General features: G+C 40.5%; 3 protein-coding genes across 3 annotated transcripts; 1 reads left to right on the top strand and 2 right to left on the bottom strand.

Moving 5' to 3' along the window:
- Positions 1-38303: 38303 nt before the first annotated feature.
- Positions 38304-87179, bottom strand: NOL10 (nucleolar protein 10). The gene is made up of 21 exons (XM_018088942.1): positions 87150-87179; positions 86885-86930; positions 86055-86153; positions 85176-85253; positions 83381-83418; positions 80946-81082; positions 80145-80210; positions 78446-78506; positions 77850-77935; positions 77418-77496; positions 76107-76256; positions 73732-73798; positions 68340-68392; positions 51898-52024; positions 50807-50886; positions 50532-50630; positions 49810-49899; positions 47923-48096; positions 47301-47548; positions 42118-42220; positions 38304-38849 (listed from the first exon to the last, which is right to left on the bottom strand). The coding sequence occupies exons 1-21, from the start codon at positions 87177-87179 to the stop codon at positions 38730-38732; spliced, it is 2031 nt and encodes a 676-aa protein (XP_017944431.1). The 3' UTR covers positions 38304-38729.
- A 6531-nt stretch (positions 87180-93710) lies between these two features.
- ATP6V1C2 (ATPase H+ transporting V1 subunit C2) lies at positions 93711-111876 on the top strand. Its single transcript, XM_008932696.2, has 12 exons — positions 93711-94155; positions 95738-95805; positions 100257-100342; positions 104523-104617; positions 105315-105406; positions 107072-107170; positions 108215-108283; positions 109169-109261; positions 109677-109770; positions 110081-110178; positions 110604-110733; positions 111497-111876. Exons 1-12 carry the CDS (start codon positions 94027-94029, stop codon positions 111590-111592), a joined length of 1149 nt encoding a protein of 382 aa, XP_008930944.1. The 5' UTR covers positions 93711-94026; the 3' UTR covers positions 111593-111876.
- On the bottom strand, positions 111795-124704 carry PDIA6 (protein disulfide isomerase family A member 6). The gene is made up of 12 exons (XM_029965850.1): positions 124520-124704; positions 123300-123357; positions 122489-122615; positions 121884-121990; positions 120390-120523; positions 119867-119981; positions 118770-118910; positions 117510-117594; positions 117348-117420; positions 116161-116319; positions 114134-114230; positions 111795-113391 (listed from the first exon to the last, which is right to left on the bottom strand). Exons 1-12 carry the CDS (start codon positions 124687-124689, stop codon positions 113323-113325), a joined length of 1335 nt encoding a protein of 444 aa, XP_029821710.1. The 5' UTR covers positions 124690-124704; the 3' UTR covers positions 111795-113322.
- Between the last annotated feature and the right edge of the window lie 19475 nt (positions 124705-144179).

Below are 144179 nucleotides of genomic sequence, written 5' to 3'. Positions count from 1 at the left end.
CTTTCTACCTATTAGAGCAGGAGCAATACACCATGGTGAGTATTAAAAAAAGTAAGTGTATACTGATATGGTACAGTGATGAGCAGTCAGCACTCTCAACATATATAGGATCTGGTGAAAAAAAGGTTATTTTCCTCAGCCATATTCCCAGGCACACTAGAATTATACAGTAATTTCAGAAAATCTTCTCAAGATTAAGCTGTAGGTTTTCCTTTCTAAGAGGTCTTTGTTCATCTCCTTGTAGTGTTTCAAGCTTTACAAGTGCCTGTGCCCCCATGCACAAGAGAGATGGAGGGCTGATATAAAGTCCCGAGCCTGGGAATTTGGGTAGGAGGCAAAGAAGCTGTGTTTGAGCTACAGCATCTATAACAAGCCATCTTCTTTTTACAATGTTCCTAGCACTTTCATATTAATGTCATTAGCTGTCCTTGTTTAGCTGGAGCACTTTTGACATATCCCATTAAATTCCGACAGCTCATTCACCAAACTGATGGTGGTGGCTCATGCATCAAAACACCCCAGGGTTTCTCTTGCAGGAAGTGAACAACGACAAGCAGCTCATGTCTCACAATGCCACCAAAATGCCACTGTGCCACTGATGGGGTTGGCACAGGACACCATTGGCTGGGCCTGAGCCTGATTTCACTCTGTGACTACAAAAGAAGAGGAGCTAAACCAGGCAAGAAAAATTCTGGCACACAGTGCTGGCAAGCACTGTGGCTTTATTTATTATTTCATGTGTTTTCTATCTTCTGCTCATACAGTCAGTTCAGATCACTTTTGTCTTCCAGAGATAAATTAAAGCCCACAATGGGCTTCAGACCAAATTTGATGGAAGCTGCTTAAACAGAACATGAATTTGCCCCTCTACCTTTGCTCTGATTTAAGGAAGCATGCATGCCCAGATTATTTCACCTGAGGTAGCCAAGCATTAATTAATTACATAAAAGCATTTGTGAACCTGTTAAAACTACCTATTAGATGAGCAGTGCTGCTATCTCCACCATCGCTCTAAATGTTTTAATTAATTTGGGGGAATTTACACATGCACGTTGTCTGCCAAATTCAACAAAACTTGCTTTATAAACTAATAATAGCATTTGCTTTCACAGTGGAGTTATGCAAGCTCTGTATGTGCATGCAAGTAGAGAGAGTGCTGGCCACAGCACAGAGCCAAGTGCCACTCAGTGATTTACCAACAAACCTACGTTCTCATCGATATTAGTTTCATACTAATGTCAGTAGAGTTGTGGGCACTCAGCACCATGCATGCAAATGTGTGTGCAGCATCTGACAGGATCAAACCTAACAAAACTAGTCCTTTCTTTTCTTTTTTTTTTTTTTTTGTAACAGGTTGAGGTGAGGCCTTGGTGATTTGTGCTGTCCCATTTTTCTGCTGCGGGTTTCACACTGCATTCAGATAACATAGTTGTAACAGCATGTCAGGGCTCAGCTGCTGGAGATGAATAGCTGGTGCACGATTTTTAAAGGAAAAATTACTGCCTTTTTTGGCAGACTTTGGGAGGATAACTCATTAATTAGGCAGCCTGAAAAGCAAAATAAAATCCCAATCCCCGTCAGTGGATTAGCACACAGGGTGAGAAAAAAAGCCTGTACAAATGTGAGGAAACTTCACTGAACAGGGCAATGTCAGCCCAGACTGCATCCCAGGAAAGTCCTGATCCTCTACTGCTCTGATGGCATTTTCTTCTGCAGACATGGGAGAAAAAACCCTCTGGCACCTGGGATAGATGGCATGAAAGCACTTGCCATGGAAATTCCCCATGCACCATCACAGCTGCCCATGCCAAGTTTCACCACCTGCCCTATAGTCCTTGTGTCTGGATGGGAGGACAGGGAGATGTCCTGGAGCATCCCAGGGGTCCTGGTCCTCAGCACCTGCATCCACAGCACCTCGGTGTCTCATAGCCTCCCATGCATCTGTCCTCACCCCACCTCTGCAGGGTATTGCCCCACTTCATAACGCTGAGGGGAAGGCATTTTCAGGAGCGTTCAGACATTCAGATAGGCATCTGGCCCCCGATCTTCAAAGGTAGTGAGGCTGTGCTGCACTGATGAAGTGCCCCTACACTTGGGGGTTTCTCCAGTTTAACTACATCACTTCAAATCCACCTAAATGAACTGATACAACTTTACTTGTGTAGACAAGACCTTAATCTCTCCATTTAATCTGTTCTTGCTATTGTTCTTCCTGGCCTGGGCCTCTTGGAAGCCCACAGCATTCACCGTAGAGAGGTGCTCAGCTTCCTGGGGATGAGCAGGGAGCTACCTTGTGAATTCATTTCCACTTGTGGCTGGCATTGGACTTGCACTCCAGCTCCCTCAGGTAATATTTGTTCCAACGTTTCCAGCCCATTAAACATTTGAAATGCATCTCCTTAATTTATCTCCTTCCCTTGATACTATCTCCCCCGTGTTCCTTGGTGATTTCTTTGTCATGACAACCACTTTTGACAAAGTCCTCCCTGCTGTAGCAGGCATGATGAGGTTTGGTATACCACATCACACCACTGGTCTGTCAGATTGCATCTCCTGCCTTTGACAGCCCTTGCAATCCCATTTTTAGAGAAATATGGGGATTCCCACCCCATAACCAGGTCTGTTACAGCGTCACTGCTGCTGCACCACCTACCCAGCACTGCCTGCTCGCTGCTGAGAACATCTGCATGGCTCCCACAGGGATCTGCTGCACCAGGCAGCTCTGTCCTCCATGATAAAACGACCACAACTGCTTGTGCACATGATATTGTGCCACACCAAGCAAGGACTGTTTTAGTTTCTCCCTTTTCCTTACAATTGCTCACTCCATCCAGATCCTCGCTGTCCCCTGCAAACCAGTGAGCTCCCACTCCAACCCAACCTTCACCTCTGCAGCTCCTCGCAGCACTACTGCCCCTCCAAATAAAACACAGTACAGGGTGAAAAAAAAAAAGAAGAAGAAGAAAAGGATAGACCCTGTAAGAAATGGGAGTTCAGAAACAGTGTTTTGTAAGCACTGATCTTCTGTTTTCCCCTACCTGACTGGGGGAAATTCCTGCAAGGAGAAGATGGTATTCGGCTGCCTTAGTTCAAGGTCCTTTGCTCCCAAGCTTGTTGTCTTGTCACATTTGCTTGAGCAGATGACTCTGACTGTATCACAGTGAGGTCAGGGTCCTGTTAGAGGTATCACTCCAGGTGACCACTTAGCTCTCCCCTTCTCTGACCTCAACATGGATAAACCAGAGGAGACAGCAAGTGGGAGTCAGCATCTGGCTGGAGTCAGAGACTGATCTGGTGGGAGGTAGAAGTTGTGTTTTATAAAACATACTATCATGGAGGCTCTATCCACTATCATGGACCAGGTCTTCTGAGCCTAGGTTATTAGAGAAAAGTAATAATCAGAACCATAGTCTTAAAACCAGTCTGCATTTATGCAAACCCCTTGCTTTCCTATCCTACCTCAGTTCCCTTGCAATGTTTCCCAACAGTATTTGCAATTAAAAGTGCAGCTGATATCTTCTATTTCTCAGTTTCAGAACCTTTGCTCTCCCCAGCAGTGATCCATTTGTAGTCACCTAGAAAAGTAAGAGCAACATGTGATGATACTCATCCACTGCCATGCAGTCTGTGGGTGCGTGTGTCACATCCCCTTCCTCACACTCCCTTGCTGACAGGTGGTATTTCACTTATCATTAATGATACCAGCTCTTCATTCAGGTGAATGTGCATCCGTGTAAGAGGAAAATACCAGAAGGGAAACTTGAGCAGACACATCTGCAGGATGTGCAAATCAAGCACAGAAAGAAGGAATTTGGCAAGTCTCTCAGGAAATGATGATAGTGATTTTTTTTTAATCTTGTGCCTTTTACTTGTTCAGCCAGGACACTATTTCCTATTTCAAGACATTTCCGCATTGCATATGTGCTGGGAATGTAAACACAATCCAGGATTCAGCTACCGCTTTTTCAGGAAAGAAAGATCTGCTTTCCAATGTCACCACTGGCCACAGCCTGCATGGGGAAGCATTCAGAGGAGGAGTGACACAGCCTGAGATAGGCTGGATGGACCACAGCTCCATGTTGAGCTCATGCTGTGTGAGCAGGGCAGGCAAGCTCTCCCCTTCCTTATCTCACTTTCCATCCCATGCAGTTGGGGATTTAGGCCTGCAATACTCCTCTGGATGACCTCTGATGTAGACATGTTCAGTAGCTTCCTCCTGCTCACAAGGTATTGCTGTGGCCCAGAGCTGTGTTTGGAAAAGGCTTTGCACCTCTCTGCCATGGAACACCTGAGGCACAAAGACAAAGCACGGGAGGGGAACTGTGTGGAGACCAGAAGGGAGAAGATGGGATGCAGTGACTGGGATCAGTAACAGCAAAGCCAGGGCTGCAAATGGCAAAGAGCATGTCAAAAGTATGGAGGGGAAAAATAAGTGTCACCTGCTCACCATTCAGGTTGCTGGAAAACAGCAAGATAGTGATGCAATGGACATTGATGTAATTTTTCCCATAGAAATGAATGTAACAGAGTGTGGAATGAATGCATGCAGGGACTTACAAGAAGTGCACGGAGACAATATCTATGATGTGGAGGATGGAGACAATGGGGACAGGACCATCAAGTGAAGGCTTTTCAGAGGCTGATTTTTGGGAACAGAAAGGTCTTACCTGCTTTTCCCATGAGACTACATCTTCTCAAAGGAGAATTAATCCTACCTCTCCTGAGGAATTACTTCTTTATTCTTGTCATCATCTTCCTCAGGTGAACAAATCTGAATCATAAATCAATGAGACGCAAGGGACATGAAAATGAATTAGTGATGATGGTTAGCAGAGCTGGATGTTAAATGACTTGTGGGTGTTGAGACTCCAAAACTGCAGGCAGAAAAAGGTTCAACCTGCCTTCCACTCTGCAATGGTTTCTTAGGTCCTCATATCTGTTTTCCAGAGAGTAGACAAAGCAGCACTGGAACCATCATCCTACACTGGTTACTCCTTCGAGGTGGCATCAAGTGAATGAAGGAGGGCAGAAAAACCCTTGTGCCTTTACAGGACAGTGATGAAGAGTGAAGATTCTTGCTCTTGATGTTCTCCACAGCTGTTGTACAAGAGGCACTTTGTACCCAGTACCACAATTAAATGCCATATCACATATCAGGCAGAACAGAAGCTGTGCAGGAACTTGTTTTTCTGCTTTGGTTTACAACTTAGTCCATTAATATAATCTCATTTGGTCCCCCCTGCATTTGCCTCACTTTGGCATGATGCCCTCTTCAAAGTCTGTCTTATGTTGTAGACATATGCCCTTTCCCTGATATTATATCTCGGCTGCATTTTCTGCTTCTTCAGAGTTATACTGTCTCCTAGTACAAAGTTGTGCAGTGGTGTGATAACTTTACACCACTTGAGGGATTGTCCCTAAAAATCCAGCCAAAAGGTCTGCTGAATTTGAGAAAAATTCCAAGATTGCTATTCCAGCTGTCCTCTCTCCCCTCTGCCTGGACAGTGTATGGGTGCCTCCTTTGCTTCATATTGCCCTCTCCAAGGTGAATGGAGAAGGTCACTCTTTCCCAGGGGGGTAATTTTGGCTTACTGGGTTCTGACACTGAGCTGGGTTAAACAAAACGTAGAATATATATCTGTATCATATAGATAAATTCATGATGGGCTGATATAAAAAATTTCTGCTATTTACTGTTTCCTAGCAGATGTTACCATGCCTTCCCACTCTGGCTGAAGCCCACTGACTCTTCAGTTGACAGAATTTGCAGCTAGGTACTTTAAATTTAAGCTTGCATCAATCCCTGTTCCAGAAAAAGTGGTTTGGGATGGTGACCTCTGGCCAATGCCCAACTGAGTACTCCACAGATAATGTCTGTCACTTCCTCAGCCATCACCGAAACTGGGACTTGTGATCACTGCTGCAGGCCCCTGTTGAAGGGGTCTTAAACCAGCTCTGAAGTTAAAAACTGAACACAGCAGTTCACACAGAGAACCCTGCTACATCCTGTTAATTACCCACACAAGAATAAAATTGCGATAATTAGAAGATCAGATAATGGTGTCTGGGAAACACCAGAGCAACTACAGCAGAAATGTTGGTTTAGTAATGAAATGCATGTTAAGTACCCTTAAATACCTTATTAACAGCTGGGGGGTGATTCCCAGCGCCAGCCTCAGTGTGCTAACAGCAATAAGACACTTGGAGCTCTAAGGTCAAATGGGTATTTTCTCACCATTTTTTTATTTTTGGAAAATTAGTGCAATGAAGTTGTGCAGGAAACTTTTTTTCCACAGGTTTTTTTTCAGCATGAAACAGTTTACATTTTTCAACATGGTGAAAATCATTGAGTTACACTTCTCACTGTTATTTGACTTTACCTACCCTCCCAAGAGATGTAGGGAGAGCCCAAAGAGCCTTGAAAACCAGAGCAAGGAAGAGGATGAGAGGTATCATGCAGGAAAGTCACTCTAAAAATCACCAAATGGAAACTGTCACAGTAGAAAAATCTCACGCTTTGACTTTGCCCTCAGCTCAGAAACTTACAGGAGGAAATACCTGCAGAGAGATACATAAGGTGGATATGAATGAAACAAATATACAGTACAGTGTGCCTGTAACAGGGGATCAGGGCACATCTTGCAACAGAGATGAGCTGTTGGAGCAGCAGCTCTTTACAGAAACACCTGGGTCCACATGTGCTGGAAAAGTGAGCTAAATTCAGGCAATTGACAATTTTTTTGAGATTTTGGCTGGCTTACTGTCTTTCCTGCCAAGCAAGACATCGATAAGAGCAACAGTTAGAGTCAGTAATCTGTGGCTAAACCAAACCAAATAATGAGAATAGCTGCATCACCAGTTTTGAGCCTCCTTAAACCAAGCCAAGGGAAAGAAAGGGGTAGGAACAGCAACCACTGAAGCCAAGTGGAGGGGTTATCCATTTCTGTAAAAGTTACAAAAATGTTCAGCACAAAAGCCAAAGCCACTCCTGCAGACAGATTTCCGTCTCCAGTTTGCCCCAGCTCCCGGCATGTCTGGCCACAGATGGGTGAGCTCCTGCTAGGAAGGACTACCTACCCCTTTCATTTTGCTGAATGTGATACCATTACAATTTGTCTGTCAGAGGAAGAACTCCTTTGGTCATTTACTGACTGCTGGAGAGCCCTCCAGCCAGAGCTGAAGGGGTTCAAATACCACACAAGCACACAAGCTCAAGAAATTTGACACAGTTCAGGACAAAATCATAAGCCTTTCATTGAAGGAGATGGATCATGGCAAAGGATTTTCCAGTTGTGTTCACCAGACCAACTCATCCACAGGAGGGATGCAGCCATGAGTGTGCCTTTGCAGCTGCGCATGCACGACCATGACTAAGGTCTTTTTATTGGAGTGAAGCCTACTGTCACTCCCTGTAGAAACATTTGGTCTTCCTGTCCAAAGCTTGTTATTAAACTACCAAGCTCTTCGTAGTTAGGAGAAAGAGTTCATCCTGACTATTCCTCAAAGCTTCTGAAACCCAGGAAATGCTGAACAGATTTCTTCAGCAGCTGTAGGCACTGCTTATAGATTAAAATAGGAACATAAGTTAGAAGTCATTTGGGGTTTTCCTTAGATCACTGAAGGCTGTGAAGTTGCCAAGTGCTTGCTCTGCTCTCGACGTGCTTTAATAGACAACTGGTAAAACATTAGGATTATGGGATAGGGATCAAGCTATTTAGTCGTTAGCACCGTGTGTCTCCAGCCCATGATTCTAAAGGTAACATCAGTCAGGACTTAATTAAAAAGTGATACAATTTCAAACTTGTAAGCCAGTGTTTTGGGTTGGGTGAGACTGCAGAAAGGGTACTTTCCAACTAAGGATTTCTTCTGCTCAGCAGATTTCTGTCCAGAATATTTTGTCTACTGTAACATTTTTATGAGAGGCTACTGAACTGAAAATGGGCTTTGGACAAAGCAGCAGCACATATATATATATCTGTGAGGGGTAGCTATAAATGAGTCCAATATTCTAAGTTATGACCTGATGGGCTCCCTGTGATTACCCAAGGGATCTTTGCACAGCTCATGAGCTCAGGCTGATCAGATCAAATTGCAGTGGCTTAGCATCCATGGCACTGCCAATGGATGTCACCTATGTCTCCCAAACCAAAGATGACCTTTGCAAGTTAAAGCCCATGTTTTACTTTGGACTGAAACATACCCACATAGTAGATCAAGTGTTTTATTTTCCTGATGGTACTACAGAAAGATGGGGGCTGGCAAGCAATTCCAACACCAAAGAATAAAGCAGTAGGATTAGTTCTGCTTCTAGAAAACTGTAGCTCCCAAGCAACTCTGGGAGATCTGAGAAGGAGACTCCAGACCTAATAGAAGGGAAAGGGCACAACATAATAGCAGAGATTCAGCCACATCACTGCAGTTTCTCCCATATGAAAGATTCCATGAGCCGGGAACACTGCCCTTAGCTCAGTGAATACCCAAGGGGAAACTGAACATGGAACCACACATGGACATACATATACATACACCCATATATATATATATTTATGTGTGTGTGTATCCTGTGTAAGTATGCATTTTTCGTGATATCTCAGTATATACTGAATGTCTGTCTGCAGTCTTCACGATGCTTGTTACGTGTTTTTCACACATCTCTGAATATGTGAAATCCAAACCCAGGGCTGGAGCTTTCACTAGCTTGAGGCAGCTGGGCCCTTTTCTAGAAGTGGTTGTAGTGAGTAGGAAATCCAGCGTTTAGTCCCAGTGCTAAAGTTAATGAAGAAAAACATTTTCTCGCAGCCTCCTTAGAATAGGGGAAAGAGTAGAGAAGAAAAATCCAGCACAGTGAATCCAAACACAAGGTCCCCAGACTCATCAACCTAAAAGAGCTTTTCCAGGCCTGTATTCCAGCAACACCAGGAGATGAAGCGTTAGCACATAGTCCCAGGCAGCAGAACTTGGGTATGTGCCCATTCTCAGGAGAGAGGCAGCAGCTCAGACAGCCCCATACCCAGCATTTTATTTTGGCTGGCTTTGGAAAGCCTCCAGCACAGCCTAGGGGCTTTCAGCATCTCTGTCCAGCTGTACTTTCTCCCATTGTGGACCATGTGTGGGGCTGGATATATGCACCATGTAGCATCATGGCAAGGCTGTGTCAGCAGAGGAACATGATCCAGACACCTGCCTGATCCATATCACCCCTCTTTTGGATTTGCTCCAGTTTTCCAGTGTCAGGAGGAAATAATCCAAGCAAAAAATGCTCATCAGGAGTAGCTGTGAACAGCTTACCTCACCTCTCTGAAATGTGTAGAGCCAAGGCGGGCTCTCAGCCACAGCAGCATCAACCACTGTACAGCAGCCCTGGGAGTCACAAAGCATAGCACAGCATGGGAAGTGATCTCTCCTCAGCTTGCATAGTGCAGAACAAATTGGCTGTTCCCATTAGCAACATAGGATCAGCTCAGCGGAATAATTTGTCAGTAAAGTTACCATCAACCCTTTCTTCATTGATTTACCTGGTCTCAGGAAACTCTTGTTTCCAGATGGATATGTGATCTCCAACACAATATCCCACCCTGAAGTGATTTGCGTTGCCTATTATCCCAATACCCAACCTAGGGCACAAATCTTCCTAATTCATTGCATTTCTGACAGGTGTCTGAGGTGATGCCAGCAGCTGTGTAGGACTGGGCTTTGGTATGACATTCTTCCAGCATTATCCTCCTCAAATGAATCTTACCTCTTGCTATGTCAGGTAAAACTGAAGTACAAGAAAAGAAATGACACTGTACCTGACCATCCCTTTGTCAGAAGTTACTGCACTTTTGTTTTGTAAAACCTAAGGTGACTTTCAAGAAGCTGTCAGCTGCTTCTGGTACAACAGAATTTGCTGCTACTGGAGCCTGATGTAGGCTTCTGGGTTACCATACAAACTGGGAAAAATGCAAAGCAATAAAAAGCTTAGCAGTCATAAGGCTCTAAGCAGCAGAAGTAAAATGGACTAATTAAAAGGCTTTCTAAGCTGTCTCGTCATGGTTGTTTTATTTGAAAGCCATTTATTGAAAATGAGCAATTCCTCTCTAATTTGTGCTCCTTCCCAGGGAATTATCATCTCATTGCCACATTTTGCACTACTTGTTCACATGTGTGATGTGACAGAGCATGTTTTTCAGGGCTATACCATCTGCATCAAAGAGGCAACTTGGAAGTTCAAAGTCAAGTTTACTGATGGTCTGCACATTTAGGGCTGTTTGGAGCCACAGTGGTCCTGCATTCCCTCTTCTGGCTGACACCTGGGGTCCTCACATCTAACAGCACCACGACTGCAGCTTGCTGAAGAGGGCAAAAGGTCTGGGAATAATGCAGCATAAGAGCTAAATGCTTGCTCTTAATAAGTGTCCCAGCACTTGTCAATGATCTGCTCAGTAGTCTCAAACGGAGTGCTCCCATTTGGGAAATGGCTATTTAATTTGGCCTTTTTAAGAAGGGCATGTGTTTCTGGGCTCTCCTGTTGTCAGTGCTGCTGACCTGGTGTTAGATCAAACAATATGTGAAGTATTCCCATACAGCCTTTCACACCACACTCAAGTGACTTTTGTTCCTGCTCTGAGCAGAGCCAAAGCAAGCCAGGTGCACCCAGGGCTATGCAGCAGCAGAAAGCTCAAAAGCACTGTGACTGCAGTGTCTTGGCTTCTCGTTAGGAGCTGGCTTGGCTGGTGACAGTAGAACTTCTCCAATGCACACCAATCCACAAAAGACTGATATTCCTTTGGACTCAGATCCTCAGAGAGCCAGGATCATGTGCCTAGTGGAGGGTTTTCTGATCTGCCAAGCACTTTAGTTTGTGGCTGTTCAGACCTCTGAGACAAAGGCATCTCTTTGTGATTTCACAAAATCGGAGACCACTTTCTAAAATGCTTGCAAGGGAATTTCCTGCTGAGTGCTCTTTTGGGGTAAGCAGGGCCAAGTCCAAGTCTAAAGGCCCTGCAGGAAAAATGCTCAGCTAAGCTTCCACATGCAGAGGGGTTCTCCTGTGGTTGTAACGGTGACAGCATAGCACACAAGTAAGCAAATAATCTTATAAGCAAGGCACACAATTTTGAGGTCTAAATCAAATTCAACCTCGAAGCCAATAAGCATCAACTGTCTAGATGACAGCATTATATAAAAGAAGCCTTAACATACTCTTTTAATTATTTTGCAGTTCGGTAGCAACTGGAAACTTCAGTGGAGTCATGCTCCAGCATGCCAAGCACTATATTAATAAATGTCATGGGCTGGTCCTTACCCCAAAGAACCCAGTGTACACAGACAAGGCATATTCTGAGAAGGAAGGAGAGATGCAGACAGATGACATGACTGCCCCAAGGCCAAACAGTAGGTGGTTGGTGGGGCAGAGATTTCCCAGCACCACACTGCTTTCAAGCCTCAAAAGTCCTAGCTTTGTGCATCAGCAATTGGCAGTGGTCAACCACAAAGCTCTGCTTAGTACCTAAAAGGCAAAAGTATGCTTTTGCCTCACATTCCAGTACCTTTTTGGAGGAGGTAGGAGATGGGTTTTTTTGTTTTTCTCATAGACTCAATTTTTTTTTTGAAGAAGGTTTCTGTAACTGCTTGTGAAGACAAAAAAAAAAAAAAAAAAGGCACCTATCTAGCTCCATCTTCTTCATGCTGTTGTGTGTACATCCACCATGCAGCCAGAATACAGGTGTTCACCAAGAAGCAACATTTGTGTGTCTAATCCCAGAATGGGGCATGAGAACCTCTGTCCCGTGTCTCAGTGCATAAGTACACTCCAGACTGGTTGTGTGCCACTCATTAGGCAGAAGCACCTGGGTTTTTTTAACTTCATAAGACCTTTCGGAACAGACCAGATATGAAACAGACATAAAGCCTGCAAAAAAAAATTGCAAATGGCTCCATGTCCAGCTTCAAAAACCTGCTGGAAAACAGGTGAGCCAGGCCCAGGTGACTTGAGGTCTGCCTACCTTGTCCATCACAGTGCGTCCTGAGCTTCCTGCATACTGGTAACATTGCACCAGCCACAGACAGAACAGGAGGCAGAGGGGAGCAGGGACCTGTCTCAAGAAATGCAGGAATGCAGCAGCATCCATCCTGCAGTCATTTCAGCTCATCGAATCATTTATCTTCTAGTAAATGGTATTTAAGGAAGCCTGTTCTTGAAAAACATTTCTACAGTTGCGGTCCTGAGCCCTTTAGGGATTCTTTGTCTATGGGTTCAGGGTCACAAGGCAGTGCCTCACATTATACCTGGCTCATTGCCAAGGCATCAACAGGGGATGAGTTAAGTGTAATTGCAAAGCACTGACCCAGCTCTTTGTAGATTTGTATGGTTTATGCCAGGGCTTGGACAGCAAGAATCACCCCTCTGTGTGCAACAGAAAATAAGTTGAAATAGTATGAGGATACATATTGGTGCCTCTTCACAGCTCAAACACACCAAAGAGTTATTGGCTTTCTTGTGGACATAAATAGTAACCCAGTCAAATATTACTCCCTCAGTAGGTGCTAATGATATACTTGGCTTTCTGGTTGTGTTCTGGAATAAAAAGGAGTATTATTAATTACCTACAATCAATGTATTCTTTACACTCTGTGGGACCTGGATGATGCTGTTGTTTATTTTAAATTAAATAAAAAATGTGATTATTGAAGAATTTAGCAAGTCAAATGGGTTTCTGATATAGCATAAATGCTCTTGAAGTGTCCATATGGACAGCAAACATGAAGAATTGCTTACACAAGGATGTGGATGGTCTTTAGCACTGTAGCTGACAGCCCTCCACCTAAAATAACCCATGATCCTTATTATACTGGACAGATTTATAGAGGTGAAGATGCCAAAGAAGCTTGTGGAGTACCTTGCTAATACCAGGCATGACACTGGAGAAATGCCTCACGTGGTACCTGTTTCATCAAGCAGATCCATTGTTTTCCAGGTTGTGGAATGATGTTAGAGGGTGACTTGAGTTGTCAAGGTAACAACCCCAAAGGGGACAAAGGAAATAGAGTTAAGTAAAGGTGATGAAATTAATTTTTCCTCCCATTAACTGCATCACTTTAATACAGAGTTGTTGAATATGATTGCTAGTAGATAAGAAATGACATCTCTTTATTCTGTTGGTCCAAAGTCACTTCCAACACAGGCAGAAGCATAGAAAACAGTGACAACTGAGGGGAAAAGAAAAACAACAGATAAAATAACTGCTGTATGAATATAGCCTGTATAATGAAGAAAGACATTACAGGTTTGTTCATAACAAACATTTTTGTAACAGAATGCAACATGACATATAAATCAATAGCTGTACTGAATGCTGGACAGTTGTGAGGTAAAATTCATATATTCTTGACTCCTATGAAGGAGCACACTTTACACAGGCAGACTGCCTGTAGGATGGAGACTGGGATCTCAGGGAGAATATTTCCTGGAAAAAGTTGGTTTGTTCTACCCCAAATTTTTCACCCCATTTGCCAGACCGCCAAGGCTCAAAAACTGAGAGACATCACTGCTATCTTTTTAATGCAGGGGTTTAGGACATTCCTGGTTCAAATCACTGCCTCACTCAGCACAAGTCTTTAAAGTGAGGGTCTGCCGTAACAAAACAAACTCTAAAGTACCCTGGTGTGGGTAACCTGTAGTCCCTCCTGTTTACAGGAGCAGGAATGAGTGCCTGAAATTAGTTGTTCAAGGGCTAGAAGATCGGTTTTTATCCTGCAGATTAATCATTGTTTAAGTTACTTTATGAAAAGCAAAAGATCCAACATGAGGGACAGAGTGCTTTCTCCAGCTCCTTCAGGAGTTCACTACTTCACATCTGATGGCAAGGGCAATGTCCTCACCTGGGGGGATGTGCAGTCTTGGATTCCCTTGGGCAGAGAAGTCATCTGAGCCCTAGGACTCCCTCATCCTAGCCCCAACCACCTACCATACTCATTATAGCTGATGAGCACGTGCTGGGTTGTAATACCTGAGCCTAATCTTGCAAAGAACCTTTAGCTCCTCAAACAAAGCAGCTCTTTGTGGATGTCAAAGCATCAGCTCTTCCCGAAAGGTTAAACAGGGCCTTGACTCCTTCAATTACTTGGCTTGGAGACAATGAGCTTTAGCAGGCTAAGCAAAGCTCTGCACGTGAAAGCAGCTGAACTGAAAGGTATTTAGTATGTTGCTGGCTTCTACTCCCAGAAGCTTTGATCAATGTTCAGAGAGCAGGCAAAATGTGCAGTGCATGCCCAGAACTAGGATGCCAGTGGCAGTTACAAGACACCCTGGCAAAAAAACTTCCTGATCGGACAAAAAGGGAGGTCTGTGATGCAAATAATGAATGCCACACAAATGCTCCCATCTGCTGATCTAATGAAGTCTGCTAATGGCTCCTCAATAAGTTTTGCAGTTTGGTTTTACATCATGGGAGTGAAGCATTTTCTCCATTTTCATTGCCAAGAGATTAAAGCTTAGAGAAATTTGGCAAAAGCCACAGAGCATATCTATCATGCCAGAAAAGAGCTTCAAGTTTTCAGCTCCTATTCATTGTTTCCCACATTTTCCTCATTTGGTCTTACTACTTCTTGGTGCACCAAGAGCAGGGACTTCAGTGAAGCCATTAGTAAATATGACTGGAGACCACATTGTTCCAGTCCTGCCTGTCTAATCAAGTCCATCTCCTGCATCCCTTGAGAGCACTGGAATGACAGGGTAACCTTTGGGGTGCAGGAAACCCTAAGAAATGTCTCCCTGGGTATTAAATGACCAATCTTATTTCAGATCATGTCTTTGCATTACAAGGACATCTTTAGGATTTAGAAAAACTGGGTGCAGACACTGGACATACAGTGAGGCACAAAGGGGGCAGTACCACCAGCAAATAAAATGGGCCCACACCCATTCTCTGATCCCAAGGTACAGACAACATCTGTCCAACTTATCTTTTTGCAGCAGGGTGGTAACATCTGAGCTACTTAGTGAGACTGAGTCCGAGATGGTCCTCAAGGCATGGGCTGAATATTTCCTGAAGGTCCAAGCTGATTCAGGTCCAAAACATGCTAGGCACAGTAGTAGGTCAACAGGACTCCACAGACACCACATGAACCGCAGCAGCAAACCTCCTTCATCAGTGGAGAGGGTGTCCAGTCCAGTTCTGAGTGCACACACAGGCTGTGAACTGACTTTTAGGGTTATCTCTGCCAGAAAAGGCATTTTCTTTGCCTGGGTCTTGCACAACAGCACCTTCATGCTCACATCGACCACTCCAGTGATCCCTCAACAGCAGGAACCCTCTACACCAGGATTCCCCAGTCTGCTGTTGCCAAAATCAATGAGATTACAACACAGCAGTGCTGACTCTTTGAACCCTTATGGCTGACTGAAGAGGTTGTTTGTATGGTCTTTTCAAGCAGCAGAGCTTTGGAGATGGTCAGTGCCAGCAAACTGATGGTCACCTGCACTCTGAAGAGGCAATAAAATCTTCAAATGGCATAGCTGGGGCGGTTTGCTTGTGCCCTTACTGCTGGGGCACTGACTTGTCTTTTCCAGTTGATGAAAAGAGTCAATTTTTCTGTAAAAAGAACTGTTGCAGCTACAGCACAGGCAACAACACCACAAAGAGTAAATCCAGGCAGGACAGATGTATCTAAGGACTCACACCATCTTGGTGGGGATCAGGTTGAGAGCAGGTTAAGCTCAATTGTGGTGGTGATTTGTGACAAATGGGATTGGATTGATATGAACATGAATAAACCATATCAAACAGACCACTAAAAAGCTACTGAAGAACAGCCTTTTCAAGTCATGACCAATCCGATTCATAGCCAAATTAGCAACCCAGACAGTGAAAGGCTCCATGTCACATTACCCATCCAGACCAGAATCTATCTTTAAACACAGCAGGAGCTCTGTCTTGCCTTCAGACCATTCCAGATCTCTGGGGGTGAATGTAAGGAGGCAAGAACAGGAAGTAGGAAAATGTACCATGAAAAATAGAAAGCATGTTTAGTCTTGTGGGCTGGCAGTGAAAAACAGATCATAAAGGAGCATAACCAAAGTGCACTGACAAAAAGGAAACACTGGACCTTGAAAAGATAAATAGATTTAATGATGTTGTGAAAGTATCTTTAAGTTATGACGTCTTTCTGTTGCTTTACAGCATACAAAGAAAGGTGGATAATTTTTGATTTGACTTCCTGTCTTTCTTAAAGCTCATCTTCCCCAAATTATCTGGCACATTCTTAAACAGAAAGGACAAGATCTGAGATTTTACCAAGTTCTCTTTCAAAGCGTTAAAGAAGTATTTTGTCTTCTGATATGAACTACAACAGCTGTACAAGTAAAAGTTGGTTTACACAGTGCAAAGAAACTAAAAAAAAAACATGCCTATGCTCAAATTTCTGCACCAATGTAGTGGCATGCTTTGAAAACCAGTTTAGAAAATGGCTTTAGCAAAACCATATTCAAATTGATTCAACAACCTGATCAATTTGACAATGTTAATTAACGAGCTTTAAACTGTAGTAGTTAAATCAGTGCTAAACTGCCTGTGGAAGATGCTTCATAGCTCCTATAAAAAACTTCCTTGGTTTATCAGCAGGACTCTGTCATGTGTGCATGTAGAAAAGCCCTTGAAAGCACGGTTTTATGCAAAGACAAAGCACAACTGTCAACACCTAAAATAGAGCAGCTCCCTAGTTTTAACTATTAACTACAAAAACAGTTCCCCTTGAAAAGAAGAGGAGCAGTTTCAGAAGTGACTGCCTCTCGCAGATGGTCACCTCTCTGCTAGAGGTTACTGCCCGGGCAGTAACTGCTTTGGCAAATTCAGCACATTGGTGTTCCTCAAAGCACAGCAGAGGCTGCTCCAGCAGCTAAGGGATGTAACGCATAATGCTGGATGGGGCTGATGACTGCGGAGCAAAAGCACCTTGGAAGTCTCAGTCAAGACTCACTGAAATATTTCCACCAGTTCATTCAAATGGAAGGGCCAAATCTAACTCATTAGCTACAATGCTTACACTTATGGAGCCCTCTTAACTTATTTAATCAATTCCTAGCAAGTTTCAGAAGTCAAGTTTTTAAGCTGCTGCCTCCCTTTCCTTAGACAGAGAGAGACACTTGCTCTCTGCAGAACAGCTGACTTGAAAAGAGCATCAGCAGTTTTAGCTGAGAGCATGGCTTTGTAGCAGTCCACTGCTGGTCCCAAGAGTCTTGTGATCCCTCAGCCAAAGTCACTTACACGCCTTCCCTTCTGCTCTTTGCCCCAGAGACGTTGTCTCTGCACCAAAGCCTTTCCCCACCCCTGTGGGGAACAGCACTGTTTTATGGAATGGGACAGAGGTCGCTGCTTAAAAACGTGGATGAGAAAATCCTAATCAAATCACTAACCATGAAATTCCACACCATCTGAGGCTACCAGGCAATTCTCTGAGGTGTGTCCTCACCTTCTCTCCACATCCTCAGCAGTGAAACAACAAGGACAGTGGAGACAAACTAGCCAGCTGGTCTCCAGGCTGATCACATGGTATTCTGGATGTCTGTTCCTGAGAAAAATTTGACCCCAAATAGGTCTTTTTAAACAAATTGCCAAATGCTGGGCCTATCTGCCAGTGATGGCCATATTGCAGGACCATACTGTCATGGCAACCTTGCGAGAAGGAATTTTTCTTCATGGGCAAATTTGCCTACGCACCGATTACTGGAAGTTATACATAGCAGGGTGAAGTCTCACCTTGTTTTTAGGCTGAATGCTCCAAAAATCACCCTAACTACAAAGAGTTGAACTTCAGGTGTCTGTAGGAGACATCTCAGGAAAAACAAGACCCCCCCCATCAAACTTGGAGGACTTCTGTTACTGTGACACCTTTACCACCATCAAACAGGATCCCCAAGTGTCATGGCCTACCAGCTTTTTCTCCTCTCTCACACTTGTTACTTGTTAGATTCTCATAAACATGTTCTCCACAATTAAGCTACAATTCATGACTTTTTGTCCTTTGAAATAGGGAATTGCTCCTGTTCCTAAAATGCAACAAAATGAAGCAGAGTTTAAGTGACCTTCAAAATCACACAGGAAAGTTCAGGTAGAAACTACAACTACGATTCAGTCCTTGTAGTCCCTACTAGTACAGTGTTCTTACTGTAAGACCATCCTTCCTTCCAGACACCCTGCTTTAACAGGAAGCTGAGAAAACGAAGAGGTTTCCACTGCTTCTGTCTCCCACCTCTGTCTGCTCTGCAGGGCAGGAAGCATCATTGTTATTCTGCGCTGGGCAATGCCAGTATCAGCAGCCAGAGCCCAGGACACTGCTGATGGGATGCCCTGTTGAAATGGATGTCCAGGATGTTTGTGATTATCAGGGTTGGGGGTCTCTGCACCTGGAATGATTCCAACGCAGAGTTCTGCGGTTTTCAGTTGCCCACATCAGAGCTTGCTCCCTTTCCTGGATCCTGGCTGCTCTGTAGTTGAGTGTGGCAACATTTTTGCTTGTGTGAGGTAAAACAGGGACACAGAGAAATGTCTTCTGCAACACATCACATGAATGGGAACCCTTTGCCTCCATTCTCACCTTCCTCATTTGACTTAAATGACATGCCTCTTATCATAATTAAAATACAAAGGCCCTATCTACTGCCACAGCCCTGTGAAGAGGGACACTCTGGGGATGCCAGGATGAGAAGCAAAAACAGGAAAAAATCCTGTGCCTAGGTGCACATTCAGGGTGTCTACTTGAAGACCTTCACTGGGGTGCCAGGATTGCCCTGGCCTCCCAGGAGTGTCCCAGGTGGGCTTGTGACCCTTTGTGCATTTGAGCTCACACATGTAAAATTCTTGTTGCCTTCCAGCGATGTCTGCATTTTTACAGTGTGCAGAACAAACAGATCCCTATTGAAATGAACAGGCCTTTCTGCCAAAAGGCTCAATCATACAAGCAGTCTCATCAGCCTTGTGGGGGCCGATCTGATGAGTAAGGACAAGTCCCATGAGTAAGACCCACGGGACTGGATGCAGCTTGTCATTTATTTTCAAGTGTGTGCAGGCCTGCTAAAGCTGACCTATAAATTGGGAAAGAACACAAACATTAATGGTTACACTGTCCTCTCTTCTAAGGCAAATCCCGGGATGCCTGAGGCACTCCTCTTTCCCATGGTACTTCCTTGGTTTCTCCAGGCAGCCACAAACTTGGGGTTACAGTGTCCTTGCCTGAAATGAGAATATCATCTGACAATTTAGATGAGGCCCACCAATTTCCCAAACCCTGTTTGGTCTCCTTGCTTTACCTGAAGTCCCTCCAATGCAGTAGTCAGCATGCTAAACCCCTAGCATGGACTTAGAAAAAATCTCCTTTAAAAAATGCATGCAAAAGTGTTAACACCAGTATGGTGAGAAGGGTCAGAGCAGGGGTTGCAGACAAGCAACATCACTGACTTTCCTCTGTTCAGGTATTGCCCTCCATTTTCTGAATTGGATCTGAACAGAGCTGACCTCTTGTCAGAGCTCCTTGGATGAATCACTTTTCCTTTAGAAATGTTTTTACTCATCCTCCAGCTACTGAATGAACACAGACAAGGAGAGTTTGCTGGAATCAGGTGTGTAATTCATGTTCCCTGCTATTTCAATAACTCATTCCCACAACTACATTTGGAGTAATGTGTGTGCATCATGTGTGAGCAGAAACATAACTGTAACTTTTGCAGTGTCAGCAGCATCATCCATGAACAAACAAAAGCACACTGCAAAATGTTGGTTAAGCAGGGAATGCCCCAAGATAGGAGTCACTGGAATTGGTCATGTGTTAAATCACAGTGAAGATGTATTTACATTCTGCCTACATATCTTTGATTGCTATTCTCTAATTTGTTATCATCAAACAGCATATGCATGCAAGGTGCATATTATCAGCTCTTGTATGTACACACAGTCCTTTAATTTCCTGATCTTTCTGAAACATCTTCTGCGACACGGCTGACACAAGACAAAACTGAAGAGGGAAAAGATCAGTGAGGACACTGACCTAGTAAAAGGTTTTCTGGAGCCAGACTGTTTACGGGGATTACTACAATGTGGTGATTAAAGAGATTATGATTATCTCTTTTTAAGAGATTTATCTGCTGTGATTGTGTGTACATAAATGCCTCACTGCAAGTAACTAGAGGAAAAGCTGTAGTCAGATAGCACCAGATCGACAACCAAAGTATTTGGGATGAGTAACAGAAAATCGCTTAGAAAGCAGAGAATGTCTAGCCAGATGCCACTAAATCTTGGCTAGGTAATACTTCTGACAAAGCCAGTGCCCAATCCCCATCTGGCAATAACTGTCAAAGCTCCTGTGACTGGTTGAAGAGCTAATGTATATTCAGCAAAAATCCCATCTTCCCCTTCTGCTTCTAAAATAAACCAGTCAGAAAGTCAGGAAACCTAGCAAAGAGTCAGAAGTAAGCTAATGGCTCTTATGTGTTGAAGTGGGTCGCCACAAATCAGTTTTCAGATTAGCCTTTGAGCAGCCCTGTGGAGCTAAAATGACGCATGATGCCATGCACACAGCATGGTTGTGGTAGGTCATAGCAAATCTATGATGCTGCAAACATGAAAAAGGGGGATAATCCAGACCCACACCTTTTTACAGCACTATTAGTCCATGTATTATTTTGGCTTTAAAAAAACAAAACAAAAGGGTTGTTTGAAGATTAAAGGTCAAACAGAGGTGATGTCAAACTCATCTCCAAGTAAAAATCTCAAGAGATCAATTTGCTCCACAGATGACCCCAAAGCTTCATAAGGGCCACCCCAGGTGATGCGGACGCAGGGAGCCAAGACAGTCTCTAGCAGTGGCTGCCTTGTTCCGTGCTGCCCTGGCAGAGCAGCTGCAGCTCTGAGAGGTAAGGCCTTCCTGCAAAGCTTTCTCTGGGAGAAGGACACTTTCCCAGTTGATCAGTACCGTTGGAGTCACTGGGGGATGGAACTGCTTAAATTGGGGTGTTGCAAAAACTGAGACTTCAGAGCAGATTCATGGCAGCCAGTTGTTTGTGATCATCTCTTCTGGCATTGCTACATGGGAAAAGACCTCTTTTAACTCTGGGCTCTGGCAGAGCAGCTCTAAAAAATTTTGCCACAGTGGTTTAAGACATCCCCTTTATCTTGCAGCACATCCAGACAGATGGGGCTCACAACTGTCCCCAGCTACCCATCCTCAGGGATTAGCCTGACCACCACACAGGCATCGAGGACAGCTAAAGGCACCCATGTACTCTGCCATCAAAAAATCTCACCTCATCCATTGTCTGAGCCAACATGACTATTTGGGGGATGGCAATGGGAAGGATGGTTCTGCAAAATGATTGAGGGAAAAAAAATCACCCAAGTCAAGCCACTTGCTGTTTGAGGTATGGCAACATGGTGTTGTCAGTACCCACAGCTCCTGGAACGTCACACCGGGGAGGGGTTACCCACAACAGAGGTCTCTGGCAGCCCAAGAAGCAGCAGCCATGCTCATTATGAAAGAGGAATCCAGAGGAAATGTCAGTGAGCATCTTCTGTGCAGCATTTCAGAGGCTAGTTCATACCTCAGGAGAGATGGAAAGATGAATCCTAGGTTCTCACAGTTTCTAGATCTTGCTCTCACACCTGTGTCTCTTATCTTTAATGCCTCTCACTCCTGGGTATCCCTATCCAACAGTCCCTAGGAACAAGCTGCTCTTAGCCTATGAATCTTACTGGCAAGAGTGGTCCTACTTCAGCCTTGTTCTGAGCACTGGGACACAAGCAAAAGGTTTCAGATATAATCCTCTCACCATCATTGATCTGCCTGTCTGCTTGTGCTAACTGGTGGCAAATCTCAAGCTTAGATGACTTGCACCATAAAGGGAATCAGTGCTCACCTTTCCCTCTCCAGACCCTTTCAGCAGCCTGTGCTTTGTACTTCTGGGTAGCAGAACATCACAGTAAGTCCAGCTTCTACCTCCTTTCATGTTTGTTTACAGTTACAAGGGGTATGAGCAGAAGGTGGAGTGTTCCATGACAGGCTGGTAGCACCCGGGATCCATCAGCCACATGCTGTCAATTCCCCATGCCCCTGCCCTAGTTGGGCTCCCAGGGTGGGCTGAGGCAGGGCTGGGCTGGCAGGCTCTGCTTCAGACCTTCATTTCATCAGAGAGCTTGAGGTACCAGAGGGTCAGGATAGAGGCCTCAGGGCTGCTCACAGCACAGCATTGTGCCATATAGATGATTTCTCAGTCTGGATTCAAAGGCCACTGAGTTTCTTTGCCAGAGCTAGGAGCTGAAAAGTTGGATGTTTTCTCTGGGAAGCAGAGCCTACATAGAAATACTTTAAAAGAAAGTAGTTATTCCTATCTTCTATTTCGGTGAGGGCAAATGATTGCCTTTGTCTCCTATATAAATGAGATGCGTTATTCCCTATCCTCTTAATTCTTTACTCCCTTCCATGTTTAGCACTCCTCATTTCTGAAGCCTGTCAGTTCTTCCTTGAGCTTGTCCAAATCTTTTCTCCAGATGACTGAACTGTGGTACTTTCTTTTCCTCTTGCTTGCACTGATATAGAACAGATCAACCTTACCGGGCAAGCTTTGTGATAAAAAGAGACTCTTGCAATAAGAGTTTCTATCACTGGATGTAGATTTTATTAGAATAAGAAAAAATTATTAACACTATTTTGCTTCTCTCAATGCTCCTGTTGGGAACATACCCAAATTACTCCCATCAGCCACCCTGCTTCAAATTTAAAAGCAGCAGTAATCCATAGATCCTTGCAACTATGATTAATTCTATCCGAGAAGGAAGAAAACCTCAGAATTCAATGAAGAAGTTACCACATACAAAATAGATGTTGCCTAATAGTGGCCTGCTTTTATTTTATTAGAACTATAACACTGAAATTAGTTACTAATGTTTTGAGATCTGCCTTTGATCTTAATAATATATGTGGTGAGAATTGGACAAATTGGTAATTGTCTCCAGATGGAGACAAAGCAGTTGGAGGAGAAGCCATTTCAGGATCCTCTGTAGTTGCTTGAGTAAATCCAAGGATTAGGAACATGCAAATTTTACTGGGAGAGGGAAGACAGAGGGGATTTGCAGTGCTGAACAGAAAAATGAACACAAGTTATTGTAGATGGGCTAGAAACTGAAAATGCTCTATTTTAATTGATTTCAAGAAAATGGAAAACTCAGTTTCTGCCTGCTCTGCCTGCAGCGAAAGCCAAAAAGCTGGTTCACAGGTGGCAGACCTATCCAGAAGGTTTTCCATAGCTAGGACAGAGAGGAAGAAAGAGTCACAACACAAAATTGGTTTTGGAAATCTCCTCTGCTGTGTGTATGGGCACAAAAGAGTAACACGTCATAGTAGGATATTTTAACCATATGCTATAGAGTATTTGTTTCCTTCTGCAGTCCAAGCTAAAATTTTGTGTAAAGGACACTTGTCCTGCTTGCTGAGCAAGGTAAGCCCTACTCCCAAAATGCCTTGTTCCTCAGGGGTGAAGAGCTGAAGACTTCTCTAGTCAGCTTGTGCAAGAGACACCAGTTTTCTTGCCCCTGTTGTGAGTGGTGCCTAAATTCCTCAAGAGTCCTGCCTGAAAAATCTGGGGAATTCAGATCAGAGTTTAAACAGGCCAAAACTACACTCCTTAACAAAAAAAAAAAAAAAATTGCTCCATATATAGACTCATGGGGATCCTGTTTAGGATGTTGCAATGTTCAATTTCCCTAATGGTGGGAGCTAATAAGGACACACAAATAATAACGGGCCACATCATCTCCCTCCTGCAACTGTCATGTGATGGTTCCAGGACATGCCTAACTAGAATAAATGTGATTCCTTTGGTCTCTGCATATTAAATACAGAAGTACTTTTGGAATAGCAGAGGTTGTGTCCTGTCAGGCTCTATTTTCCAGCAGAATTTCAGAAATACCACCTTCAAGACTACTAGCAGTTAGACTGGCATTCTTCCAACCAAATTTTATTACACAAAACCCTTATGGTCTATTTTTTTTAGCTATGCCTGCATTTCATAGAATTATAGACTGGTTTGAGTTAGAAGAGTTCTTAAAGATCATCTAGTTCCAAATCCTCTGCTAGAGGTAGGAACACCTTCCACTAGACCAGGTTGCTTAAAGCCCCATCCATTTAATGAATATAAATAAATAAAAAAAATGAACGAAAGAAACACATTCTACAATTAACACTTCAGATGTTGTCAGCAACAGGTAAAAACAAACTGGAAATATTTTCATTTGTTGCTCTGGTTTCAAAAACATTAGGGAAAGATTTTGCCTAATAGGAAAAGGAGAGGACTTGTGGAAGTGGAAGGCATTTATGGACTGTAGGGACCTGTTCTCAATTATTATTTGTAGAACATACCTTAATGGAACTACACTAAAGTGGTTTACTTGTGGTTCACAGACTGGGTGTTATTCATATGTGGTAGACACCATGAGGTCAACTTGGGCAGGAGCCATTAAACACTTCTGACTGCTCAGCTTCATAACATGCATGATAAGACCATGGAAAACATCAGGTTTTTTTCACAGTACCTAGTCAGAGCCTGGGAGATGTTTTGCCTCTGAGGAGGGATTTCCAGGCTTTTGTATCTGTGGCTAAATGCAGCTGCAGTCTCCTGGACTGAAGGCCGATGAGTGGGATTGAAAGTCAGAGGTTCAGCAGTTCTTCCTGGAAATACTAACTTGATTATTAATAACAGAGGACCTCAAAGTAAGTCCCTGGAAAAAAAGCCTACATATCACATAAATCTTCAGACATTTTTAAAGAACACATAGGGGAATATGCACTAATTCAACTGTTTGCTTATAGGTATTTCCTTGCATGCTGTGATTTGCAAATGCCAGTTCTTGCCATGTTCTTTGAATTCCTTAGGAGTTCAGTTCATCTCTGTAACTGCAATTATATAATTCTCGATTATTTTTTTTCATGTTTTCTTCACAGCATAGTCAGTTCAACCCCCTTGCTGTCCATTTTCAGTGCTATCTACAAGGAGAAAGCAGGAGGGAGACTCGGTCAGTGGTAACTTCCCCAAGGCATTGCCTCAAAGAATGTGCATCTGCTGAGGCTGCGCTTTGTACATCAACAGCACCCTGTATGTGGCAACAGGGCCCTGCAGGTTGGCTTAGAGTTCAAAAACACAATCATACCAAAAGGAGAAACTAAGATCAGTATGTAGGGATGAGACTGCTAACTGTCCTGCAACCTCATTTGTGTTCTGTCCTTTTTCCCATGGAAAGCTCAGGGGTCAGATGTCTCGTGAAGCTGCTCCTTAGATGTTTCATCTGGATCTTCATCACTTCTGCTGTGATGTTATAACAGCAGTTCATACCTACAGGCTCAGTGGTTGCAACTCCTTTCTCCCGGGTCTTGGAACAACTTCGTTCTGCCCCTGCACTCCTCCATAGGCAGGCTGCCAGTAATACAACAAACTGACACAGTGTTGGCTCCAGCGCCCACAGCCATGGCTTATGGCTGAGCCTGGCCTTTGAGTCACATCCTGGCGTGTCTGTGCTGGTGTATTTCAGAGGTGCAACTTAACCTCAGCCTCCACCGTGATTTCAGTGGTGAGAAGATTGCACACCTGTGGCAGACTCTGTCCTTGTTTCAGCCTTTCTTGTCCTTTAGCACCTAGGCCCCCTTTCTGCCATGTCCTGAAGTGAGCCCAGAGGTAGAAAGGGGAGAAGTTGGCACTTTCATTCACTGTTTCCATAGAATTTCGGGAAATGGGATCAAAGTGAGGTTGGGAGGTCTCTCGCTTCCCTTCTGAAGGAGGGTAAGCTCTACCTATCCTGCATCAGAGAGGTTTAGCTAATCCGCTCTTAAGCTCCTGTGATGGAAATCTCACAGCCTTCAGCATGCTCACAGCAACAGACAGCTATAGGCAGAGCAAAGTTACCTGCTCCATTGCAGATCTCTGAGGAAAGGCATAAAGAACAGGTCAAGTACAGAGTGATCTTTTCTCAATACATGCTTCCAGCTTCAGGCAATCGCTGATTTAAGGGTTTCTTGAGCTGGAGATGGCATCCAGATTCTCAGGTACAGTAAATCTCTGTAAGTATATCTCACCCTGTCTAGGACTAATACCTACATCTGGCCTCCAAACCAGCCTAAGATAACTAGACTCACAATGTACATATTCATCATACATGCTAAGTACTTTACAAATTTGTCTTAAACCTGCTACCTGATAATTTCATTTGATGGAATCTGGATCTTACATCATGAAGAATACTTAATAGTAGTTTTGCAACCTTCCTCTACACACCATTCCAACTATTTTAAAGACTTCTACGATATGGCTGCCCAGCTGTCTCTATTTCCACGCTCAAGTGTTCCAGACAATTGAATCTTTATTTGCGAGGAAGCTCTTCATGTCTCTTATAAAAAATTGCTGTTTCTTTTCTGTGCATATTTATACCACAACCTTTCTTAAAGTAAGGTAACCAGAACTAAACATCGATGGTACAGGAGCTCTTGAGGTTTATCTATAGTGCAGATACTTATTTTTTTTTTCCCTTCCTCTCATTTCCAATAACTTTTGACTATTGCTGAACCCTGAATCAATGTTTTTGGAGAACTTTGTCCAAGATCTTTCCCAAATACTAGTAACAAGCTGAGAGCTCACTGTTATGACCCTGCAGCTGATTGGTATTTCCTGGATTTCCTTATTACTTCACACAGCTGATATGCCATTGCCATGACACACCATGTCACAGACAGTTGTCACTTTGTTTTCTACCCAGATTTACAGAATTTTCCTACTGCTCTGTGCAGTCTTCTTTATTTTTTACTTTCCTTGGTGATGATTTATCTTTTCACACCACTTACAAATACACAGAAGATCACAGAATCCCTGGAAACACCCAAGGTTACCCTTGTCCTGTCAGAGAAACTGCCCATTGACTGACACCCTTTCTTTCCCATCTATAACAACTTATGAACCCATAGGAGGCCCTCTCCTATTACTCTGTGACAACTGACAGAAACCAAGCCTAGTTTCCAAACAAAAGGCAAGATATATTATTAATAGCCTTTCAGAAATCCAAGTGCTCTGAATTGTTGGCATGTTTATGGATATCCCAAACACGGGACAGCTTCTGTACAAGGAATGACTGAATAGTTCAGGACTTTAGTCTGGAAAAGCGACAACTGAAAAGGGTCATGAAAGAAGTCTGCAGCATCAAGAGCATTGTCTCAAAGAGGATGAAAAGGGAACAGCTTTCTCACTGTTTCCTCAAAGCCAAGAGTTGGAATGAAGCTCAAGTGAACCCATGGAGCCAGGAGCAGCACTAGCAGTAGGAAGTGTCTCATCAGGCAGTGGCAGTAGATGTTGTGGATGTGAAAATCTGCAGGCTTGAAGGAGAAGCTGGAAAAGTACACAGAAACCACATCCAGCTAAGATTGTTCCCAACCTAAATAGTGTTAGTAGCTGGGTGACTAATAGGTAGAAGCTGCTGCTGCAGGAACAAATGCCACATCTCCAAGTCAACATGGGCTACACCATAATTATGCACTGCTCAAAGAAAAGTCTCATGAAAGAAGAACCAACTCATCTGAAGCTGTATATGTTCATAGTTTTTGTCTCTCCCCAGGTACTCTGGCTGTTTGCAATCCCATCGCCCTTGTCTAATCCCACAACCATGGAAGAAACCTATGCAGTCACCTACAGATGCTGAAGCTGTTCTCTGGAGGAAACTACAAAGCCTTCTACATATAAAGCCCAACCAAAACTTGTAGTTAAGATCTAAACTGCTCCTGATTGTGGCTCCAGGCATCTTTGTGAGCAGGATCCACAGTTTCAAGGGCACAAACCACACAAAAGCAGATTTTGCTGGTCCTCTTAAGCTCCTCAGAAGCAAAATAGAAGAAACAAAACCAACAGTGTATTGTTCTGATCCTTTCTAAATATTTTTTAAAGATTCTCTTTTATTCCTCACTAACTGTATCTTCCAGAGAAAAGGGTGTCTTTGGTTTAAATCATTAGCAACAGCAAATGGGGACAGGAATGTTTTGACAAATACTGTCTCTAATTACATCACCAATATCAGAGCAGGGAATGCACCTTTTTTCCCCCCGACTTCTGTTTAAGGCAGAACTTAATTGCATTGAACCACCTTCCTGGTGTATGATGTGCCATACTGTCAGTAAATCAAAGCAAAGACATAAAGAGTTTTGTCCATCAGAGCAGACCAAAACTTCAGCTCCTTCCCATGCCAGTTAAGACCGTGCTCTGACAGAAACACTCAGCAGAACTGGAAACTTTCACCTTTTAAAATCTTACAAAATCATAGAAACATGGAATAGTTTGGGTTGAAAGGTCATCTACTCCAACCCCCCCAGGGACATCTTCAACTAGATCAGGTTGTTTCGAGCCCTATTCTATCTGACCTTGCAAGTTTCCAGAGATGGGGCATCTACCACCTCTCTGGGCAACCTGCCAGTGTTTTACCACACTCATTGTAATCAACTTCTTCCTTATATCTAATATAAAACAACCCTCCTTCTGTTTAAAACCATTACCCCTTGTCCTATTTCCACAGACCCTCCTAAAAATTTGTCCCCATTTTTCCCCATCACTCCCATCTTGCTCTTCTGAGACATGGTCCTCATCTTATCCCTTCTGAATTTGGGGCCCACCACAGCACATACATTGGGAATGGGTGTGAAGCAATAGAACAGCGGAAATCTTGCAGAGCTTTCAGTGTTCTCCCACATCTTCAGTCCACTTTGGGAAATTATTTGGCAACCAGGAACTGGGTCTGCAAAAAGCACACAGCAGATCCAATTTCCCAAGGAGAGCACTGGGCTAGATTTGTGCAAGACTCACCTTAGACCTCCTCTGCACAGCAACAATCATGGTCTGCTCTGGACAGCCATCATCAGGGGTCAGGGCAGCAGCTGTTGGAGCCAGGGAGCTCACCACACCTCAGCAGTCATTTTCCCTTACCCCAACACAACACACTCCTTCCCCTCAACAGCACCCACCAGAACAACTCAAACTAGCAGTCCACCAGTAAGCCAGAAACTACCTTGCAGTTGTCACAGTAAATATATCATTTCAACACAGGTAAAGCTCCTTTGATGCCCATGAGAGCATGTCTTGCTCCAAAGCAGCAAGACTGACCCTGTTGTTTTGGAGGCTGTGTAGGTGAAAAAGACAAGATCTGCAAGTGGAACAAAAGCCCAAAGAAAATGAGTTGAAAAATTATTCAGTAACAGTTCAAAGCCCTGCATGTGGGATGAAAGCTATCTTATGCTTAATAATTCTAAGAAATGATTCAGTAATAGTTCATCCTGTGCAATGGGTTCTCCGTAATTAACATAAGCAGCATCCATGAGAGCCAATACAAATCACTAGTAGTTCAGATTAACTCTCTGCCTTTGGGTAGTTTTGTATCCAAGTAAGAACTTTTAATTGAGAGAAAAATAAGTCTTTCTTAATGATCATATGCTGGTCTAGTTCACGCAAGCTACAGGTATGTTGCTGAGGGATTTGTAGCATGGCACCGCAGCTCACTTGCATGCTATCACTGCTTCTCTGGTTAAAACATAAGATCCCATTGATATAACAGATTTTCCCTCTTTCAATGCTTGAAATCTACATGCAAAATGGTGTTCAAAAAAAATGAATACCTTTCAAATTTCCTGCTTTATTTCGAGGCATTTGGATCAGCTGCTTTAGACTGACTCTGAAGTGCCTCAGAATAGCTACTGTTCCTTGTTTATTTATGTCCTTCTGCCTTAGGGCTTAATCCTTTCTCTGAACCCAGTGGCCAACTTTACTTTCATAGACCTTTAGTATTTATGGAAGAAAGTAAAATCTAATATGGACAGTTTTGGTTTTATTGCTTTCAGCTTGGTGGTGAAGAACATTGCCCAGGCTCCACAGGGAGCCTGTAGTGCCTTGCCGAAACACCAAAGATATTTCTAGATACATCAGCTTTAAAATGCACTCACATACAGAAGGCTTTCAAGAAAGAGCAGGAAGATTGCTCAGAATGCACAGTAGAGGGATGGCTGAAGGTATGGCTGCTGCCAAGCTCTTGTGCTGGGGGTTTCTGAGTTGTGTTCTGAGATTCAAGCACACTTGAACTCTGAATTCTTGCCTTACCCAAGAGGCAGAAATTTTGACCAGTAGGAATCACACAACCTCATACAGCAGAATTTGGCTGCCTGTACAAGTACCTTACACAATAATAGATCCTTAAGCCCATCTGGTTCTTCAGCCTGGTTTGTATCTTGATGTTATTAATATAGATGCCCTAAAATGATGCATTACTCAGTACGGTGAGACAGATGAAGTGATGTGTGAAGTAAGCCAGAAGCAGAGTTTTGCCAAAGTCAGAAGCTCCAAGGCTTCCTAAGAAATCATTTCCACTTAGCTCCTATCAGTTAGTTTCACCAAATCCCAACTACACTAGGAGAAAAAATCAGCATTGATAATAATCTTCATTCCCACTGTTCCTACTTAGTGCAGAAACTGATTTGCTGTTAAAACTAACCAGCTAAAATGACTGAAGAAAGTAAGAGGTTGTCTGTCTCGATGTCAGGTGCCTCCAAAGCTGCTCTATCACTGCCCTCCTCAGCTGGGCAGAGGAGAGAAAATATAACAAAAGGTGCCAAAAAGATGCCTACCCAGAAGAAAGGGAAGATGGCAAGGGTTCAGACAGCCCAGCACTTGAGGCCTTGTGATTAGACTGTGCCCAAATATCTAAACCCTAATAACTCCAGATGTTGCGGGGGTATGTAGAATCAGAAAAAAAGTTTGAAAGAGTTTACATTACCTTTTCTACCTAACCAGCTGTAGCAACCTTGTCATGCTGGCTGTAGGAATCCAGTTTTTAAAAGACCCTGAAGTGCAAGAAACCATAGCAAGTCAGGACAGGACTGCACCTTCTAGGAGAAAGTGGTAATAAAATTAAATACTAGAAGTTTTTACTGAAAAGCCTACACCAGAACAGATTAGTTTCAGCTCTTGAAAATTTGACATTTACATTGATAAGCTCTTCTTCTTTTTTTTTTTTCTAACTGGAAAGTGTTTTAAGAGAAACATTTGACCAGATCTTGAATGATTTTCCACCCCTCCTCTCTCCCTTTCTTACCAGCTGCTTTACTGACTGCTTTACTCAACAGTGACTTTTTCCAAGTTATTTTTTCTATGAGAAATTCCTTCAGTTTCATGGGGAGTGGTGGCCTCTTTGAAGCAAAGAGCTCTGATTCCCCAGATCTTCAGAGCCAAGGGAAAAGAGTACAACTTAATTAGCACGAAAGGTCAATTACTTCTCTGTGGCTAAGAGGAAGCATGTAAGCATCACTAGAGACCACGACAGACATCCACCATTGGGCATTACTTTATAGAAATCATTTCAGTAGACATCATGTACACATCATATAAGAAGGGAAAGTTAAGAGAGATTCTTCAGAAAAACAGTGGAGGGAAGGAGCTACCTGCCTTGACTGGTTATTTCATTCTGCAGCACCCTGAGGCACACTGTTGTCTCCACTCAGGCATAAAATCCCTCTTGCTTTGGTCACATTACATATCCACCACATACTAGCAGCCCTGCCTTCACATCTATCCAAAATGCCATCACTGAAATCAGCTTTTGTTCCCACCACTCCAGGGACAATGAGCATTTCTTGAATACCTGACACAGCCTCATGCCTCATCTCTGCTCGGGAGAAATTTCCATCTTCTAGTTTTTACTGGAACCTTTCACGGTTTGAGAGGCTGATCATGGAAATAAAGGATCGTCACTTTCAAATTCTCCTAGAATAATTTTCTCTAAAGTTACCAATACTTCTGTCCTCCCTTACTGGCTAAGTTGCAGTTGAGTGATACCAGTCCCCAGCTACAGGCATACATGAGATATTACACACGATGTTCCTGGCTCTGTCTATACTTGTAAACTGAACAACGTCAGGCTCTGTCCTAAGCACTGGAGAATGATCATCTACACTCTTCTTCTAGTAATACTTAAATTGCAGCAAGGCAGTTACCATGGCATTGTGCAAAAGTGATTTGTTGTAACGTGTCTAAAATATCTCAGATAGGGGATATTTATTTGCTGTGGAGACCCGTTTAAAATATTGCCTCATTTTAAGTGCAACAGTGTCATAGTTCTGTTAGGCAATCTCCATTTACATCTGTGAAAGGAGAAAAACACAGCAGCTATCATGAAAGTGTTGCAAACTTCCGTTTGACTCAGTTTACAAGAGTATCAGCAAAACCCCAATAGACAAGATAATTACTTTTCACAGCACTGTCATTTGCATATGACAATTAAATCCTTACAGGTAAGCATGTGGTCTTTCATGACCCCTGCTGTATGCACTCCACTTGTGGTATGAAGCTGCAATATTACAAAGGTTAAAATACAAAAGGAAGTGCATTTACAGAAGAAATGTTGGTAAAGGATATAATATTCATTACTAAAGTTAGACGATACATCATTTGAAAGCTTTTGAATGCTAAACCTTTTGTGTAATTGTACATAATGTAACCGCATGTATATAACTGTCCATTGCAATTATACTAATGCAGTAGGTAAAAATCTTGAAAAAATTATAAAACAATCCCACCCAAAACACCCAGACCTTACTGAAGGAGTGCCAGCACAGCAGTACAGATGCACAAAGAGCAGAAGGGGATTTTTGGGAGGTTAAAGCAACATTGCCTGCTGCCACCAACGTGCACAAGAGAGTGTGCCAGCTCTCTGGATCCCCACCCTGCACTCTGGTGTCACAGCTCTCCACATCTCCAAGCTCATACAGATTCATTCTGTTCAATATGTGCCTATAATAACGAGTCCACTATTGCCATTTTAGTGTTCATTCTGAAATCTGCGCTGTATCTGTACAAATTCGTACTAGAGATCCTGATATTAATACAAAAAAAGTGGAGTGTAGAAATAGGCATCCCACAAGATGTTCAAACAAGATAAGTAGGAGAGACAGAGCAGCTTTGGCAGAAACCGCTGTAGGGAAGGGAAGGGTGGTTCCAGGAATTGGGAGTATAAATTCTGATTAGGGCTGGGCTGGTATTTCCCACTTCAACTGCCTGGTTTTCTCTTTAATAAGGAAATAGGATTTTTACTTTTGCCCTCACTCAATGAAGAATTAAATGGGAACAAGGACCTGCCTTCACAAAGAAGCTGACCTGAATGTCAGCATGACCCCACTGGGAACTATAGTGTTTTCAACTCATACCTGATCTTGCTGTAAAAATTATTGTACTTAAACTCCAACTGAATATAATTGTCAAAGGAAATACAGCACTTAATTCTTTCAAATGGTAAGAGAAAAATTACTCCTTTCTGAACATGCTCTGGGTGGGTCTTCACTCCTTGCACATGTGCCACAGTCTAAAACACTAAGCAAAGAACAGAAGATGGAGATCCTGAAAAACAGTCAGCAACAGACAGATACGTTTCTGAATTAACACTGGTATAGATGATTTAGTCATTGCGGTTTTCATTCAGTCGAACAGAAATCCGCTTACCTTAGCTCTGTTGATACATGAGTGCAAACTGATCTGTACCAGGGGATGTACACATATTTCATACGGAAATGCCACTTACAGGGCAAATACATGGTAGCTTTTCGCTCTATTAGTAGAAATTTGCCATTAGGCCCCATGTGAATTAAGAATCTGGGTCAAATTAAAAAACAAAGGAGGCAGGAACTGATACTAAAATGCAGTTAACCCAAGAAGAGTCATCACAGGGAGGAATGGGGCAGAGGAAAAACGCCTAAATTATAGGTGGGAGAATGGTTGTGGAAATTAGCAATACCCAGTTTTATAGACAGAATGACATGAATCCCTTAGCAAGGTTCACAGTTATCCATCTAGCCTGGCAAGGTCATGGAGCAGATCCGCCCAGAAACTATGCTAAGGCATGTGGAAAACAATGAGGTGATTGGTTACAACCAATGTGGCTTCAATAAGGGTAAAGCATGCCTGACAAATCTGGTGGTCTTCTGATGGGGTTACAGCAGTGGTGGACAAGAGAAGGGCAACTTTTTAACACCTTTGTCAGTGACATGGACAATGGGATTGAGTTCACCCTCAGGAAGTTTGCCAACACCACCAAGCTGTGTGGTGCAGCTGACACTTTGGAGGGAAGGGATGCCATCCAGGGGTACCTTGACAGGCTTGAAAGGTAGGTCCATGTGAACCTCATGAAGTTCAACAAGGCCAAGTACAAGGCCCTCCACCTGGTTTGGGGCAATCCCAAGCACAAATACAGGCTGGGAGGAGAATGGACAGAGACTAATCCTGGAGAGAAAGATCTGGGGCTGTTCATGGACAAAAAGCTCAATATGATTGAGCAATGCCCACTGCCCAGAAGGCTGAACATGATTCTGGGCTGTATCAAAAGAGGAATAGCCAGCAGACTGAGGAAGTGATTGTGCCCCTCTGCTCCGCTCTTGTGAGACCCCATCTGGAACACTGCATCCAGGTCTGGGTCCCCGATATAAGAAAGATGTGGACCTTTTGGAACAAGTCCAGAGGAGAGCCACTAAGTTGATACCAGGGTTGGACCACCCCTCCTGTGTTGTTCAGCCTGGAGCAAAAAAGGCTTCAGGGTGACCTTAGAGCACCTCCCAGAACATAAAGGGGGCCAACAAGTGCTGGAGAGGGACTTTCCACGCAGGCATGGAGTGCAGTGATAAGAACAATGGGGAATGGCATTAAACTGAAAGGGGGTAGAGGTTTAGATTAGATATTAAGGATTCTTCACTGTGAGGGTGATGAAGCACTGGAACAGGTTGCCCAGAGAGGTTATGGACTCCCTATTCCTGGAAGTGTTCAATCACAGAATCACAGAATATGCTGAGTTGGAAGGGACCCACAAAGATCATTGAGTCCAACTTCTGGCCCTGCATAAGACCATCCCCAAAAGTCACATCATGTGCCTGAGTATTGTCCAAATGCTTCTTGAACTCTGTCAGTGACCACTCCCCAGGGGAGCCTGTTCCAGTGCCCAACCACCCTCTGGGTGAAGAACCTTTTTCTAATATCCAACCTAACCCTCCCCTGACACAAGTTCAGGCCATTCCCTTGGGTCCCGTCACTGGTCACCACAGAGAAGAGATCAGTGCCTGCCCCTCCTCTTCCCCTCATGAGGAAGTTGTAACTGCAATTAGGTCTCCCCTCTGTCTCCTCCAGGCTGAACAGACCAAGTGCCCTCAGCTGCTCCTCATACAGCTTCCCCTCAAGGCCCTTCACTATCTTCGCTGCCCAGGCTGGATGGGGCCATGAGTGTTTTGCTACCTGGTCTAGTATAGCAGAAGGTTCCCTGCCCGTGGCATGGGTATTGGAACTAGACAATCTTTAAGGTCCCTTCCAACCCAAACCATTCTATGATTTTATGATCTAGAGAGTCTTTAAAATGCAGGAACTCGTTTTCTTCTGGTTGCGTAAACTACAAGCTCTGCTAAATCTGATTATTTTCAGCAGGCTTTATTGTAAATTGTTCATTTCAGTGACAAGACTGCTTCGTGTCCATCACAAAGAGTCAGTTGTTGAGTATAATGGGCTTTGAAACACAGAGATAATGATCAAGAGCTAAAATTATTAATAATAGATTTATGTGCTTTCATTCAGCTTAAAATCCCAATACTTCCCAAGATCAGACAAAATATATTAGCTATGGAAAAATGCCAAAAGAAGTATTTAATCTTTAAGAAAGAGATAAAAAGATAAAGCTAGTGAGTGATTCAGTGGAAGGATGAGACAAAGGGGGAAATTAATCCAGTCAATTAATGATGCATGCTCTTTCCTTATGCCCTACCACATTCATAGAGTCATCTGGCTGGAGAGGTCCTCTGAAGTTTATTAAGCCATTCCTCTTCCTCAGGTAAGGTTCCACTACACTTACAGGTATGTGGATATCTATACCTGCAGATATTTTATCTGACATCACAAGTCTCTTCATGGACATTGTGCAACCTCCCCAGGTAAGGCTGTACTGCTTCACTGTCCTCCTGCATCTGAAAATTGGTCCTTTCTTCCTGGAATTAAATTAAATTCTCCATTTTCACACCTGGAAACATGGAGAACACAAATATAAAAGGCTGCTGCAAAACAAGACAGTAAAGTGAAAACTGTTATATCCTCCCTCACAACTCTTCCTGATGCTGGCCATATCAAATCATACCTACTTTAAGCTCCACAGATAAATGAACCCCATGAGTATAAAAATGTATATATACATTTTACGCACACCTGCTATGCATGCAGGGGAATATTTTTAAATCACATTTCATTATTTTGTTCAGATACTGAAAATGAGCAGTGTGGGATACAGTAAATTCTTTCACTTGTTTTTTTAAACTGGGGGATGCTCTTTATTTCAGACAATTATACCATCCACAGCAGCACACAATGATTCTTGGCTTGGCAACAGCATTTTTGAAAGAACATCACACAAATAGTTTTGGTTCAATGTTTGTTGAATGACAAATGGCCTAACTGAAGTAAATCACATTACTTGTGGAATAAAAAAAGTATTTAAGTACAGGTGACATCTCAGATCCAGGTCATTCCTTTATCTCATATTTCACTCACATTTAACCTCTATCTGTACATTTATTTATAGATAATTTTAAACTGATTCTCACCACTAAGTTCTCATATGTATGAAACAATCAGGATTTCCGTGAGGCTACAGCATCTGATCACTCTTACCTTAAGAGTATGAACCTTAAATGTCACAAAGGATCACAGCACCTGCTCACCTTCTTGGAATGGCAATTCTGGATAAATACTGATTCCAGTAGTATGGAAAATGAAGTATGGAAAAAAGATTAACTTTAAAAAGGTTAATGCAACCAGGGCAACACTTAAGAAATGCCATTTCCGATAATGTTGCATTAATATACCAGCTTCTACTGAAACTTTGAATCCTCCTCCAGATGAAAGCCAGTTCTGATAATGGTATGGCCAAACATCTGGGGACCAGAGTGCTATGAGAAGAGCTGTGTAAGAGCCTGGCCAAAGGCCTGCCTGACTTTGCTTGGGAGCTGCATCGCCCTCAGTACTCACCCAAGCTATGCTGCAGGTGTGCCATGGACCTCACAGATTCTGATCCGCTCACTTTACCTTGGATCTGCCTTGTCCTTGCAAACTTGTTTGCTCTGCTGGCTGAATGTCACTGCTGTCACCCTACAGGTGACTGCAGGACTGCCCTCCATCAGGGAGGTCACTGCCCTTGTCGTTATCACCCTGAGCTCCCAGACTGTCTTGCCAAAGAGCTGCCCACTTTTGCTGGTCCCTAAAGCCTCAAAAGAAAGGCTTGCAAGGAATCCTTATTCCCATTTCACCAAAAAGCTCTTGTGCTTGAGTGCCAAGCAGCTTCGTACAGCCCACCAACTACAGCTCACCATGTTCCAGAGTTCCAGCACTGGACACTGAGGAGCCTTTCCTCACTGCCAGCACAATGTAAGTGCATGAAAAGCAAAACACTGACCAAAGCCACTGTCAGTCAGAAGAATCTCAAAACACTTTTTAAATCTGAAAGTTAACCATTTCAAACTGATTCACTACTACCCTGCAGACCAACCACATCTTTTTTTTACTGCTCCTGATAGCCCACAAAATTACTGCTGAAATATGGATGCCTTAAACCATACATGCACCTCTAGCTCTTGTTCAAATGTAGTGGGATTCAGACCTACCACAAGAAGGAGCAAACTCTGCCAAATTCCAGCTCTTACAGTGACAGTTCTGTCCACCCAGTCCCCAACTCTCCCAATATCAAGCACAGTGGAGGCAAGTTTCCACTGTTAATCTTTCCATGTTCAGTACACAGATAATTTCTAAGAGATAATAAAATGCTCCAGGGGAAAGAAGTTGCACTAGAACAAACTTTAACTTGTCATTGCATTTGGATTTCAAAGGCTTGAATGTCAAGAGACAAGACTCCAAAAAGAGGAAAACACCCTGAAGCAAACACAACTACATTCACATTTTCTCAGTGTCTAAGGAGAAGTAATAATAGTGCTTACAGCATGGGTGAGACTGACAATGGAATACTGGGTAGTTCTGTGCTAAATAAAAAGCATGAGAAGGTTATGGACAATGCAGAAATCTGACAGCTAGAGGTAAAAAATTAGGTATTGAGAGATTCATCCTTTAGTTGAGAAAAAGGACAGAAGTGATGATTGCAATGTATGTTTTTAAAGATAAAAATATCACATGTAAAAGGCATTTTTAAACTAAAGGTAACATAAAGCCAAAGCCAGTTTTTGAAAAACACAATTGTGTGTCATCCTTCAAGAACCAGAAAAATTTATTGAGCCCCTGTAAAGATAAGATTTTAGACAAAATAATTTACTCTTGATCTTCTATCTAAGCAGTCACAAATAAAGATTTCAGCTCTTAAGTTAAATAAAAGACAGGCAGCCTCCCAGTATACATAAATTCTTATAGAGAAAACATCCAGGGTTACACAATAACCAGTTGCTGGTGATTTCAGCAAAAATACTGTTCACGCTGGACCATATTCAGTGTCCTTTGGTCAGTACTTTTACTTTCATAAACTTTTCAGTTATTAACACAGGGCTTAGAAAGTTCTGGTTTTGTGTTCATCAATGAATCAAAATACAAATTCGTTGGTACTCTGTCTAAAATTGAAAAAGCCCCTTTTTCAAATGAAAGATGAGACAAAGAAGTTTCTTGAAAAATAACACGAAGTAATTCAATGAAACAGTCGTCCTCGTCCACGTTTGCTCTTGAGATGACTTGCAGAACGCCTGAGAGTTTTCCTCTCTTGACGGTGTCGTTTCTCAGCTTCCTGCTGTTTCCTTTGCTGCTCTGACTGGAATATTAAAACAAAAATAGACTCACGTTCTTGTAAACTTGCACCTCATTGTTCCAGTATCAATATATCATGTCAGAATTCCATTAGGAAAACATGGAAATGTCACCACAAATTTCCCCATGCTATCTTGTCTTATACCGTACTTGGTAGTTCCAGGTATCCCCAGGCGCTATTATTCCAAGTTTTTCAGGGCAAATGTTTAACACAAAGATACCAAAAGCCAGTGAATAAAGTAATGTATTTCAGATAAAAAACAATGTTTAACAATACACTCCGGAATTTATATTTAGTTCCCTCAAGAAGGCAGATCCCAATTTGAGGCTACTTAGTATATACTTTGGTTAACTAGTTCAATATGTTAACTATGTTCAATATTTGCACAAATTTATTTCAAAAAGACAGCATAATTAGTTAAATTTGCTGAAGCATACGGTTTTTTTAAAATGTGTTCTGACTTAGGAGTTCTTGAAAGTGTTTTATATGCTGTATGCAATTCTAGAAACACTTCCCACATGAAAACAATTTTTAATTTCTGCTCCTGTGGCACGTGTTCTAATAATGTTTCTCCCCTTCATCAAAAACATGTTGAAAGTGTTTAATTTACGTACCATATAAACTACTATTTTCTTTGGAAGACTAAGGCTTCTCTTTAAACCTAGCATGAACTGGCACTACCCAAGCTCAGGCAACTGTCCATGCTAAAAAGCACTCCAGCAATTCCAGCAATTTCAACATCAGCACAGAACAACTGAATTGACAGTGAGACAGAATCACTACTACTGTGTATGCAGCTGCATTCCCACTGCATCTTGCTCTGTAATCAACAGCATTCAAATGCTCCCTGAATCTTCCATTCTCAGACCATTTAAACTTGAGCTAGAGATATGCCTGCATAGACAGCATTTTGGCTGAGGTGAGGTAGGAACCAATTTACCAAATGTAGCAATAAGCCCATATCAGTATGAAGGCAGTGAAAGCTAGTGGTCTTTAGACTTTGATGAAATTTACTGATTCCCATTTTCACTGCAAGCAGAACAAGAAATCCACTATTTGAAAATATAAGTAATTTCTCTCTGTCTCTATAGCTCTTCTGAAACAGCCTAGAAAAATCTCACTTAAGTTCACGTTGACTGCTACTGATAGTGGACTGATCTTGATTTGCATCAGAAACTTTGTGGTTTGGCTTTGGGATTTTTGTTTGCTTTTTTTTTAATTGTCTTCCATACCTTCCAAGTAGTGTAAGTACTTAGGTATTTTAGAAACCCTGCTATTTTGTTAGATCTATTTGCTATAACAAAGCATACTGAAATTGAAAACTAAGCTGCCACACTGTAGGAACCATATTCAAATCCTCTGAAAACTAAGCTGTGAAATATCAATGACAAACAATTTCATTATTGGATCTATCAGTGGTTGCTAGGCATTTGGGAGGCTGACAACATATCACACCTGCAGCAGCCAAGTTCAGTCTCAATTCCACTGACTAGAAGTTTGAGTGATACCAACCTTAGGGAAGAACAATTCCCTCCCAGACTAAATCTTTCCACCTACTCGTAAATACATCTGCCCTTTAAGGAAAAGGCATCACAAAGTGTAAGTTGATGACTCAAGTAACACCAAAATCTCTTTTTTGGCTTGTCAACTACAACTCTTTATTCTCTGAAAAGGAGCATAAAGACCGCATAGCATGACTTCTTCCTAGCTCTACCTGCTCCATTCCTTGGGACTTCAGAATATATACATAGGGTCTGTTTCTTTGAGAGAAGACTTGTGAGTTTTACTTTGCTGTTCTGCTGATAGGAGAAAATATCTCCACTGTAGATGCATTATTTTTCTTTCAATCAGATATTTAAAAGTATTTTTATGCAAATGACTACAATGTACATATTTCAATAAAGCAGTATCAGTTAACAGTCAGGAAAAGAAAATCCATAGATGTTAGAAGCACAATAATTAAAAAAACCCTGAAAGCTATATCTTATCTGATGGAATTAAGTAAAAATGGCATTCTGAACCACTGCTGTGCCTGTCTTCTTCCACCTTACTCCTAAATCTTCACAAAACTGTTACAGTGACAGTTCATTGTGCACTACTGCCTGCAAGAAACCTTGTGGCTTTACACTTTCTAAGCTAAAGCTACTGTAAAAAAGACTGCGCTTTCGAAGTCCTGCAAAGCCCATTTAATTAGTTGCAAGACATTAACATATCAGTTACAGAGTTGGTAAAATCCCCAGAATGGTTACCCTACATGGCACTGGCACTGCAGAGGAATTTGTGACTTGACTCCACAGTCAACACATTTTAAATTCCAGAAACACAGGAATCAAAAACAGATGAAAATGGACATCTGCAAGCAGATAATAACCAAGTAAAATAAGTAAGGTAGAAACAGTCAATAAATCTTTTTTTTCTTCAGGCATAACCAATGTGACAACAAAATAACTACGAAGCCATTCTTGTGGCAGTGAGAATAATATTTGACAACTGGTAAGGAGAAATGTATTATAGCAAAGAGTCTTACCTGAGGAAAACCATTTTTAACTGACGTAAATTTTGTCAGCTCAAGTATATTAATATATACGTCTTAAGATTTTATAATGTGTCCTTTCCTCAGTTCTGAAGCAATTTTCTAGTTAAAAATGCCTACGTGTTCCACAGCAGTAGCAGATGCACACATGCATTGAACTCTCTTCACACTATAAAGTAATAGTGTGTCTGCAGTTTACAAAACTCTTTAGGCTGGGAAATCAAAAGCCTTGGTAAAGGCAGATAGGCAGCAGTCAACCACATACTTCAAATGGAATTTGACAACTAGAACAGGACCAGGACTCATTCCTGTGATGCCTGTTACACAAGTTCAGTGACAAAGGCAGTTGGGAGCTCTGTTTTTATCATGCTGAGACCAAGCAACCTACAGCATCCTGCCTGCATTTGGACCTGCAGACCAAGATCTGATCAGTCCTGGCACAGAAGTCAGGCAAGGTCACAAGCTTCTGGTGGTGTGTCTGCAAATAAACTATTAAAAGACACAAGCCATTATTTTCCACCGGAACATAAGATTTTATGAGTGTTGCTTGAGTTATAAGGGATAAACACACTGAGTACTACCGGAGGCTTTCATTCTCTTGGCAAGAACCTGGAGAGTTGGCAGCTTATAAAGAAATGAAGAGGGACATTTGCTTGACGGTTTTAAAGTTCCTGTTCTTTCATGCAAAAACTAAAGTTAGTTGTGTATTATCTTTAAAATTATATATATATAGCTCACCTTCTTTAATTTGAATGTTGCCTGTTTGCTGCCTACCGTGGTATCAGACACATTGAGTGTGCCAAGTTTTTCTTCAAGCTTTAAACGATCTTCAAGGGTTTTCCTGCAGAGAAAAATGAACATTTAGTCCCTATATCTGTCATCTTTTTACTATAATAAAGGTTGATAACGCAGTCAAAACTAATCTCAATTTCTCTGAAACTAAAATGTCATAACTAATAAAATAAACATTCAGGAAATAAAAAAGACAAATTCAAATAATTTCCTCCAGATAGTACTTTCAGTAGAAACACTTTTAAAATTTATGTAAATTTCATTGGTTTTGCTGCTAAAAAAGCAACATAACTCTAGTTGAGAAAGAAACTACATCCTTCTATTGCCATAGTTTTCTACGAAATGTCACAAAAAGTTGGGGATATTAAACTCTGGTAATAGATACATGCACAAATTAAAAAAGTAGGGCTAGATATATAAAATTTTCTTGAAATCTCATAATTTCTGAATTGGAAACATTTTTGAGGGAAGGAAGTAATCTTGACTATAAATCAGTATAAATTCATCACAGAATGAATCACTGCACTGACAGAGACAAACTACTTAATCCAAATACAAATGACTGTTCAGACATTATGCCCACAACAGTCTTTTTCTGCATAAAAGAAAAATATAAATAAGTGAATGTGATAAATAAGACAGACCCTAGTCCCAGAGAGGAGCTCCACAGGAGCACATGACTTCAAGCACAGTGATTATCACTGAGTTTCTGTAAGCAAGCTGGCAAAGAGCCTCTCACTCAGGCACCCAAGTCCAGCATTTCTGTGAAGGAGGTAGCTGCTGTGGCTGAAACTGATACTGTTTTCAGCTCTTCTCCACTAGAAGCTAAAGTCCCTACAAAGGCAAGAGACATGGAAGTGCCCTAGTTGCTCCAGGTTGCAATCTGATACTCAGTATCATGATTACTGACTTCAGTTAAGTTGGGTCATAACCTGGAAAAACTGAGGCATGGAAATACACCTTGTTCCCACACAGCCTCCAGCTCAGGGGTGAGGCAGGCAGGCAGGCATGTAGGGATGGTGCTGGCTTCAGCCAGCCTCCCTAAAGGCACCTGTGAGTCCTTACATAGCTCGTCCTTCTCCTATAATGTAGGTCCTACAAGTAACTAACACCATCTTAAAATACAACGTGGCTTATAGAATCACTCTACATGTGCTTAGAAAATATTCTCCTAACTGTAAACAAAATTTGATTCTGCAATTTGAGATGCTATTAGTGCCTCACTAGCACTTTCTGAAGAGGACCAGAAGACATTTTTTGTACAAGTCTGAAACTGGAAAATAAGTCATCATAAAAACACAGACGATTAGCAGCCACCAAAGTCAACAGCATTTACTGTGGATGAAGGACTCATGTCCTATGCTTTAAGTCTCTGAACTCCACTGAATTTTGGTTAATGAGCCATTTTATGTAACAAAGACTTTTCAGATTAATCATGAAAAATTACTGTCAAGAATTACTTTATTTCTCATGACTAGGTACTTTGATTGTATTTTTTTTGGTAGTATATTTTTCATTGAGTACATGTAAAAACTTGTTCCATCTGTGTGAATCGGAAAGACAAGCTAAGCCTTAGAGCTAACTGTGGCAGAAGATCAGTCACCAACACTGTAGTGGGATTTCTATGTTCAAGTCCCATTTTTCTCCCCTTTGAAAATGAACTAGAGAAATATGGCTACTACCCAGCAATTATTTAGCATGACTGCCTAGATACTGCTTCAGTCAGGAGAAAAGTTAAAATGAGGAGATACTAGCAAAATGATGTGGGGTTGCAATTTTACTGCATAAATACAGGTATGTGTCTGTTTATCTGAAAATGTGCAGAACTCAAGTGATAGCGAATTGCACGCACTGATACACAAACACAACAGCTGGGTTGTTTGTTTGGGGTTTTTTTTACATCTTCCTCAACAAATTAATTTAAGGGATACATTTACAGTGTTATTATAAGCAAATTCCCCTGTTCTACTGTAAAATACAAACAAAAAAAATTACCAATGCACTTCTTTTTTTGTCTTTATTAGGAGGAGAGTTTTTCAGGACTTTTCCTGTTGTTTTACTTTAGCAATACCTAGGAATGTCAACTGTCCTTTTGTTGGCTTCCTTGGCCACCTCTGGAGACACATACATGGACTGTCATACTTTTTATAAAATATGACTACTGTAGTTTTTAGTTTTGATATGCTCTAACTTCAGTAATGTACTCTTTAAAGAGACATCAAGTAAATCAAAAAAGCTCTTAGCACACTGATAAAAATCCTTTCCTTTTATCCATTCCTTTTAAGTCACTAGGTAAGAAACTTATGCTGTAAGCAGAGATTTGCAGGTTTTCTTGTCCAAGTGCAAAAGGGGAAAATTAAACAGACAGATTTGAGACAAGGCGTTTTTTACAACCATGAGTAAATTTTGCAGATTTCCTGCACAGAGAAATGCGTAGACTGTTGGTCTAAGAAGAGATTTATAGTACGCACCACTGCTTTAGAAGTTGGGCTTGGAGCCGTGCTGAGTCAGGAACATGTCAAAAGAAACACCCAGTTTTATATAAGTCATAAACTGTTTCCTCAGGTAGAACATTATACGATTAGAGAAAAAAAAAAGAACACCTAGCCATTAAATGCATAGTGAGGGTATTAAGGTACTTAATTATACTGGTCACAGACCGTCATCCCATAACTTGGATATATCAAATCAAAGACAAACATGCCAGCCTCACCAGATGGTACATGCCACTACAGTCTTTCCAATTTTCAGTATGTTACTTGAATTACTTTTATGCTGACTACTTATCACTGAATAAGGCCAGGAGAAAATATATTTATTTTCTTCATAAAATTCTAATACATAAAAATGCTTATTAACCAAACAAGGTAGCTCGTAACACATGGTAAATCATTATGATTACAGTATCATATCAGTTATATGTTATACGAAACAGATACTGTTAATTTTTAATTTGAGGAATACCAAACTCCACACTAAGAACAATGCTTGGATGAGCACAAAGGGGTCAGTGAATGTTGAGCTAATTGCTTAGACAATGACTAAAAAAACCCCATGCAAGACAATTCAATGACAGCAACTCAAAAAACAAAGGATGTAATGCTATCCCACCCATTTTTTTTGGTCATTCTCTTCTGTTCTCAAATTCTTCTCCTTTTTCTTACATTTTACATTATATCCCACCTATGGGCCTACCACACGGAGAGTATCCATTAGCAGCAAATCTTAAGATAGATTCTCTTTTCTTTAAAAGCAGTCTTTTAAAAGTCTTTTGATGGTTTATGTTACCACTGATATTCCTTCATCTACTGGACAGGCCTGTGATATTTGCTTTTGTTTTCCCTGGGCTGAAGCAATAATCTTTCTCCCTTAAAACCACATTAAAGAATTTACTTTGCCTGTGTCACATTGTACTAATTTTTTCTAAATGTTTCTCTTCCTTACACCTGTCTTGGCTTATTTACTTAACTTTCCACACCCTTGTTCACATTTAAGCCTTGTATGTTTTGCATAAAATACAATCTTAGTCCTTCAAGTGAGCGCCCTTGAGAATTTTCTTTAGACCTTAGCAGCTAAATTTGTGCAAAAGAACAGCACGTGAGTAGGCTGCAGCCATACAGCCTTTTAATGAAGTATTTCAGTGGCACTGAGAATACAGTGTCATTTGACCACTGTCTCAGGCTCATTCCAAGTTAAAGCTAACGTAACTGTAAACCTAATTATAATGTAAAAAAATATTCTTAACCTATAATACTTCGTCAGAATGTCCAGAGATGATTTTCTCCTGACAAAGGAGAAAAACTGATAAAATTAAAAAGATGCTTTATCTTCTGGAACAAACTAAAAAAGAAAAATAATCAGAAGAAAGTTAATGGAAAAATCTAAGAAAGTTAAATCTAAGAAAGTTAGAGTCCAGAATAATTGAGTATGTTCAATAAAAAGAACAAAATAAAATTCCTATGTGATAAAAAACAGCTAAGGAAAACACAGGAATCGGTTCTGCAAAATTGCTATAAATCTCAATTTATAAAGGGACAGGCTGAATTTTTTATCAAGTGTTTCTTTACGTGTCTTCAGAAAAGTTCATGATGAAACAACTAGGTTGTAGTGTCAGTCATTAGTGACATAAAGAAACAGGCCCATCATATTTCACTTTCTTTTCTGTAGCTGTATAATTTCATTCTACATACAAAAAGTAATGATTATTATTAGATCCATCCAGCACAACAACCTATTTCCAACATTAGTCAAAATCCTGCTCTGCATCCACTGTGCTGCAAGAACTCTGAAGCTACCTACAGTCTTGAAAGGTTTTAATATTAGTGGCTGTGCTTCAAACAGTAAAAGGCTATGAAAGTTTATCTTCTGAAGGGCTCAACCCACCTCTGAAAAAAGCAAATCAATGAGATTTGCAGGCATTGAGCACCTCAAAGCCAAGTCCTTTACATTGATGTGTTCTTTCTCTAGTTTGACATGCACTTTATACAGTATCCATTACTTTGTCTGATCATCAATTTAAAGCATAAAAAACCAACCAACCAACAAACAAAAAACCCTGAACAAACCCCCTCCTAGTCTGGTATTTTGTATTGCAAAATGAAAACCAGAAATAGTACGTCCTGACAATGAGGACAGTGTAGATTTTGAAAATTTCTGGATGCCATAAAAATACCTAAACAAAACAATTTTTCTTTCACCATCTTGATCCTACCCCCTAAAACAGTGACTATTCATGCAGCATTCTACATTGTTTTAGAAGGTCAGATAAGGAACATCCAGACTGTCAACCTCATACTGACGCTGGTGGATAAACACAACCAGTCTCACAAGAAATCAGTGCTGTTACCTGTGAAAGCAGCACTTCACAACACTGAATAATGGATCCCCCAATCTGACTCAAAATATTAATCTCTTACTCATCTCATCTGTGTTGCCTCTCTGCCCTACTTTAAACAGTATATTTATTTAACTACAAACCAAAGCTTTCAACAACTATGTCACTTGAGGTTATATCCCTGGATTGCCAGATGTTGCTTTACTTCCAAGCCAAAACATCACTAGCCTGTACTGCAGGGAAATACTTAAGAATTGCCCACCCCCAGCTATTAAAATAGGAACATTAGTCTTACTTCATTAATTTTTGTTTTTTGGCAGAGTCTTTGAAGCTTCTGAATTCCTCTCCTTCTTTAATCTCAAAAAACTGAGGTTTCAGTAATGTTTGCTGATCCTCCTTGGACCTTTCCCGCCGCTTTAGTTTTTCCTCTTGGCGTAAAAGCTTGCGCTGTTTCCTGACCTCTTCAACCCAGCCTTTTTCATCATCTGAACTCTCAGAACTTTCTACATCACTTGCTTTTCCTTCTGGTTCTTCCTCCTCTTCCTGCAGACAAAAATAGTATAAAATAAGAGATCATCAACTAATTTTCCTTTCAAACCATTCCTGCAATTAGAGTATGTGACAGCTTTTAGATACAACTGAAGAGAACTAAAAGCAGTAATAGCAGATGAAGCTGAAAATATAATAAGAAGTTGCTACTATCTACATATTTTATGTTTTTCAAATAATTATTCATGCAGATGCAATATTGTTCACATCTAAAAACTAGATCAGAATTATAAATTAGACTTAATTACTGTAGCTGATAAAACATTCCTGCATGCCTCAGTCTTTCTGGAGTGAAAAGTCTGAATGCTTAAAACAAAGGAAAAAAAAAATCTATGGAGTTTTCTTAATCCAAATGGAAAATATTTTACCTCTCCTATTGCTTCCAGTTCCTCTAAGATCTTCAGCTTCCTCTTTCTTTTCTCACTTATTTTAGAAACAAGTGGATTAAGTAGTCTAAATTCTTCACTCTGCTCATCCACCTGGAAATCTGGATTCTCAAACATGACCTTAAAACGATCATCTTTGAGAAGGCTGGGCAGATTCTGGAAAAGAAGTAAAGCATGAGCAAGTTAGACAATTCTGAAAAAGACATTAATAAAATAAGTAACACTTTTTAAAATTAAACAAAATTCAAAACCAGCATATGAAATGCCGGTTGCTTTATCCTTCCAGGTCAAATAAAAATCAAGATATATGCTTATTGTACTTTTACGAATTTCGTTCTAAGCTACCTGTAAGCAACACTTTTTTAATGCACCCTACAGACACCTTAAATACACAATTACTAATATTTTTGAATTAATGTTTCTCATACATTCAGCCAGCTAGTCTGGAGATATGCTGTTATCTATTGACTAATCAGCAGTACCTCCAAGGCAAATACGTTGCCTGACAGGGGTGATTCTACAACATGTAAAACAAATTATCAGGGTAAATGTCTTTATGCAACGGTACTATTTTACTGTAAATACTTAAGAGGAAGTGTTTCTATACATATTATAACACCTTTTTCACTACCTTCATATACAAAATGGAGAAGACAGTTTTATTCATGTCAAAGTAAAATGAACTCAATGTAAATTTTGCTATTGGTGAATTAGGAATAGTTCAAGCTACAAATTCAGGTTACATGAAGACCAATTGTTGTTATTTTAAAAATCACTGCATTCAAAGCTTTTTATTACAAAAAGCTGATCTTTTAACACTGCCAAATTTATATCAGCATATTAATCTCCTCCCAGCATTAAATTTTCAGTGTTACTTCAGAAAGCGGAGGGTGGGACTAAGAATACAGAAAACAAAAAGTGTAAATTTCAAACACAAAACTGGTGCAAATGTGTGACTTTCAGCCACACAGCCAAAAATTAAATCCCAAAGCCTAAAAAAATTGTTTGTTGTCAGACTCTAATGCCATTTCAGGAAAATAATCAGAACATGCATTTTTATGTATACTCCTTTTTAGCCGATTTAATAACACAAACTCTATGTACTCCAAAACAAATCAGCCCCCAATTACTGAATTCTCATTTTCATTGTTACATTTGCTTAAGCCTGCATTTAAGTTTCACCACCATCTACTTTTTCAGTAGTTCATACGTCCTACTAACCCTAACACACAAGATTTCATTAGATACCACATGCAGCCTTTCATGAATGCAACATTCCTGTGAGAATGAGCACCTATGAAGTGCTACCTATAAAAAGCCTGCCCTCCTGTTAGGTATAAAACATTAACCCATTTCTTCCACTAAACTTCTCTTAAGATAGAAATGGATTATTTTTAACACCAAGAAGAATTGCTACTGCATAAGAGCAAACCATTTTGGCTAATCTATAAAATACAGTTAACTGTGTACACAAATAAAGACAACTGTGTCTTTAGTTTCATAGATAACATCAATCCTTGTAGTGGTCACACCAAAATACCAACAAATGCAAACAACAGGTCTTGTTTGAACAGCCTTGGTATTGATTCTGCATTAACCAGCTTCTGGAGTCCTATGAAACCCATATCATCTTCAGAGTAAGTATTTCATAATTTTTAGCTTTAAGTTACTACATGGTCTTTTTGTGCTGCAGCTACAGTGAAGTCCACCTTAAAGCCACCTACCAGAACAAATTATTTATGAAAAACAGAAACAATGGAATTTTTAATCTGTTTGGCCAAACAACAACAACAACAACAACAAATCAAACCTGTAAGCATTGCTATTTCTGTGCTCTAGGTTAGAGAAGTCTCCAAAGAAAGAGCTCACCTTCTGTTTCCTTTTTCTAGTCATCTGCTGCTCTTCTCCTTCTTCTTCAATCAGTTTGAGTGCAAGTTCCTTATTGACTTTTGGAAGTTTCTAACAAGAGGAAAGCAATTAATCAATAAATTACCCTTGACACATGTAACTGACATGCTTTACACTTGTAAGTGTGGTGAAGAGAGAATTCTTATTCATTCTTACAACTCTTGCTGAAAAGTTCCTTGACTGGTTCCAAATATTTCTAGATACTAGTAAAGCAACAGCATTTGGAGAAGATTTAAGTAGGATTCCTGTAAAATTTTTAACTTGAAATGCATCAGCTTTAGTACTTTAACAGCAATTCTTTCTCTTCGTGTGTTGAACAAATTCCATCTAGAAAGCTACCAGTTACAAACACAACATGATTTTCATAGATCTCTTTCCAGAGTATCATGTTTTAATGCTTTAAGTCATTTAGTATTATGATAGAAGTAGAAACTGCAAGTTGTACTAGTGGGTTAACTGGTCAAGTGGCAAATGTGATAAGAGCTGCTCTTTTACAGTCAGTCTTTTGGAATCAGACATGGGAATTTTATGGTTCTATTCCAGAAATTCTATAAACTACTTTGTGTCTCTAATGATAAACAGAACCAAATCCTAAGTCATCACGTCTCTAAGATACACTTAGGAATATATTACTCTTTATGAGTAGTTTTCCCAAAAGTATACGAATTGCTTATAGGATTTACCTTTAGTTGAACTCTCTGTGCACGTGTTTCTTCTATCTTCTGTCTTATTTTCTCTCTTCTGTATTCTTCATAGGCAAAAGGATTTGCCATCATTTTTGCCTTTGAACAGGCAGGAGAAAGTAAAAAGAAAATACCATTAGTATAGGACACAGTCTGTTATTTGTAGGGAAAAAAGACACGCAACCAAAATGAAAACCACAAAGAGAAAAAAGAAAACCCCACCACACATATTTTACTGTTAAGAATAAAAGTTGACATGAATCAACATTATTTACCTTGTGATAAAGTCTTATGTCCATGAAAAAGCCATGCATATATGCTCTGAGCAATGTTGATCCAATTAGATGAGCAAGGCCTGGAAAAAAAGGTACCAGAGTATTTTAAAGAGTTTTCATATATAAAGAATTTTTATTCCAAGCTAGCCACTTCACTTGCCTGATTCAAGACAAACAAGCACTGCCAATGCAACACATCAATCCATCAGTCACATTCATCACATCAAGACTAAGTAAAACCACCAAAAAAAAATCGCTTTGGCCAGAAAGAAATTTAAGCTTCTTCAGAGCAACGAAATCCATATTTCTTGCCATAATACATTACTGAGCACTTCTAAAAAATGCCCACATGCACTATGCTCCATAGGAGTTTACAAAGAAAAATTCCAGAGGATTTTTTTTTTTAAAGTCCATAAGAGTTTGACAATTTCTTTTTTAGTGTGATACAGAGATGTTTTTAATTAAAGAGCTTTGCCTTAGGTCAAACCCGACTCTCCTAGTCTGAGGTAAATTAAGCAAACTGGAGCAAAACATTGCAATCAAAACATGTAATGGACAGAAAAAGGACTAACTACCTTGGGAGAAGTTTGCTTACCTTCTCTGCTATGTGATTTTCAACATTCCAGTTCCTTGAAACTAGGGCTTCTATTAGCCCTAGAATGATTTCTACTTTCTGGAAATTACTACATTCAGACAGGGTAGCCTTTGGCAGATTTTGCTGTGAGTTCCAACATTGTATTTGAGCATCTCAAAAATATTTTGAAAACCAAACCAACTTCTCTTCCTATGCCTTCCATGTAGCGTCCGAAACCACACACCTCAAATTCCTAGACATATTAAATCAGCAAATATCAATCACCTTCTTGGGATGAAAAGCTGGGAAATACAAGTATCTATCTTGCATCTGCTGGGAACCAAGGAACTTAGAGCCATCGGTCTGGAATATTAATAACCAAGAAGACTAAAGGAAACCACTGCCAGTGAATTTCTAACAGTGCTCACACATCACATCAGAATTACAAAATTTACATGTGCAAATGATCAAAAACTGAACAAAGAAGTCAGCTAAAGAGCATATTCAACTGTTTTACCTAAATTTTCAAGGTCTTTTCTGGTAACGAATTTGTAATCATCATAAACTGTGCTCTCTGGATTCTCTTCCAGTTCTTCAGTCAAGTTGTCCAAGAAGGAGCACCATTTTGGGGCAGGTCCTAAAACCTGTGGATATTATGGAAAGTTGTAACATCGTGTATTATTACAGAAGAAGCCTAAAGTTATGCTCTCGGCTACTGTGCTGAAATTAATCCCACTGCAGACCTTAAGAGCAGCAGTCAGAGAACACAATTAAATCTATTGCTTACATTACCAATAAATACTATAGATTATGTGTTATTTTAATTTAGGTCATTTGAGACCAACCAGGCTAGAGGTTTCAAGTTGAACTGTTTCAAGTGGTTCTAGTCTGACTAATTTATTAAAAGCTCAGAGCCAAACATTTTAGATAAAATTACAAACTAATGGCACTAGATAGCAACTAATCTGTAAAGTCCTGTTGGATCTTTAAGTTTACTATGCAACCATGTTAAATCCTACTCTGCCCTAATCATTTTAATTAAAACACCACAGGAATATTTCATGTATTTTTATTCAAGGATAAACCCAGACTGTATGAACAGATAATGGGAAATATTGAAAAAACTTGCATATTTCCGCCATGAGCCAAAGGACTTATTTGCAGAATATTTTGTAGCACTATCGATGTATTTTTCCACATAAGCTTCCTCCAATTTCCTGAGTTAACAAATCGGTTCCCTTTTCCCCCCCGCTGTTCTGATTAAAATTCCTCTCTATCCTGACACATGCAGCCACTCTCAACTGTTCCAGCACTATTATTTCAGTAGGTGAGTTAGCTGAATGGAAAAATCCAACACTACATTTTTCTCTCTAGAGCTAATCAGCGGACATTTTAGAACATTAAGTGACCAGCTTACTCCTGTAGTGGGACTTTTAATGATGTTTCTGATTTGTTTGCTAAAAATTCACATTAAAAACTCTGCAGTTCCCATAACATAGGAATGGTTGTGATTCAACAACATTTTAAGATCCCATTAAATTATGGAAACAACTAGAAGTGATTTCATATACATAAAATATATACAGTTTCTTTTAACATGATTGTGTGGTAACCGTGTGAGATCATGCTGTTAACTTAAAAAGTGTGTTTCTACTCATTCAAAATTCTTGAAGACAACTACACATGAAAACTGTAAAACTGTGTTCTAGACCATAACATTCTACCCATTCTAGCCTGTAACACTCCAGACAATAATATTTTATTCTAGCCCACTATTGTCTCTTTTTTAAATATAATTTATCTTCCTAAGATTTCAGCCCTAGCTGAGAACCATTACAAGCCAAATGAAAAACTGCACTTTGTTTTACAGTGCATATTTCATTTCAATTACTAAGAGCTTCCAAGAAAATACCCAAGATGTCACTAACAGGAAACACTTTACCTACTTAATTAACCAAATCCCCATGTCTGCTCAAGGAATAAATGATAGATAACATTCAGATTGATTTCTTGCCCAACATTACAGAAGCTTTTGTCTCTATCTTGTCTCCATCCAGATTTTAATTTTTTATTTCCCTTAAACCCACATCTTTAAATGCCAAGCTTTTATATTAGTAATAAAGCAGTCTAGAACTATTACATGGCTTCCCGCCGCTCAAGAAATCAGTTATCTGTGCTTCATTACCAGACCATCAAGGCATGACTGGGATGAAGGAACCTTCTCTTAAGTTTACATATAGTTTTGTTTTGGATGAAGCCGTTTGTCCTTCTTACAAAAAAAAAAAAAAAAGATTGAACTGCTTACTAACTAAACAAACTTCTCTTGTAATAAAATTTAAGTTTCTCTGCTGAAGATTATTAGAGATCAGAGAATCCTCAGCTCACATCCATTCCCATTAAAGTTTGTTCCATCTTGCTGACACATCATGTGAAAACCTCTATCACTCCAATAAACCTTTTCTTTGCTTCCACGTCTACGACACCAACTGCTCGAGCTTTACAAAGCACAGGTTACTCATCAGAACTCAGTCAGGGTAATCCCCCAGCGGGATCCTGATTGATGGAAATCTTTGAACAAGTAACTAAAGCAAAAGGTCGCACTAATGAGGGAAAACAGTTTATCTGCTCTTCAGCTTAGCTCCACTCATATACTCAAGTATTCATATACTCAAAACTTGATACTGAGAGTAAAACCTTTCATCGGACCTAATCTGTGGCATGAAACACATAAATCTAAAAACCTGATTAATCATTATAATCTGTGGAGCAAGTTGGATGAACAGATCACAGAAAACAAAGCGGGGGAAATGAGATAACTAATGGAAAAAAACAGTGGCAGAATACCAGGAAAAAATAGAAAGTCCAACCATTATTCAAATTTCACATGTAAACTGACAGAAAGGAAAACCCTACAGAGATGTCTGTATATTTGATTACCTTATTTCCCTCTTTCCCACCCCAGTGAAAAACCACTTGCCTACTTATTCTAGGACATCTTAGGAGCTTTGCTTTGCAGTTTAAAATGGAACGTTCTTTAAAGCTTAGGAAGAAATTTAAAAATAGAAAAAGCAAACAATACCAGCCACATTGACAAAATCATAAACAATAAACGCCCTTCTTTTGCAATAGTAATTCTTTGCAGAATTTAACTGCTACTGCATATTAAATCCAGAGTGTAATGCTCCACTGTTGACCACCAGCAATCCCAGGATGCTAAGAGCATTCTGAAATGGCAGTCTCCATTATTCCTGTGCCCAGGTACAAATGCAACAATTGAGAGAATTGGTCTGCACTGAGCCTCCAACGACACGGTGGGTTAAGTGAAACTGTCCTGTCCTCCCCCAGTTCATGAGTGTCCATACAGCAGGCATGCAGCAGCACAGGTGGGACCACTCAGGACCCCTTGGAGCTCCTGTCACTCAGCACTGGCACCATCTCAGCCTGGCGTGCAGTCCCTGCTAAAACCACCAGAACAGCCGGGAAGCTGTGGAGGTTGGGTAGGTCAATTAGTATCCTTGCCAATTTGGACTGGGAAGGTACAAATCTACCAGTGGCGGGTCCATTCTGCAGCCGACTGGCACTGGCTCTGCTGGACATGGAGGAAGCTTCTGGCAGCTTTTCACAGATGCCATCCCTGTAGTCCTCTGGTTACGAAAACCTGGCCATGGAAACCTAATACACCTCACCAACAATGATCAAACCAGTATTTTTGCTGTCTTCATTATTACTCCGTTTTCTGTAGGATAACCACTTCTTGAGGCAATTTCTGCCAATTGCTGTTCAAAGTCAAGAAGATTGCTTTGAAAATATTTTTGCCTAACAACAGAGGAGCCTCACCTGCAGGCTGGGCCCTACCAGCAGCAAAGGGCTCTGCTCCCCTCCCAGTGCCTTCCTTCTTCACCAGCTGGAAATAGCACCCATGAGGTGACTGAAGCACGGTTATCCCGCAGTGTCCCACCACCACACCACAAGATAGTGGCAGCTGGGTCATGCTGGCCCCCTCCTCCCCACAGCGAGGACAAACTTACCACTATGACACACCAGTAACACAAACCTCACCATGGCCTTTCGTCTTATTCTAAGCCACAAGAAGTAAAAATGTGGACTTCATAATTATTAATGTTGTGCTATCTAATGTCTACTTTTTCTTAGTACACATTAGAATATTTTTTAACTTTAGACACAGAAAATACAAAATAAGGCAATTAGTCTAGTGTACAACTAGCAGAGACAAGTCCAAGGCCAAACTGTTCAAAAATGGAGAAGTGTTGACAGAAAAATATTTTTTAAATATTGTAAAATAACTTCAAAAATCACAGTTCTTTGTATTCTATTCTACAAGATGTTTGACCTTATGATCTTGTAGCACCACAAATATTAACATGGTACAGTAATGTTCTTATGGCCATGCCTAATTCCTGAGCACTTCTGTAGAAAATATCATCTTGTCATTGGTCTGTAATTCCCCTGAAATTATTGAACTCTATGACAGCATAGGTATTATATTCCCAGTCTTATGACAGATGTCCCTTATCTTCACTCTGGAATGCCAGACAGCACTTGTACACTTTAAAATGCCACTCAACAATTTTACAGCGAGCTCTGCAGAGCTTCTAGAGCCATAGAAAAACTGCCCTAATCCCAACCAGTACTAAACATGCTCAACAATTTAAAAGAAGCCCAGGATGTGTAGAAGCTTCCAGTCAGATGTCAAGAGATTTAAATCAAATAACGAGTATCATTAAGTATCTGTTTGAAGGTTTCTGAGACCAATTCTACAGGATTGAACTGAACAGTTGCTCTTTTCTTCTCAGGGAGTAAAGACAGGTTCTATTTTGTAGGATGTTAAATAGTAAGTCCCTGGAAGATTTCACAAAAGGCAATGACAAACTCTTCAGCAATAAACAAGATGTTGAAATATATTAAGACTCAAACAGCCAAAATCCCTCCCAGTCTTCATTGATGTATTTTAGCAATCAAAAATATGCAAAATGTTCACAGACAGCATTAATCAGATTTGAAAATAATTCACTAGAATTTGAAAAGTTTAGACTGTCTCAATTTCCTCTAGAAGACTAACTTAATGTATGTGGACATCACTCAACCAAACAGTTCCAGAGGTTCGGAAAGCAGAAGTATTATCTGCCATGGCTGTACAAGACAGCAACACACACTTTCACAGAAACTTCAGTTTCACAAAAATTAACTCTCTAACACCGTATCATGCCATACCATAGTTATACAGTTAGTAACAAAAAAACATGAAAATACATCATATCACTGCTCTTTTGTATTTTAGATGTAAAACCTTCTTTCAAAAATCTTCCAACTGTTTATTGTGGTACCTTCTATAGATTTTAAGTTAGACTAAGACCATTACCAGGTAGCAAAAATGTACTAATTAAATCATTGACTGCCACACTATTTGAATAATGGTAATTACAACAAAAATAGCACATTTTTAAGGCCTTCAACAGGTACAGCGTATTGTGTAAAATTATTAATGACTGAGTGGAGACCTTTTGTATAACCCCAGTATACGTGAATATGAAGTGTAGCAAGTACAGTGAAGGTCTGCAAGAAGGATTTCTGAGACAGTAACGCCTGCACAAGAATAAATACATACAAAGTTATCACAGTGACACTGTAAATTAGAGGTTAGCTAAGCATCAGAGGAAAGCAACTCTTGACCAGCCTTTTAAGTGGAGATAATGGGAAACAACTAACAACTAGTTTACAGATAAATCTCAAATATTCAAGGAAAAGATTATAAAGTCTGACTGTCTGTGATAAGATATGACTCCATGATACAAGGAAGCTCCTCACATTTCTCTGTTCCCACTAAAAAACTAAACCAAAAATGAAACTTAAAGCACTTATTTCCTAGACTATCATTTCTTTAAATTAAATATATTTTATACATATGACTCGATGACTTCACATACATATTTACATATAGGAGACAAAAATAATTCTTTGGCAAGACAAATAATAATAATAAAATCTAAATTATTTTTTTTTTATGAAACGACACATTATAAAGCATTTTAAAGCCTTAACAGGGCACGTCTGCTGAAGAAAGCAAATGCACATCTATGCATACATATTCACAGCTTCAAACACTCCATTTAACAGGGGAAGGAGATTACAGAAGGTCTAATGAGGGAGGGGGTAAAAAAAAAGTGATCCCCAGGGTGTGGGCAGTGATTGAAATGTACAATTGCATTTTAAACATAATTAGCTCTCTAATTGTATAGCCAAGTTTAATTAATGCAATTACATGAATTATTAATTACTATTAATTTTAAGAGTACTGTTTTCAATGTTTTGTTCTCTAATTTTACGACAGATCTCAATAGGTAGTAACTTTGAAAAGTTTCCATCTAGATGCACTGAAAAGTCAAGAGAACAAAGAATGCCTCGTTGCACCCTATTAAGAGTTAACATTAAATCAATTGCAATTGGTAACTCTCAAAAACAGATGGATTATTTCTACTTTGCAGACATGAAAAGCTGCAGCTCTTTGTCCTTGTTTCTATGCTTTTGACCTTCAATCATACGCAGCCCAAGATCTTCAGGGAGCCCAGGAGATCAGTTCTTGTTAGAAGGAGCCTTGGGATCACATTATTTTGTTATGTTTCTATCCACTACGTTTCCATATACAGCATTTATCTTAGCAACCAATGTGCTCCAAACAATTTGTCATTTTGAATTGTGCCATTCTTTTGTAATCTTCTTTCTTCCTGCGAATGCTCTACAATCAACTCCAATTATGCCCTGTTAATCTCATGAGTAATTCTATTTAATGTACTGAATAAAATTCTTTAATTCTACAAATTAAATTGGTTTGAGGAATAAACTCCAAACTAATCTCCCATATATTTTTCATCATTTCATGCTTTCAATCACCCTACATCATATGGTATAGATTTGGTGCTTTTACAGACATCAAGTAGCTCACAGGTATGACCAAAGGAGATTAAAGAGCACATTCATTCTTTTCGGCATACTGCTGACAACAACACTGCAGTTGGTTTTAAGCCCACATACTCATAAATTTCACTGAACTATACAATGAATTGGCTCTTTCTCTCATCCTAACTCCAGCACATCCAGACATTTTTGGCAGATTCATTAATCAGAGTGGTTGAGTAGTTGGTTTTCCTACCTTTCACTGCACTATGGAAGCTGCCAAATCAACTATTTGGAAGTTTTACTCCTTAGAGAGCATGTTAAAGGAAATGTTGCTTTTAAGATCTTCCCAGTGTTAAATAAAAACTGCTGCAGGAACTTGCATGCATCTTCTAGGAATGAGATACTAAATCTTTCTACCCTCGTAGTTATCAGATAGTAAGTACCTCTTTTTCTAATTCAAGCAGTTTAACTTTATAGTGGCGGGGTTTTTTTTTTTTTTAAATCTCACATACTCTGATCTGACAGGTATCACAGTCAGTTAACCAGTCACAAGTCTGCTCTCACTGTGAATGTTCTTGCTGAAGTAACCATCTTTCAAAGGAGACAATGGTCCAGTTCTAATAATGTTGGGAAAAAGCACCCTCAAGACAGAAACAGCAAATAATTTCTCAGCAAATAAAGTCACTCCTTAAAATTGTAAAGAAGATTACCAAAATAGCTCTTTTCCTCACAAGACAGGACAAAAAAGGGACACTTCTCAAGTCATATGTGACATACCAGCTGTGGCCTTAAGAGTAAGAAGTCTGATGCTTTCACCAATGTCCCTATCATGTTCTGACATATATAAACCGAACACTTCATCAGTATTGCTAAGGATCTTTCATTTATTGGACTCCCTGCAAATTTTAGATCTTTAGACAATTGGAGTTGAGAATTTGAGGTCAGAAAAACAGATTGAAACTTGAAGTACAAGAACCCGTTATTTTCACATGAAGTCAACTAATCAAATGAAGCTCAAAAGGTAAAAGGAGAGTGGCTTCTCAAAGCACATGTTACAAGCATGACCTGCTTTAAGCACTTTCCCAAAAATATCAGCTAGAAATTAATCAAAAGTTCCAGAAAGTCTGTTCTTATTCTAATACAGCAGCTTCTATAGCATATCTGCTGTAAAAATAGACACAGTTAGGTAAATTACTTAAATACTGTGCAAATAAGTTCAGCTGAGACTCACATCACAGGTTTTATTTACCAATGAACATTTGCTGACCATCTGTTTCTTTATCTATGGGAAAAAAAAAGGAAAAGGTGCAGATCAGGTATGATCAGCTGATTGGCCTTGCTGACAACAGAAGGCAGGAACCACATTTTACTTTGGCCATCCACACCTCCCATTCCCTACCACATCTGATTAAGTGCTAACAAAAACACCCCACCTGATCACGATACTCTTCAAAGAATAAATTCCTCACAAAGCTCTCCCCTTGCATTTACAATTGTGACTGCAGGGGGGACAGAAAAGTGGGAAACTTTATAACTGCCTTGGCCTCTTTTAAACAAGGAAAGAACAGCTTCTAACTGCTCCAATACTTTCAGAAATTTGTTTCTCAAACCATAATGGCATTTCTTGCAATACTAAGGGCAGAGGCCATCAATGGATAAAACTTCCACTACTAACAGAGATGAGAATAACACATGCATTAATTTCAGTATATATACAATAGCCTCTGATGGCAAACTAAATTAACAAGTAAGAACCACCAAAAATAAGCCAGAAATGTAAAGTCTCAGCAAGTCTCCTTCTCCATTTCTCCACTGGGACAGGAAAATTCCTCCACTGTCACATTGTGTGGGATCTTGCCTCTCATGTTTTTAAGTGGCTGGGAAGAGGGATTTTATAGTATAAGCCAGATGCCAAGGAATGTTACAGCATAAGTTATCTTCAAGTTTTGTTTAAATGACTGTACTGTACTTCATTATGACCCATATTTTAGGTAAATCTGAGGGACACTACAAATGTAATGGTAATGGCAAATCCAGCTGTATGCCTACCTTACCTAACTGACAAACTACTGGAAATCTAGGAATGTGTGGGCTTCTACTAACTCCCTGCCATTGCAGCTTAATTGCTTTTTGCAAACCTGGAAGGAAGACTTCTCTGCGAGTTTATACAACTACTGCCAGACAAACACAAAAGGAAGGAAAATGAACTACCTGTTGGGAACATGCAACTGCTCCAGACAGATAACGAAGATAAGCTCAGCATAAACCAACCTCTTTAAAGAGCATAATGCTAGAGAGAAGAAACTTTATATAGCTTATGAAATAATTTTGAGTAGGAAACATATTTCAAATAAATATTTGAAAGCTTTCACATGTTTTATTTACCTCTCAGGTTTCTGTGATAGAAATCTTGAGTCTTCATAAAGCTTACTATTTCTGCATAAAACAGTCATAACACATTTGGTTCACTACTGAGTACAGCACAGAAGATGACAATATAGATAACCCTCTGCTTTCAAATATAATAAAGACTTAGTTGAAATTATCACAGAGAAAATTCTCACATGCTTTGCCTTTTCTGATTCGAAAGCTAATAAAGACACTAGTTTTTATTACATGCTAATAGACCATAGTACAGTACAAAACTTCCTTTAGCAACTACATCTTTTCATTATCTGTGACTGCTTCTCTCTTCACTGACTGAAGCTAGGCAGCTGCACCTCTAAATTTTCAGAAATCAAGCAAATAGATGGCCCCCAGGAAAGAACAGGGCAGCTTAAGAAATAAAGTATCTTTCAGATAATTGAGGCTTAAAAAAGAGGAGCGCACTCCCCCCTCAAAATCTGTTTCTTAAAACAGAACAGAGGATCCATTACTACCAATTGCTCAAGAAACAGTCACAACACTAAAAAACATGTAAGTCTTCTATCAACCGTCAGAGCAATAACCTGATATAATTCCATACTTCTGCTTTTAAGAGTTTTCTTCTGTGCTCTGTGAAGGGTATGATGTAAGCTATAAGAAAGTATGGACTTAACAGTCAGCAGCTGGTGTCTCTTCAAAAAATAATGAAGAAGTGCTATCAGCCACAACAGCACTGAACAGAGTTCATACACTTTCACAGTCTATACATGATGTTGAACTACTATATCATCAGCACCAAAAAACATCTAAAACAAGTTTCACAGGAAGACCAAAAATTGTTTCTGGATTACTGCACATTGGTGTTTTCCTTCTATATACATGTGATAAGTGTGTCTCAGCCAGCACATGGGAAATGGAGGATATCCTCTGTTGGGAATAAGTCCAGCATGTTATTTTTCAGTTTGAAAGTGTTTAGGTTAAAAGAAGGAAGCTCGCATTTCTGCTTGCGAAGATAAACAACTTTTTTCCTATGCTTGTAAATACTGTGAAATAGGTAATGTATCATTCAACAGACGTTCTTTTTATACTGTTTGCACGATTTTCTGTGTGAAGGATGAGACTGTTCTGGATGAAAAACACAGTTCTACAAGACAGATATATCAAAACTCATAATTAGCTCAGAGGCCAAAGATGTCCTCAAGTGTCTCTTTATTAATGGAAGTTTCTTATTTTGACACTTGGCAGCCCCAAAGCACAATTGTAATACATTGCTTCATAACAACCCTGCTTTCCAGTCATTTCAGTTCTCAAAATGAGCAAACTAAGGTTAAGACCAACATTTTCCATTCTACGTCATAACTACCATATTTTTATTTTACAATATTTTTTCCCCCCAGGGAATGAAAAGTTCTTCTACACTATATTTTGTTTCAGGATAGAAAAGATCTCTTAGCACAAACCAGTTTCATTGCTGCTTAGCACTTTACCTAAAACTTCTTAGGTAAGGGCTGTACTGAAGGAGATGAACAACTGCCTTCTGACAACTGTCTTCTAGAAAACAGAGCCTCAACATACTATCTTCAAGACATCTGAGGCAGCACTAATGCAGAATGACCCAATACTGCCATTCAGAAGACACAAAAACATCCTAAAAGAAATCAAAATCTCATACTCTAGTATCTCTAGTCTAAATCTGTTCTATTGGTGTCAAAATGCCAGACACAAATATAAAAAGAATTGCATCATTTCCTTCATAGCTTTTACCATGCAGAAGCAAAAAGTCAGTTCAGAAGATCTCTCACTGTAACTCTAACAGCACCCACAAACCATCTGAATGGTAGTTGACTACACAGAACATTGTCTTAAGGGCATAAATACAAGATTTGGATAGGTGTTTTTCACTATTTTTATTCCTATCATATAAGGACCCAAAAGAGAAAAAAAGAGAATCAGTAGATCCTAAAATAATGAAAGGATGAGAACATAAGTCTTAGAGTGATAAAACTATTCTGAAAGGCTACGACCATAGAGGTAAGTGTGGAGAGTACAACACATGAGAAACCTCCCACATCTTTTAACGTGAAAAATGACAAGACTGTAAAGATCGATATCTGATGGTCATAACCTCTTGTACCACTGAGAACATTCTGTCAGCAGAATGACAGAAACTACTAATCCATTTCAGGTAAATGCTTTTTCTGTCTGTGAGTGAGCTGAACACAACTCTGGTCAATTCAGCCACAAACAGGGTTAGAAGCAGATAACTTTGGACTCCCGCAACTGAACCAAAGCATGTCCACCCTTAATTTACATTCCAAAACTATTCCAACCTATTATCAAGAAAGAAATAAAGGGGATGAACTAAGGTACTAAGAAACTGCCTTTGCTTACATTTCCTTTAGCACAAGTTCCCTCTACCGATTTGTGTCATCAAATATCCAGTGCATTAAATGAGAACATATAAGCTAGTAGAAGTTGTTGCCTTAATCTGTGATTATGCTATTTCAGGGTTAATTACTAAGGAAAAACTAGTTTTTCTAAGGTTTTCTAAAACTTTTTTTTTCTTAAATCTAAGGAAAAATCTATATATTTTTAAGAATAAGTATTTTTAAAGCATATTCAAAACAAAGATGGTGATAAAGAGTAATTAAATCAGGTTAGAAGAGTATCTAAAAAAAAAAAAGAAAAACAAAATTAGTTGAAATATCATGTATGAAAGGAAAGAAGTACCAGGAATAGTTGGTTTAACTGAAAAGACACCCAATTTGAAGAGGACAAAATTAATAATATTTCCAGCCATAAAGAGATCCATATATTCAAAGGGGGTATTGTATACCACCTTATACTCTTGTAGAAACTCAATCATTGAGTAGACAAGAAATACTGCTCTTGAAACATTTCCAGTTTATAACTCCTGCAGCCCTGAACTATAAGAGTGCTGGGGTATCAAATGATTTTCCAAAAACACCTGAAGAGAAGCCAGAGATGCTCCAGGATTTATTTTTTCTTAAAGAGCTTAATATCTTCGCTCCACCAAAAGTACATTGCTTCTAGCCTCAACAGGGAATGTTCTGCCAAGACTGCAGGAAAGCAAAAAAAATCTAGAACACAGAATATTACACTCAATTAATTACATGCTTAATTGCTCTCTTCTTTTAACAGGCTAATGAATAGAGCAAGTTTCAGTTTCAGAATGTAGCCCAAAGTTTCAAGTCCAATAAAGGAGACAGAACTGATTTGCAATGTCTGTGCTAAGATCAGACACGTTCATGTAACCAGTAGTAAACACTCAGAGAAACATCTATGCCCCTTGTTTTCCATCCAGAGCATCCAGGAGCTGACATGTAGGGGGGTTTCTGTACAACCTGAAAAGAGAACATTATATGTCATGGAAGCTGACAGCCCTAACTAAAGAGAATCTGACTCATCTTAGATCCCAGGCCAGTGGACCACCATATGTCAGTGGAACTTCTGCCTCTCTTCACTTCTTTGGCCAGGACGAGGTTGCACTATTGACTCAACTTATGTTTCTGAGTCAGTAGTCTAAAAACTATCCCAAGGCACACAAAACTTTCATTTCAACCTTCCCAAGGCACACATCAAAGTGATGTACCAGGAAGCCAGCTGGCATGAAGTAGGTTCCAAATGTTTGCATAAACTGCAAGTTAGCTATTAAACTATTGGCAAACAGCCCAATTCCAGTCAGAGGCACTTGCCCTCATTAAAGCCCAAAATATAAAACAAAACAAAGTCTCTAAGGTAAGCCACTCAAGATGTTACCTATGTAAAACAAACATTTCATTTTAACGGTCAGATTCAATTTGGCTTTTGCTCACTCTCTGCACTGTGTAGCTATGTAAGGTATCTTCTTACCATTTAAAAGCAACTGTCCTTTCTAGTAAACAAAAAAATTACCTTCTATTTCCTCTACTAAAAGTTTTGCACACAAAAGAAACAACTGCAGTGATTTTTTACAAGAATTGCATAGTGTTCTCAGACATTCCTAGTCTTAACTGTCATATCTACCTTGATGGAAATTCTTCAGGAAAAGCTGATGTGATTTCACTTACAGACAATATTATGATACCCATTGTCAAATCTTTTATAATCCTGAAGTTCAAGAGAGTAATTTTTTGGTTTTGAAATGGAAATGCAGCCTTGGCATTAACAATGGAGAGAATGGGCACATGCACACAGATAATTCAGTCAGACATGAGCTCAGTCAGACCGTACTCCAAGCTGGCAGGACACAAGCCAGCTCTAGTTCAGCAGTCATGTAGCTGTGTTAGTACAGCACTGTGCCCACACTAATAAAACCTGCTGAGAGGCAGGGTATATTAGTCCTACACTGTCTGGCCAACTTCAGTCAAGGACAGAGGATGCTGGGTCTGCCTGCACCCATATGAATTTTTCTTACACAGAGCACATCACCACGCATTTGTGATTTTAAGTATCCTCCTTGACCATAGAGCCATGGCAACTCCTTGTAGCTGTTCCAGTGAAGATTTAAAACAAGAGAATAATTACTAGCACTACAGAGCAATGAGGGGTTAGGGCAATTAAATGGATTTTATTTACACAGAAGTACTTCCAAGAAACACAACTGTCCTTTACAATAGTAACATTTCCCCCAGGTATTTATTCTGTTGTGGAATTCAAGAAGACTTATAACTTAATTCTTGTCACCATCTCAAAGGCAGAGGACACAGTTTTAACTGTATACATGTCTATCTCAAAATAAACAAACAAATAGAAAATTAAGTTACTCGTTGAAAAAAATGTGAATCCTAGTTCTTAGAAAAGGCCAGAAAATGAGACCATGAAAAGAGATCAGGTTCTTTAAAGTTTTGCTCCAAAGACCCATTCAACTAAACTCATCTTGGCAGTGCAGGGAAATTACTAAGTGTTCCAAGGATGGAAAAAACCCCATGTATTAATAATCTACTGACACAGAAAGGACAGGTGTGCATCTCTCAGCTCAAATAACTAGCCCAAAAGATCAAGGAATAAAACTGTAACATGAACATGTTAATAACATTGAGCTTTCCTTAATAACAAATGCCCTGGAGCAGTTTAAGGCTGACACAACTGCCCCATTTTATATTTTCTTAATTTAAAAGGAAGATTAAAAAAACCCAAAACTGCCAACAAAAACAAATTTAGAAAGCTACATACTTGATTTTTAGGAAATGCAGTAAAAAACCCTTCAATTATACAGCACTGTCTATGCCAGCCCCTTCAGTCTTGCCTGTAAAAATGCAGACAGGGTAAAAAAGTCAGACTAGAGTGTGAGATTTCTGTCTCTATTTCAAAGTAACTCCTTCTCGCTACATTTAACTTTTCTATTTTCTAAAATAAGTATTAAATATTTTGAAATGAACTACAGATTGTCAACCAAGAAAGTCATGACAGTATTTAAGATATCTTTAGCACCCTTCAAACTCAAAGCCATTGACACAAACTGGAGAAGTTTAGCTTATCCAAAACCGAAATTTAATCTGGACAGCAGCTTTTGAATGAAATTTTAAATTTTCTCGTACACAACAATATTACAGAAATGAACTCCTATTTGGATTTATGCTTTAATATTCATCATTTGGGTCCATTTGTATACTCATGTGTCACTGTGAATGTAAAACTGATGAAAAGGTATGATCCAAACAAGTTTAGGCAGACTCAGGTACCAATAAACAGAGAATGGTGACAAAGGAGGATGGTTTAAGGACAGATTTATGATAATCTTCATTGTAATAGCCTGCATGCTGCAAAAATACTAGATAGTATTAGTCAGTATTCATGTTTGCAATAACGTCTCTCAGTATGACCTGAGATCACGGAATGCTTTTATTTTTTAGCTAAAAACTACTTGTCTGACTCCAGAAACATGAATTCAGTATTCATGGAGGATTCTACGAGAGTGAGATTTTTGAGAGCAAAAAATAAGTATTTTTCTTTTTGATTTACAATATGTACAAAAATGCTCAAAATAATACTAGCTTGAACAAGTTCTAACAAACGTTCATCAGTGGTGACAATCAAGACAATGAAATAAGTTTTTGGTGCAGTTGGATATGTACCTCTAATGTACTATAGCTGTTGAGTTCATGTATCATTCACACCTGCATTTAAAAAAAACCTCAGTGCACAATTTTCGGAGAGAAGTTGAACCTTACCTTTAGTGACAGAAGGAATGCTTTTTCCATCTGAATTACTTAAACTGAGTAACTAGTCCATTCTAGTTTTAAAAATTCAGACTTTGAAAATATGGGAGTTTGTCTTCCCTAATCCATTAATTAAAGTAACGATAGATTAAAAAAATGCTTGGAGAGCTACTCTCAATCTTACAAAGGGTCAAGCAAATAAAGTGTTCAGCTTCTAACAACAGCTAATACTTTGTCATAAATACTTCTTGTCCCCCTTTGTTATCCAAAGCATGGAACACCTTTGGATAACAGTTTACAATATGTAAGTTGGTTAGAGATGAATTAGAGAAATAGGTAATTTACATCCAAAGGACAACCTGACATAAATGACACACACTGAACTCATGTATAAAGTTTTACCTTTTTTTAAATGCAAAAATCTAATAATATAAGTAAATATAACCAGACTGTAGAATTGTTTAGAGGGGTATACTGTTGTGTTTGGACATGAATATACAACAGGTATATAGTGTTTATTGTACAAGGAGAAGTGTAAACTGATGAATCTCCATCTTAAATGTAAGAAAGATCATACATGGTGGAGGTGGCGAAAGGACAAACCAGACACGAACTAAAGAAAATAATATTTAGATTAATTTTAAACCAATTATCTGAATGAAGACTTTTTGGCTAATTTAAAATGCAGTTAAATGTATATTTCAATATTAATAAATTTTACAGTTTGTCCAGAATGCAAAAATTACTTAAGAAGAAGTGTACGTATTTTTAGAGTCTGGTCAGTTATTCTCTGTGTAACATTTATATAGGTATGCTATTATTTATCTTCTACCAGGACAAAAAACCCCCTAGAGAATGCACTGTAGAAACTAAACCAAGAGTGAAACACAGGTGTAATTTTCTGTACCATCCCCTAACACCAGAAGGCTTGCTGTTAAGTCTCCCTAAACCCAATCTGCAGAGATATAATATATAGGTAAAGCTACAGTTAAGCCTTTCAAGTGAAGAGCTTATCCAGTGAAAAGCTGCAAATGAAGTAGGGCATTGACCAGAAGCTACAGCCAAGAGCAATACTTGAAGCCACACAATAGCATTTCTTTGTCAGAAGAGAGAATATTTACTGCTATGACTGTGTCAGTATATACCACATATTAAAGACACTAATGAAATACTTCACAAAAAAGCAAAATTATTATTTTGGAAAACATAGTTCCCATTTAGGAGTTCTTTTCTAATCAGCTATCAAAACCCCTACTTTTTCCAGTAAAGCTCCACCAGAATTTTTTGTGGTCACTAGTCAGTTTTGGAACTGGTTGCAAAAGGCAAATTACAGGCTGCTTTTTAAGCAAATCAATATGTTACATTAATAAATTATGGTTAACTTAAATTTATTTTATCGTGACAGGTCAGAGAATGTAGATGTGAATTTGCCGAAGTAATTTTTCAACAAAAATATCTAAATGGCACCAAACAACTGTGTCTTTAAAGAGCAATATCAGCAACAATTTGTATTACTTACTGGTATATAATAGATATTCATTTTAGGGGCTTCATTGGCAGTCATTAGCATTCCTAAAAAGAGATTTCCACATTTAAAAATATTGGTCATAAAAGGATAACACTACTTTTTTTTAAAAAAAAAAGCTAATACAATACATATTCTTGGCCTGCAATGGAACATTAGTTGAGATCTATAATGAATTGTTGCATCAAACATCATGGAAAGAAATGTCTGATAGCAGCATAACCAACAAAGCTTCATTTCCAACATATTCATTCCCCTTCGTCCTCTGTCTTAACTGTTCAGCACCACTTCAAGCAACACTAAGCCCTGACAAATGTGGGCTGCCAATTTTCATAACAATTTTAAACAGTTCACTCCATAATAATGTTTAGAGCAAACCCAGCTAGTATTGCACTTAAAACCTACCTTAGGCATAAACTTGCATTACTAATACATGAGGGTTTGGGGGTTTTGTTTTATTTTTAAACATACACCCACAGTCTAAACAAAACCATAAATCACAACATGGTTTACACCTTCATTCATATTTCATCTTGGGAAATCAAGGCAACAGCACCTTCTCAACACAAAATGAGAGACAGGATACTGTGGCTTCAAAAGCAGTAATATTACTGATATTAGCCAACTAGGGCAAATGTAAAATTTGAAATATCTTTGAATATACCCAAGAAACACCGTGAATAAGGGTTTTAAGTACTGAATATAAAATAATATAAATTTGAATATAAAAAAAACTACTGTAGAAATATTAAAATCTGTGGAAAATCTCCTATTACTACAAGATTTCATGTCAATTCCAAATCAGAAATACCCTCAGTTTCCTTCTACATAAAAGTGTAATAAGTATATTTGGCATACACTTTTATGTTTATCTCAATTTTGTCTTTCCAATGATCTTTCCAAGCTGATCACCAGGTAATACAAGAGACTGAATATGAAGAAGAGTCATCAAATTAGATAACATTCTCATCTGAAAGAACTGTAACATATGCCACTGAGACTATGAATAATTGGGTCAATTACTACACACCCAGAGGGTAGAAATATAATTTACACCCAACTAGAGGAATGCAATTAACATGGGTGGAGTAATCCTTCCTACCTAATCCTTTTATTATAAATACACAATGCAGCTGGACTTAAAATGTCAGAAAAAAGGGGTCTTGCTTTCCTGGCAAATCAAGATATTTGTGAAAGCTTAGTCAGCAAAGTGAGGCTAAAGCTATATCTGGAAAGGTTTGCAGGCAATTTAAGGAAAAGGCAAGAATTTATAGCATATATAAATACATATATACAGAGTACAATAGTATAGTGTATATATATATAGATTACATGCTCCCTTAACAGCATGCTCACTACTATTTCATGAGACAAAGCATTACTCCAATGACTGAATATGAATCACTAGAAATAAAGACAGAAATTAATTCTGCAGGTGCTTCAAAGATGACAGTAAAGGGAAAGCCTCCTCTTTGAGAGTCTTCCACCAATAATTAAAGGAGGACAAAACCAGACTTTGGAATTGAAACAAATGAGGCACAGTCTTCTACAAACTGAAGATGCCGTCACATTTTATTTATATTCTGCAACTTAAATGAAGTTGACTAAAGGTCACTCAGTAAGTGGTAAATCTTTTTTCCCCTAGCCCCATTCTGTGCATGTGTGATCAGAGAAAGATATTCAACACTATTAAAAGATCCACTAAAGTTTGTCATCATGTAGTTTGGTCAAATATACACAAGGGTTTGCTCCCTGGGAAAGGTAATAATATGGAAGCTGGTTGGTAAAACAGTTTAGTTAAAAAAACACAACTACAACGAAACTCCCACCAAAAAAAGAATAATTCACAGTATACTGATCTACAGTTTACCATACTTGATAGAACAGTTTGGTTTGGAAAGGACCTTTAAAGGTCATGTAGTCCAATTCCTCCCTGCAACAAGCACGGACATCTTCAGCTAGATCAGGTTGCTCAGAGCGCCATCCAACCTGACCTTGAAAGTTTCAAGGAATGGGGCATCCACCACCTCTCTGGGCAACCTCTGCCAGTGATTCACCACCCTCATTATAAAGAATTTCTTCCTTATATCTAGTCTAAATCTTCTCCCTTTTAGTTTAAAACCATTTATCATAGTGTAACAGGCCCTGCTAAAAAGTTTGTCCCCATCTTTATTATAAGCCCCTTTTGAATACTGAAAGGCCACAATAAAGTCTCCACAGAGCCTTCTCTTCTCCAGGCAGAACAACACCAACTCTCTACTCTCTCAGCCTGTCTTCTTCACAGGAGAAGTGCTGCGGTCCTCTGATTGTTTCTGTGGCCTCTGAACTCACTGCAACAGGTCCATGTCCTTCCTGTGCTGAGGACCCTACGTGGGGTCTCACCACAGCAGAGTAGAAGGGCAGAAACACTGCTGCCCACACTGCTTTTGATGCAGCCCAGGACAAGTTTGGCTATCTGGGCTGCAAGCACATATTGCCAGCTCATGTCCAGCCTCTCATCCACCAGCACCCCCAGGTCCTTCTCAGCAGGGCTGCTCTTGATCCATTCATCCCCCAGCCTCTATTGATACGAGGCGTTTCACCGACCCAAGTGCAGCACATTAAACTTGGACTTATTAAACTGCCTCAGGTTCCCAAAGGCCCAATTCTCGAGCTTGTCCAGGTCCTCTTGGATGGCCTCCTATCCTTCAGGTGTGTCAAAAGCAGCACTCAAATCTGTTGAGGGTGCACTCGATCCCACTGTCTGTGTCACTGATGAAGATATTACAGAACACTGGTCCCAACACGGACCCCTAAAGGACACCACTTGTCACTGATCTCATCTGGACATTGAGCTGTTCACCACTACACCTTCTGGATGAGACTATCCAACCAACCCCTCATCCCCTGAACAGTCTGCCCATCAAATCCATGTCTTTCCGATCTGTGGAGGACTGTGTCAAAAGCCTTACAGAAGTCCAGATAAACACCTGTAACAGTTCCTTTGTCCACTGATGTACTCATTGTTTCAGAAAGAATTCAGAATGGTTTATGTTGCAATGTAGTTTCACTTTTTCTTAATTTTTTTTTATAATTGTGACAATGAAGTGTTAGAACTGTCATAAGGGTGAGACTGGGGTTTGGGCTTTCTGAGCAGCAGTGTCACATGAAGAGTTAAAACACAAGTTAGGCAAAGATTTCCTAGGTTTCCTGTGCCATGCATTCACTAGCGCTCTGAGAATGCTGGGGCACCAATAAGACCACTGAGCCAAAGCCATACTGACACTGAAATCATGTTATATTTCCAACTTTCCACAACTGTAAGCTCATCTTACTGAAAGTATTTCCTCCTTTTCAGATGTTCAATCATTATTATTCTTTAAATTCTGAATGAGTATGAGGTGGCTCTAAGCATCTTAAATTCTAGTCCAACAGTATTTATGACAAACATGCAAAGTACCACCCCTTAGCTTAAATCTCCCAATTTCCACTGCAACATGTTCTAGTTTTTTTCCCTCTGTCTCCATATGACTATAAAATACAACCTAGTTTTCATCCCATGACAGTTCTTACAAAAAGCCATCAACCAGTCCCCCTACAGACATGGCTGACGAAGGAACAGTAAGAAAAGCAGAACTTTGTTAAGGAGGAGATGTGGGACACAGGACTGAAATGCACAATCCAGATCTAGATCGCAGACACATGAAAAGCAATGTCCAATAGTTACATTAGGGAGATATGTGCATTCAACTGTTTGTACTACAAGATTCTTCCTGCAGTCTCACGAAAATCATTTCTGCAAAAGCACACGAGGCATGTCCACATACCACAGAGGTAATGCCCATCCTTGACATATTCAAACTTGACTGGTTATGACCTGAGCAACCTGACAGACTTCAAAGCTGGATCTAACTTTAAGTTGGCTCCACTTGGAGTAGGAAATACACAACTCCCAGAGGTACCTTCCAACCTAAATTACACTAAGATTTTACATTGTCAAATAACTTATTTCTGTTTCACTCCCTGTGATGAGCTCTGCATCATCAATGCTGCATGGATAATTTGCTCCTGGGTTCTCTTTTGGATCAAACCAATAAGGTCATTGAAGGTGAAACCTGGGTGAACTGCTGATGATAAGTTCCTGCAATGACCTCTCTCTGTAGCCACCATGGATGAGGGATCAGGTTTGTCTATGTCCATGTTGCACAGTCCACCCTGTTACCACACAGTTATTCTCAAATACAGTCACATGAACTCATACATACAACCAGGTCACACAACTTGTACCCTGCTCCATAAGGTCAAAAATTCCCACCATCTCATCAAGGATCAGTATTTAAGTGCTCATCTTACCAAAAAAAAAAATAAAAAATGCAAACAAACAAACAAAAAACAAAACCAAAAAAACCCAACCAACCAAAAAAAAACAAACCACCCAACACATTCTTAACTGAAGTTGGCAGAAAAGACAAAGATAAGTTTTAACTTGTTAGAAATCTCAAACTCACTTATCTACAATCTTAAATTTGAGCTGCTAGTATGAATCAAAGTCCAAGTCGCTCTGTCTTCACTGCTACCTCTCTCTAAAATTAGGATAATAGCAGAGTTTGCAATACAGGCATTCTCTGTTTCAAGAATTTTGCTCTGTGCCATCCTAGTGGTCCTAACTTATTTCATCTTTTTCAGTTCTGCTTTCTAAAAAGGAAGTACATGTCACACAGTAGTTAAGAACTAAAGCAACTCAGATTGAGCAAGAAAATTAAGGCCAGTTACAATCTGAAGTACGACCAAAGCACACATGCACATACAACCACCACTTTGCAAAATATTTTTACTCGTAAGATAGGTCCCGGAAACCTTGGCTAAAAGTGACCTTCAGTTTTGATCTCTAAACGTAACATTATGAGATGCAACAAATCTGGAAACAGTCACAGAAAGAATGCAAATCTATGCACTTAGCAATCTACACTTAAAATCAAGTTATTAAACATAAGGGAGGGCACAGTAAGTGCTGTATCTAAATCAAGGAAAGATCAAATCTCTAAACTTGCTGTAAAGAGATTTTTCCTAGCTCTACAAAGCAAGCTCTAACTCATCTGGGACTTAGTCTAGACAATAGGCCAAAATTCCTATTCTTATGAAATTAATCACTTGAGATATTTGAAAGAGTAAAAGAGGTCAATCACTCAATTAACAGCACAGCAGCTTCTAACTGCAAAGAGGCTCTGATATAATACAGATGCAGAGGAAACAAGGACACTAACAGGCAAGTAATCCTTTATTCCTAGCTCTGTCATAAGGAGGAAAGTAGACCTAAGTCTAACCTAAACAGAAAAAAAGATCACAGCTTGGCTTAACACACGTTTTTCCTTTTCAACTTAACAAGACATTACTATACTTAACATACCTGAATTTGGATACAGGCAGACATCATTGATACCATGTTCTGGCTCCATTGAAGTAAATATTTTCCCCTGAAATTGTAGGAAGAAAATGTATTATAAAGAATTGCAAACAATATAATTAAACTCTGTAAATCTAAACATTTAAGAATTGCCATTATAGAAGCTAAGAAACGTGATGAAATGAAGATGGAACAGACTTTGCAGAAGAATAAAATGCTATTAGATATCTGAACAAAACACAAGGAACTCAGTATTGTATTTTATCTCTGATCCAATCTCCTTCAAGGAAGCACAGCCTACTGGTTATTGAAGATACAGCAATGTATAGTGGCACTTCTAATTTTTCAGCTCACACTTGTGTGTTGAAAATATACGTGTCCAATTTACTTTATTTTATACAAAAGGGGGGGCTAAAGTCTTTAAGTTCCTGGCACACTGTCAGTGTAACCCTCACTTTATTCAGCTGTGAATGTGGTAGTTTTAAATCATTTTACTTTTATAAGTATGATTGGCTGAAACAACGGATTGGGAGTGGAATCTGAATTTGGAGCTTAGTTCTTCCACCCTGCTAATGTCTACATGAAATGCATTATAGCTCAGCACTTTATTTATAATTTATAAACTCAGCATTAAAGAGGTCTTCATATAAAAGTAGTACAGCATCCAGTGATATCTAGCTTAGATCAGAACTGAAGCTATAAAGGTTATTTAAGAAAGAGGTAAAAGCAGGAAACAACATTTTCAAAATAATAAAAACTGGAACAGAGTCTGAAAAACCCAGACAAAATACAGGTGCTCTTATAAGCCAGCAAAGGAAGAGTCTCTGAGAACTGGGCCACATAATCTGAAGCATGAGAGTACATGCCTACACGGTTCTAAATGAAGGACAGGAACAGAGCAAATTTTGATCCTGTTCCTCTTTTTTCTTTCCCTGCAGCAATCCCACCTACCTTTCTGGGCCCTTCCTTTCCCTCCCAGTTACACGCTGTTACCCCACCCACCTCTGGTCTCTCCCTGATGATTAAGAAGAGTCCTCCTCCACCCCGGCCTCAGCAGACAAAAGCCTCGTGCTCCCCACCCCAAGGCACGTCTCAGCATGGGGCTATTCTGGTATCAAAGCCATATGCTCTCCACCCCAAAGTCTGCCTCTGCAGTTGGTTCCCAGCCAGAGATAGTCAGGAACCAGCATCTAGGAGAGGTGGAGCCAGCTGGAACATACTCTAGGAAAGAGTCCAAAGCTATCTTTGCCTTCCGGCAGTAAGAAACCCTCCCTTTTCCCACCAGAGGCCACCTGACAAACCTTACAGTGTTTCATTCTCAACTAGAGAAATATATATACCTAGGAAAAATGGAGAGAAGCCCCTGCAGATGTTTTAAATAATAATCAATAATTTATTTGCTCTTTCAAACAATAAAAATTAACTGCAGAGGAACTTACAAAATACTGCTTGTGCTCACAGAAAAAATAAGAGGCTGCTGAAAGTTCATGAAGCAACACAATACTGAAATGACTGCCTGAAAGAACCAGAAAAAAAGCCTCTACTACAACTGCTCTTGGTATGCTTCAATATAAAGTTAGAAAAGCATACATGGAGCATGTTTTTTAGAAGGAATACAATGACTACATATAGCCCCTCAAACCGAATCACGTTACAACAGTATTAGTGTGAATCTCTGGGATAACGTATTTTGTGCAAGCTCCATTGACCCAAAGATAAGAAAAATGACAGCATAATATACTGAAAGAAAGTGTTATGAAAATTAGAGATTTCAATTTCACTTAAAAGGTGCAAAAGGCAGGGATAAAGACGTTGCCTACTGCAACTTAATCCATTAATATAGCATAAGACACATTAATGTTATTAGGATATAGGCATAGTATCTGCTTCAGTATCCAAATAGGTTTCTGTGAAAATAAGCAGCACCTAACAGGCCATTAACTAACTGATCTACCTTTGAAATTAACCCTTTTTTGAGCAGGGAATTGAAATGAACATGTTTTCTGTAATGAAAAACAGTAACTGGATGTATTCAAGCACACTTGGAGAAATATACAAACCAGGGCAATGGCTAAGATACTACTTTTTATGTTTAAATCCTTCTACTGAAAGCCTCTTGGCCAGACATGTACAAACAGCTAAAAATGCCCTAAGACCATATCTTTATACCTGACAGGCTGTTGAATAACTTCCCAGATGTTGATGTAGTCAGACAGGACAAAATGGTATGTAAATTATGACACATTAAAAACTCAAATTCCTACAGTGAACTTCAGCTTATTCAAACTGTACAAAAACCCCCAAACAACAAACAAACAAAAAACCCAAATAAAGTAAAAAATAAAAAAATCTGAATGCAAGAACCTAAAACCACTTACTGTATCTTTATTCCACATTTTTATGATTCGAGAATCTGCAGAGATAATTAAATCCAACTGATGCTGAAACTGAATTGATTTAATAGGCAGGCCATAGTGGTGATCTTTGACTATTAATGGATTACTAGACCGGAGATCATATAATAAAACCTTGAAAAATAAGAGATAGATTAAATTTATAATATTGTAAGATCATGAAGAAGTCACAACCACCAGATCTTCACTAAATATTTAACTAAACTTGAGATTTTGTTACTTAAATATATGGAGAGGATTTACATAAATAAATTCTGAAAACAACTTATTAAGTGAGGTCAGTTTATTCTGGCAATGTGTTTTAAACTCAGCATGCTTCAATCTAGAAAAATTACCAAATTTAAGACCTCACCATCTTTCTAAAGACTTTTTCATTTCTATGGAATAAAATGAACCATTTTCAAGACTCTTAGTATTTCAAAATTACTAATATTTCACTTTCAGATTCTTGTGCTATTCTTACACAATTTAAATTTTCAGACTCTCTTCCAGATTCAGTATCACTTTCTCTCAGTGAAATTTATGTTAAGGAAAGTAGAGAGTACAGTCCCCATATTCCAGAAACCTGTATTTTTATCTCCAAAATTTCCTATGGGACTTGACAAAGACCCTGAACCATTCCCCTGTAAAGTGTGAATACCAATAATTTTGGGGGAAAATAACATTAGCAGTTGGTTTAATCAAAAACACAATCTCCAATAAAACTTGTCTGACACAATTCTTACACACATATCTGCTCTTGAATAAGCTAGTTTACTAAACCCATGACAATACTGATGAAGGCAGCACATAATCCCCACACTTCACTTTATAAATATGATGGCAACAATGAATAAATAAACTGAAATGATTCTTCATATCAAGATAAGACAGTAAAAGCAGCAGCTGGAAGACAATCACTTCTGCTTCTTTAGCCACCATCAATATAAGGAAGACCACATATGTTGCATTGAGATAGTACTGATAGTCTCAAAAAGCAGTAACTTCCCCATATACTTGACTCAAGTCATAAGAAAACTGCAAATTTGAAGTTATATCGTATGTAGGTTATGATGATTTTAAGTGGTCCCTAGAGTGCTCTGAAAAGAAAGACCACTTGACAAAATTAAATTGCAGCTGAAGTATGACTATTGCTACTCTGTATACATAATTTATAGTCTTATAAATACTTGCAGTAATAGATACATTACAATAACTGCACTCAATGCGTGACTTGGATTGGGAAATGCAAGGACAGGATCTCCTAAGAACCACTGTAGATGAAGTTAAATCTACCTGTCCAGTAGATGTTCCAACAGCCATATTCAAAGCTCCATCAAATGCCAATGCTGAAATGGATGGCAAACCATCTATCCTGCAAAGCACAATGATTATAATTAAGCATTCTTCAATAAAGGCTGCAAATAATTTTTTTAATGTTAAAAATAGCTAAGATAATTACTGTAAAATAATTTATAGGTATCGCTCAGAAATACTACTTCAAAAAGCTGCATTGTTTACATTCACAATTTGTGTTTGTATAGAAAAATAGCCAGTACTACTCAGATCAATGACTAAGAGAACTGCTTTATGACTAAGAAAACCTTTTATTCACACTACGAATGAGAAGACCATGGGTGGGTCATTTTAATGCAAAGTGGGATTGATTTCTAAAAGCAAAACTTCTGAAAAAAAAGAGCACACTTTGAAAAGGTAGACTTTACTCACTCTGTGTCTGCTGTCACACTGCTTAAAGCACAGTCCAACAGCCCAACTCGATTTCTAGTTCTAGGATCCCAGCATTCCACTCTACCCTAAACAGTTTAGAAAATATGGTTCAAGCATACACAACAGATGCCTGGTATTCTAAAAATGTTTAAATAAAATTATAAATTATTTAGTATATGAATAATTAACAAAATTTCCTAGGTTGACAAGAGTTGTTCTAATAATTACGTACATGCTGCACACATTTCATTTCTATTTTTTAAAATGTGATCTGAATCAAAATAATTAATGCTAATTTTCCTAAGATTAATAGGGTACACATGCTAGCTAATTTCTACAGATGGCTACACTGCAAAACAAGATAACATTATTTTCTCTCCCATCTGCGAAATCTCAAGCATCTAAGCAACCAAGTAACTCAGATATTTTATCTGCACTACACTCTAAAAAGTCATCTTAACAGATCTATATCTAACATAGCAAATGAAATCAAATTAACAAATTAGGTTTATGATTTCTTCTTATCCGCGTGCAAACTAATATAAAAATGAAACAAACAGTACTGCCCTTTTCATAGAAGAAATGCAAACATTTACCTCAGCCGTCCCCATAGCAAACAAAAAGTGTACAGGATTTATGTCACAGACATTACTCTCTCTAAAACAGAAAAAAGAGCAAGTTTAATGACCTCAGAATAATTTAACACATGAATAGCTAAAAAGATTGCTGTAATCATGTACACTACTGCTCAGCCTGGAAAAGCAAAAGTTGGAGGGATGGACAGACAGCCACGTAATAGCAGCATCCCATACTTAAAGGGATGCCGAGATAAGATTTCTAAGTTGTAAGAATAATTTAAGCACTGGAATGGGTTGACCATAAAGGGTTGGAAATTTCCATCTTTGAAGTTTTCTAGACACCCCTGGGAAAATTCATCTGAATTCCATGTGACCATGCCCTGAGCAGGAGCCTGGGCTCTGAGGTTCTCTCCAGCCTGAATGATTCTACATTTCTCTGCCCATATCCGCCACATACCACCGAGCCTTGCCATATTGCTCTGCTCACTATATTCTTAAACAACACAACAGACAGGAGGAAATGGCCTCAAGTTGTGCCAGGGGAGGCTTAGATCGGATATTAGGAAAAATTTCTTCACTGAAAAGGTTGCCAGGCATTGGAACTGGCTACTGTGGGAAGGGGCGTCACTGGAGGTATTTGAAAGATGTGTAGATGTGGCATTTGGGGACATGGTATAGTGGTGCACTTGGCAGTGTTGGGTTAATAGCTGGACTTGATGGTCTTAGAGGTCTTTTCCAATCTAAATGATTCTCTGTTTTTAATTATGTCAAAAGATCTTCCTGATTACTTATGTTCTAAAGCTTACATCTCCAGCACATTCTGTCTGATGAATGGTCTGTTCTCCTTTCTCTCACCCAAGTATCCTGTTTCTCAACAGGGCACCTCAGAGCCCCGTGTTTCAACAATTCTTCTAAAGTACAAATATTTCTCTCTATACCACTTACACCAGTGCTTTCCAACTTCTTCTATTCAAAGCTCTCCACCTCTAATTCTGTAAGTCATCCAACTCTCCCACCTCAAAACCTTCTCACAACTTCAAGCCTCATCTCTAATCCAAATTTTACACTACATCCTTATCCCTCCCACTCCAGAATTTCCCCCTTTTTTTTCCTGTTGCTCAGTTCCTTATTGTGCCTTGCCAAATACTTCTTTGTCCATTAAGCTATCCTACCCACTGAACACCAGCTGTTGCCCACCAACTAGCAACTTTATCTAGTCAAGTCTGGTTTTCTCATCTACATCTCCCCACATGAAAAAAGCTCAGTTCCTGCTCTGGTACACTTTTCAAAAGAATCAGACACATGCTAGAGATATAAAAAAAATATCTCTGGGCTACTCCAAGAGCAGAAGGACAAAGACATGTCTAGGAAAGTACGTACCCTGTGGGTAGATCTCTATATGATGGTTAAATTGAGCAGTAATGGCAAAGTTTTAATGAAATGTTCTTAAAATCAAGTTATATACTGCCTATTATAAGTTCATATTAAGCAATTTTAAAATATCCACAAAAGAAAACTCAATTAAACATAAAAAATGGAACAAAAAAATTACAGAACATAAAATGAAATGAGACTCAGACTCAGCATATGTTCCCTTTCAACTCTGTGATGCGTTTGGGCAGTGTTCAGGGATAGTACTGATGGTGAGCATGCTAGTAGTCTGCTTCCACCTGGTGGAAAGAAGACAGATAGATGTCATGCATTACAGATAACTTACGAAGCTTCAGTTTGCAGGGAGTTCAGAAATCTTCCTTGTTCCAGATTTAGCCTGTATACTTCAGAACTACAAAATAAAAATCCAGAGTTACTCCTGCCTCTTACAAATACTGAAAAGCACTGCTCTAAGTTCTGAGGCATTGTGAAGATTCTTATTCACAGCCTAATTTTGCCAAATACACAATTTTCAAAATTCACAATCTACAACAAGATAAATCTGTACTGCAGTGTTAAAAATACAGAGAAAAATGTGCATGTTCACCAAGCATATTTATTATACTTCAATATCCTACCAATTACTGTTTTTCCAGTGAAAGGATACATTAGCTCATTTCTCAAGACTTTTTAACTTCCCATGATTTAAGCTACATCTTGAATTTCTACTTATTTTGTTTGAAACCCTAAAGACCTCATTTTATTTTTACTATGTCTTTTCACAAACTCAATTACGTGATTTAACTCACACCTTACAGCAACAAAACACCAACCAGAATAGAAAGAATTATTTCATTTTCCTTACCTAGATGCTAAACACTTTTTAGACCAGTACACTGACTTGCAATATTTAATACAAATTTGCAAATACATGATGTACCTGGTTTAAGAATCAAAGAAAAGAAAGCCTTAGAACAGCACAAGAAACTGAATTTTTTCCTACATTTTCCATTCTTCACAGTCTCCATTATTAATCTGGAAGGAATTGCCACTTCTTCCATTTTTTAACTTTTCTAGCATTTTAATGTTTATTTCATTCTTGGAGAACATTGCTAACAAAAGTGAAACAAAATAATCTGCTTATTACCTCGCTCCTACAAAGTACAGGTCACAAGATGGATAGTGATAAGAGAAATCTCTACCAAATTTTGGTATTCTTGTCCTGTAGTAATGGCCATGTTGTGAATGAAACTCCACAAACCTGCCACACTGCAAGAAGACAATCTGAAAATAAAACAGAAATCACTGAAAGAGAGAAACGACAGCAATCTCCCCAACTTGCCTTACAGCACAAACTCCAGTGATTTTTTTTCAAGCTCACACGGGCTCATCACAACCTAAACAAGTTCTATTAAAATGATAGAATCAACTACTGCTTCCTCATTTTCACTAGCCATGGCAAAGAGTTTTTTTTAATATACATTATATGAATATTCATAAGAGTATATGTGATACCCTGAAAGTGACTCTCCAATCAGAAGCAGTACAGTTACCTCAGTGTTCTGCTGCACCAAAATTAACATCTGTATTGCTTTCAAGATACTAGTTAGTAATTTCTGCCCAGTACGATGCTATGCAGACATCAGCATGTTCACAGGTACTAAGTACATGAACTACACAACCTGATGCACAGAGTGTTCCAATAAATTACACCAGTGGTCTTTCTGCATTTTTGTTGTTTGCTAACTGAGGAAGAACATTGTTTCTTTCTGAAACTTAGACAAAACATCTCAGTCCTGCAAAAAGCCCACAGAGAGGCATTATCAGAGGGCTCCATCTGTACCAGTACATAAACTAGGCCAGAACCTGCTGTTATAGTCTTGACAGCAAGTTAACATATCCACATGAAGGAATCCTTCCCACTCCAGAGACAGTATCACCCACCCCACCTGTTAACTCACGCTGTACTTCAAACCATGCCCAGGCATTGTATGATGGAGGCAGAGCTGACCTTGCCCAAACTCATGCTACGAATGATACATATAATCACAGGCTGACTTTTGACTCTGAGCCTCATCCCTATTTACCTTAGATTAGAAAAATGCTAGTTAAGTTTAGCATATGTAGTAGATGCATCTTTTAAAAACAGTAGACAATGAAAATTTCAATTTTTCTACTGCTGAACTACATTGTTAGCAATACAAATAAGGATGAGAAGCTCAGGAAGGGTGAGGTACAAAAATTACTTTAAATCTGTCATCTTTACAACAGTAAAAATTTAAGGTTTTCCTGGGCAGGTTGGACAGGAACTGAAAATTCTTTATGACAAGGCAGTGCAGCATGGCAACAATTTATGCAGTAAATTTGTGGAACCACCATGCTTGCAGATTCTGACAGAACTGTTCAGGCAGTAAATGACATGTGAAGGTCCAATTCCAATCAATAATTTCATGATTCTAAGAATTTCAAGTATAAGTTCTCAAATATTGTTCCTTCTTTCTAACGTGTCCACAACATCATGACAGCTACTTGAAATTAAGTTTTCTTTCTGAGGATTTGTTAAGTTTTAGGAAAATAAAATTGAAAACAAGGTTGTATTAAGTTGAGAAAGCAGGGCTTCAGCCCAAAATATAGTTAAAAACACTCAAGAGCTGTTCTGTTCATAACCAGTCAGAAACATATTTGAGAACACAGCATGTCTCAGTCTCACAAACTGTTTGGTCTGTACAACCAGAAACATTTTCCCACAGACAAGTACAGTACAGTACCAGTCGTGATCTTCTGCTACTTAAATTCATGCACTTCCTTGGAAATCTCACAGGAAACATTTTGAAAAGCTAGAAGGCTAGATGTTCTTGCCTCTGATTAAACAGAGTATTTATTAAAACAAACCTGTTCCTGAAATGGTAATGTCTCTTCACAGAAAAAAAGTAGTAAAATAAACACTTAACAAAACAAAACAAAATGGCTTGTCCTAATGAAATTACATATGCTTAAATTTCATATTTAACTGTACCGGGCCTGAAAAATGGCTCATGTCCTAAGAACTCAGGTGATTCCTTCAGGTACAGCACTTAATTTAAAAATAAATGAAATTTTAAAAAAAAATTAAGAAAGGACATTACTTCTCTCCACAATTTCTGCCTCATTCATATGCTCATAATCATGTCTACAACAACACTGACAAATCAGGTTATTAACTTACCTATAGCTATCCCACATCTCAAAAATGGTGTATCTATGTACCACTTATCACACAGGATTGTGACTAAACATTATCCTACAAAGAAGAGCTAATTCCATTTTTTACCTTATTTTGTTTGTAGAGTAGATCATTATTTGAAGTATTTCTATACTACAGAAAAGACTTTAGAAGTGGTAAAGCAAATTATAATACAAAGAGAAAAAGAAAACAAACAACATTTTAAAGCTACAAAAAATGTTTATCCTATTTGCTTTCTTTAAAAAAAACTTTTGTTCCAAAAGTTGTGTTGATTGACTACCTTTACTATATATGAAAATGCATTTTAATATACATACTAAACAATTTTTTCATTTATACATTGAAAACATTAGACATACCTTTGAGTAATCATCTGATAAAATCTCAAATGTAACCACTGGAGGAGAGAGCAAGAGAATTTTAAGTCAACTAAGTAAGCAAATTTATTTGCAAACATTGGCATAAATCCTGAAAACATTTACACTCATGCTAATCTTTAGTCATGTAAGTATTCCCCACAGGTGTCAATGCACAAAGCAGGCACTGTGATAAGATCTTTAATTATATAGCTTCATTTGCAAAACAGTAAGTAGTTTCTAAAACTTTAAAAATATATGAAGCATCTTGTAATCTTTTTATCGTTCTTGTATACTTGACATGTTCCTCAACACATTGCTCAGTCATGTATTTTATTGGTGCAGGGAAGGTCTAATCAAATGTTTTTTTGTGAGTGTGTGGTCCATGGAGCTTTGGTACTCCATCAAAGGTGACAAAATGTGACATCAATCTGGACACATACGCATAAACTGGCACATGCTGTCCTTCTAAGGGGTCAACTCTTCCACAAAAAAAAGTTCTAAGTCTCAAAAAAAATCACAAATGTGAAAGCTACTATTCATGCTGAACACTGTAACATATTGAACTTTGCCTAGTTTTAAATCAGCTGTGTTGAGAACATTAGGGAGCAGCTGCTTCAGCTAAATTGGTTCCATATAAATGAGATAACTCATTTAAAGTTACCTGAAGTGACTCTACGCTATACTTCAAATGAAACATACTTCTGCAGTCTAGTAAGATGCCAGTTCAAAAAAAAGCTTTAAGGTCTAATTTAAGCTCTAATTACCAGCAAGCCTTTAGTATTACAATGATTCCATCTTTCAAAGTGGGTCTCACTCTTGCCATACCTTTTCTCCCCAGTCTCTCTGAAACCCTGCCCTACCACCTCCCCTGTTACTGCATTGTAGCACTGTTCCTTCACCCTATATCACTCCTTGTATCCTAAGGCAGAGGGCAAAAAGCCACCCCCATCCTCTACTACCCTTTTCCTGAGCTAATTCAGCAGTTTTATTTTTCACAGCACTTTCATGCACATCAGAGTTAGACCAGTTCAGTTCTTCTGTAATGAATATGCTTATCCCCTCATTCTTTTGGTCACCTCTGTATTTGTTTTCAGTCATTGGTTGTCTTAAAAAAAAACAAACCAACCAACAAAAACCAACCAAACAAACCAACCCAAACTCAGGCACTCTAAAATTCTCCCTTTCCCATTGTAGCTCCTTGCTTCCCTCACCACAGTTGTTCTCCCTCCAAATTAATAGCAAACAAGGTGTTGTTAGGGTCTTGGCCATGCTACCATCTATTCCTAAGTACCTTGTTTCCAAGAAAACAACAAAAAAAAAGCAAACCAACCAAACAAAATTACCCCTCAGGGAATTCCCTTTATCCTGTAACTTGTCTACTGAGCTTGGGCTCCAGGGAGAAAACTGAGCAACCACAGTGCATTCTCCTACCTGACTGCTTCACAGAAGGGGAAAGAAGGGAGATCTGGCAACCACCCAGGCACTGTACCCATGTCACATTCACTAAACAGAACACAGACTTCAGCCACATTCACCCTCTGAGCCCCACACTTACTGGCTCAAAGTAAATCTTACATTCCCCACACCACTCGTTCCAAGACGACAAAGAACTCTGAAGTGGGATGACAAGGAAAAAAATAGAGAGATAAAGACTAGGGGATGTTTCACTCCAGATTCTTGTGTTGCTCTAAAGTACATTCTGTCCCCTCAGCACAGGGAGAGAAATCTGTACTTGAGTCCAACCTGAATTATGTATGAAAGATATCTTGTGTTAACAGCCATAGTTTATACTAACCTTCAGAATCTAAGCATCTTTCAAATTTCTGGGATAACTGATAGGTATCAAAACAACGGACCCTTGGCTTGTAAGTTCCTGAAAGAACAATTTGATGTTTAATTTAAAAGAAACATTAAACAAAAAGTAACATTAAACCATTTTTTAAAAAACATACAGTATCTTACATATATAGGCTTTACTGTATTTCTAGCATAAGTATTCTGATCTTCCCAAAGCCTCTGTGACTGGAAAAATATGCCTCTTAGGAACACAAGCTTATGGCTTGATTTTTGTCTTCGGTGCTTGCAAGCACCCTACTTGTATGCAGGTTCTTCTGATTACCAGGTACATCATAACAGAATTAATAATACCTTCCAGTAAGTCTGAAAGACCAAGGCTCCTTATGCTATTAATGCCTACTAAAGTACTCCTGTTTGGATTCTACTTTGACAGTTATAAAATGCAGCATTATCCTCCATCCTATAAAACAACACTCAAACGGTGATATTCATAAGTTATTTAAAGCAAATTTACATATATAGAATAATTCAGAACTTAGTTTTTAACTGTATTATAAACAGATTTGTTTTTTATATGTGTTATAAATGCCAGTGGCAGGGGGGTTGGACTAAATAATCTTCAAAGGTCCCTTCAACTCAAACCATTTTATGTTTCTAAGAATTCTGTATTCTAAACAGAACTGCTCCACAGCACCACTACCAAGACAGCCATTCTATCACACCTTAAGAGTAAACTTCCAACACTATGTTCAGTGTTACATTTAATGTTACATTTAATGAACTCTTATCAATTCTACCTGAAACCCTAAGTCATTCTGCAGTCAAGATTTTCTAGGACTTTTGGCCTCTGCTACAGAGAGACACTTTGTTAACTCACCAACTGCCATAATATACTGTCCATCTCTTGATACCTTAATCTTTGTGCTAACTGTGGGCATTTCAAAGTCTTGAATAAGTTCAATTCTTCTACGGATATCTATAAAGAAAAAAAATTGCAAAGTTAGCACAATTGTATCAGTCCAAAAACCTATAATGGTTTCTTAAGGAAGCATGTTGAGCTAACTGAATATAAGGAATATGTTTTAAAGATATTTTATCTTTTAAATATTTTAACTAACACATTATAAGCAGATTAACAGTCTGTTATCACTGAGGAGCAGGCTAGCTCTGTGCCAAGTAAATTACTATTGTGAGGTAACTATGTAACAAATTATTATATAATGTAGTAGCAAATATTCATCACACATTTTACACAATTAATATGCTGTATAATGTATTCCATCTCCTGTTAACAATGCATTTTTCTCTCAGTTAAGTTTCTTATACAACACTTCCTATACTTCCAAATAGTCATTTTTATTTCCTATGACAAATTTAGGCTAAAATGATTATATCTGAGTTCTAAGATTAACATAGTAACACAGAGGAGTTTACAGTCTGACTTTATCATAAGCTATAAATGGAATCCATCCATCACATTTCTGTACAATCCACAACTCAAATATTTTAATGTCTGAAATTTAAAACACCCCTGGTAATATTCTGTTCCCATAAAGCTATATAAGTCAAAGTAACTATTTGTAGCTTTAATTTTGTAGTTTTTAGAATATGAGCTAGAAATAACTTCCTCATATCAGTGAAGTATCTGCTCTGGACCTGAATGTTGTGTATGTATAAAGCTGAGGACCCCGCAAGGGCAAAACTCACCCACATCTTTCTTCTGTAAAGCTCTTTTCTTCCTGTCTGAAAGCCACTGCAAACAAATACATGCATAAGTGTTAAGCTCATTATTCACACAGGAACCTGAGAATCATTTAAAGTTTATCCAAGCATTTGAAGTATAAGACATTTAGCGCGCTAATTCTTTTCCTCTTGATTATTTTACAAATTTCCACTGATAAGTTTAACGATTGCACACCAAGAAAACTTACAAAGTCGTGCTGCTTAAGGGTCTGTGGAACAACAGACCTACATTCAGAGCAATAACGCACTCAAACCGCATTTTTAGCTGAACGAACACCTATGGCTGTGTTTCGGTGAGGATGCCCAACAGGAGCGCACATGGGCCGGGCAGGCGGGCCGGCCCGACCGGGGTTCAGCCCAGCGCCGGCATCGCGCGGTTCGAGCTCCCGCTGCGGGACCCGGAGCGGGCCGCCGCGTCCCCCCCGCCGCCCTCACCTCCTGGGAGGCTCCTGCCGGCGACATCAGGCTGTAGAGTCTTCACCGTCGTTGAGCTCGGAGACTGCATGGCCGCGACCGCTCCCGCCCGCTTCCGGCACAGAGGAAGCGGAAGGCGGGATCGTCTTCCGCCGGCGGGCGGGACCCGCGGGGCGGGCGGCCTGGGATCGGCGGCGCTGCCCCTCCCTCACACCGGGGAGAGGCGAGGGAAGCGCAGCAAACCTGCGGCACAGCCCGCTCTGCCGGCGCCGCAGCTCACAGCGAAACAGCTCCGCTGCTCCGGCTTCCCACGGGAAGGGCCCGGTCTGTCCGTCAGGCCGGCTGTGGTGCCATCGGGGTGTCAGCGAGGCGGGTCATGGTGCCACTGAAGTGTCCATCTGGAAGGTCATGGTGCCACTGAAGTGTCCATCTGGAAGGTCATGGTGCCACTGAGGTGTCCACCAGGCAGGTCGTGGTGCCATCAGGGTGTGCATCTAACAGGCTGTGGTGCCAGTGAGGTGTCCATCACGCGAGTCACGGTGCTGCTGTTGCCTAAAATCGGCTCTTAAAAGAAACCTCTCAGACTCAATTTGTGAGTTTTAGGAAGCAGGCATTCTTTATTATGATGCACTGCATGATCACAGCAGGCCCGGTGCCCTGAGAATGGAATCAGCTTGCCAAAGTGCACCCAGAGGTATCTTCACTACAGCTTACGTCTGCATTACATGACTATTCATTTTTCATTCCCCACATTCTTGTTACATATTTATGACATTTCCCAACACTTATTAGCATATATACACATCTTTACAAGGTCTATGAGGGGCTTCATCAGGAGTCTCTGGTGGTTATCTTATGTCTGGAGCCCCCAAAGTCCTGAATGACTGCCTTATGCACTTCTTTAAGACAATACGCCTGATTATAGAGTAACTTGGTGTTGCTTGGCTGGCTGCCTCAGTTCCCTTCTTCATTAGTTCTTTACTTTGCTTGATTAATCCCTTTAAATTACTTGTCTCAGCTATATGTAGTTTCTATGGTACATTCCACTGCAAAAAACCTCAAATATCAATGCCATTGAGGTGTCTGTCAGGCTGGCTGTGGTCCCATTCTGGATGATCTCCATGTGAAATCAGGAAGGCTGGAGTTATTTGGCAGCCTTGGTGGAGGAGCTTAATTTTCTCAGCCTGTGGTGAACTGTGTCCGATATCCGTGGAAAACAGTGAATCCAGGATTTGGCTCATCAGAACCTTGCCAGCAACCATAAAAAAAAAAAAAATATGCAAATAATTCCAATTGTTCCTGTTCCAATTTACAAGAGACTAAAATAATCTATATCTGATCTACACACATCTTCAAGAAACAGTGAAAATCACAACTAAATTCTTAACAATACGTAATTCTGATACAAGATGCAAACAGAAGCTGTTTCAAGTAATTCTTATGCATGGTCCCCTGGATGATGTATTGCAACAATGATGATACCAATATCATGACTAGAAAGGCCTCTATTCTAGTTTGTGCTAGAGGCTGTTATAGCTGAGATTCCTGGGAAATGAGCACACCTAAATATAGGTGCCTATGTGGGTGCTAGGTGTTTAAGCTCCAGTTTCAGAGTGTTAAGGCTTCACTTGCTTAAATGTAGGTTCTCTAGTGGCCTTTGAGATGCTGTATTGTGTCCAGGACACCTAGATGGGGCTGACACAAGACCTATGGAAAAACCATGCCCTCTGCAGCATAATCTGGAGGCCAGGGAGGACCTCCAGGGACATCTCTGGTGGCACTAGAAGCTGGGGCAGCTGCATCTCATCCCTGGTAAATGCAGTTAATGAAGTGTGAGGAGGTGCAGCAGCCACTGAGTGTCTTCTATGGGGTAAGCTCCATCATATCTAGGTTCCACCATCTAATTAGAGCATCACAAGCTGTTAGTAGACATTTAAAGCTGAATTCCCTTGTCCACTATTCAGAATGTCCTTAAGGAATCCCAGACATCTGCACGGGGTTGGTTGGTGTGACAGAAGTCCAATGTTACCCTGGAACAGCAGCTGAAGGCCCAACAGGATGCTCCAGGGCACCTCAAAAGGCATTAGGCAGAGTCAGGAGGTCTGAACCTACAAAGAATTCCTAGAGGTATAAAAAACTGGAGATTCTTGCAGTCAGGAGAATTATGTGACTTTCTTTCGCTTAGACTGCATGAGGATTCCTGACCCTCTTGTCCATTCCCTAGATGCATTTAGTTGACTACAGTGCAAACAAAGAACAGTAGAACCCAGAGGTTCTGACTGCACAGCAAGGAACAGTGTTTTATTTCAAATGTCTTGAAATTATATTTTTATTCTTTTCAGTCGATTTAGTTTGCATGAAAAGTTGATAAATTCAAGCCTGGCCAGTCATTCATTTAAGACTTCTTAGAAAATCAAAGGGGAAAAATGAACTAGAATGTGGGCTATTAAAAATTTCAATCCAGATAACTTAAGAGCAGCCAAATCTGCCTTTTACACTGACTACAGAATTTAAAAAGTATATCATTAATTTTTGTTGAATGTAGTAATGATATACTTCTAGATTTTCCATTCAAATGAATATAGATGAGCAAGTAGATGAACTGACTGCAAATATGTGAGATACGGGATGCTTTCAACAAAGAGCAAATCATGTTACTTGCCTTTTCTTTCTTTCTTTAGTGTCAGATTTTGCTGTGTGCAGTACTGGTGTTGGCCATGGTGGTGCACTGTTCTGAACAGTGGTGATAAGCAAACTGAATGTTACCTTTCCTGGTTTTAATGACAACTAGACAGTGCCCCTGCAATAGGTATATACATATGATTATGTTAAGGACAAGCTGTCAGGTACATTCACTTTTCATGTTCAATATAAAAAAAAGTTCATCAAGAAGATTCTGCTGCACTTCACGTACACAGAGAGCGAGTAATCAATATTCCAATATTATTTAACATAATTAAGAAATAGATACATAGCTAAGAAATTATGATAGGTAGTTCATATACTAATATTGAAGGTACACAGAAAATTATGAAATTATTTAGGATGTTCTTCACTGAAATGTTTTAGACTACAATTTTAAATATATTGCTGCAACAATAGTAAAACATGGAGGGTTGGGAAGTAGGATTTAAAAGATTGGTTTTGAGCAGAGGAAAAACACCCCACATGTTATTAGAAAACTAAATAGGTAATGCTCATAATAGCTGTATAATTTGTTTTATAGAGAACTACGGCTCTATGGCTGCTGTTTTGCAAGCTTAAAACAAGCTTTCTCGCTAGTATCAGTGTCATAATTGTCTAGGTAATTAATTTTGGTTATCTGTTTGAGAAAGTTGTTTGGGAGATACTTCAAGTAGGATATTTCAGTACTGTTAATGACTGTTTTGAGGCAGAATTTTGTTCCTTAGTGTGACATCTGAAAAAGTACTCATAAATACAGAGAGAGGCAGAGTCACAGAAAAGTTAATTGCCTTGATGGATCAAAGGAAACAGAAAGCCACGTGATGATCATGAGGGAATTAGACAGCTCTGAGATCACATGGCACCACATGCAGGGCCAGCCAGGGAAATGGCTGAGGAGTCATGAGCTGTCAGAGCTGTGTTACCACCAGACTGCAGCACACTCTCCTTGTCCCACAGGATGCAGTGCTGCCTGCTTCTTCCCTTCCACCTCCACTGCTGCTTCATCCAGCCTGAAAAATATGTAGTGGGGAAAAAAATAAAGATTAAAAAGTTGTAATAAAACTAGAAAATATGATAATAGAAGACGTTCAGCAGGACATTGCTTGGGTATTAACATCATGTGTAATTGATCATTTTCTATGAAAACAATAAAGTAGCGTAATATTTTCACTTTAATAATAGTAACAAAACAAATGTGAAATATGAAAAAATAAAAAAAGTTGCATTGCTACTAAAAGAATGTTTAGGAAGGAAATAGCATATATTGTAGAATCCAGAAATCCAACAACCCTTGAGCTTGGATTTTACCTTAGTAGTCGTAGCATCCATGCATACAGAAGCATCCCCAAAATCTAGCACCACTGCATCAAGAAACATTTCTGTTCTCTTCACACTAGCGTCAACTTACACAATTCTAAATTTAAGAAGCTTATGAGAATGTAACATTTCTAAAATTAATCATGCAAAGCATTTCCACAGCTTGAGACTGCAGCAAGGATCCAGTAAAAACTGGTTTGAGGTGGGAAAGAACTGCCTTATCCAGGTGATGAGGTTTACTATACCTTTCAGACTACTAGTCTAGGAGTAGATATATATGATGTACATGCTTGAGCATCAGTTAATTCTGTTTTCATTATTAAAATGTATAGTCTAAAGAAAAAAAAACAACAAAAAGGAAGATTAGACAATAATCACTTTCTATGAATACCATCTCACACACCATATGTTCATTTTTTGGAATTTTTTGGCTTTCTGGAAAACCCTTTGTTGTGCCCTAGCGGTCTGCGATTGAAAAGAATTAAAATCATAGCAGTTATGAGCACTGAATGTTTAATTAGCCTAGAAAGGAAAAAGAATAAACCAAAAAAGCCTCCACAGACTGATTATTTCAGCTACAAATCTCAATGTCTTTTTCTGGAGTATACACTCTCCTCCTCCACACATGTATTGCTTTTTTATAAATCACTAAAAATGTTAAAGAGAAGCAAAGGAAGATGAATCGTTGGCTAATCTAAAGAGTCTATAAATTTAGAGCCTAAGACCTTGACCTGTGTGTTAGCTACCTAAAGCACAACTTACATGGAATGATGCAGGATGCCTTGCATCAGATGCTTCTACCGAGTGCTGAAGATACTCAAACTCATTAGAGGTCTTCATCTAAGGTTCTTGAAAGTGTCAAGAGCTCTTCTTTGCATGACCAGACTTACCTGGCCCCAGCATCTCAAACCCTCTCTGTTTACAGCAGGTCATGTGGAAAACCACGAGCATCTTTCTATTTAATTTCTCGTGGGGCTTCATTTACATTTGATACACAGAAACATGAGTAAATAATGCACTGTCTTTTGAAGAAAATAAGCCCTTAGTAATAGAAGAGATTGTCTAAGTGCTGTATGACTGCATAGGGATTAGACCACTCAACTGGAAGACGAGAACTGGATAACCACCTGTGTGAGGCTTAGACTCTCACTTGCAGAGATGCTTTTCAGAGGCAGGTGCTTAAACACTTGCTTCCTTCAGAACATACCTGCATTAGATGGCTCTCAAGAACATTCCTCCGCCCAACCTATGAAACACTCCCAATGTCTTAAGCAAGCTTAAGGCAACATAACACAAGCTCAAGACTTGGTAAGGACTAAACACCACAGCTATGTACCAAGGAAGAAGCATCTCCAGGAGCGAAAGCATCACTACCTCGGGGGCTTCTGCACCACTTATTTGTTAAATAAAGCACCCAGGCAAGTCCTATAAACAAGACTTGTCCTACAAGCTTCTTCAGTTACTCCAAAACGTTCAGGCTTGCTAGAGGCAGTCAGCGTTCAACACAAAACTTATGGCCTCTGCATTATTTGTGCCACTTCAAAAGACAGTAAAAAGATGCAAAGCTGTCGGAGTCAGAGCTGTGACAGAGCACCAAGCACAGCAGCCCACCGTGGCCCGGGAGGGAGCCCTCACCTCGCCGCACTCACTCGCGGATCCGGCGGCCGCTCCGCTCCGCCCCGACCCTGCCCCGGCCGCCTCCGAGCGTGTCGCGCCGGGAGCCGCCGGGAAGCCGCCGGGAGCCGCCGGGAGCCGCCGGAGCCGCCGGGAGCCGCCGGGAGCCGCCGGGCCGGGAGGCGGCAGGCCACGGAGCAGCGCGGGGCAGGTGAGGCAGCGGGAAGAGACCCGGTATCCCCCACATCCCCCACACCCGCGCTGACAGCGGTCGGTGCCCAGGGGCCAGTGCCACACCTGCCCCGTCCCGGGCACCGGAGAGCGAGGGCGTGAGTCGGGGGTGCCCCAGGGGAGCCCTGGAGAAGGACGGGGGATTGCGGTGCGGTGCCCGCTGTTCGCTCTCCTGCCCTCATCTGTTCGCTTCACGCCACAGTACCTGTCCCCCCTCCGGGACAGACTGTTCTGTCTGTGGTGGTGTGACGGTACCGTCTCTGTACTCCAGGACCTGCCTTCCTCCAGCTCCTTCCTATCCAGCCGGGGAAGAAAAAACACAGGGGAAAGCAATATTCCATTCTTGCCAGTGGCATCTTTTGTAGCCTTTATGTTCAGCAGAAGTCTTGCTTTCAATTTTCCCTACAAGTATCCAACAATTTGAGAATGGTTATCAAGCAGAAATGCTTTATTACTGCTTTATTACTGTTTGGGTGGTTTGGTGAAGTCCCCAGACTCCCCAGTGGTGACTGGACGTACAGCGCAAGGCAAATGGAACAGGTCGGGAGGGAAAAGGGGAGGAGGAAGCTTCATTTCTTCATTCCGAAACTGGATGGATCAACCCTGAGAAGGAAAGAACAGTCACACTCTTTCCGTGACATGCTGGGGAAGGTCATGTTCCATTTCAGCCTGAGACATAGGACTGACTCACTCTCCTGGTGTTTCTGAAAAAAAAAAAAAAAATCAGTAATCTGTTCTAACTCTTTCTGTTCTTAGGGAAGAACACGCTTTGTGCTGTGCTTTTTCAACCACTTACCTGCTTTGAGTTTCTGCAGTGAGCAGGAGTGAAGGAAAAATACTAGATAATGTCAGAGTTCTGGCTAATTTCTGCTCCAGGAGATAAAACAAATCTGCAGGCATGGGAGAGAATGAACACTGTGACATCTAAATCCAACCTGTCCAGCAACAGCAAATTCCATATTCCAGACTTAAAGGTAAGTGAAGAAGGGGTTTGTGTATGGGCAATACAGCAGCACTAGCTAGGGCTAAAGACTTTTGGGATAACTGTGGGATTTATCCTTTAGGATAAACATGGGATTTATCTTTCGGAATAACATGCAGAGAGTAGAAGAAGACTGTGGTTGGGGGATGAGTTGTGTTCAGTCAACTGAAAATTGATCAGAGAGAAGTAAGTCATTGTGCTCAAAGCTGACCTTCACATTGGAAGGGTACATGTATCAGAAGGAAAAATGAATAAGTTAAATAACTAATCTCTTACATTCCATGAACAATTTGCTCCTAGTCATGAAAGACATACAGCACTTTACATGATGGATTGCTAATGCAAAGGGAGTAGCTAGAACCACAGCAGTAACACTGCTGACAGAGAAAGCAGTGCTACAATGCACATTAGTCCTTGGGAAATTGATGTGTGTGTTTATTCAGCTGCATTATCCAGCTTCATAATATCATATAAATTCAAAGGGTATTAATCCATGATTTTAAAAATTATTTTATGAGATCTGCACTTTTATTTCTATTTCAGTAGTGGCTATGAGGTAATCAAGATCTGCTGCATTAAAGTCAATAGAGCTACCACAGATGTAGAACTTGATTCCTTGGGGATTTGTCATCACCATCACTTAACAATGCTACACTTAGTGCACCCAGGATCTGCCTTTAATCCAAAAAGATTGTTAACAGTTATAACTTGAGCTCTTCCAAGTACATAAGGATCCAAGTAACAGGGGAGCATGGCCTGTTCTCAAGTAATAACCTACTGAATTGTCACATGAATGTTTCAGACTGGTAATGTTGCTTTTTGCATACACACCTGAGATCAATATTATTTTTACCATCTATGGACCTTATTTATACCATCTGTGGACCTTACCCAACTGGTGGTAGTGTGAGTCTGCTTATGCTAAAGGAACTAAAGCATTTGGAGTATCTGAAGACACCCATTCACATTCTGCTATTTGTTCTATATAAAATTTTTTTCTTCTCCCTCAGCTTGACCCTTCATAATGTTGAGCGGGCAACATTAGAAGAAAAAATTTAACAATATACTGCAATACCATAAATACAGGATGGTGACTGAGTCATACAAAAAGCAGGTGTTGGTTGGAAGTGGCTTTGTGAGAGACTTTATCTTTGGTAATAGCAAAAACTCAGACAGAGACCCTCTGTCTCAGGGTCTCTAAGTGCTGCTTCTCTTGGTTCTCTTAGTACATCTGACTTGTTTGTATGTGTGCATTATTTTTGTGCATTTCTAGTCATTGTTTTATCAGGTTAAAGACTATGCAGCTCAATGAATGATACAGGATGAAATGAAATCAGGAAGACAGTGATGTGTGATCTTGACACTACACGTATTTTTTTCCTTTATTGGAAAAGGCTTTTTATGTCCTAGGTCCTGGGTAAAGGAATTGCTACTATTTTCCACAAAGTAGATAAAGTTCAGCCAAACTATTGAATTCACGAGTGTTAAGCACAAATCAGTCCCCTTAAGGCTCTGCCAACAGAAGCCTTAGGCAGAGTTGTGCATCTTTCACCTAATTCTCATCTTTTGCACAGGTGGGGACACTGGATGCTCTTGTTGGTCTGTCAGATGAGTTGGGAAAACTTGATAGCTTTGCTGAAAGGTAAAATAGATCTTATTTACTATCTACAAATGAGAAACAGACATTGTTTTTATGAGATGGTATGTCCTTGTGTTCACCTCAGTCTGACTCAGTTCAGCCTGGACTACAGCTGGACTAAAGTGGGTAGGCTTTGTTTAACCTTTGTGTTGATTGTCATGAAGTCATCATAAGGAAAGGATGATTCCTTAAAATTTAGCTGAATGGAGTCTGTGATAGTTTTCTCTGCACAGTGATTTGAGTGGCAGTGCTAGGAAAGCTGTTTCTCAAAAGGAAACTGCTTAAAAAGGTGAGTTGTTTGTTTGTTTAAGAACATTCTTCCTCCCCCATCCAGAAACTTAATAAAACAGCTTTTAGAGAAGATGAAGCCCTTCCTGATCTTGTTTTCACAGAGTATTTCTGTAGAGCCTTCTGTCCCTTTGCAAACAGATATAGGAGTTTCTAAGGATTAAGTTATTTTAAATAAAATCCAAACGTCTCCCTTTCAGGCTTTTAAACTCCTTGAAAGCCAGAATATTGACTCACATTGTATAAAACCTACTCAAGCAAAGACTTGCATGATCTGACCATGACTTGCTGATCATTGCCAAGTTTGCCTTTTGGACCAAACTGACCTGGATGTACAAAGAATAATACATTGTAGCAAGCTGAGAAAATGCCAGGTTGTAAGATGCTTCATGGCACAAAGTAGAGTTTGAGACAATGAAAGTATAAGCTGCTGGGTCTTTCTAGTTTGTTCTATTTTTTGCTTTGGAAGCATGCAACTATGAACACATGTAGTTTTGGTCATGTGTTAGCTCTGGGGCTTTTAGCCTTTTTTTCTCCCAGTCCAGACTGAAAAGGATTTGCTTATCTAAATATGCTCAATCCTTTCATAGGTTTTTATCAGGCAATTGCAAACATATACAGAAACCCTGACAGAAACTGTTGGCATCTAGGCTGGGCAGTTTGGGTCAAAGTAGGTCTGCTACAATACATTTCTCCATAGAATTTTTTTTCTTTTAATTTTATTGGTGCTACACGAAGTCTGTATTAGGATGATTACATTTGATCACTCTGGACTGCACACAACATTGATGTTTCTAGGATCATAGAATATGATTCATATCTTGCATTGAAAGACTACCTAAAACTAAACCATATTGCTTTTTCAGGATTTTTAGCAGGACAGAGCAACTTAATTAATCAAGAAAAGCATCTCCATAGTGACCCTGCCGAAAATACTGCCCCATATTCTTTGTAAACATGTTCAGGCCTCTGGTTCATACTGCAGAGAAGGAAATGGGAATGGGGGTAAATCTGGGAAGAGACAGTGCCAATACCTGCTAACTGTTCTCATGGAAGGTGTCTCTAGTCAGGGTAGCAGATAGGCAAGCAACAGTGAGGCCCTTCCACTGTTATCTGCTGAGGCAAGGACTCTTCCTGTTTGTCCCATTTGCCTATCAAGATAGGTAACCAAGAAGGATCAACGACATTTAAAAATAAGAGGGATACATTGAAAAATAATTAAAAAAGCATTAGAATAGTAACAGATAATAATCAACACAGATTCATCAACACAAGAGAAAAATCAAATGTATTAGCAGATTGAGTCCCACAAGGACATACAAAAGCATTTTGCATTAAATAAATGCCTAAGGTTTATGTCTGAATTGTGATTCAGGGGTTAAAATGCCAAGCACTCACACTTGATTGAAGTAAATGGCATCCAGAGGGTTACAAGCCTGTTCAGATGACCTGAGCAGTCATGTTCCTGCTCCTCTGAAAGAGCTGCCTGCTGAACTGTTGCTGGATAAACACAGCTGCCAGTAAAGCCAGGCAGTGCAAACCTGTCAGCGCTGCCTCCTGCCAGGACAGCAGAGAAGGGGCAAGAGCTTACAGGAGCTATTGTTTCCACATACTTTTATTATTTATTTACTCAGGGAGGAAGAGTGTTTTTCCATGTCACCCTGTGGTAGCATGGAGCTCTCTCATATTGACAGTCCTCTGGGTCACTGTTAACTGGGGATTCTCCCTGTTCTCTATCAGCAGAGCATTTGGCAGCAGCCTCAGATTGCAGGACTTCTGCTCCCTGTAGTGTTTTGGAGGCCTGGCTGGTAGCACCTTTTTGTTTTCAGTATCACTTAAAGACTTTGACTTTTTTTATTGGAAGGTAATGATATTGCAGCACTTGCAGAAGCAAAATGTGAGAGTCTTTCAAGACGTAACAATAGGTTAAATGGAGCTATCCTTTTTATGGGTTTTTACTACTACTTCGTGAGGCAGTTTAGCTGAAACCCTTTCCTTTTTAAAGCATCATTTGAGCATGATATTTGCTCAAGGTGCGATTCATCTCATCTAAAGGCAGAGGTTTAAATGTTGACTGTGAAAGCTGCTCACTCAGTGAAACAGTAATGAAAGCTACTTTGGAAAATCTCTGGTTTATACACTTCCCCATGGACTGCTTTCTCCATAAGATCTATAGACTCCTTCTATTGGTCTTACCAACTATTGTCTTGTTCCAAGTTCCTTTGAGCTCCCTGAGCATCATGAAAGAGGACAAAAACCAGCTGTATCTACTAGCTGAAATTTTCAGAAATGCTTGGAAAGGTCACAGCTGACAGGGAACCACTCTCTGGATCCCTCAACCTCCCCACAGCCAGAGTGTGGGCAACACATGCTGTACTCCAGCAACCCTCTGCTGGTACCAGATCCCTAAGGGGCTACATGTAGATAGTGAAAAACTGCAGCAGCTCTGTGAGAGGGATGTGAACTGGAGCACAGTGGTGTAAATTCCTCCTACAGAAACTCTGAACTGCTCCTGTCCAGGGTAACAGAAGAATGCTATGGGTTGAAAGGCTTCTTTAAAGATCGTCCAACCACCCTGCCATGGGCAGGCACACCTTCCATTAGACCAGATTGCTCAAAGCCCCATCCAATCTGGCCTTGAATGCTTCCAGTTGTAGGGCATCCACAGCTTCTCTGGTCAACCTCTTCCAGTGCCTCATCACCCTCACAGTAAAGAATTTCTTCCTTTGTGTCCAGTCTAAATCTACTCTCACTTTAAAACTGTTGCCTCTTGTCCTGTCAGTACAGGTGCTGATAAAAAGCTTCCCTCCAGCTGTCATATAAGCCCCTTTTATATATTGAAAAGTCACAATAAGATCTTCTCTTCTTCAGACTGAATGATCCCAAACAGCATGAATTCTAACTACTGCATTCTTGGCAGCATCAGCAATCTCATCTTTTTCCTCCCTGTCACAGGACTAGAAAACCTTTCCCAAGACTGTAAGTTTTTTCACGGGAATAGAGATAGATGTAACTGCCTTGCAGCACGTGAATGAAAATTCTTTTCTCTGATGTTTTCCTCATATCAGGAAAGACTGTACCTGGCCCAAAGTCCTATTCCTGAGCTCTTGAAAACCACAGGATGTCACAAGATACATTGTCCAAACACTGTAGGTGCCCTTTCAGTCTGCAGCTCATCTGCAGCTGTAGTAGTCTCCCCTCAGGAAGGAAAGAAAAGGATAAGAAGCCTGCCATTACGCTCCCTATCACTGTGCCAAGGATTATGTCCACTTCATGTCTCCACCAATTTCATGATCAGGCAGTTGCTTTGTAGCTGCTGCTTTTTTTTTTTGCAGTGTGTAGTCAACCTGGAACAGTTAGGGAACTGAAAGCCAAATTCTGTGAATATCTCTGAGTGCAGAAGGATACTTGAACAACCAGAAAGTCTCTTAGCCTGTATGAGACAGGTACTTTGACTAGAGACAGGGGGATCTACTGCTAGAGGGACTTAATTAATTCATTTTTTTAAATCAGCAAAGAATAAGTAACTGTGTGGAGATAGTGTTCTCCAGGAGGGGCTCTGTTCAAATCACTACTCTGAATCGGGCAGAAGGATTTTAGTCTAGTTCTCCTATACCTTAAAGGAATGTCTTGTCCACCATGCTAAAGATAAGAGAGAAAGATTCCCCTAAAGAAAAAGAACAAGGAGGAAGTTCTCCCTGTCAAACAAGTGAACACTGCCATTTACCCCTGAGTACTTTATAAGAACCTTCTCTCAGCAACCCTTAGAGTTTCTTTGGCATTCTAGGGAACGAATTTTCAGTCAGTGTTGTCTGTATGTAGCCTTGTGTTCCTTCATCACCTTTGGAGTTTTAAACATGGGTTTCTTGCCTTCTGGTTTCTGCTATGAGTATAATGAGTGTAGAGAAGACTGAATCTTGATCAGTCTAGAGTGCTGGATAAATGACATTACCTGTGTTTTTGCAGAGATCAATGTATTTAAGAGATAAGAAATTTAGTTCTGCAATATATCATAGATTTTTTTATCATCATTTGAATTGCAAAGTAACCTGCCTTGCTTCAGGTGTTTTGTTTGGGCATCTCTGTGTTTATTAGATCATTGTGATAACTGCTTTGTTACAATTTTGGTACAATTTCACTAACATAGTTTTCTTGTTACACCTAAGCGTAATAAAGAAAATAGCCCAGTACATAGGAGAAGTTATAGAGGACTCAAAAGATAAAGTCCAAGAAAATCTTCTGGCCAATGGAGGTAGGTGCTGTGAATGTGGGATTTTTAATGCATTGATGCTCCCTTTGTTTGTTTTAGAATATGAATATGTGGAATCGAAACTCTCACACTTCAGAAAGGACAGCCACAGCAACATTTTATAAGAACATGTTTAGCCTGCTCCCATTTTTCTCAAAGTTAGCAGAAGCTAACTTTGGATGAAGAGGAAAGCAAGAGACATCCTCCTTCACCCCTAAAATGACCTAGCACATTTCTGTGCCCTGCCTGGGCTTGATCTCTTATGGGAACCTAAATCTCATTCTGTATGGCTGTGTGACATCTGTCAGTGATCTGTTACTGATTTGCATTCCCCAGCTATCCTGAAAAAGTACAACAAAATTGGATGTGTTACACATGCTAATTACAAACTTGTAGAATGATGCTTTTGAATAAACTTAGGAGTGCACACTCCATCACCCTTTGACTGTCTACAATGTTGTACTTCAGACCTGTATGGGTAAAGGATGAGGAGGAAGTTCTTTTAGAAATGTACTTGCATGACATAAAAGTGACATGTGATGAGTGCAGCTGTTTAAAAAATACAATAATCCCACTTACTGTGTTTCAGGGCTAAAGGATAAAATGAAATGTCTCAAAAGTATGTTGACTGATGATTGTGGTGTTGTCACATGCATGCATTTGTGTGTATTAGTGCTAGACACAGGTCTTGGTCTGGTTGTAGAGATACAGTGATCAGGTTACGATGATTTCTCAAGTAACAACCTCGTAGCTTGATCACGATATCCCTATGACTTGAGAAACAACAGGTTTCATTAATATCCTTTGTTTCCCCTTTTTACACCATTTTGTTTTCATATCAGCTCTTCATGTGTGGTATTAGAAGGATATGACAATTACTTGTGTGTTACTAATTTCTCTCCTCTGTCTGGCTTTGGTCATCCAAACAAATCATATTAAATTAGGACATTAACCTTTCCAAGATTATTCACTGCATCTTAAAAAATGAAGTCAGCTTTAGTATGTGAGGATTCCCCTAATATCTTCCAGTGTCAGTCTTCATAAGCAGCAGCAACTTTGCTGCACCAAGTCTTCCTCCTTTCCTTTTTGATTAGCAAAAGGACTCTAAAGTCCTTTTGGACTTCCTTGAGTTTGTGAACTCAAGGACTTCCTTGAGGTCGTGAAATTAGAAACAAAATTATAAGACCTGATTTCTTGCTTCATGGTCCGGTTTCAGACTATTAGACCATCCCAACTCAAACTTTAAGTTACACTGATTTTAGCTCAGTTGTATATAATTCTGATAGCAGTTAGGTGGTGGCTGTGTGTCTAAATTTTTTGTTAGATTTGTATGAAGAAAAATGCAAAGTACTAAAAAATACAGCACTTTTAGTTATGTGAGCGTACACACACAGAGTTTTTCAGTGGGCAACAGTTGAAAGCAACCGTGTGGAAATTTCTCTCTTACAGAGAGAAATGTGTATTTGGGTAAGAAAAAAATTTTAATGTATCGTAACAGCATAAGCAAGCTTTCTTGTTTATGACAAAATAAAAAATGTGAAATGTAATTAAAGCTTTTCTTCAAAGATTCATACCAAATTCTCTTCCATTTATGGTAATGTTAAACCCAAATGAATTTTAAAATTGAATAAGTGGTAGAATAACTCCATTCTTTATAGTGAACGCAAAACAAAGCAAAGTGGGAAGCGTAACAATTTTGAAGAATTAAGTGTTTTGAAGGGAAAGTGTCTAACACTGCCTCAGAGCTGAGTGTGTAAATTAGATTATGAGAGATTCAGGCTGTGGAGTTTCTGGACAGCTGTGAGCTGGTAGGAATCATCTCTCCTGGGTGGGCAGCTCTGTGAAGTCTTTTAGAAGTTACTTGACAGGTCCCATAAATGAGGGATGCCATTCCATGAGCATCAGGATTCTAAGACTGCTTGGCAATTTACACTCAGCTCTGCTAGTGTAGTTCACAGTAGTTTGTGCCATCCCAAGATCAGGCTGCTTAACTAACCTGCACCAGTGCCAGAGCACTGCTCAGGAGTGGGCTTGAAAACCTGGACTGAGAACTCATGCTGTGTTTAACTGTCCACCATCCAGATTCTGCTGAGAATTAAGGAATGTGAGGATAGAAAGGGCATGTGAAGTTCTTTGGGGAACTTTTATATCTCATCAGCTATAAATTGGTCAGTGTCTGTCTTTAAAGAGCCTGTGAATACAATGTTCCTCTGCACAGCCCGGTAATGCTGTGCTCTTTGCAGGTTTCATCCCCACTGTATTTAGCAAGGCCTAAGCACGCAAGCTTAGAAGAGAGGCAGCAGGGTGAAATCCTTATGCTGTGTACCCTGTGCTTGAAAATGCTGTGTGAACTCTGTTGCTGAAGTATTTTTGACCTCTCTGCCTTCCCCACAGAGAACATGAGCAAGCACTGCTGGAGAACTGTGCACACAAGAGCTGTGCCATAGCTCTCCCTGCCTTCTGCAGTTCTGCACCTTTTCTGCACCCTCTGTATGCAGGAGAATTTGCTCATTCCTGATTAGACATTAGCAGGAAGCATTGGATCTTTGCCTTGTGACTCCTGCTGATTGGATGTGGGGGACATTGACACAGATGTGGTTTTAGAAAAAGGGGGAGAACACCACTGTGGCAGTGCTCTCTAACTTCTAGGCAGTTTATCCCTTGCTAAGAAGCCTGTTCCCTCCTAGCATAAGACTTTCCATGCTTCGGAAATCTAATAGGGTAAACTGACTCTGTTGTGGGGTGAGAGAAGCCCATGGAAAGGATAGTGCTCTCCTGCCAAGGGTATTTGGTATCACACAAAACAGGGTAGTACCCTCAGCCTGCTAATATGGCAATGACACAATTTTTCACATTACTTCTCATGCACCTTGGTTCATAAAGTTTTGCCCTTACCCTCAAAGTCCAGCCCACAAGAAATTGTGCTCAAACCTCACTGTGGAACTGAATTCACTCCCTGGACAAGGCAGCAAAGAGCACTTAACGACCTCAGCATGCACGTCCTTTTACTTGGCACCTTGAGTTTTTTTGCTCCCTATTGCCTCAGTGCAACTTCCCAGATATTCTCCATATTTACCCTTCTGGTCTGGAAGGAGCCCACCCTTCAGGTGACAGGGCCTCTGGCCTCTTTGTCCAGACCTTGAGACCATGCCTGCTGCCTTCCCCTCGCCTTCTTAACCTTTAGGGGGCAGTTCCAGCCCCTCTGCTTGTTGTGGCAGAATGCATGACTTTACCTCATCCTATAAAGTTGTGCAAGAACACTGTGTAGTGGTGTGTTCAGCATCCAAAGGGCTCTCAGGACTCAGGCAAAGAGCTGTTTGATTTCATGAGCTGCTGGAGGAGAATTCCTTGGTTGGTACCATAATGTACTAAGCCTTACTGTTTTCTAACATCAAGGAGCCCTGATCTTCAAACAGGACGATCCTGTTCTAGGAGCTGGATGTTGTATGTGTCGTCTCCTCTTGATTCTGGGAAGAAGCCATGGCTTCCTATGGTCCGAGGGTGCCTTGTTTTGGGGGTTGCATGCACAGAGCCTTGCTGTGAATTTCTGTTGTTGGATGCTGTGACTGGATTTATCCATTTATATAAATACTCTATAGCTTTTTGTGAGATGGGAACTTCTGTGCACAAAATCAGTGAGAAATTTGTCATCACATCTGAATTTGTTTGATTTCTAGTGAGCACTTGATTGAATAACAGAGAAGTGACATCTGCTGTGCTCTTAATACCCTTGATGAAGCTCTAAACCACCCTGACTATTACTGCTTGTCCTGGGCATGAAGTATTTTTCTGATAGCTCTTGCTGGGATTAAATTCAGGCATATTGCAGAAATCAAGATTGAGATTACACAAAACTGTTTCTACTGTGAAGAAGAATGTCTCTACAACTGTGTGTCCTGCTGATACAGATAATTTTACACTTTTTCTATACTGCTAGGTGTAAGGCAGTAAAGATTTCTGGTTCAATTTCTAAGTTTGGGCATGTTTAGAAAGGTGATTAGATTGGGCATGTGATCTGTGTGGATTTGATTTAGATCAAATCTCTATAAGAATTCAGAGGTTCTGGTTCACCCCTGTCTCTAAAAATAATCGAAGTTATGCCTAAGCTATAGCTGGGGACTACCACCCAAACTTTGGCTGTCTGATACACTATCTGCTTTCATGCATCTCTTTGCATTTTCAGTTGACCTAATTAGCTACTTGACACGGTTTGAGTGGGACATGGCCAAATATCCCATAAAGCAGCCGCTGAAGAATATATCAGAAGCATTAGCAAAGGTAAATTGCAATCCAAATTTTAAGATGTTGTCATGGGGAAGCATGTTTTTGGCAGGTTGTGATCCCTCCTCTCATTGCAATCAGTGGAAGCTTTGTCTTTGGCTTGGCCAGGTACAAGCTCAGAAGCACACACTTCATACTGAAGCAGTTTATGTTATTTTAATTTCTACTGCAATTATAATGATACGTACATTGAAACCTAACCAGTCTGTAAGTATATGGCACTTAGTCAGATTTACTACAGTACATTGATATGTTTTGTGCACTTTTATCCCCTTCATTATAAAACTTTATTTTTTTCATATACTGTCATATTATTCTCCATCTTGGAGGGTTTTTTGTGAAATTGTTGGTCTGACATTAAATCAAATGCCTGCAGGCTGGATGAATTATTTACACTGTCAGCTCATTCAGAAAGGTGTGATGTGTTGTTCAATGTAGGTAACAAATGAAACCATGAACTTGCCCCTTAGGTACAGCTTCGGCACACTAACAGCAACAGCTGACTGAATCCTACTTTCTGCAGAGGCCTTTGCCATGGGGGAGGTCTGACACCAGTTCCCTCTTGGCCACAATCCAAGTGGTTTTAGGGGGGCTGACAGCTGTGTGCTTGCGTTAAGGTGCAGTGGTAGTGGGATGGAGGTGAGAACAAGGCCACCAGCACTGTGTTGAGTCACCTTTTTTTACTTTGTTTTAGCAAGTGACTCAAATAGAAACAGACCTGAAGACCCGATCAGCTGTGTACAACAACATTAAAGGAAATTTGCAAAGCCTGGAGAAAAAAACTATGTAAGTATTTTGCATTGGGGATGCTGCATGGCTGAACTGAGGGCAGTGTGAGCTCACACCTATTGCTGTGCAGAGGACCATGTGTGTTCTGGTGGGAACACTTTTCTGGCTTTGGGGCATGCTGAGTAGCTGCAGACACAGTGAAAGTCAGTGATAGGAAAGCCGGTGTAATCAGCATGTCTCAAAATCAGCTCAGGGACAGTGCCGTTCCTAATGGGATTTTATTGGCAGTGTGAGCAGGCAGTCTTGGAAAGAGTCAAAACTAAATGCACTGTATTGTTCTGATGGGACTTCAGGGAGTCAGAAATTAGATGAGCAGTGTCAGCTGGTGGATTCCTTTGCCAGACAGAGCTGTGTCCTGTGTTCTGAACAGGATTTGCAGAGCCCCCATAGGAAACAGCTCTGTCTTGCTTGTTCCCGCACCTCATCGGCATCCCACTTATATTTTTCTTTTCTTTGTTTCATTCTGTTTGTTCAGATAATGCACTGTTCGGGCTTCCCAAATGTTCTCTCTCCTGTCTTCGTCTTCTTATGGTCTTTACCTCTGTCAGTGCTGATACGTGGGGTTTTTTCTAGGATATCATTGGGGAGAATGGTAAAATCCAGTAAGTAGTAAATTCAAAGCAACTTAGATGATGCTGTACAAGCCCTCACCCAACACATGCTCATATATGCCACTGTTTCATACTCAGGATCTGGGCACAGGACACAGGTCCTTGCCCTCCTGACCCTGCAGCCAGCCAGGTTGGCATCCTCCTGGCCAGGCCTCCAGCCAGGTGATGAGGGGGAAGAACGGAGACCTTGTGGTCAAGGCCTTATCTTCCTCTCACCATTTCATTCACCTTTATATGCTGACAACTCTGGTGTCTACCTGTGCCAGATAGCTTGGGTTGAACAAACACCCAGTAAGTTACTGGCCAGTTAATTAGTATTTAGAAACTACTGGTTTAGGTCCTTTTCACTTTTGCCCAGTGACAGGGAGGACGATTCCTCTCTTGTCATATACACTTGGTGCCTTCCAGCCAGCCCAGTTAGCCCTGGCCATCTGCATCTCCTAGGAATTAATATGATCAAGTGGGCTTAGTCTGTGAAGACCTCCTGCAGGTCTCCTTCACACCTCTCCTGGCTGTGAAGACCCAGCCATGCATGAGACTGCTGCTCTCACTGCCCTTCAGCAGGAGGTATCTAAGTGTGCTTGGCCATGGCAGTCCAGATATGCCAGTGTTGCTTTGATGGCCTAGGTCTGTACTAACATAGCTTGCTCTGCCTGAAGCCTGGTCACACAAGCAGTTCAACAGGCTTCCTGAGAAAGCAGGTGTTTCCCTCAGGAAGTGGCAATGACTGGAAGAAGATGTGCACTTCCTGAGCATCTACACCCCTACTGTAGAAACAAAGGCAGCAGAATGGTGTAGTTTCATATAAAGGGCATAAACTAGTCACTGATATTCTGTCATTAGTATTAGTTGTTCTTTGATCCTTTTTCTTGCAGTAAAAATAATGAAATAGTCATTTCAGAAGTGTAGCTGTGTCCTTTAGCCACCTCCTTTTTGGCCCTCTTCTACCCCAGAATACACTATTAACAACTCCACCCACAGCACAATACCTCCAGTGTGCTGCTGCTGAGTTCCTGCTTGTGTTATTTTTACTTTGCCTTTTTCACCGTAGGGGAAATCTGCTGACCCGGACCCTGGCAGACATAGTGCATAAAGAAGACTTTGTTCTGGATTCTGAGTATCTTATCACGCTGCTCGTCGTGGTGCCAAAGTAAGGCAATAGTGTGTGCACAGATGCTTGATGTGGTGTTGAGTTTCAGGCCCAAGCACCGGATCCAGGCGATGCTGAGTCAGGTTGGGGCACCTCATCAGCCCTGTGGCTGGGACATGGGTGGAGCTGTTAGCAAAGAAGAAAGAATGGTTTCTGCCAAGAGTGGTGCTGGCACAAAAGGAGACAAAGACTGCTCCAAAACTGTAGCAGGACAGAATTGGGATATGGGTTTTTAATGGTTATGAGTGCATTCTCAATCAACCTCCTGAATAGTATGAGCTAAAAGAAAAACAGACTGTTACTGGAGCATAGCCATAACCTGTCCAACTCACAGCCTCTGCTGGCCATACACTGCATCTGCAAGTGCCTACATGCAGGATGACTGCCACTGCCATCAGTCGTGAAAGTTATACAGTGTCCTCCTCAGAAGCCTACACGAAAGTTTCCCCCTCCATATAGCCCTGTCCCAACACACACATAAGGCACCATCACTTTTCTGTATGTATCACAGGTTACAAAAAGCTGAGATAAGTTTATTGAGTTTATTATCTGCACATTCTTTCAGATTCCTCCTAAAAACAGACTTCTTGCTTTGCAAACTCTTAGCATCCCCCAGATCCCTTTCTCCCAGTGCTGGCACTCACCATGATTACAGTCTACCATTGGATCAGCTCTGGGGTTGCACACAGCAGATGCACCACACTTACCCATGGTAGGGGTCCTGGAGGATGGGACACTGTGTGGCAACCTGGAAGTATGTGCCAAAAGCCATGTTCTTCCCACCATCAGCTTCTTCTTGTGAACTCTTCTTCAAGCTAAGACCCAAGTGAAAACTGAGGGTGTAGCATTGAGGGAAACATCTCAGCTGGTGACTAGGAGAGGAAAGGATAGGAGAGGCTTAGTGTATCTTAATGACATAACCCAACACAAAGAACTCCAACCCTTCTACCCTAAGCCATTACCTTGATTAACGACATATATCAACACATTTGCTTTCCAGTATATACTATTTATTTACTGTGCTTTGTTTTGTGTTGCTCAAAGGTCAAGCTACGTACAGTGGCAGAAGACCTATGAATCCCTCTCAGATATGGTAGTGCCTCGCTCCACCAAGTAAGTGAAGTTCCAAATTAAGCTCCCTGTTTGTTCCAGAGATCCCTGCTATATTTCAGCCAAATTGCTGGATCCTGGAAGGAATCACTTATCTAATGCATGGGCTGCACATTAACATATTTTCAATTGAAACTAGAAATTACTCTGTTGAAGGGAAGTGCAGATGAAAGAAAAGAAAAAATAATTTTATTACAATTAGCTTGTTGTTCCTTTTTCAAGTAATCTAGTTCTCTCTACTTTCAACCATTGCCTTTGCTTTTTTGTGTAAAACAGACAATTTGCTACAATAATCAAGGCATAATTCAAACATACGCAATCACATAGAACTTTACGGAAACTACTTTGCAAGAAGATCAAACACTAAATTTGCATTTTAATTGCTTCTTGCTTGTACAATAGAATAATTCAGCATACTATCATTTGCATTAGCAAATGCCATATTAACTTATCCTTTCACCTTAAATATTCCACTGCTCAGCTCACGCAGACCACGAGGTTCAATCCAGGGCACAAAAGCTGACAGTGCTATGACCTGAACTGGAAGAAGTGGAAGCAAGCTGTTTGCTACTGCCTGTCTCAAAAACACAAGTGCATGGAAAGGTGGGGGAACACTACCAGGAAACATAGACAAATCAGGCAGGCAGAATGTGTGTACTACAGTGGGTTCAGGAACTTAACTCATTGAGTTTTACATTGGAGATAGTGCAGCTGGTGCTAGTAAAGTCTTTGTTCCCTGTTTCAGTCACAACAGTTTTCAAAAAGCAGGGTGTTGTTCAGTATCATAAATGAAAATAAAGAGAACTGCGAAAGAGGAAGGTGAGGAAGGTAAAAAAGGCGTGAGGGATTTGCCATGACAAATCACAGCAGTGGATTTCCCTCCCACAGAATGATTGCTGAGGATGCAGAGGGAGGACTCTTCACTGTGACCCTATTTAGAAAAGTGATGGATGACTTCAAGGCTAAAGCCAGGGAGAACAGGTAAGTGACAATGACTGCTAGTCAGGGCAGGCTAGAGAGATATAATGAAGATAAGGTGAAGCTTATTCTGTGTGCAGTATGCTGAATCCATCACTGAGTTTTACGACTTCTTGACTGCTTGGGATGCTGCTGGCCCTAAAGCCACTGACAAGGCAGGGTGGGAAGGAGCTGTGGCAGCAGAATCAATGATCCAGTTCCTAAAGCACCAAACTACAGATCCTGGAATTGTCCTTCCTGGTCTCACGCTGATAGCAGGAAGCTGGCTTTCTAGGAGTGACTTCAACTCCCACCCTCCACATACTTTAGCTTGTTAAATGGCTACAACTTTCTGTACCTGCTTCTCCAGAGGCAAAAGAAATGAGTGTGCATTTTGCCTGGATTACAGCTTGTGAGAGCAAATGTCATTCAATTGTAGGTTCATGGTTCGAGAATTTTATTATGATGAGAAGGAGCTGAAATGTGAAAAGGAAGAGCTGATGAAATTAGCTTCTGATAAGAAACAACAATATGTAAGTAGCCCCTCAAGCTGATGGCCTACACAAATGCAGCCTTTGCTACCAGCGTGCCTAAGTACCTCTCACTCAGAAATGGCTTTATGATTCCAACAGTCTCCTGTGAGCTCCATTTAGCCCATAAAACTGAGGCATGGCATAAATAACATGATTTGCCCAAAGTCATTTGAGTTTCTGATAAACTGGGAGTCACTACCAGGTGCCTGGGAACTGTCCCAGCAGCCCATGATGACCTCAGTGGTGTGTTAGCTATAGGGCTGCTTCACTCAGCGAGGGGATCACAGTACTGTTGTGTCTGTTCTCATAGGGCCCATTACTGCGCTGGCTGAAAGTGAACTTCAGTGAAGCATTTGTGGCTTGGATTCATGTGAAAGCCTTGAGAGTTTTTGTTGAATCTGTCCTGAGGTAAGTGAGTAAACACACAGTGCAGGCAGAGATTGCTGTGAAAGTCAAAACGTACAGTTCTCTTCCTGGTGCAGTTCCTTTGTGGGTGGAACCCTTACACACCTTGTTTTGTGTTGGTCAAGGTGTGTCCCTTGCACACTTCATTCCAGGAGCTCAAGGGAGACAATACAGATGTTCACAAAAAAGGTGACACAGAAATTTGATGAAAAACAGTTCTTTGGGGGCACTCACAGGGAAGTGGAAAACAAAGATACTATTTAGTTGACTTTTGGCTTCAAAAAGAAAATGCTTTCCAATCAGGAGGCAGCCTTGTTTCTGCAACACACCATCAGCTGACATGCCTGGAAGCTGAGGAGGGAGAAGGGCAGGAGCAGAGACCTGTGTCCCTTTGCAGCAGATGATCATGTATGTTGATGTGTTTCAAGGTATGGCCTTCCAGTAAATTTCCAAGCAATGCTGTTGCAGCCAAATAAGAAGTCTGTAAAACGCCTGAGAGATGTCCTAAACGTGGTCTTCAAACACCTGGATGAAGTTGCAGCAGCAAGTATAATGGACGTATGTATTCGAACTGCAAGTGCACATGCTGTAGCTTGCCTCAGCTTAGCCAAATGAAACTTCCACTGCCCAGGGGCTCCAGCATGCATGTCCTCTCATCTTGCAGTGCTAGGAGCTAGAAGCCCTGGGTGCAGCTCTAATCCCTGGTGGTTACAGACTGGATTAGGGTAACAGTTAGGCTCAGATTATGATGCAGATTTATAGAGATTGCTTGTATTTTCTGTTGCAGCATCTGATGTTCACAGCTACCAGAACAAAATAGGTCTGCTCAATTATGGCAGTTCCTCTGCATAAAAGGCTTAAAGTCCTTTATAAACCTTCAGATCAACACCAGCAAGAAAAATGAATTTGGAGCTAAACGCTAGGACTGTGACACCTCTGTCCCCTGTAAAAGGCTGTCATTCATAAATAACCTAGGCCTTAAGCAAGCAGTACTTGCTTTCACCTTCCCCAGATCTTGAGTGCACAAACATTTTAGGCTAAAGTAATAAATAAACTAGCAGGCCTTCAAAACAGCCTAAAACCAGCAAACATGATTCCCACTACGCTAAGGGAGGACAAAGAGATGAGTCGCTCTAGAGCTGACGCACACAAAATTGCTACAAGTTCACGACAGTGAAGCCCGAATTCTCAATGCTAGTTATGTTAGACAGCCTGAAACAAGCAAAGACCAGATTCTCAGTGGTGAATGTAGGAGAGGAGCACAAAAGCAATCCCCTGTAGCTTTGAACTGCCACTAAAGTCATATTATTTCCTTTTCCAGCCTGGCATGGACATCCCTGGCTTACAACTGAGTAACCAAGAATACTATCCTTATGTCTATTTCAAGATTGACCTCAGTCTTCTTGACTGCAGTTAAAGAAAAATTGCTCAAGCTTCATCTATTAATTTTCAAGACTCTAATGTTATAGTAAAATGATCTTTAGCTGCTGAAAGTCAAATTAAAATGCAGATGCTGTAGCAGGATGATCTTCCTACCACTTCCAATAATTTTTACAGTGACTTCAACATAAATATTCCTTATTCATAGTTTTACAAAAAAATATTTCAGAGGCAGGAGGTACTATGGTAGTATTTATTTTTTTTGGTAAATTACAAAGATGGAGTATCTACAGGACTTGAAATAAAACAATTTAAAAAATATGGTGGCTAATGGGTCTACTAAGTATATACAGTCCTGTTTTTCTAACAAAAAAATACCCTAACAGAAAAAGTAGAAAGCATCAGAGCAAAGTCCAAAGTTCTTTTAATTTAAAAAAAAAAAATGCCAAAAGTTTAAGAGGACAGATCCTCAAAAATGCTGAGGAGTTTATTGTAGTATGACTTATAGTCCCAAGTACTCGTGAGTTTAGTTTTTGCAAAGATAATTCAGTTAAAACAGTTCCATTAGATCTCATCTGCTGGGATGACTTAAGAGTCAGACACATCTCTTGCACCAAATCAGCAAAGTTGCTACTGGTTCTGACACTGCCTTTCACAGGGATGAGCTAGGGGCAATCTCTTACAGACACCAAATGACAAATATCCATATTAGGTTATTTCCTTGAAAGAAGGGGAAACTTTCAGCTCTTTCATTCCTCACTTACAAACAAGCTCATCGCATGAGGGTCACTTCACTAGACACCAATATACAAGACATGGAGAGCAATAAAATAATAGTATTTTTATTAAAAAAGCAGCAGTAAACAGCCCTATTCCCAGTTCCCCTTCCAAGGAAATAGCAATTTCAGATCAAAACAATGTCAGATGGGAAGTGAAGAAACATTACCCAATTTGCTGGAGACAGCACCAGGGTGGTTTTCTAATAGCACCTGGAAATCCTCATGCCCTAAAATGGGGATTAGCTTCACCACTAATCCAGGGGAAAGACCAACAACTCCCAGCATCTCCCATTGCAGCAGCAACCGCACTTCCATTGTATTAATGATTTTATGAAGTCTGGCACAAAGAAAGAGAAAGCCCCTGAGAAGCAATAAGAAAAGGAAGACTAAAGAGCATTTAAACTAAGATTGTCCATCTAATCAGGCTTTAGGCCAAACTGTCAAGATCTCACAGCAAGGGGGTGGTTTAGGACTCCTGTCTGCACAAGCCTCTCTATTCTACAGTTCATTTTTCAAGAGTCATCCAGAACAGGACAGCTTGTATCATGTGCACCTTTCTTACTCTATACAAGACTAACACTGTGTGTCGAAAAATATTTTATTCTTTAATTGAAACAGAAGCTGACCAGGTTCCACCTCCATGAAAAAAAAAAATTACATTTAACATTGGTTACACTAACAGCCTCCAGTAACACTCAAACAGCACACTATCCACAAAATAAAAACCAAGATGTTCCAAAGAAATATCCATGTTGTCCTCAAAATATTTGTAACACAGAATACAATCAAGTTTACTGGTTATGACAATTCATAGAATTTCTGCAATGTTTTCTTGAGATGCGTACAGTCCACTGCTGCAGTGCATCAAACAGCACAGTTTGTCATGTGCTATTCTCCACATAAAGGCCACTGGAATATCCGTCTGATTGTGATCCAGGCTGCAAACTGCTGCGCAAACTCTCCCAAGAAAAAAAGTTTCCTGAAGATCTCACAGCTCATCTTTATCCCAGTCATCCAGATCCACATCACTGAGATCAATGTCATCTTCAACTGGAAGCTGTGAAAAAGGGAAGGTTTTGAGCATGTATTTAGAAGTACTTAATGCCAGGAGATCCCTGACTTAGAAATATTCTTACTTCATCCTGAGAGTGAAGCTCCCTCCCGTCATCTCTTTCGTTCATAAAACTAAAAGTGCATTAAGCACAGGACAAGTGATCAGAGCTTGGACTGAGGCTTGTTTTCTACTAATAAAAATACTCCAGATGAAGGCAATACAAGTAAGCTCTGTAACAAAACTACTACCATATTCCGTGCTTTTATTTGTCTGAAGTAGATCAAAGGACTGCAGTAACTTTGTTTTTTACAGCAATGCTGAACCTTAAGAATGTCCACTGAGTCACTGTGTTATTTATTACACAGTTTACCCGACAAACTTTCTGACAGTAAGACCTTGATGTCAAGGTCAGCATACCACAGAACCAAAGTCTCCACAACACTGGGGTCTTGAATGCATGCACTACCACCTCCCTTACTCAGCACTGCTAATACACTTCTGCCTCAAGGGATTCAACCTTCAGATCACATCCTATCAGCTAGGCAGGAGCATCTGGTCCACAATGTCAGACAATCAATTTGGCATTTGGTCTGCTGGCAGATTTAGATAATGCAAAACCATCAACAAAACTTGCCACAATCTTGTAAGAACAAGAATTTTCACATTGACAGTTCTTAGTTACTCTATTCTGTCACTTCTGAACCCAGCAGTTCATCAGCACTTTTAGAAATGGAGCATCTCTTACCTCACCATCTTTGCCATCCCAAGGTTCAACTGAATGAATTTTGGGGAAAGCTCCACCACCCACTGGTGCTGTAGAGCCACGACCAACAGAGAGTTCCCTGAGAAAAAACATATAAAAGTTAAAGTTCAGAAACTTCTCCAGTCTTCCTACACCTGGAACAGTGCCTGCTTCAGATAAAAGGAAGTCAACTTTAAGATTTCGTCTCTTCAAGCAAATCTGAACTGTCTTTTGGAAGCAAAAGCTTTTCAAATTGAGAAGTAGAAAATGACAGAGCCCTTAAAGCAGCATTGAAAATTTACAGTTGGATCCAAAGACATCTGTGACCTATACTATTTCATATTTCAGCGGTGTAACAATCATGGATAAGTACAGATGTTTAACAATGTGTTGTTTATCACTTAAGGCAACTCCAAGGAGAGTCTACAATTCCATTTGTGGAAGTCACCTGCAACTGTTACTCAAAATTACCACAGATCTTTTTTAGTGAAGACTAAGCCTCCATGGGTTCCAACGGATACAAGGTAACCAGCCTCTGAGACACTCCTTCCTGCCCTTGCTAGTTAGGCTTGCTCAAAAAGCCCAGCATTAAAACCCTGAGGAGTTAATCCCTTTGCATTCTTTCAGTGGCAAATAAGACTGAATTAGCATTCCTCCCTAGGTGGATTCCACAATTTTTGTGCTCTTCACAGTGCCAGTTTCCTTACTTGTAGTCAACACTGCTGAGACTGCCTATTAGATTACAGAGTTAACAGCCAGCCACACCAACTGTGATTATACTTTCTCTAGGCAGCACAGCTGAGCTGAAGTGTGGAAAGACAATACCACACCAATTACCCAACAATATAAGCTGTTAAATTGGCTGTTGTGTTCTGGAAGCACCATCCACCCTCCCCAGGAGAGGCTTCACGAAGATGGATTTTATAGACTAAGAGAATTTGCCGTGTCTGAGAAAGGCAGATGCTTCTCTAATGTGAATTAATTAGTACAAACTGTCTGGTATTTTTCTCTTCTTGCATCTGAATCCTGAATTTTACTTGATGCCCTAAGAATGTTTGTTTTTTGGCATTAAGAAGAAAGTCTGATTACTTGGTAAGATCTTACCTGTCTGATCAACAGGTAAGAGAATATAGCATTGATTCCATTAATCCAGCAGGAACAGCATTCAGTTAATGTGCTTCTTACGGCAAGGTGTGGAGAGGCTGTTGCATTTGCTTTTGCAATTCTGTCTGTCCTATGCCATTCTCCAAGCAAAGACATGGAAATAACACTGCTAATGTAAGCTCTCAAAGGCTCTTGCATACGTTATGGCAGCCAGTGCTTTACCTGGAAGCAGAGTTCCCACCTCACTTTGACCACACCCAAGTAAAAGTTTAAGTTTAGCTGCTCTGTATCAGTGCTGCTGTCAGCTTCTGTTGTCCTCGCCATTTCCCTTCCCCATTCCATTCTTCTCAGCACTGGTTCTTGCCCAAGCTATACAAGAGGCAGTTTCAGGGAACTTGTGCCAAGCACTGAGCTATTGAATTTTTGGATGGATTGCTTCAGCAACCCAAATCAGTTTATCAGGTGGCAGGAGAATGGGAGGTAGGAGGGGGAAGACAGGATTAGTCTGAACAAGGAATATGAACAGTAACATACAGAACCTCAACAGCACCCATTTAGATACCCAAACTGGGAACTTCCCAATTACTTATGACTAATCAGAATGCATCATTTGAATTAAATAGAATTGATTACCAAGTTATTTCCTGAGTTACAGAGAAGAATTTTTCAACATCAAAGCCCACTTCTGTCAAAAGTTGTGCCCAAACTACCATTTAAGTCTAAACGGCCAACTTAATTTTGCACACCACAAAAAGGTAGTGACTGCTTTATTGCAATCCTCACTGAAATCATTCCTTACTCCAGTGAATTCTAATCATAATTCTCTTAACTGTGCAAGTTTTGTCTGATCCTCAAGAGTCTGATTTTGGCCTAAAGAGTCACAGCCCCAGTTACAGAAAGATTCAAGTCACTTAAAGATTTCATACCTGAGAAACTCATTAATCCCTTGCTCACTGAATGATCCTTTCAGAAGGGCAAATTTCATCTTGCGAGCATTAACAGCAGCCATTGCTGGATACCCAAAGCCTCCAATCCCCAGAGAGCTCTCAAGATCTGACTGAGCACCTGCTTCTGTCCACAGCCACCTTGAGGAAAAGACAAAACAGAATATTAACAATGAAGATAGGCACTACAATAATTTTCAAGTCACATAAATTCTGCAACCCTGCAGAGTTCAAGCGGGGCTCTGAACTGCCTTTGACACTGGCAACTGTTACTGATATCAGCAGGGAATAGCAGGGTCCCGATCTTGAACCTTGCACCAGAAGAAAGCCCCTCCTCAGCAGCACCTCTAGGCCCGTCCCATCCTCACAGCCACTGAAAGCTGGATCAGAACAGCCATTGCAGAGAAAGAACTATGTTACTAAAGTGAACAAATTGCTACACTTTTGCCTGTATTAAGCAAGGTTTAAAATTACTCAAGTCACAGATCCAAACATGACAAAGTCCTGCCTAAATATCACTATAAAGAACTTTTACCTAAGGACACTCAGTATTTGTTTCTCACTGGTCAGGTCTCAGTTCCTGTAATGCTTAGCAAGTCCCCTGAGTAACCTCTGGAATCAGCTAATCTCAGCCTTTTCCCCCAGGCTTTCATGCCATTCTGCCCCCTTTCCCAGCAGTCTGTGTGACAGAACAGCACTCACTTTCCAATTAAGTTCCAGAGATCCTCACCTGCACTTGAGAGGAGATGGCAAAGCCTGATGGCCTGCTTCTTTGACAGCATGAAACTTGTTAATAAACTGTAATTTACCTTTTTTTTCCTCTGAGAATTCAACATTCATACTGGCAGACTCTCCCACCAGCAAAAGACTAAAAGAAACTGCCCTAAAATATTTTAGTATTCAGGACAAGAGTAAAAGTTGCTTTATCTCATTAATGCTTCAATATCTTGTAAATGCAGAATTGGAGGTGGATAAAAGAAAAAAAATAGCAGGTTATTCTAAAGTCACAGCATTCCCTCCCCTGGTAATTAGTGAAATACCACAGTATGCTACCCTGAACAAGGAACAACTCTGATCTGTAGTTAAACTGCTATTATACAAATTTTATCCCATTACCTCCAGAAATGCTCACATCTTTTCCAAGATAACCAATCTACAATGACACTTACCCCCACATTTTCTTTTTGTATTTTTCAGCCATTTTTAACATGACATCCAGGTAAGAATTTCTCCCTGAGGCTCCTGTTAGACAGAATTGGACGAGTTAAAAACCACAACTACATGCTCTAAGTGACAAATTCATACAGAAGTCTGCTTGCTTGTATGTGTACCTGTGTCAAGAATATGAGGCAAGACAGAAATTATGCACAGCTGATGAGCATCACAGGTAGTCTTCAGAACATCCTCACTAATTATCTAGAAGAAAGCAGCAGAAAGTCAATGAGACTTGGTTATTCAGTTGTGACTGCATTTCCCTCCAACAGCCTTACAATAACTCCATCCTACAAGGTAATAAGCACTGAAACAACTTGACACAGACGTTGATGAGTCTCCCCTACTTCAATGGTCCCGCAGCCCAAGAGTAATTTACAAAGTAAATTTACAATTCACAAAATCTTCTGTAGAGACTTGCAGCAACAGTAGAGTAAGTGGTACCAAATAAGGCTTACAGAAAGCACAGTAAGATGTCACTTGTTGCTCAAAATCACTGTCCTTGCCCCGGGCTGGGAAGAGCACCCCCAGGACTGTGCAATGCCTGCTGGCACAAGGAGAGCCAGCAGTGAGCAGCTTTTGCTGCATGTGAGATTGTTCAATTAACAGTAACAGCAATACTGGGTTTGTGGGATCTGCCTCAAAAGGAATCGATCCAGTGACCTGCACCAGTGGTCTCCAACCTTTGATTGTGCACCCCACCAGTAAAAAAATTTTTAAGCATGCAGCCCTAGTATCTGTAAATCAATTATATACATATACACATAAATAAATATGTACTAGTATATTAACATTTAAAGCATAATAGACATTTTAGAAGGATGAGAAATATGAACTAAGCACCATTTAAAAATATCTTTATTAATCCTACAAATGTTTTAGGTTTTTTCCTTCCTGCATCCCAATGGATTTTCTTGTGTGCACCTCACTTTGGAGACAACTAAGCACCATTCCAACAGAAAGTGGAAACCAGAAGTTGCCATACAGGGGATGGGGTTTCTTGGGCAAGCAAAATTGCTTACCATGCACCTCCCAATGGACAGCTTACAAATGACAAAGCCCTGCCCTCTTTTTGTGAGAAACAGATGGGGCACAGAGCCCAGCCTCTTCACTCACTGAAGAGCAGACTCACACACCCTGGCACCATCCTGTCTGTGCCTTCACTGCATCAGTTCTGATCATCTTCCAGTCAGCAACAAATTAGTAGAAATAAACATTTAGCTTTCTGTTATTTAAGACTTGTCACCCTTTACTTTCTGGGGCAAAACAGTGCACAAGCACCACACTTAGGCAGTTTTATTTACAGTTAGTATAGTCCTCTTAAAATTGTTGGCAAGAATATGATGGAAAGGCAATTTGAGAAAATAATGTAGAGGTACCTCCAGGAGCTCAGGTGGTGGTGCATTATCAGAAAACAGATCCAGAGCACGAGCAATGATATCAGATCTAGTTCTCCCACCATCATAATCAACAGGATCTTCACCTTTTTGGAAGATTTTAATGGTGGGAAATCCACGAATCTGCAAGACAAATTTAAGCCATCAGCTCAAATAAACACGAATTGATGGTGGAATTGAATACGGTAGAAATTATCTGCTTGTCCAACGTGTTCTAGGTTAAGAGCAAGGGAAGAGATTTAAGATTTACATGTATCAAGTCTCACAGCATGTTCTTGACTTAACTTGAAGACTTTTGTAGCTTTCTACCTGTGCAACAATTCAAAACAAGGTTAACATACATTGAAACACTGCTTCAGTGTTTGGCTGATGAACCAGCAATGGCTTAATCTCAGTTTAGATGCATCAAGCTCGACAGGTTTAAGTATCATGAGGGCTATCTTTACTCTTCATATTTATTAGACATTAGTGTCCCAATTTGTCTGTGTGGGGACAGCACTGTGACTACATGGCAACAAGTGGACGTTAAACTCCCTCTGCTACACTTCCAGTAAAACTTGCTCAATGTTCCTCTTTGTCAGCCATGTGCACTTACAGGGAAACTAAGCAGCACACTGTAAGCTCTGTGGACTGTACTAAAAATTAAAGAGTATCAGTTTATTTTGGGCGAGTAACACATCTGATCTGTGCAGCCAATATTTTCGGAGTGATCCCTGCTAACTGGTTCCAAGGTGTATGGATACATGTGTGGGCTCTGGAGGTGCCCAGCCAGCATACAAACAGTCTGAAAAGAGAGACCTCTCACTTTAGATGATAAAGGCATACAAGATGTTACGGAAATAGATGACCTTTTTCATCAGCAACATCGAAATTTATTCTTTTCCTCTCTCCCCATTTATTTTTACTGTTACTGACATTCAGGAATTAATTATTTGTGGAAAAAAATTGTATGCATCACTTATTTTTAGCACAAAATCTTTAAGTAGTACCAGATTAAGGAACAGTTCAGTAAGGATTCAAAAGAAATCTGACTTAATAGAGAGGGAAAGAAAATTGTAACCACTGCAGAGCACACTCACCCCATATCGCCCTGCCAGCATCTGATTGACTGTTGCATCTACTGCAGCCAGCTTTACTTTTCCTTTTGTTTGTTCCTTCACCTCGGTGGCAGCAGCTGCCCATTCTGGCTCCAGGCTGAAAAACACAGTACAAGTGCTCTAAGCTCTTTGAGAGTTAGCAAAAGTATACCACACTTCAACATTACATAGTGCATTCCACTCAAGGAAATAAAGTCTCTGCAGAGAATGACAAGAGAGTTATTCCAAAGGAGACTAAGGTCCTGCATTAAGGAAATAAAAGCGTTGTATAACTCCTGGATCTTATTTCTACTGATAACTGAGAATTTTACTGCTAAGGAAGAGTGCAGCCAAAGCAGCACCAAGGGGCCCCGAGCAAAAGCCCACACATTTTTATTAAAACACCTTACAGAAAACCCCACTTCTGGTGTACCAGAGATGGAAGGTCTCTTTTAGGGGGACTAAGGGTATCAAACAAAACCAAGCACTAATGGGAACTGAATTGTCCAAGAAAAGCCTCATTTACTTTTTGCAGTGCCCACACCACGGGGCATAAAACTCCACCATCCACACATCGTCACTATTGATGACGTTCTTATCGAAGGTGTCATCAGTCAGCTCAATCACATCCCTCTTGTCTCCACCTCCACTCTCCCGGCTCTGTAAGAAACAAACAGACCCTCCTGTAAGAGGTAACCAAAGCTGGTTTCCCACATAAGCCACCTCCTGTGCGTCGTGTTGTACCAAATGGTCTTTATTTGAGTAAGATAAACAACGGGCAGTGTTAGGTCATACAACTTTCCCATTTTAAAAGTGTCAATACACACAGCCTACTCCCACAGCACTTTCAAGAAACAGCAAGTGAACCTTCTCTTGAAAAAAAAAGAAAAAGAGAAATCAGGTCAAACTGACTACTGAGAAGATGTGGGAGCACTTTCCCAGTTCTTCATGCTCTGATCTGTCCAAGAACAAAGTGCTCTCCAACCACTACCTCCATCTGGAACTGTGTCCCGGTTTCCAGGCAAAACAAACATGTGGGAGTGCAATATACACTACAGGGTACATTCCACCCAGGTCTTCTACCTGGCCAACCTGAGGATGCCACAGTGTACTTGCACCATGATTTAGAGACAGCAGTAGGAGCCAGAAGCTTTTCAATTTACCTTCAGGGAGGAAATCCAGCAAGCCAACTTCAGAAAAACACTACCATATTAAAAAAACCTATCCATCCAGTTTAGACTAGGACTAGGCAAATGATACCTGAACCACTTGGATAATGGGGCTAACAGGGACCTCAAAGTTCAAAAGGAGATGCACCTGGGGAATAACAGCCCCATACACCAGTACATGTTGGGGACTGACTAGCTGAAGGGCAGCAAGAGAAGCCTCAAGGTCCTGGTGGACAAGATGAATACGAGCCAGAACTGCACTCCTATGGTAAAGGTGGCCAAGAGCCTCCGAGCTGCACTAGGCAGAGAGTTGCCAGTAGGTCTGAGGAGGCAATCTTTCCCTTTGCTCAGCACAGTGTGAAACACGTGGAGTGCTGGGTCCAGTTCTGGGCTCCTCAGTAGAAGAGGAATGCACACACTGGAGCAAGTTCAGCCAAAGCTGATTAAGGGTGTGTGATGAGAGGGTGAAGGAAAGTAAAGAAAACGACAGACTCTTCTCTGCAAAAGCAAGAGACAAAAGGGCATAAGTTGAAATAGAAGAAATAACATTCTATGATTCTATTAACTTAAATACAAGAGAAAGATTTCTACTGTGAGGGTGATCAAACACTGGAACAGGTTGCCCAGAGGCTGCAGTCTGCATGGAGTGTCAGATCTAGGAGATGCTCACAACCTGATGGGACACAGCCCTGAGCAATCTGCTTAGCTGACCCGGCACTGGGCAGGAGTAGAAAACCTGCAAAAGTCCCTTTCAACTTCAACTATTCTGTGGTGGAATCAGGGGCACAAGCCCTGACCTCCTGTACAGGACAGTCTCCAGTTGAAAAACAAACACACATTCCCTGAAATACCTGTTTCCCAGAGCTGTATCCTCCACTTCTGCCACTAAGACGTTCTTTCACCAGGGACCGAAGAGCACTTAGAGCAGCTTCAACAATAGCATCACTTGTCCTGCCACCTGCAATGCAGCAAAGTAAGTGATTAAACCACCAAAAGGCCAGTTTAAGGTCAGCTTCTAACTTAGTTACAAACAGTACTCCCTCATCCTAATGATTTTTCAGGAAAAGCAGGACTGGGCTATGAGTGATACAGTCCTAGTGGTGGGACATCTGACTTCAGCACAAGAAGCAGGACTGACTTCACTACACTTTTTAGCAACCCAGCTTATGTGATGAGGGGTGACTGTGGCAAGCTCCAAATAAATAGGAAGAAAGGAATAATTCTTTGGAACTGTCTATCAACCTCCAAAAAATACGAACTGCAGGTGGGACTGTTAGTCCATGCTAAGACATACACAGTTTGGTTAAACCAGTCCCACCCATCTGTCTCTGAGTTACTATAAGCACTAGACAAGGAGGAAATGCCACACAAGACATACCATACACAACAGCTACCATAATTGCTGTATTCAGGGAAGCTTTTAGGCATGTAACATGTATTACAGCATCACATTTACCCTGATAGTCCTCTGCTTTATGTTTGTTGGCTCCAAATATCTTGATAGTTGGAAACCCTCTGACTCCATACTGTCCACCCAAAGACTGATGTTTATCTGCATCTACTGCACCCACTTTCACTACACCCTGCAGAAACAAAACAAGAAACAACACCTAAGAGAAGACTTCTAAAGTGATTTAACACATTTCACACTCTGCTGGGGGCACAGAAGAGGGGGAGGAGGTGAAGAGGGAGGGACAGTTAATAGGACTGTAAGAGAACAGTCACCAGAGGAGAAGTACTTCCCCCCAAAAGCATTAAATTACAGAACATGTAATATATGTCCATTTTTTAATTCAGCCTAACTAAATTTTAAATTGTTTTGGTTTTTATTTAGTTAGGGTTTTTTTGTTTGGAGATTTGTCTCTTTGAGTTTTTTTTTAGAAGGGGAATATATATTTTACAAAGACAAGAATTCAGCAAATCACTACATGACCAAGTTTTTTGTAATTAGAGAAATACTCATTCCCAACAACTTACAAAGCTGTTTTCAGTTCTGGAAAACAGTAATGGGAATTCACACAGACACAACTGACTTGCTTCCTCCACAATTTAATGTCTTCTTTTATAAAGGAAAAACCCCAAACCAACCAAACAAAAATCCTGACTTTTTAAGTGCCTGAATGACTACTTCTCTGGCTGGACAAGTATGGTTAGAGTGATAACGGTTTTAAGGACCAAATCCCACCTCCATGTTCCCAAGCCAGATGGCAAACAGCCAAACTCTCTTAAATCCACTGCCATAAGCACATTTGAAAGGCTAAACTTACTTTTAAAGCTGTTGCTGCTTTCTTCCACTCAGGGGTTAGTCTTTGACAATGACCACACCTTTTAGAAAAAAACAAACAAACAAAAAACAGTAATTGTCATTCAGATCTGACAACTATTCCACAGTCACTCACTGCAAACTGTGGGACAATGAAGATTTACTCATAAAGAGGAGAAGAGGCTATGTCACAACATCACATCATCACTTAGTCTTCAAAAACCTCCACACTATATAAGTGTGTGCACACACACACGTATATGCAAATATCTCAATAGCTACCTGTCTTTCCCAAAACAGAGGCAAACGTGAGCATGAAAATACAGATTTGCACACTAGTCTGCTCATGGAAAGCTAAAATGGACCTGTGATAAGGCCTAAAAAAATTATTCTAGAGGTAACTTCTTAACTAGCAAGAGTTTGTGGCACAATTCCTGGAGGTGTCTGAGGGAGAAAACCAACAGCATATAATCACATCATCGCAAGTCTGCAAGGAGAGGAACTGCCAATTTCCTGTTCTTCATTGCTACTGTTCAATTCCTGTTTCTTCATTGCTACTGTTCAATAAAGCTTCTCACTGCCCATAAACTGCAACACTAGAAGAGGCACAGCAAGCCTTCCCCTAAACCTCTCTGTCCAGACACAGTCAGGCTGTTGCAATGAAAGGTCACTTTTTCCAGAATGTGGAGCTTTGGGATGGCAGTATCACAGAGGATTTGTACAAAGATGGAATATATATCACCAGAATTTAAATGGAAGAGACTCCATGCTTTGGACATGAGCAGGACAGGAGACTAAGAGAGATGCTAAATTAAGATGCACAAAGCCAGTAGTTTTCAATGGAAAGTGTAAATTCTAAGTGTGAATTCAGATTTGTGCTTTCACATTAGAATTACATTCAGAACCATGCAAGTGAGGGGCCTTTTCACTTAGCTATTGCACTGTAATCAGTCATTTTTAATACTAATTTCATCAGAAAAACTGAAGTAGTAAAGTGATTTTGTTATCAGACCCTGTTTGCCAACTTGAAACAAATTCCTGCCTTCTTTCCTCATGAGGATATTTAAAACAAGAATCCCAAGTACAGCTATTTTGCTAGTCATAAAGCCATCAAACCGGCAACTGTGCTGCCAACAAGTGAAAGAAACCTTGGGCTGATCAGCAGAAAACTCCTATGCTGCTCCTCTGTGTAAGAGCAAGCAAGTACACAGCTGTAATTCTTACCATGGGGCGTAGAACTCCACTAGCCACAGGCTCTCACTCTGAATGACCTCCTTGTTGAAGTTAGTTGGTGTGAGCTCTATCACATCATCACTGGCCGAATACAAACCATTAACTGCCAGGAACAAAGTGCAGCTCACGGTGCCTACAACAAAAAGCAAAGCAATCAGCATTCCTGTTCAACATTTATGATTCTCCTGTTGCCATGGCTAAATCATCTCCCCACGCCCTGCAAATCAGCAGGGGTGGGAAGGGATTCCAGTCTGACCACATAAAAAAGGAAGTTAAGCCAAGATATATGCTTTCCCTCCTCACTTCAAACATGATTCCACAGGACCATGTATAAGCTCTGTGCCTAAATCTAGCTGGAGTTAGGCCACTCCTGCTATGGCTCTCCAGAGCACCTTTCGTCAGAGCTCCTACCCTACCTCCTACTGGTACCAGACCACCAGAACTTCCGCAGGGTTTCCCACATAAAAATTCCTAAGCCAATTGTTCACACCTCTTGCACAGCAGCAATCAAGCACTTTTTTTACAGGATCACATAATGCAGGACTGTCATAGCTGGCCTTGGCACAGTTACACTGATTTTAGGACCAGCACTTGATGGACTGGTAGCGTAATGAGTTCCTTCATTCTTGCTCATGAGGACCTTAGTCTACCATGGACTTCTCTCTGCTGTATGACAGGTGAATCTCTCTGGTTAACAACTCAAGCACTCTGAGAATACTAAAATACAACATGAAAAGATACATGGAAATTGCTTTCTCTTATGACTTTGTACTTCTGATCATTTTTGGAACTTATTATTGCTTGAGACCTTGTACATAAAACCTTGTAATCCTTCCTTCTACCAAGTCAGAGAGATTGAGAGATGATTTGATGAGGAATGATAAGCTTCTCTGCAACAAAATCCACTCAGCAAAAGACTTCTCTTAGTCCACTAAAGACTGGGGGGAATAAGACCCCAGACACCCAAGTTAGAACCAGACAAAAAATAGCTTTGCTGCAACTGGTTAATAACTTGTATGGGAAGCTACATATTATCTCTTAAGACTGAATGTGAGAGGAAGACACTGCTCAGTGATGCAGAAACTCTACAGCACATGGTACACAGACTGTACAGCATCACCCACAGTTTATTAGTCCCACTCAAGAAGAGCCAGTTCCATCACCTCTATTCTGCAGCTGAGAGAAGCTGACAAAAATATCTTCCAGGTTACTCAAGCAGAGATCAGGACTGAATTACCACACTATAACCCACTGCACCACTATCCTTTCCTTATGGTTTCTTCTAGCACAAGGACCCAACCCTTTTCTTTTGGGGTGATCATTATTGGTTTCCAGCACTAGATTTACATGTAGCTTGGCTCTGTTCCTTCAGTATGCCCATACACAAACAGCACTTCATCAGCACTGATCAACTGACTTCCAAGGCGATCAGTGGCTGTCACAGCATGGTACGGTGACCTACAGTAGCAGCTGCTGCTGGGACAGAGTAAGAAAACAAGCTCCCTGAATGTTACAGTCACTCTCGAGAGCAAAAACCTTCTCTAGACGGAATGAGATCATTAAATTGAAATCAGTATTTTGGTATCACCTTTTAGGTAATCCCTGACACAGTACATTCAGAAGACTGAATCGCTCAGCCATTACTGCCCCTTCAAACAGAGAAGTTCTAGCTTATGCGAAAACAGTTGCTAAAGAGAACTCACAAAAGAAAGCACATGGTGAAATGCACCTAGTCACCTATCGCTGTATTTTTTTTAAACTGTGACTCATGAATGTTTCACTATAGAAAGGAAAGTTATGCCACCAGTTCAAGGTTTGATTCATCTTTAGCAAACAAAAAGATCATTTTCCTACAAGCACCTAAGCCAGAAAAATTCAAGTCTGTCCTTGTTATTAAGGCAAAAAGAAACAGATAATCTGATTTCAAATGTTGTTTTCTAATGCTGGCAAATCACACAGACATGAGCGTTATTAAACCAACTAAGGCAGTTCCATACTGCTATTACTCGTCTTCACTGAACATCAAAGTTCCAGCTCTGAAGATCCGTGAAAAAAAGCTTTTGTCACGGGATGATGGTGATTATTCTGTGAACTTCCTCCTTCAACTACCTCCTCCTCCAGCAGCGCTCGGCGTGCCGGAGCTCCCAGATCCCTGTACACGTGCGCTCGGCGAAACACAGCCTTGGGCAGCGCTCCCGGCACCTTCCGCGTTTCCATCGAGGGGCCCGAGTGGGAATCGTTTACCGATTCCGCCGGCACACAAGATGCGGCAGCAGGGGGAGGGGAAGGGGAACACCAGATCCTCACAGGCAGCTCCGTTTGCCTTCGGTCACCGCTCTCTCGCTGCCCCTTTCAGCACCAGACCCCAGGGCAGGGCAGCCAGGCAGGCACAACACCGCCGCTTACCCAAATCAAAGCGGGTTTTTTATCTATTAGGATGAGAAATAACCACCGTTTTATTTATATTTTTTTGTTGCTGGGATCTTTAGGCCTTTAGGATGTTTAGTATCTCCCAGTCTGCGCTCCGACAAGGCACCGAGCAACCCCCACCCCCTCGGCACAGAGGCCACCATGTCAATTAGACCATGGCACTGAGTGCCACGTCCAGTCTTTCCTTAAGCATCTCCAGGGAGGGTGACTCCCCCACCTCACTGGGCAGCCCGTTCCAACATCAAATCAGCCCTTCTGTGAAGAATTTCTTCCTAATTGCCAATCTAAACCTCCCCTAGCACAGCTTAAAACTGTGTCCTCTTGTCCTGCCGCTCGTTGCCTGGGAGGACAGGCCGATCCCCCCTTGGCTACAAGGAGGCTCCCCGTTCCGCCCGTGACCCGCACGGCCCCGGGCCCCGCTCCCCCCACGGCGACGGAGGCCGCAAAGCTGGGGAGAAAGAAGCCACATCCGCCGGCTTCGCGTGTAGTCCCGCCGCCCCCTCAGGCCGTTCCCCGGCCCCTCACGGCTCTTACCCCGACCACAGCCGGGCCCGGGCGCCGCGCGCCCCCATGGCTGCCCCGCACTCTCAGCTGCTGGCTGCCGCCGCCGAGGCCCGCGCGCCCGCCCCACCTCCGCCACGCGACCGCCGTGTCCGCCGCCATTGGCCACGGCCGCCGCTCGCGCAGGCGTCCGCAGGCCAATGCGAGGCGTCCGCTCAGCCGCGGCGGCACGCAGCGAGGCCGCAGAGAGGCTTCTGAGGGGGGAGGAGGAGGGCGGTGGGTCAGGCTGGGCGGGTTGGAGGCTGAAGCGGGTCCTGGGAGCTGCAGAGTGTGGGGGACTGCCTGAGGTGTGAGGGGGGAGCGTTGGTGCCCCGAGGAAAAAAGTTTCGATGTGTTTGTAGCAGTTTCCTAGAGTCTCTCCCTGGCCAGAGCGCCCCAGCCCCTACGTCTCAGCGCTGAGGGGTGACTGGGCCTGGGCCGAAGCCTGCACAGGCCTTCGGGGAGAAAGAAGGCAGGCCAGGAATTTGTCCTGTTTGGTACCCGAGCTTTGCTACTGCCTCTGAGTGCAAACATAAGCCTCAAGGGTGGTCTAAATGGTCTGACTGCGAAAATCAAGGCAGGCATCTAGATTTGAAAAAAAAAATTCCACTTGCAAGCTCACCTGTAAACGTAAAAATTAGCTCAGCTGGGTCTGCTGCAGACTGAGGAAATGCAAACAGGGGGAGGGAAGGGCTAGTGCATCCTGATATACGCAACCTGCTTGCATCCTGAAACCCTAAGTAACCTGCTTGCATCCGACAGAGGCTTGAAAAGTTTGGGTCCATCAGCACAGCATGTATATGGCTATTGTGTATGAAAAACCAGCATCCCGGTTCAAAAGCTCTGAAAATAGCTGCCTCAAAAAGCTGGTAGTACATCCACCCCTCTCACCCGCGATGGTTGCACACTGAAGGTGGGCACTAGAGCTTGGTGGGCAAAGATCCAGACAGGCTTTTGCAGAGCTGGGAGTACACGATTAGGTGAGCTGTGAATTTTTTAGTGTAGCAGTAGTAGCTGGACTTCATGTATCATTGAACTAGAATTTTTCAGCAGTTGGATCTGTAGTGGTCAAAAATTTTACCCCCATTCACACCCCCATTGGTTCATGCTCACGAACAGCACTTTTCAGTACCATTCAAGTCCTGCTTTTTCAGAGCATGGAATTATTAACACGGCAGCGAGAACAGGCAGCCATATTCATCCTCAAGTCGTTTCAGAGGTTGAGGAACAGGGGCTCATGGAATAAAAATTTTAATCAGAATGCTTACAAAATACTGACATCTTGGCATTTCCATCAGTAAATGAGAAGCCTGAGCAGGTAGGTTCAGGTTTGTGGCACTTCCTCGACCTTAAGATAAAACATGTCTCTTATTTTACTGACTCCTACAGCAAATAGGAGCTGCTTTGCAGACCATCAATTAGTATTTCTCTAAACTGTCTCCTATGTTCCACTGGTACGATGAAAAAAGTAAACATGACAGGTCAGGGCACTGTTGAGCAATTAGCATGACATTAGCTCTGGATAAAATTCTCAAAACAGAAATCATTAAAGAATAGTTTAATGGTGTGTAAATTAGCAGAGAAAATTGATAATTTGGAGAGGGAGAATGGCTAATAGAAAGACCTGCATATGGACAGTGTTTTCTTTTTCACGAGTGTGAACAGTAGGTTGGACGGCTGCATCTAATGTTTCTGTAGCATCAGGAAGCATGTGTTAAAGCAGTTATTGCAGAATAAGAAGCTTTTAAGACAGATCTTTAGTGACTCGTTAAATTCCTAGTGAGTTTCTACAGTTCTACATCAGGAGCAATTCAACATTTTTATGTGTGTTCTGGAAATACACATAAGATAGTGTTGATAAAACCTGAACCAAGACAAATATTAGTAGAGTGATAAATAACAATGGAAACAGGGAAATGATACAGGCTCTGTGATAAATGGGCTGCCTTCAGACAAAACGCACGAAGGGTTGTAATGAGTTTGCATGGAGCTGTACTATCTCACTGAAGACAGTGATGGAGTCTCAACAGAGCAGCATGAAATTCTGTGATATTACTGGCAAATAATCTCACGTGACTCATGGCTACATACAAGAGGGAATAATGGAAAGATACATTAGGTATATCCATTACACTTGTCTTTTCTTGACAATCTCTTAAACCTTCTAGCATGAAGTATCTAACAAGGCTTGGCAGCACAGAAACAGCATTTTCAGCAGCTAAATAAAATGCTTAGCATCTTCTGACAGATATATCAGAACATTCTGTGTTAAAAGAAAAAAAATTACATAAAACCATCTCAACTAAACTAGTAAGATTTTCAGGAAGTGACATGATGCTTAGTGGGGAGGAGACCATACCCCAGACCACGGAATCCTTTAGGAATACCTCCAGGTAATTAACATTACTGCAGCTGGGCGTCACTGTTGTGCTAAACATGGAAGTACAGTCTGTTCATGAATCTCAGGGCTGACTAGGTTGTTCAGAGTTGTATGGCAGGCCAAACTGTCTGTTACTTTGCAAGTTGCCTTGGGATTGTCAAGAAAAGACAAGTGTAATGGATATACCTAATGTTATGGAAGCCCAGTAAGCTTCTTTTAATTTTTCAATGACTGGCTTGTTTTATTTCACCACTGTGGCAAGGAGAAAAACCTGTTGTAATAAAGTAACCATAGCTGTCTTTCATTGAGAAAAATAGGCTTGATCTGAGTGTATGACATACAAGTTGAGCTGCTGTATATAACGGCCTTTGAGCTCACTGTGAATTCCCATGAGCACAGCTTGTTCTTCTTGGTGAGGAGAATCTCAGTCCTGCAGCTTGAATTTCCACTATGCCTGTCCTGAGAAAGAACCAGGAAAAATGTTTCAACCAAGGAAAATTGCAGCAAGGGAAATTCTGGTTAGGTAATGCGAAAACATTTTTCATTTTGAGAGTGACTGAGCACTGGAGCACAGAGATTTTGAAATCTTCATCCCTGAAGGTATTGGAACTCAGCTAAATATGACCCTGAGCACCCAGACTTAACTTCGATTGTGAAGATCACCTGCGGTGTCTTAACTAACTCTCAGAAGGCCCATCCCTGCCATCTGCCCTGTGCAGTGAACACAGCATTACTAACATGGTTAAAGCTCTTTTTTTTTTGCATGACAAACTGTTTCTGTGCAAGGCTTTCCAATGAGTCAGCTCTTACCATGCAAGAGGTTTTGCTTAATAGCTGTGTTTAGTTCTAGACACAGCTAATCACTGTAACTCTGCTAGACAAGCACTGCATGTGTATGCAGTGTCTCTATGGCCACATCTCCACTCCAGAAAGACAAAGCATCAGCCCATTGAAAAACTAAGAGCCAGTGCCACAGACCTGACTTAAAAGTCCTGTCAGATTGTATAAGAGGGAATGTAAATAAGTTTAAAAACAATGAAGTGACTTCTAGTTGTCCCTGGAAGGCTGAAGCTGTATAAGTCTTGTTACAAATATGTATTTCTGCAGAAATCTCACATACAGCTCATGAGTCTACCCCAGCTTCCCCTCTTGGTGTCTTGCTTTAACAAGTCATTGAATATAGAAACCTTCTTTCTTTTGCTCTTCTGGGCTATACTGGTTCTTTTTTACTCCAGAACTGGAGAGTTTGTCTTAAACCCTGATAAACACATCACATAATGCCAGGCTGGCTTTGCCTGTGTTATAGCGGAGCTTTTGAAAGTGTTGATTTTAAAGGATATTTGAGAAGAGCGGTGGAAAAAGACTAAGAGAAAGCAGATATTGAGGGAGTTGAAAAATACAGCACTGTATGTACACCAAGGGAAACTGTAAAAAGAGGGGGAAAATACCAAGTGTGACTGTGAAGGAGGGTATTTAATAGGTTTTATAGATGTAGGTCTCTACTAGTTTCTTTGTGTCAGGTTGGTGGAAACCAGTCTGGCTGGAAAGGGGAACCTGGACACCCAGCCAGCTCTAGCATTATCTGTGTCACTGAGGGTGCTGGCTGATGGAACAGGCTGCTGCAGCCCTGTCCTGCTCCTCTCCTTTCAGCTTGGTCAGTCCAGGATGGCAGTACACTGCACCAGAGTATTTCTGCACAATGGGAGGTTGTATTTTTTGGTTGCTCAGCAGGCTGCATGTCCACTGTGATTGCTCTGCCTCGTCTTGTTCTTAAGGCACAGACTTTTCCATGTGACTCAAATATTGCACAGTCAGGAATATGTATAGGTCACTATGAAAACTGATAAAAGACAGTGAAGGGAAACTCAGACTCAAAAAAATGGTACAGGTCTAAACTAAGTGAGACATCTTTTTCAAAGCACAGCCTGAATATTGGCCATCACGTTGTAGAAAGTACAGACAAAGTCACAATAGAATGGAAACATACATTGTTGGAACCAGGATCAGGAACTCAGGGAATAAGGTTCATCAGTGAGATCCACAGACAGTATTATTCTGAAAGAAGTTGCTGAGTATGAAGAAGTAGATCAAAGACTTATGGGAATGATAAGGAAGGTCAATGAGATTCAGTCTCGGGAACTGTAAGCCAGTCTACCTGGGAGACTGGCTCAGACCTCTGGCTTTCTGAGCCATCAGAGCCTAGAAATACATCTGCGTATAATCCTGAACCCACTACAAACCATGGCAAGCTTCCCATGGCTTCAACAGAGGAGGAATCTTTGTTCAGTTATTTCTGGCTAGCAGCAAACATAAAGCAAAAGTAAAGATATCATATGGATTAGAAAAGCTGAGCTAGTTTCTGCTCCCACATAACTCCAGGAGAGGCATGATTCAGATGAAGAATAAGTGATTAAAAATTGTAATTTTCTGCCTTACTAGCAACACACTGATACATTGTAGATTAACAGGGCAACACACTGATGCATTGTAGACTAACAGGTGGTAGGAAGCTGTTCTGTGTCATCTTGTGAAGATTTGTTTTAACTTACAGTAAAAGTGAAGGAGTTAATTTGTGAGTGGTGTGGAGACAGTGGACAGGGAACAGCTGCTTATTGTGTAATGCAAGAACTAGAGTTAGTCATTAAGAAGCAACAAATATAAAAAAATAGGTGATTGGCTCAAAACCAAAAATATTCATACTTTTCCTGTGGGTAATTAAACTATTGAACTGCTACTGCAGTATTTTTTAAATGGTTAAAAATTTAAATTAATTAAGAAAGTGACTGGACAAAGTCACCCTGTCTTAGAAAGTCCTCTAACCACAAAAGGGTGGGGACTAAGACTGCTGAGACTGTGCTGGAGAAAGGTATCTGCTTTTTGCTGTTACTGTTTTCTTTCAAGGTACAGTGCTGGGTGATTCTCTGGCCTGCTTTCATATAGTTGTTTTATTTTTTCAAATACTTATCTATCTTTCATTAAGCATTTGATTATTTTGGGGATGGGGTTGGAAAAATTTGTGTAGGGCAGTTACTACCAAGCAATTTGCTCTTCTGTAATTTCTTAGACTGATTTGCTAATGGGCAACATAAATCCCCTCATTAGCTCAATAAATATATAAGCCTGCCTTTATTTGCACCATGACAAAAAATTGGAACTGCTTTCCTAAAAAAAATCCCAACAATAAATTGAAATTGTTTTAGAGAAGGGTATCGAGGTGAGAAATAACTGGAACGATCTATATCCGAGGTAATGAAAATAGATGACAAATATATGTGTAGTACAAATATCCAGGTGACCAAGGAAGGTTTTTTTGCAGAATGTGTGGAAGCAGATGAAAGAATCAGTGTGAAGAAATTAAAGACAATTTCATGAAAGCTGTTTTTTGGAAGAGCTGCTGAGAATGGCCAAGCCAGGGGATTGTCCCCTGATGCCACAGGGGTTTTCTCTGCGGTGGAGACGAGGGCAGAAGGGCAGACCTTCTGCTAATGCAATGATATCCACTAGATGCCACTGTGTCATTTCTCTGTGTAAGATTACGTGCCCTTCACAGACCAGAGCAGAGTATGTTCCTTTCAGTGGCAGCTCTGATGCTTTTAGCTGATGGAGATTTCAGCAGAACATTTGTAGGTGTGTGTGGGTGTCTTTGTGTGCTTATCACCCAACAGAGACTTCTGACAGCACTACAACGTAATGCACTCTACAGATGACACTGTTGTAACAAATTGTCACCTAATCAACATTGTTTCATCTTGCCTCCTTTGTGACATTACCTCCACATTTGTTACTGCTGCTGATGTACGCAACCTCTTTAATCAAAATTATTAAATCAAAATTGATTATTAAATCAAAAGATTTTAGTGAGGTTTAGAAAGTTCTGGTGAGATTAAACCACACTACCCCTAAGCTAAGAGCTTCCTGTGGACTAAATATTCCTTAAGAGAAGATTTAGGGCATTAGCCTTTAGTTTGCTTTATACTTTCCTGTTCTCCTACAGCTGTAGTTTTGTGCTGACTTTTTCTCTTAACCTGACCCTAAACCTAATCCTGATTCTAGAGTGTTCCTTGGACAGGGTTTCCCAAACCTTCTCCCTGTTACACCATGTCCGAGGGAAGATACTTTTTGCAGCCTTCTCTGTCGTATTCCAGCCCTGCTCTTGCTGTGGTCTTGCTCTTGCTCTCAGATCTAATCCTGACCCTAGCAATAAGCCAAGCCATAGACCAGAGAACCTGCTCAGTCAGGGACTAGGTATTCCTCTGATAGGAGTTCTAGTAATGCCAGTCATTTACCTCAGTGTTGGGTTGAGAGAAAGCCCAAAGCTTCAGGAGCAGGGCTGATGGCACTCTTCCAAAGTGGCTTCTGGCATCAGCCCTAATTTTACTTGGAAAGACACTTTCCAGCCTCTAGCAGCTGTAGCTTTGAGTTTATCTCTTGGCTCTGAACTGAACTGTAATCTTTGGCAGGACCTTAGTCAACGTACCCAAGCCTTTCCTCCAGCTAAACACTCACCATGGGATAGATCTTTCTGCAGCTTTGAGCTTTCCAGTTTCCAGCTTTGAGCCCCTTTCCAGTTCCACCCCAGCTGCAGCTCTGGGATGTGTCTGTCTCTCAGCACCCAACACTAGGCTGAGCAACTAGCCAAAAAACATGTAGATACAGGGATGAAATCAGCATCTCTAATTCACTTTAGCTGGTGGATCTCTGACAAAAAAATTGTAATAGACTTGTGTGGGAATGCACAGGTATATTGAGTTCCAGAGAATTTGCAAAACTTGTTGAACTTGCAAAATAGAATAAAGTACCCCCAACTAATCAAAAAAATCCCAAAACCAAACAAACCAACCCCCCCCCCCAAAAAAAAACAAACAACAAAACAACAATCCCCCCTAAAACCAAAACAAAACCCAAACCCCAGAACCAATAGTGCAGGTTACTCATTATCAAGGTAATGAGTATCAAGAAAAACATATGTATATATTTAACAGTGGAAAACAGATTAAAATAATTGCTTTTCTCATGTAAAGAGTCTTGTAACTTTCTCCTGTGCATTCCATTTTGCTCTTAGTCTTATTGGCCACATGCTCATGTTTGTGAGTGTACAGATGGTGATGGCTGCAGTGCAGGCACGTCTGTATGGCAGCTCTGTGCATGTGACAAAGACAAGATGTGACAGATACAGAATTTACCAGGAAAGGTGATAAAAAGGAACAACAGCCAGTTTCATTTGAGTCCTTCCAGTACAAAAAGATTTAAATATGGTAAATTGTGTGTTAATAACATTGCAATTTGCAGAATTCCCATGGAAAGAGATGCTGAGCATGAGCAAGGTTGCAACACAACAGAGGACCACCATGAAAACTACAGGGGTCCCTTTTGTCTTGCCACTGGCCAGCCTGGCCAGGCTGGTTGTGTGATGAGCCAGAAGCTGGTCATCCCAGATGCATATGTGTATTTTTTACTCCTCTGTTTTATTTAGTATTTAAAAAACTTGATGTATGCTATATGACTAGAACCAACTGGAGTCCTAATTCAGTGCTGCTCCTCTGCCTATACTTGTTGGTTTAACACATGGAATACAGGCTTTCTCTGGAGTGTGCCCTTTTATTTTTCATATATTGGTTCAGCTTTCTTGTGAGTTTGGCAATTTTGATTTGAGTGACAAATGAGCGACAAGCAAGTAATCAAAACACCTAATCTCTGGACACCAGCTGGTTCTCTGTCTGGACTCAACTGATGGCATTTAGAGGTATGTGAAATCTGTATTCAGCGTCTGAAAAGACATCTGTTTGCCTTGTGTTAATGTTTGGATCCTGCTGAATTCCAGTTCTGACTGTACCACATGTTTTCTGTACCAGAATTTTCAAGTCTGCAGAGTAACTTACCTTCTATTCACCTCAGTCAATCTGCTATTGTCACTAATTAAAACATGTCATCCATGAGAAAGCTAATTCCCACTACTGAAAGAGTCTATCTAGGAGACAAGAGCTGTGGTACGTGCTTATTCTTTGGAATTTAGAGGTCGGGAGGACTATCTTGTTTATACCTTTTTCTTTTCCTTTTTTTGTTTTTTAATCATGGATGACAACTTGAATCAATTCCTCCTTAGAGGAGGAGGCTATTTCATAACTGACCTACTTGTATACTACCAGAAAAAGCATTGCTTCCCAAAAGTTTTTTATAAAAGAATATTTGGAAAGTCTCTAGCCCTCTATTCCTGTGCAGGGAGGCATGTTCATTCAGATACTCACACTTCTGGAAGGAGACATATCTGAGCAAATGGAGGGAGAAGGAGGGAAGGAATAGAAATGGATGGTCTGGAGACACCCCCCATGCCCTGTTTTAGAGATTCTCTGGGAGAGAAATTAGAGGATCATTTAGGAAAAGAGAATATTGATTATATATGAATGCCTGTGGTCAAGTCTCTCTTATCATCTTGGACCTTAGAAAAATTTCCTCAAAAATCTTTAAATTAAACTAACCTATTACTTTGAATGATTTTCTTTTTATTGCAACAAACCAAAATGTTCAGAAAAGTATGTTGTAGTTCAGTGCATTTCAAAAATTCTTGATTAGTTTGAGTCATGGGCTGACTCAATGGCACACAACAGGTATCTTTACTGTAGGACATTATAAAGAAGTGGGGAGTGTGCGGGGAATATCATCTTTCCTTTTCTTACCTACTGCTATTGCAGAGTTGCCTGGTTCAGTCTAAATCTGCTGCTCCTTGCAGTGCTCTGAAAGAGTTGGCAGAGGGTGCTGCTTGCCTTTGATATGTAGCATATTTCATCATTGTACTGTTGGTACTGTCAAAACAGTCTGTTCCTAAAGGTGATGTGTGCTGGAGATCAAGGAAGGAGAAGAGTAAACAGGGGTGAACAGGAGTGAGTCTTACAGTCCTTAAGATTTTGATCGAAGATAATGTAAGATTAGTTGGAGCTCTGCATTAACATGATGAGTTATGCTGTTTGCTAACATTAAAATTGAAACTTGTGTGCAAAACTAGACATATTGTGTCGTAATTTTTAACTGAGTACTTGTAAGTTGATGTAGCCATCAACTTTAGGGCAAGAGGGGTTCATTCTGATAGTCTGGGCCAGCCTGGGTTAAAACAGGTCCTTGGTATCTACCAGATTAATTCCTGTTTGAACTCGTCCATATCTTTTAGACAAGCAGACAACTGCAGTTTAAAAATGAACAAAGGTCAGTATTAATTTATCCCAGCTGAGAAAATGATACATTAAAATTTGTGCACTGATTTTTACAGTGCTTCTGTAGAAGAAAAAGCTCTCATTGCCTCATATTGCAGCAAGTCATTGTAGGAAATAATGATGCACCATTGTAGAAACAATATTATAAAGCTCAAAGCCAGATGTTATATGGAAGGAAAGGTTATTTTATTTTCAAAAGGCCAGTTTCTCCCATCCTCATAACTGCATGATCTCAAGCACCAAGACACATGCATCCAAGTAGCCTCCCTACCAGTCAGGCATCTAAGGTGATTGAGTTGATCAGGTGGACAAGATGGTTTGGTTCATATGCATTCTGATGAAAGAACGTCCAAAGGATTCTGATTACTGAGTACTCATCAGGTCTCCTGGGTTTTCCTTAGATTCATGAATATTTGATAGTTTTGGAAAAGCTTTTTTGCACCCACAGAAGCTGATGGTGACCTTAATCTCTTGCATCACCGTCCCATTGCATTTAACTCATTAGAATTTACTCATGGTCCTTTGTCTCCCTGTGAGGGGGTTTTAAGGATCCAGCCCTGTTAGAATGGTGGGAGTTGGAAGAGACCTCTGAAGATTTTCTAGTCCAATACCCCTGCTCAAAGTAGGGTTAACCAATGCAACTTACTTAAGATCATGTTAGACAGGGTTTTGAATATTTCCAAGAGTGAAGACTCCACAACTACCATTTTTGACATTGTTCTTCTCACCCAACTTAGAGAAATAAACTTACTTGCAGAGAACAGGGCAATGTTTCAAATTAAAACCTGTGAATTCTCCTGTCAGCTCTGTCTGTGAGAGGGAAATAGGTTCTTGAATGTTAATTTAGGAGGCTGGCAATGTGGTAATGAAGAGGAATGCAAGAACATGTCCTTGCAACATTGCTAAAATTAGAGCAAGTGGCTTCTTAGATGTTGAGGGACATTTGTTTAAAGATAACAGGGTCCTGTATGGATGCTAAGAGATTCAGAAGGAGGACTTATGAAATGAGGAGTGTTATTTGTCAGTGATCAGATCAGAACATCTTTTCATTGTTCAGAGGGAATACTATCCATTTAGGAAGGTTCATGTACATGTAATTACCAAAATTGGTCTGTATTCCAATTGTGAAATATGAAGTTGTAGGACCACAGCATCCTTTATCACTTATGAGAGTTACTTGAGTGAGATGTAAAGACAATATTTATGTACTTTGCTGATTTTTCTCAATACTGATTGAAGCATAGTCTTGAAGGAAACTTAAAGGACACTTTACTACTTGAGACCTGAGTGTCAGAGTTGTTCACAAAATTCTGATTTTGTCTTTATTGGCAATTTTGAACTTCACAGAGCTTTACAGCTTTCAGGGCAGAGGAGAAAAGGCTGACTATGATTTTAGGTGCTACAAGATCTACTGTGCTCAAGTTGGAGTGGCTAAGATGCCTGGGCTCCAGTACATCAAGGAAAAGCCTATTTTTCACAGCCCTTGCATAACTGCAGCTTCTGAAATCACACTAACAGACCAGCAATACAGTAGGTAGATCAGATGGATTTAAAGGCCTACCTTTATCATCTAAGTTTCAAGCTTACGTTCTTAGCTTCTGGAGGTGCTTCATAAGAAATAAACAGTATGATCATACCATCTGGCCAAAAATGGCAGTGTGATTAGTGAAAAGTCAGCATACAAGCGCACATTATTAGGACTCAAGGTATAAGTTGGGCAAGTATCACTTTGTTAGAACCTGTGTTTGAACCTCTGAGCCTTTTCACCTCTGTCTTTTTGCTCTCACAATTGTCTGCCCAGATTACCCCAGGCACTTTCTGTACACTATTGACAATGAAAGCAGTAACACCAATAATGAACATAAAATCCAGAGTCTAAGTTTCACAAAGAGGAATGATTTATGATTAGTTTTGTGCTGTATTTTGAGCCTTAAACATATAAGGCTAGTCTTCCTCTTTTTACCACCAAATTGATCAAGTTCAATGTAATTACAGCAGAACGGTTAACAGCAAAATCTTAATCTTTTGGCTTCATTGCTTTGGTTTGTTGTTATACTGCAGTTATACTGCTACTGGTAAGCACAGCAAAACCTGGGACAAAATTGTACCATGGATTGTTCTAATGATGTAGCCATTCTAGAAAATCAAGTATCCAGACTTATACCTCCAGCTTAGTTTATTAATACAAACAAAGGTTTCAGCATAGCTTGTTTTTTCACAGTAGGCATAGTTCCTCCATGACTTCTAGAGCCAGGAGACAAGATACGAAACAAAACTTCCATGTGACATTTTACCTTACACAAAACCCAATAACTTTTTTACTGAAACCACTTAATCCATATTTTTAAAGCCATTTGTTAGAGTAATTAGAAAAGCCCAGGGTATAAATGCACAAAAGGAAGCATCTAGCATGGGAGTTTTCTGCTTGACTTCCATGTCAAACAGTTATGTAAATGATGAAGGATCTTAGGCTGCCTCTGTAGTTAAGAAAGAGAGAAAACTGCTTATTTCACACAGGTCAGGGAAGTCATGTATTTCTGTTTGGGGGCTATACCAGGAACCTGGTTGAATGCCATTTTGAACCTTCAGGCAGATGAATCCTGAGCAAGGGGAATGAGACACTGGAAAGCAGTGCTGTGGAAAGGGACCTGGGGGCCCTGGTCAATGGCAAGTGGGATATGAATCAGCTGTGCCTTGGCAGCCAGGAGGGCATCAGGAAAGCATCACCAGCCGATCAAGGGAGGGGATTGTCCCACTCTGCTCCCCTGCACTGTGCAGCCTCACCTTGAATATTGTGCAGTTTTGGGCACCAAAATAGAAGAAAAGACACTAAGCTCTTAGAGACTGTCCAAAGGAGGGCAATGAAGGTGGTGAAGGGCCTTGAGGAGAAGCTGTATGAGGAGTGGCTGAGATCACTTGATCTGTTCGACCTGGAGAGGAGGAGACTGAGGGGAGACCTCATTGCAGTTTACAACTTCCTTGTGAGGGGAAGAGGAGGGGCAGACACTGATCTCTTCTCTGTGGTGACCAGTGACAGGACCTGAGGGAATGGTCTGAAGTTGTGTCAAGAGAGGTTTAGGTTAGATATTAGAAAAAGGTTCTTCACCCAGAGGGTGGTTGGACACTGGAACAGGCTCCCTAAGGCAGTGGTCACAGCACCAAGCCTGGCAGAATTCAAGAAGCATTTGGATGATACTCTCAGGCACATGGTGTGACTTTGCAGATGGTTCTGTGCAGGGCCAGGAGTTGGACTCAATGATCCTTGTGGGTCCCTTCCAACTCAGCATATTCTGTGATTCTGTGATTCCTGCCCATTATGGTTAATATCAGCTCCTCCAGATACTTTGTCCACATATGGAAAACTCCTCAGTTGTTTTGGAAACTTTCTGTTGCAGAAAACTCAAATTATTTTTTTTTAAGACACTGGAACAGGTTGTCCATGGAAGTTGTGGATGCCCATCCCTGGAAGTGCTCAAGGCCAGGTTAGATGCAGCTTTGAGCAACTGGTCTAGTGGAAGGTGTCTCTGCCCACAGGAGGGGAGTTGGAACTGGATGATCTTTAAGGTCCCTTCCAACCCAAATCATTCTATGATTCTATGATTTTGGTGGCTGTGAAACATTCTTGTGGAAATATCTACTCCTGCTTCCTCAGGAGTGTTACAGGCACCACCAGAGCTGTGTGAGGCTGTCACTTTCCCCTTTGTTTTACATAAGCCATGCAAAGAGAGACCTCAAAGGTGCTTTAATAATTAGTGATTCATCTCCTCTAATTTGTGTCAGAAAACAATTAACTTTGGTTTGCTGATCTGCAGATCTCATTAATACAGACTGAAGACAAGGAAATAAAGAGATGTCATTCAGAACATCTTCATCCTGTTCATGCTGTGAAGAGCCAAGGAAGAGAGCTCTCCAGCTGAGGCAGGTGGGCAAAGAGTCATCATGGCAGCTTGGCTGTAACCACTGTCTCCATCTCCCTGCCCTGGTCTTACTTTCTGTTCCTTGTTCATACCTCCCAAGACAGGTCAGTGCAAGTCTTGTAAGCTGCTACAGGCTGAGGCTGTACCTGGGATAAGCCACAGAAGTGGAAGAACAAGTGGTTTCTAGTAGGGCAGAGGCTAAATCCTGACTTTTTACTCCTAAATCCCCTGAGGCCAAGCAAGGGCAGCACAGGAGAACTTCTTGTGGATAGAGAGGTCTCAAAATAACAAAGGCTATGAACTTGCTGCTCTGCTCTGTCAGAAAGAAAATGATTCCCCAATCTGAGCTTTTCCTAGCAGAGAAAAATTTGTCTTGGATTCATGTCAGGTAAACATACAGAGGTCATATTCTTGTGGGTGAGTTTTAAGATGATTTGTGTTTGAAGAAGTGATATAAAAATGCATGCAAACTTTGTGCAGATGATGAGAAAAACTCCTAAAAGTTCAGACTAAAATCCAGGATAGAAAAATTTAAATTGTTCCCTAGCGAAAATTGGGGGAATATTTTTCTAAAAATATGGTACAGACAATTTAATAGTCCCCTGAAGAGTTTCTGCAGGAGTTATGGAGAGCAAATTTAGCATTAAAATATGGACTAGAGGTGTTTAATTACAAATTTCAGTGAAACATCTGCTGTGACTTCGCACTCAGGTCTTTCATCCTCAGCCACGACACTGTTCATTCTTTCAGGGTCAAAGTGCATCTATTAATTTAACAAAGGACTTCACATAATTTGGAGAGGAATATTAGTATTTTCTTGGAGAGATAGCCTTGAGCTTTCATAGTAACAGCAATAAACACCAAAAAATGTAATAATTACCAGCTGCTTCTGGCCCAAGATGAGCTTACCTATGTACTTTGTTAGAACTGCAGGTCACTGGCTGGATGCTGGCCTCAGGTGAGACTGCCTGAGTGGGATATGGAAATCTACAGGATGAGACATGAGAAATTTCTGTATGGGGCAGTTGGCAATGTGAGAGATTGACAAAAGTTACAGCTCACACTGTGAGGGAAAGCTGGATTTTGGAGAGGTCGTTTTGGGGGAGCTACATGAGAAATGGCCAAGCTTCACAGAGAAATGGAGGGATGTTTTGAGGAGTATTGGTGGCCTCTTGGGGTCCTTGGGAAAGTCCATCAGTATCTAGAGAACCATGTCAACAACACTACATATGTCCAAGGTGACCTAAGCAGTAGTATCAAAATAAAAAATTTGGGTGTAGGTGCAGCAAAACTGGTACCATAAGAAGAAAGTGTTTAGGGATGATTTTGTTGAGAGAGGGCTGAGGTGGAGAGAGGGAGGTACAAGAGTGGGGTACAAGAAATGGGGGAAGGAATAACAGGGAACACAAAACTTGTGAGTGGAACTGTCTGAGAGTGCCTGACGGGCCTCCCTGTGCCTGATCCCCAGTGCTGGAGCAGGATGTTAAACCAAGTGCTTTGCTATGGTCACATCACACTGGCCAGTCCTTCCTCTGTCATCAGCGGAAACAAGATGGGAGAGGGCAGTGGTACTCCTGGCCAGCAAGGAAACAGTTGTATAGATGGATTGAGCATCCTGGTATCTCCGTGTTAGTGCCTGTTCCAGATCTGATGGCTTTGGCAGGTGATCACTGCTTTGTAACGTATTTACTGTGTTATCTGGAAGTCGACATAGTAATTATACAGGGTAAAAATTGAGTAACTCTGTCCATTTGAACACAGATAGGATTTATACCCTCTGAGTAAGAATGGAACATATTTTAAAATATTTAATACAAGTTTATAATTTCCAGACAAAGCAAGGCAGTAAAACAAAACAGAAGTACAGCTTTTTCCAGACCTGCTTCACATCCTGACTGTGATCTGGAGGATATGGCTGGAGGTGATGGTGAATTTGATGTCTCTGGCATTGTTCCTATATTTGACTGCACTGACTGAGCACCCCCATTAGATTAAGAATGCATCTGAATTCATGTCAAAAGAGTCCTCAAATTTTTTGAAAGCATGGAAGATACCTCTTATTTTTTTTTATTGTAATGTAGATTATAGTTAGATAACTGGTTTTAATGAATCTTTTAGTTGCATCAGTGTTGCACTAGAACACATATGCAACAGTGACTTGAGTCCCTGGAGCCAGGACTTATAACAGTGAATTAACTTTACTGACTGTCTCTAAACTAAGAATTTAGCATCATTTGTGGAGAAAAGAGGTCTGCACTGCACATGGCAAATATACATCATAAGTACAAATTTCATTGTTAAAAGCAAAACAAGAAAAACTTCTTTGTAGCACATAGCATGCACTTACCAACAAGTAAAGTACAAAGCACACATAAAAAGGTAAAAAAAACCTCAGCCAAGAAGTGCTCACCAGTAAAATCCTCACAATGAATTTATCCATACAGAACCCTGAGGGTACCAGGACACATATTAGTGACTGATACTCCACAGCTGAGCCAGGAACCAGAGCTATCCGTGGATAAGAAGGTTTGAAAATTGAATGATTTTGAATTAAGAGGATTGAATTCTTTTTCAACCTTAAATAAAGCTATTTCTTTGCACCAAGATATCTGATATGTTCGGATTATCTTTCCTGCAAACATCAAACTATAAAAACTGATAAATCATTATAAAGACTATTTTAACATGGGATTGTCTAATCAGTGGCCCAAGATCACATCCACTCTCAAAGCATAGCCAAATAACTTGTTGGAAGGCAGACACTCTAGAGTTATAAATATATCTTTAACATATACTTAAGATTCCTGTTGGCCTTTTGTACCATCATAAGGAAATTACACTTTCTCTATTGGGCAAATGACTGAGACCCTTGAGCATAAAAACAACTTAAACTGTATCTTGGGTATCAAAGACCTAAATCTTCAAAACTTCCATGTAGTTGCTTGAGCTTCACAGGCAGCTCAGTTTTCTATGACAGTATAAGCAAGAGATGAGACTTCTTCTATGCATGCCAGAATAACCTTGGTTTCTGCAGGGCTGCATAGAGTTGTTTATTTCATACTCATGTCTCACCAAGACTCAATAATTCTGCAGATTTGATAGATGCCATGTAGAGCTCAGTCCAGCCAAAGGAATGAAACAGGATATGGGGAGCTTATTTATTCTTTTATTTTCTTTGC

Source organism: Manacus vitellinus, unplaced genomic scaffold, assembly GCF_001715985.3.
Source record: "Manacus vitellinus isolate BGI_N305 unplaced genomic scaffold, ASM171598v3 scaffold_11_pilon, whole genome shotgun sequence".
In the NCBI taxonomy this organism is placed as follows: Eukaryota; Metazoa; Chordata; class Aves; order Passeriformes; family Pipridae; genus Manacus; species Manacus vitellinus.
This window is presented reverse-complemented; position numbering and strand designations above follow the sequence as displayed.

Coding starts and splice junctions, on each gene's coding strand:
- NOL10 (XM_018088942.1), bottom strand. CDS start 87,179: ATGCGGTTTGAGTGCGTTATTGCTCTGAAT. Junction 77,497..77,849: donor AGTGTGACAGCAGACACAGA/GTGAGTAAAGTC, acceptor TGTGCTTTGCAG/GATAGATGGTTTGCCATCCA. Junction 42,221..47,300: donor AAAAAACAAAAATTAATGAA/GTAAGACTAATG, acceptor TTTTCTCTGCAG/GAAAACCCTTGAAGATCGTT.
- ATP6V1C2 (XM_008932696.2), top strand. CDS start 94,027: ATGTCAGAGTTCTGGCTAATTTCTGCTCCAGGAGATAAAACAAATCTG. Junction 100,343..104,522: donor AAATCTTCTGGCCAATGGAG/GTAGGTGCTGTG, acceptor TTGCATTTTCAG/TTGACCTAATTAGCTACTTG. Junction 109,262..109,676: donor GCTAAAGCCAGGGAGAACAG/GTAAGTGACAAT, acceptor ATTCAATTGTAG/GTTCATGGTTCGAGAATTTT.
- PDIA6 (XM_029965850.1), bottom strand. CDS start 124,689: ATGCTGATTGCTTTGCTTTTTGTTGTAGGCACCGTGAGCTGCACTTTG. Junction 123,358..124,519: donor GTGGAGTTCTACGCCCCATG/GTAAGAATTACA, acceptor TTTTTCTAAAAG/GTGTGGTCATTGTCAAAGAC. Junction 117,421..117,509: donor GCCTCATATTCTTGACACAG/GTACACATACAA, acceptor TCTGTCTAACAG/GAGCCTCAGGGAGAAATTCT.